Here is a 143739-nt window from a genome sequence, read left to right on the forward strand (position 1 = left end):
GTATGTCAGTTGCTTGCGTGCAAGTTTTGCGGAAAGGGCGGTCTGTCTCTTCACGAAATTTCGAGTCGCGCAGAGGCCTTTGTTCCAGATTTCGCCTGCATTGCACAACATGCAGAAAGGACACCCTCATATTCGATTCGTCGAGGAACGTTAGGGGCAGCGACCGCGGAAAAAGCTGCGACGTAAATCGTCGAGCGACTAATGCCGTACTATTAGGAACAGGTCGCCAAGCCATCGTTCGCTTTTGCGCCGCCTTTGACAGGCCTCCGCATTCATTGCGTGACAGCTGGGACGCAAACGTCGGGCACATCAGTGAAGCTTTGAATAGAGTAAACATTAATATTATGTCTACATATAGGCACACTTATGTAGTCTGAAAATTTGGGTCTTCAATGAGTCTGCTATGCCCGCTGTATCATATCATCGAGAAAAAATAGCATCCACCCAAGTGATATTTTCAACTGAAGAGTATCTTTTGACGGAACGTGAATGAAGCGCGGGCATTCGTCCCTTGTCGGTCTGCAAACTGTCGTTCTTGATGATACCGGTTGCGTCACTTACTACAATTTTTTGTACGGATTGCAGGATCTGTAGTCGAATAGAGAAGGAGTCAGATCAGGAAATTGAAGAACTTAGAAGAAAGGAAGAGCACGCTTGCAAATGCAGAAAATTGACCTTTCCTCAAACGCGACGGAAGCCGAGAGCTCGCGTGATATCTGGAAGGTCACTCAAACTCAGGTGAATGTTGGATCTGAGTCGTATACGTGATGTTACCGGATTGCTAACGTATACTCGCTTTCTCGGTAATGGTGATTCAAAATTCTATGAAAAAGTTGCTGATGAAAAGGTAAGTGACTGATACTTGGCTAAGGATAACATAAATGCAAATATTGAAAAATACGTTGGAGCATGTGAAGGAACTCGCAGAACGTTCAGTCTTCTGTTAGATCAAGGAATGCAATGGATTTGATATTAATGTGTGTACATGTGGTTTTGCACGTGCCAGGATGCGCACAGCATGCGTCGGTACGCGAGACATTCACGCGACCTACGCGACTACGTCGTTTCCGCGGGCTTTCCTGGCTAAGTGATGTCCGACGCTTGCGATCGGTGCGATCGCTCGTACAAGAGCACAAAAGCTCTTAATCTCGACCGATGAACGGCCCACGACCTCCAGGCCTTCTCCTCGGGGCGGTTTACCTGTCATCTTGGCTGCAAAAACACGTTCCACCGAGTCGCTGATTTAGTGACCCATTCGGCCAAAGAGCACGATAACGATATAGGCAAAGCAGATTAAAAGTAATACCGGCCTTCATGGGTCCTTTCTGTAGGTGTGGAAAGAAAAATTTTAACAATTCTAATGAATTTCTGTCTTGGAAAGCCTCTGTTGAGAGCTCCAGCCGATGCCACTATAAAAAGGAGACGTCTGATAAAGGCAAACAGTTACCATGCTGGAGATAATTGAATTTTATTAATACATACTGTTTACAGTGCACTATAAAGGACAAAACCGTGAAGTACTTTGTGTGCAGTCGTTACTGTGAAGCTCAGAAAAATGCCTGGAAGAAACGGAAAACCGACCAGAAACGTCCTGGAAAGGCAATGAGGGAGTCGGTGAAAATCAATGGAGTCTGCCTAGCTCGATTGACGGCCACTTTCTCAAAAGAAGGAACTGTTCGAGTTTGGTACCTCCCCCACCACTCTGGCCACGACCCAGAAAAGAATTCTTTGGCACATCTTCGTCTGCCAGAAAACATCAAAGAGGAAATTATAATAAAAGGCTCTCAGGGAGTACCGATTTCTCGCATTATTGAAGGTACACCGTTGATTTTGAAGAGTATCAGTCCTGGGTATACTAATCCATGTACATAATAGATATACAGGAAAGTGTTGGTAATCGAACAAAAAGAGACGGCCAAGAAGAGCTAAAGCAACAGCATTACGTGACAAAGCAAGATTGAAGAAATCTCGTTAAGCCATACGTCGACGTGTCCCTCGGAATCCGGAATCCGGATGACGCTGCATCTTTCCACACTATTGTAAACGAGCTGTCGTCAGAGGAGTACTGTCCAGTGACGATCTACAAACCTTATGGAACTGCTCCCACTGATGAGTAACTGTGGAACATTTGACAGCTTTTCTCAAGAGCATTCTTGCCTTAATTCATGGCATCACATTCAGCTGCATTATGGTCGATGATGGTTTATCTAAAAAACGTCAATTTAACTAACTCACTTGAAGAATGTCTTCTGTTAGGCTTGGCAGTCTCAACAGCTATTGGAAGAATTTTTGGGTCCCAAACAAATCACCTTCTCTGTCGTTGGCACGTTGAACGGTAGAGAGCAGTAGACCATTATACAAATTCTGCAGTATCGCCGCATAGATCCTGGAAAAGATCCCAGTTTTCAAAAGTCAGTCTTCCTGAGAGAGAAAACATAAAAGGCTGTTTGACGGCATTAATTGAAGAGACTGACCAGGGCAAATTCCAGCAGCTCCTGACCAATTTCGAGTTTTACAGCAAGACAACTGAACCTGCATTCTTCAAATACTTCCATGCCACCTACAGTAACCGACCTGAAAAATGGGCATTATGCTACAGGGACTTCGACCACTCAGACACTGACACCAACATGTTTGTGGAGAGGTAGATCAGATATAAATAGTTGCTTGATATCAGTAACACCGTCTCATCAGTTTCCACAACAAACTGAAGCATAACCCATCGTATTTCAACGGACACACAAACCGTCGGTGTGACGTCCTATTAAACACACTGCTAAAATTCGAAAAGGATCAGTACTTTGCCTTTCTTCAAAAACGGGAGAAAATGAAGGTGAATGCCAAAATAGCCAAGGAAAGTCGTCGTCACAAACGGGGCATGGACATTCCTTCAGCAAACATCATGGTTAGACATTACACAATATATACTTAATTTCAATTCCTATAATGATCCTGCAGTGCGTTCAACCTGATGTGTGGACAGTGAAATCCCAGAGTGGAACAGACCAGTACGAAGTAAAGAAAGTCGACGATTGTTCTCAGGAGAACTGCAAGACGTCCCGTCTCAAGTGCTGCATAGAAGAGGCCTGCAGATTTCTAAGAATTGCAGGGACATGTATACGTGCACTTGCCCTGACTACAAATGGGATCATCTCTGCAAGCACGTCCACGCCGTCCATCGGATAAAAAAAAAGGCTGACCAGAATGAGTGGATGGAACTGGAGAGACTTCTGTCTGAAAATAGAGTAGAAGTGACACCCCCACCGTTCCAACTCGAATCTCTCAAGGCACGTAGTGGTAATGAGGCTGCATTCAATCAGAGAAGCAGATTAAGAGGAAATTTTCATGCTAACCGCAGTAATTGTATGTGCTATTTGGGCAAAATTGCAAAAATTCAAGACAGCATGACGGAATTGGAGCGCCTTGTGCAACCGCCAACCGTTGGTCCATCTCTGCCATACGTTGAGGAACTCATGGCCTTCGCCGTATCGGTTGCAAAGGCGACTCAGGCAGCGGAGAGTCAAGCAGATCCTCAACCGTTTCCTGGGAAGGAAGTCGTAGCACCAGGAACAAAATTTCAGCTCCAACATCACTTTCCCGAAAGGCAGAAATCAAAGAGGAAAGGAGGGCAAAAACCTTCGAATCTCACAAAACAGTTGTGCTATGCACAAATTTATTCGTAAACATAATTATAATTAAAGTAATAATAATAAATAGTATATATAAAATATTAATAATGAATATTAATACTAATTAAAGTATTAACAATTATTATTCTTAATATCGTAACAACAGTAATATAATAGTAATGTCATTTTCCTAGGCGACAAAAGACGCAGGCTAAAAGGCCCGCCTTGCAATCATTCTTTCTTGCCAATCCTAAGAAAATTAGCTTGAAAAATGGTTAGACAAATTAAATGCAATTTTGGTTACTATTGAATGCCTTTCAGAAGGTGCAAAGGAGAAAAACCGTCAGGGGAGAACCACCTTCTTCTAACGGTTCTTCATCGCCGGTCCTTCCTGAGAAAAAAGGAAAATGATCGAGGATATGATGAATGGCTACTAGCTACCAGTGCCAGGCTGTCCATCACTGCCTATCCCACAGCTACGCCAAGCGGAAAAGCCGCCTGAGAAACCCACAGGAATCAAAATCCTTCGGAAATTTCTTCATCTGCAGAACCGTACCAGGAAGGTCGTCATCGGGGACGGAAATTGTCTCTTCCGTGCATTGTCCATTCAATTGTTCAACCACGAACTTCTGTACACTCGCCTGAGGGCAATCCTCGCTCTCTGCCACAAAGAAAATCCCCAATGGTATTCGGCAATATGGGGAGGACAAGGCAATTTCCTAACTGAACATGTGGCAAAAATGGAGAGAAACGGTACATGGGGCACACAGGTCAGTCAATTATTACTTTACTTACAGCAAATAAACTTTATAAAAGATACTTTAATTACAAGTTATAATTCGTCTAACGCGGAGTCTCACCAATTTATAAAAGATACTTTAATTACAAGTTATAATTCGTCTAACGCGGAGTCTCACCAATTGTTTCGTAACGGTCACGTACCTGAAATGTCTGAAGTGGAAGGTGGACAGACTTCGCGTTGCGTTGGTGTGGTTCGCAGAAAGAGCTACACGAGGGAAGCGAAGATGAAAGTTGTCCAGTTCTTCGAAGCTAATTGCAGGAACTTGCATGAAACCTGCAAACGCTTTTCCCTGAACAACCGAACGGTGAAACGATAGATCACGATGAAGGAGAGCCTGCTCGAGAGCCGTAAAGGGAGAAAGAGGGCGAAGTTCTCTAGGCGATCCAAATTCCCGGATATGGAAAGCAGAGTGTACCGGAAATATAAAGATTTGCGAAAGAAGGGGATGAAGGTCATCAGCATTCGTTCATTTATCCTTGTTTATATTTTACCAGGTGAAAGGATGGTGATTTAGACACAGATCTAAACAGATCCTAAAGTAATTGCACCCCTGTTCATCATTTGCCTTTTCTGATTGCTGGTTTCAAGCATTCAAAAGAAGATTTCGAATCAGTCTCAGACGAACAACGAACACCTGCCAAAAGGAACCTAGTGACAAGCGATTGTCAATTCAGCTCTTTCATCGAAGAATTCGCAGTGCAGCCTCGAAAGGTGCTCAGGTTGGCCCGCTGGGAAAGTGGTCAGAACATCAGATTGCCAACACGGACCAAACACCATTACCGTTTACATTCGCTGACGGTGAGACCTATTCAGAAAAAGGAGATCGTTCAGTGTGGTCAGGGGAGGGGCGTCCGGTTGGGACAAACGTCAAGCCACCGTTCAGTTGACAGTATTTGCTGACGGTGTGGCAAGAGTCAGGCCTCTCCTAATTTTTCGTGGTCTTGGCATGAATGATTTGATTCGAGCTTGATAATTAATTGATTGTCTTGCAGGGAAACGGATTTCGTTGGAAGAAAGAGTTAGGTATGACAACCGTGTGTACGTTGAATTTCAAAAGAATGCATGGTGCGACGAGGAGGTAATAGAAATTTGGACCAGACAGTGCTGGAAGAAAGCGTGTGAGGGCCCCATGCATTTGGTGATTGACGTCCATCGTGCGCAGAAAACCGACAAAATTCAGAGTCTTTTAAGAGATGAATGTGAGACTGAAATTACCTACGTCCCAGGTGAGAAATTCGTAGAGATTTTTCGTCAAATGAAACCAAATTTGCAGGAGGATGCACGAGTTTCGTCCATCCAATAGATGTCAGCGTCAATAAGCCATTCAAAAGCAAGATTGATAATCTGCCAACAAAGCACATGCAAGATCATCTGGATGCCTACGTAACTGGCAAAATTACTGCCAGTGAACGACGGATCTTGCTCACAAAGTGGGAGGGAGGCGTGGGCTGAGATTAGCAGCCAGAAAGAAATGACCGTTCGAAGTTTTCAGAAGGCAGGCATTTCTTTGCCGATAGATGGATCAGGCGATCATCTTATCCACATCGAAGGAATTGAGGACTACGAAGTAGAGTCCACCACGGATGAATACCGAATACACCGATGACGATGAAGGCGACCCTTTTGGTGACGTGGACGAAGACGAGGGCGAAGATGTTTTTGACGTGGAGAAACAAGACCCTTGAAAGTAACTAGTTGCTCTATATTTGTTGAACAGAACAGGTAGACTATTTAACACGCCAGATTATCAGTAGGAGTAAGTTATAATTTTTCTAAACTGTTGAAATTTCTTCACCAATTTCTTCTTTCCATAGAAGGTGTAGGTGCAGGGCACTTCAAGACCGATTCCATGCTGTCTCTGTCCGGTAATTTCGCAGATAACACTTCCGCCGTGTTCAATGAAAAACCACACTTCCCGGGAGATCTCTCTTGGAACGTGTCCGACGATAACGCCGTCTCTCACGATTGTCACGGCGTGCCTATCATGTCGATTCCCTTATTCATAGCTCACAGACAATCGCTCTCCCACAAACAGAAGCCAAATTTCTTTGTAGATGTGATGGCCTCTCACAACGCTTCTCTAAAAACGTATTCAGCGAGGGTTCCCATTCTCATGTAGCGTTAAAAGCGCGTTAGAGGACTAGCGCGCTGCATCACCTTGCTGTTAAGGGGGGTACTAGAGTGTCGGAATATGAAAAACATAAAATTCGCTAAAAAACGTTGGGTATGTTCTCTGTATTTCACAATAAGTACAGCCTCTTGTCTGGAAGGAACGCGTGGAACGTCCGTTCTTCCTAGAGCAGGTCTTATCTAACGCGCGTTACTGAATAGAAAATAGGCTTTTTTCGGCGTTTTCTTACACGAGATGATATATTTTGAGGTAAGTAAGAATAAAGATATTACATTAATCTAAGTATTTTGTTGAATAATTATATTTCTGTATGAGCTCGTTTGGCAGAAGAATGGAAATTGTGAAAAGGCATATGGTTGAACGACACCTCTTCATCATTCTCGTCTTCCATCACTTTATTGCTTACACGTACACTCTCACAGTCACACACACACTAACTCTAAAACACTCTCCTATATAGTCCCAGGTGGACAGACCGGTAGGCGTCTGTCCACCTACCTGTACGCCTACACTAGCCCTTACAACTCCACTTATCTACTTACTGCCTGCTCGAGCTATTCTTAGCTACGCTATTGTGTGATGGCATGCGCTACGACGCATGCCCATACTCAGTTGTGCTTTACGCGAGGAGCCGAACGGGTCTCCTCGTTACACACTCATGGTATGTATGTCTCACAAGGAGACATTACGCGTCGTCGACTCACTGGTCAAGGATTTCGATAGCGACGTCAGATCTTGGTGTAGTCGGCTACTCTCTCGACGACTTCCGGAGTATTTCGCAGGCACATCTTCCACAACTGTCTGGCATATCCCTAGCTCACGAACACTGGAGATGGCCTCACCATCTGTCATTGTGAGCTGTGTCGTGGACCTGCCTATAAACTGTCTAATATCAAAACTGGCAGGTACCTCTGGGCGTCCAACTACTGAAATAAAACAAATTGCCCGAGATGTGCGAGATTATGGAAAATCTTCACCGATATGTTCCAGTGGTTTCGTCAGACAAAACCGTCGAAGTTGATGGAACTGCTGTGACCTATCCCCATACCGAACTGTGTCCAGTCCTTTTCGGTTGTGACCAGCTGACTGCGGCTCGAGCTAGAGGAAGTAAGTCTTTGCGTGCAAGCCACGACACTTCGCTTGACCGTCTAGAAGGACTAATACCTGTAGTGGAAGACTAGCTCTTTAATACCCGGCTACGCCGGGTACCCGTATTGAATAATTTGTAGTGTTATGTTAAAGTGATCTAATTAAAGATTTCATGGTAGACAATATTTTTAGTTTTGTTATTTTCGGTGAGAATGAATAGATTATCGGGAGCACGAACGCGTGAGCATGCAACGTAAAATTGGCCGTGGGAGAAGCAATGAGATCTAAGCAACAATCCTGCGGTTTCGAGTGTTTGACCCTGAGCCTTGTTGATGGTCATGGCAAAACAGAGGCGGATAGGGAATTGCAAGCGTTTGAACGGAATTAGGGCGTCGGATGGGATAAGGGGTATTCTAGGGATACAGACAGATTCGTTTTTGTATTGGCCCATGGCAATGGTGGCCTCGATGACATTGCGTCTAAGTCGCGTAATAATGAGTTTCGTTCAATTGCAAAGTCTAGGAGGGTCTAGGTTGCGCAAAAGGATTATTGGGGCTCCTTCTTTGAGATGGAGACGATGTGGTGGTAAGCCAGATGGCAGGAGGGAGTTGAGGAGTTCTACGGGATAGAGTATTGCGGCGTCTATGTCGGCAGGTGTGTCGATGGATAAGTATTCTTTTGCATTGGTCGGTAACTGTTGAATAAGAGAATCGTTGATGTCTGCCACGACTTCGTTAGTCGGTGCGATTATGGCTCTGTTGGAGAGCCACGTTGTGTCGGTGTAGTTGCTTTCGAGGTCGGGGAATACGGCGTCCTGGAGCTGTTGTGAAGAAATTCGCCGATTGAAGATTGAGTTTCCGGATATCGGCTATCGCATGATGTCCGGTCTTCTTAGAGGAAGTGGTATAATTGTACAGCAGAGACGTGTTCGGGAATCCCTTCTGAGATGTGACCCTAACGGCGTCTGTGTTCGCTGGCTGACGTCAGTCCATCGACGGCGTGCTTATACGGTTCAGGGCCCCCAAGCTCTATGGCATATTGATGGGAATCACAAACTGATAAGGTATTGCACATAACTCTATTTCTATTATCAAACCTGAGGGAAATTTTTACGCAGATGGAGATTCGTTGTACATGGGGTATTGACGGTTACTCTCGGCTTCCTGTTTACTTACATTGTTCAAGCAACAACAAATCGAGCACTGTTCTAAGTCTATTCCAAGAAGCTGTTAGAGAGTACGGCCTCCCGTCTCGTGTCCGATGTGACCAAGGTGGAGAAAATGTGGATGTTGCCCGGTACATGTTGACTCACCCTAACAGAGGTGTAGACAGGGGAGGCATGATTGTGGGACGGAGCGTACATAACCAAAGAATCGAACGACTGTGGCGGGACGTTTACTACGGTGTACTTCATTTCTACCACGGTCTCTTTTGCCACATGGAGGACTGCGTAGTTCTTAATCCTTGCAATGATGTTGACCTTTTTGCTTTACATTTTGTCTACTCTCCTCGAATTAACCGCCATCTCCAGTGCTGGCTGAGAGGATGAATACACCATAAAATTTCCGGCATTGGTAAGACACCTATGCAGCTATGGGTGCAGGGACTGCAGGCGCAGGCGAACAGCAGTTGCAATTCCATCAGAGAAATCTTTTCGGTACGTGACTCCAAACAAGAAATATGTTCCAAAGAATAGTTGACAATCATTTTAGGGATCGTGGGATGACTTTGGAGTAGACTATGAAGGCCCTGCTGCAATTCACGACGACATCGGAATTGTCGAAGTTCCTGCCAATAGTGTTGTGCTGTCTCAAGAACAGGAAGAGCAGTTCAGAAGGCAAGATAACAGAAACGCAGAAAATTCAAATTTTGGGATGGATCATTACTTGCGTGCTAGAGGCGTCTTATTGGAGTTGTAGTTTTTGGGACGATGTTCTTAGGACGTACTACTACTATACATGTGTAGCAGTAGGGGGTGGGGCAGTAACTAATTGGTCTAATCATAGATAATATAGGGAGAGGGATTGGAAACTCCCCGTAAAATCACGTGACTTTCTCATACAGACAAGTGAAGCGAGGGTTGTTACGACATGTCCCGTATATCATCAGAGAAATTTGCAGCGTTTTGTCTTTAGAATATACCAAATAAGGTACGCTTTTGCTGTCACAAACCAAGGAAAATGTTTGCGGTGTTTCTGCCTCCTCTGCCGTGTTGGGAGAGGCGATTTCGGGGGGTTCCGCCTGTATAACTTAGAGATCGAGGTAACTTCTATTCCCCACGCCTTCTGTGAGCAACGGCATACGTTTCGAGTTACAAAAACATTGTGTTGATACGTGACGAGCTTGTTTTCTTCAAAAAGTGTATTCTTTTGCGACTTTCGAGCCATTTCCGGACCGGCACGTGCTCACGCGGGGGCAAAGGTATCTCCTCCTACGACAGCAAAGTTCTTTTGTACTGCTATTCGCGTGGTACACTGATGTTCCCTCCGTGGCGTCATGCAGCGTTTTAGGAGTAAGCTGCTTTCTCTTGGCGAGAAAAGGCGATTTTCTCCAGCACATCAAACCTGAGTACTCGGGCACTTAATCTCTCAAATTTTGTCTCTTAGCTTGGACAATGCCTTTCCATAAAAAGAAGATGTCGAATTTAGCCCGAAAGCGAAAATTTCGTCGAGGCTCTCACCGAAAAGTCTCGAATGTTGAAGAAGATTTTCCTAGGTAGTCAGTGCATAAGCGGCAATTGCCATAACGGTATCTATTTTACTTCATAGGACAAAGTGGAAAATTGATAACTGTGGCTCTGTGAATTATCTCACAAAAATGTTATACCGATCAATTGGTTCAAAGGACGGACCGCCAACGTCAGCACTTATCAGCGTTGCACTCTCGTTGACAGAGGCTCCTGAAATTTATGTTTGTGGCGTTCGCTTAACGACGGAGCAATGTTCACTTTTGCAAGAAGGCTTAGATTGGAATGAAAAGAGGACGGTCGACGTAGAAATTGTTACAGCTTTTCTTGACAAATTGTCATTATGCTCCGGAAATGATGACGGGCACTTTCATCAGCTAATGCTCAGTAGTCGCCGTCTTTTCGTGAGCAAATCTGGAGAAAAAAGTGCAATTTTGGATTCGGTTAATAAGACCGTCCGCTCGACTAGATGTAGCTATCTCATTGAGCAGTCATCCCAACAACGCTGTGCAGCATGCAATCGCCTGCGTGCGTGCTTGAGAGTAGCTTATCAGCGCTCGCTGAAACCGCAAAGTGCTGCAGCAAGAAAGTATACCGCCAATGCTTTCTTAAAAACACCTGAAAGAAAACGCAAATTCGCTAGCCTTGCCCGCGAAAAACAGATTTAAAATCAAAAGCTTCGTCGACTTCAAGTCAAAGTGCAAAAGTTGATTGCGGAGGCAGGGGTTCCAGTGACCGAAAGTCTTCATGAAGATCTTAAAACGTCCATTGAGGAAAAGCCTCCTGATAAGTTTGAGGACATTCTGCCCAGTGGGAGCTTTCGACGTTTATTCTGGGAGCAACAGAAGAAAGCGTTTACTTCCAAAAAAGCAAAAGGAATGCGGTGGCACCCATTAATCATCCGATTGGCGCTGAACATAAAGATGATATCCTCTGCTGCCTATCACGCCATTCGGTCGTCAGGGTTCCTTGTTCTTCCATCTGAGAGATCTCTAAGAGACTACAGCAATTTTTTCAAGAACAAAACAGGCTTTCAAAAGGAGGTAAATGACCTTCTTCTTCGAGAATGCCCAAGTTCCGAAGAGTCACCATCAGACAAACACGTCGTCGTTGTACTAGACGAAATGAAAATAAGAGAAGACTTAGTGTTTCACAAAAATACCGAAGAAGTTTGTGGCTTCGTCGACTTAGGCAAAACAGCAAATCAACTGCAAGTCGTTGAAAGTTCTTTGTCCAAGGACAAAGCACCTATCCCACCAATTGCCACGCAAATGCTCGTGGTAATGATTCGTGGACTGACCTCATCCCTTCGATTTCCATACGTACATTTTCCAACGAAAGGTGCTACAGCTTTGAATTTGCTCGATATCTTCTGGGATACTGTGGAACAGCTGGAAATGATAGGCCTCAAAGTCATTGCCGTTTCTTGTGACGGAGCTGGGCCAAATCGGAAGTTTTTCCGCCTGCATTCTTCCTGTGTCCCAGAATCGGTATCTCTTTGCCACCAAACGGTGAACCCCTACTCTAAAGAAAAAAGAAACATCTATTTTATTGCGGACGTTCCACACCTACTTAAAACAACCAGGAATTGCCTATCACACTCATTTCCGTCTAGCAAATCGCGTAATATGCAGGTAAGTTTCTTAAAACTCTTAGAAAACGTATACTTGACTTAGTCATCTTTACTAGATGAACAATGAAGCAATTACTTGGAGACATATTGAGTCACTGTACAATTCTTGCCAGAAGACATCCGATCCAGCTGGGCTTTATGTTGTTAAAAAAAATTAAAACTAGAACACGTGAGATTGACTTCGTATTCAAGAATGCGAGTAGATCTAGCCGCACAGGTAGGAGTCAATCCAGAAAAAATTTAGAGTTCACAAAGTGGTTGTTTTCGCCAGATTTTAAGTCGAACTGTCGCTAATGGCCTCGAATTTTTCAAAATAAATGAGTCTAGCGAGACCGTCCGTTTTTGCCGATTTTTTAACAAAGCGTTTGACTGCCTCAATGCCAGAAGTCGCCGATGCATCAATGCAGACTGCAGGGGATATGAAAACGCTGAAGACCCTAGACTTCAAGTTAGAAATCTTAGTTTAATTAAATTATAAATTCAATAATACATTTCTTTAGTGGTTGGAAACAAGCTTTCTTGGATATCTTGATGAATGGGACGCTTGGATAGAAAGTATACCAAATCTTACGAAATCTGATAGAAATAGACTTCGATTGAGCCAAGAAACATTGGATGGCTGGAGAATTACTGGTTAGTTGGAACAAAAACTATAATAAAGTTTGCAATAATTTCTTACATTTGTAGTGAAGTCTTTTGTCGCATTAGCGCGGTATTATTTCGCTTTGCCGGAATCCGCAGGAAAATTCATTCTTAGTGAGCATCTCAACCAAGATCCATTAGAAGGGTATTTTGGAAAGCAACGGATGAAAGGCGGCCGCAGCGATAATCCGTCTGCCGAGCAGTTTCTTCAAAACGCAACTTCCATCCGCTTGCAAGGATCTGTTGCGCAGGATCCTGTACGCGGAAACAGTAGCAGAAAGCGACTCCAGTATCAGAGCGAAGTCATCGACGATGCTCGCTTGCCCAAACGACGAAAGTCACGAAAAGGAACCAGTGCAGAATAGTTTACGTCTATAATGAAATGGCAGGGAGCATGTGTGTGTGTGTGTGTATGGGTGGTGTATTTATTTTTGCGTGGTCCAATGCTATAACAACTAGACTAATGTCCAGTTTTCGAAAGGGACTTACGAAAACCTTTACTTTTTCTGACAGTCAAATCCTTTGCTCTTTTGTGTCGTTCCAGCCAGTTTGATGTCAAGCCATGGCCACGAGAATGTATCCAAAGCGAAATAATTTCCGTTAAAAGATTCTTTCCGTCTTCTGTCTGGGCAACTTCACCGAGAAGGATAAACCAACACCTAATCACCTCTCCGTCTTGAAGAACGCTGTCTAAAATTTTGTTCTTATAACTAGTAGTGCCTTCATAGAATTTGCCAAGCAACTTCGCAGGAAGCTCCACCCGTACGACATTCTCAATACTGAGAAACAACCGAAATGCTTCGTCATTCACTTTCACTAGCCCTCCTTTGTCTTGAAGATGCAGCCAGTGCGAAACAAATTCATCTAAAGACGCATACGTGTGATCATCTGAATTTTGTATAGAAACATCTGACGCAAAACTTCTAAGATATTTGGCGTAGCGGTTTGCCGATTGATTTGCCAATCGCTCGTATTTTCTAATTAAAGCGTGAACGACATATCCTCCGACGTAGTAGACTACATTTTCTTCGTCAGCGGTTATCTCAGGCGTCTGGGATGGGACTGTTGTGGCAGAGGCATCTTCTGTCTGGCTCTTTCGGAATTTTCTTTTCAAATGGAGATGGAACAATTCGTTGAACGCTTTACGGCTTATAATCTGACTAAGCAGAGGATCGTCAAAGGGAAGTTTCACTGCGCTGTAAAATTCAGCCCAAATGCGCGGAATAACAGTGGTTCGAGCGGAGAAGAAGGCAGAGTAGTAGGCATTTTCAACCTTTAAACTTGCTAACGGATTGATCTTCGAGCTGCTAATGCACTTGGACAATTGCTCGACGAGTGCGGAAGAAAATCGCTTCCAATTCGGGGATCCTTCAATCGACAGGAGCTTTTCGGCATGTTTCTTAAGTCGCTCGATACGCGAAGATGCTTCGGAAACAACGTCGTCGGCTAGAACCTCTCGAAAAGCGGAGGCAACGGTATCCATCTCACGCGTAACAACCCTTGCTTCAAGAAAGTCACGTGATTACGGGTAGTTTCCAATCCCTCTCCCTATATTATCTATGGTCTAATTAAGTAGAGGTAGCGGTATATGATTGGTAGTTGGATTTGATAGGGACAGTCGTGTGATAGCCGTCGAGCGGAACGTGAGTCCGCCGTATGCAAGCCTTAATAAAGGGAGAAATCCGAAGCCGTCCCCCGAGCAGCGTTACACATGTATACGCGTACCCTCATCAGCTCACATGATCGCATTAATTGTTTGGTTGTCGCGCGCGCTAAATGAATACCGACCACGCTACATTTGCGCACGCGCACATCGTTCGTTTTCAAAGATCTTCTCTACGCGTACAGTAAACCATGGACAAAATCAGAGAAGCAGCAGCGTTGCTCTCCGAGGCAGCGAATTCACTGCGTCTGGCGGAAACCAGTCGTTCCACGTCTGATGAAGTTTCGACGCCGTCGTCTGTCGTTCCGACGCACACTGGACCTGCCCCAAGTTAGCTTCGAAAGGGCCCATCGCTACCACGCGTTGATTTATTTGCTCTGAGCCTCGAGATAGTTCTCCGTCTTGCCATGGTTTCCGTGTAAACGGCAGAGTAACTGGTTTTTGCAGGTAGAGTCCACGCAAATGCAACAACTGCTTCCCAGGAACACGCCCGTCTCTTCGGCTACCAGCCATCTGCAGAGGGGTCAGCGTCACGCTCGACTAAAGGCAGCAAAAGACGGTCGAGCTCGAAACCAACAACATGGACGAAAGTTTTTGTGTGCATGGCTGACAGCCAAGCAACTGTCGTTCCAAGCCCATCAGTACTTCAGGAATGTGAATTGGGCCACAAAGAGGTTACTCTACCGTTAAACGGCAGTATGACTGACGTTCACGAAATTGTGCTCAATGAATTTCCTGCCCTAAACGGCGTCGGCTACGAGCTGTGTCGAAGTTCCGGCAGTGGTCGTAAAAGATTTGATCCGTTAGGTTATATGTCTGGAGTGGACTCGCTGAAAATAGCTCTCGGTCAAGCAAAATGCTACATTCGCCCGATACAGCAGGACCTGCCTTTGGTGAACGTCGCTGCCCAGGCAGTGGAGGTTCGTTTAAGCAAAGCATATCCTATTAATAAACCACGACCAAAATTACACTCTTTAGATACATATTGAATGTTCGATCTGCAAAGAGAGTGTCGCAATGACCAGTCTGCGGAAACACACTAATGAATGCGAAGGAAACCAGTACAGTTGTGGCGCTTTTTAGAGGCTAAATTTCATTGACACTTATCGTACAGAAAATCGCCTGCTGAGGTCGTCGATGAGAGAGAAATCCCCTCACCTTCACTTTCTCCTATTGCATTTTATGGTGACCAATCCGGGATCACACCGCCATTGCCAAATGCTGATCGCGCTGATGACTCCTCCACAACAATTGTGCTGTCTGACAATGACAACGACGAAGTCGAGGACAGGTAAAGGGTGTGAATGGCAGAATGTGAAGAAAAGCTAACCGTTACTTCATTTCTTCAAGCAACCGTTTTGTTACGGATGAGTGGAGCCATAGATAGAAGAGAAAGGGGATAGGCAACTCCCGTAATCACGTGATACCTTCATGTACAGTTCGTATGACCATGTATGGCTGTAAGCGTGTCCCAGTCCCTCCCACTCACGTCCCGTATGCGACCACCCTTCGTTCGAATTGCTACGAGAAGACGCACCTTCATTTGCATCAGATCGCGTGAGTCCGTTTTATTATCGGCGTTAGTGATTGTGGGAGTTTCAAATCGGTGCTTTGTATTATGTTCATGGCCATGCTTAGGCTAGTATTGTTTCGTACCCTCTGCACTCTCGCGGAGTTATCTTTCCTGCTGCTTTTTCGCTTATACGACGCACAGAGCCAACTTGTACAGCTCAATGCTGCCAAAAGAAGCCAAGACCACAAGAGACGGCTCGCAGCAGTAAAATTCCTATGTTGCGCAGCGCGTCTGATCGTACCGACTGCTCGCAGTAGTCTTCGGAAAGGACAACGATTTGCAGCATAGCATGTACCTTAGTCTTTAGCCTAACGCTTGCGCTACCGGGCGAATCCAAAGACGGTGTAGCAGCTGCTGTACTGCGAAGCGAGCGCTTGCTGTTTACCGGAAACGTCTCCCGGAAACGCTGCGTCAAGGAAAAGAAGACTGTGTGAGCGCTTTCTCTAAAGCCCGACACCGACTTCTTCCACTTTGTGAAGCACTCGGCCATTGAACGCAGCAGTTCGGAGGCAAAAACGGCGAGAACGTTGCTATCGGACGTTTCTAAAATTCTGCGCGCGTGGTAGTTTGCTTCTTTTTGACGACTTCAAGGTTCTTCACGAAATGTTGCGGCGAGAACATCGTTAAGACCCCTGCGGACCGCCTCCATTTTCTTGTCCCACGCCTAGCGCATAAAGGTATCACGTGACTACGGGAGTTGCCTAATCCCCTTTCTCTTCTATCTGTGGAGCAGACACGAACTTATCAGAGTATGGCCAATGTATTGATGATCCGGAGTAACGCCATTTTGCGCTGCTTTCTAGTGGAGAGAAGAGCGCAGGGTGCAGGACGAGAGCTATGCTCGATGTCTTGCTGCAGACGAGGATAAGGATAGACGGGCTTCTCAAAAACATGCCATGATTGAGGTTATGCGGTATAATTACGACAACATATCCGTTACGCCCTCTTCAGTACTGTAGCTCTGTTCGACAAGCGCTAGCCACGACTATTTCTCAACGTTTGGCAGAGGACGATGATCTTGTGATGGAAGTGAAATGCCGTTTTCCAGACTCTTAAACGTTGACGAAGACATTTCTTTTTGCGGCACGAATCCACGTATGTTCATGCATAGTTCAGCACTGTTCATGTGCAAAAATTGTATTTCCTTCTGCGTAGGACGTTGTAGCATGGGTCGTGCAGCATCCCAGCATAACCGATCCCATCAAAATTAGCCTCATTGATGGACGTCGTAGTCCCCCACAGCACATAAATATACAAAAGAATTACAACAAAGGATTAGGAGATTATTTTAAAAGAGAAAGGAAAATAACGGTATTTTGTGAAAAGGCGAAGATGACGTCATGGTGAGAATGAAACCATAACCTTATACGGAGATAGTAACTACGTCTTTTGAGGCTATCCTGGAGATGGCACAACAACTAGGTTGTTCAAAGCCGGAAGAAGACCGCGTCGACAAGTACGCAGTAATGTACACATGCACCGTTTTTCACTGCGTTGTTAATAAATTAACAGAAAAAGCCTGAAAGAAATTGTTATAGAAATTAAAGGCAGATGTTGTCGAACACAGCTGTTGTCAGTGCTCGTCGCGAGAATATTCTCGCCGACGCTTTGAGATATCTGAAGAGGAAAAAATTTGATCCCAGGAAAAAAATGAAGGTACGTATTGGGACAGAAGAAATATGTTTATATGAGAAGAATCCTCAAAGATTGACTTCTTGGAAGAATCAGCTATCGACACAGGGGGGCCATCAAGGGAATTCTGGCGACTGTTAGCAAAGGCCGTCGCAAGTGAATTATTCATTGGGTGCGACGAGCGCTACAAGACACTTATTTTCAATTCGGAATTGGTTTTGGTACACTAATTAGCTGAAAATTGTATTTAATTTCCGTAACCAAATGTAGAATCATCGGTACGGCGACGTCGGGACACTCATCGCAATGAGTTTGGTGCAGGGAGGATAAGGGTTCCCGTTCTTCGCGCCGTACGTCTATCAATACATATGCAATCCAGACGTGCTCGCCATTGAGCTGTCCAAGAGTGATGTACCAGATTTAGAGGACGTCCAACTTATTGATGACGTGAGAATGCGGAGCACAGTGAAAGCTATAAAAAACAATTATTTAGATCGAATCTGCTGAGTCGGATGAGCAGCTGACGGCAACGTTGACGACGGACACTGCTCTAGATTTCTTTGGCCAGGTTGGAAATTCACGCCCTTTATCGGGCGCCACCATGCAGTCTAGAAGCGACCTTGTCCGGATGTTGATTTTTCATTTCTCCTTGGGTCGCCTTCAAGGCGCCCTTGATCAACTTCGACAGGGACTGTCAGTTTTGAAAGTCTTGGATTACATACAAAGATATCCAGATGCAATGAAAGAGTTTTTCATTTGGCGGGAGATCAGTCTAACTGCAGGTAAATTTGCCAATATGTATTTCTGCGACTTCGAATACTAAAACAGTGTTTGCTAAGACACATTTTTGTCCCAATTTCGAGAAAGTGGAATAGTCTTCACGGATATAAATATTGAAGAAAGAACCTAGAGAAACGAGAGGAACACATTTATGCTGTTTGAGGAATTTTTAGAAGAAGTAGAAGGTAACGGTATTACACGACAGTCCCACTGCGGAACTTCATACACTGTTGTTTCTGTCATAGGCGGAGAAATGAGCGTTACCTTGGAAGATATATTCATTTTCATAACCGGTGCAGAACGCGAGCCTCCTTTGGGACTGGACCACAGAATGAAACTGTCCTTCTCAAGACGAGGCGTACTGCCAACAGCATCAACTTGCACGCTCAGCCTCACATTACCGTCAAGTTTGTGCCGAGAAAAATTCTTTACCAACATGGCAGAGGGCTTCAAGAGCCACGGCATTTTCGGCCATGTCTGAATGACTTGAAGAAGAATTGTGGCCGAACTGCTCTATTTCACGAATCACTTCCGATGAGTACATTATCGTCTGTATCGTCTCATGAGTAAATTATCGTCTGTGTCGGCCTACGAGTAAATCGTCGTCTGTATACGATTGCATATACGATTAGACTACCGAGTTAGGCGGCTATGTTGCCCTTGATTATACTTTTCTTTGATGATTATTGTCTATTGAAAAGCAAGGGCTAAAGCCATATGAAAAACGTAATATTACATCTGATATAACCGGAAACGTAGCAGAGAGCTAATACACTTGCTACACTTCTTTCCCTGTGTCGCGTTTGCTCAAAGCTGATTTCGTCGCGTGCGAGAAGAACGAAGGATTGCACTGAATGCGCGACAGCCATCAAAGAGGCCTTTTTGATCGACAACGCTAACAACTCTTCCGAGTTGCATCCGTCCAAGCTGTGCGAGAGTTGCATTGACGTGACTGCTCGTCACAAAGTGGCAAAAGAAGCGGGTCGAATGTACCGATCGACGCAGAACGTCGTCAGCTCTTGGCCTCAGCATGTCGACGGCTCGTGCTATATTTGCGATCTCCACTGCAACTCTCGAAGCCCGGACGACATCCGGCGAAGAGAAAGAAGCTTCTCGGTCCTCCGAAGCGAAGCAGCGTCAGGGCGCTTGAGGACTTCCTTCATTCTATAGCCCTACCCCCATTCAAATCGTCATCATTCTCCCAATAACTGTATCCATATTTTGAGACAGAAAGCAACTTGTTGCATGTTATAGAGCAGCTTCTCTGCTTTATATGCGGCGATATCACAGAAAGGCCGATTGATGCGAGCTGCCACCACACAGCTTGTATGAAATGCCTCGTCAAACAATACGGCGATCTCCACTCGGGAGGACTAGACCTGCTCAGCAAGAGACTGCTTTACTGTTTTTAGAAGCAGCAATTGTCATTTCTCATTCAGCGAACTGGGAACGTTTGCTGCCGTTCACAAGCTCGTTGATTTTTCTTTGCGCTCGCTCGAAGTACGCTGACCTCCAGGCAAGATTCAAAAAAGTAATTGTGTCTTTAGGTACGCTGTTCAAAACGCTGCGGAGCTGTGTTTTCGTACGGCTCGCTGAAAGACCATGTTTGTCAGCAAGTTCATCTTTTGCCTGTCACACCCCTGAGGCGGGTTCGGTCGCTTGAAAACATCTCAAGCATAGCAACACCAGACACAGTTCAAAAAAAGCAAGCTGGCGCCGTTATTCAACGATTGCTTAGCAACAAGAGGGGAACTACAGATGACATTGTTCTTAGTCTTCCAACAGGAAATCGAGGGCAGGTATAGAGAAACTAAAAAACAGCTTTGCCGTTTGTAATACATTTTGGTGTAGACATTAAATCTCGCGAACCTGGGTTGTCCAAGAATTCCTTCTGATCGTGCCTCTTCCCGAACGCTAAGTGATCGCACAGCCCGATTAGAGAGACTTCGCGCTTGCGTGAGTGGGGTGCGGTCAACGACGCGAGCTCTCGTGCTCAACTGCGGCACGAAGTAAATCGAACGACGAAGGAAGAACGCCGAGATCTACTCAGAGACGCCGGATTCGTAGCTTCTTCGGGTCAGCAAATGGATTACAGAACTACTCTTGCTCTGAAAGCCGATCTTGGCCTGCCTTGGGCGAGACTTCGAATACTTCGTCGGTAAAACGATTCTCTGCGAGTATTTTAAACTATCTAAACGCACTTCTGTCAGATGGCTTGCGAATTGGGGAGTGAGAATCCCGGGAGAACAGAAGGACCGAGAGCTAATGAGACAGTTGGTCCCGGAGGATATTAGAGCGGAAATGACTGGTTTCAGCTTCAAGTCCGCAAGTAATGTCATCCTCAAGCCTGCTCCACTTGTATACATTGATGACTTGTCAAAGGCCATCACATCGGCGTTGGAAGAATTGAATAGGTACTATATCTTGAGGAATAAAACGGTAGTAACCTCTGCAGTAATCCTTTTAAGTTCTGGCGAGCTGACTTGGCATGATTGTATCCCAGACAATAAAATCTGGGTGAAGATCGGAGGTGACCACGGCGGTGGAAGTTTCAAGTTTTCGTTTCATTTGGGAAACGCCCTTCGCGTGCATTCCGTTCACAACGTGCATCCCATCTGTTGCTTTGCAGCGGGTGATTCGAAAACTAACTTGGAAGTCGCATTAGGGCTATACCGAAGTCAGGTACAGGAAATTTCGTCTCTTAGAGGTATATTGTACCGGATGCTCCCTGGATCTTTTGGTAACTTTTCATTAGAGATAAAAGCATCGATGTTTTCGTTTTTGGCGACTACGAGTTTCTGTTTCGATTGTATGGAATTTCCGGCGCCTGCGATAAAGTAGCCATATACTATAAATTGAAACACTTTCTGACGTACTCTACTTGTTACAGGCTGTCGACCGTGTCTTTGGTGCTTGTGCACAAAGCGGGAGACCCAGGCGTCGCTGGAAAGTATTGCTGCTGGGCTTGAAAAGATGTCTCAGAGCGAATGTTAAAGATGTGGCCAGCAGAAGAGAAACTCACTGACAAGTCCAATTTCATTGAGGAAACGAACTTGAGATTCGATTAGTTGAGTTAAAGGAGATTATTAGTGCCGCAGCTTGAATGCCGGACTGCTAAGGGTACAGTTCGTCGTTAAGAAGGGGGAGGAGATAGTCAATTAGCGACTTTCCATATCCTGTTGGTAGAACAGCAAACGTATCGCGTCCTTTTAGGACAAAAGAAAGACCTTCGATTTGCCTGTCCTTAAGACGTTGTGGAAGAGTTGGGAAACGCATTTTGCAAAACACATGCTAACGCTTTCAAAATTGAGGTCGTGTTAACGGTCTTTGTTACTTCCGCCCGAGCGGCTATTGCGAGCTCGAAGAGTGATCGTATTTCGGTTCTACGCAAGAGCGAACGAATACAGGCCTCCATCAAGCGTTATCGCGGACTTTTCGAGCCGCTAAAACAGGGTCTCACACGTTTAGTGGATATTTCTCTCAGGAAGCCTCGACCAAGCGACGCCGTTTCGCTTCTGTATGAAGTCGGGCGTCTAAGAAAGCACAAAAACCGCATAGAATCGTGTTTGCTCGCTGGTCAAACTTATCTGAATGAAGTCGTTCGGCCATAAGAACGGGACATCTATTTTCTTATCGACGTCACAGGCGGAATGCTGGGACGTAAAAAAGGGCGTGGGGGATTGGCAACGTAGCGATAATCGTGTGATCAACGCTGACAAATCAGAGGCGAGAAGTAGGATTGTGCAATGCTCAACAGTGATTGGCCAACGGTATCACGTGCGGCATGTGCTGTCAGTTGGGTCCAGCCGGCAGGACTAACTTTCACTGCGCATGTTTAACCACGTGATGAGCGGGACCCAATCGGAATTCGAAATGGGCTACAAATGTATGGTAGTTGATAGAATTTGCTTCTGATAAGGAAGCGACTAAACTGATAAGGACCCAACCCACGCTAAAGGACGAACAAATGAATTATCTTTCAAACAAGAAGGGGGCTATTTTTATATAGGGGGTGCTATTTTCACAAATCGCGTAGAATCGCCGAGGAAAAATCGAAACTGACGCTGATCGCGACGGCTGCTGGGCAGCCGTCTTCGTCTCGACACAAAACGCATAAACATAGTAGCGGACGAGCTTTTCGCGGGAAGAAAGAGCGGCGAAAAGCAGTAGAAATCCGCGCGAAATAGTTCTACGCTCCTTGCTCCTCGACGAGGCGATTTTTCTCGATGTTTTCGCTGTCTCTCTGCCACTACGATCGCGGCGTCATGACACGACACCTTCTCGCACAGAGCACGCCCTGTTTTGGAAGTATTCGGAGCTATTCTGGAAGGGAAGCACGCCAGCGCGGCTCTCTGCGCGAGTTTCTCTGTGTTTGCGCCACTCGGAAGCTAAAGCGGACGAACAACGTCGCTGCGCTATGGCAATGGATCGCGAACGCTGCGCCGGTCGCCTTCGGCCGTGCCCTGAACGTCTCCTGCCCGTACTGCGTAGAATCGCTCGAACGAGCAGAACCAGCAGATCGGGACTCGCTGCGTGCTCTTCACGAAGCACGGACGAAAATCGGTCATGTCGAAGACGAAAATCGGCTATTGAGAACGGAAATTGAGCGTCTGAGAGCCGATCGAAGCGGTATTCTTCGATTCTAAAGATATACCTCACGTGACTTTCAACAATGTATATATAGAATCATTTCCTGAACTAGTGGGGCAATTCCAGCGTGCGCTCTATCAGCACAGCCTGCAAGAGAACTGCTCCAAGCTGTACGGAGCAGAGGAGATGAAGGAGTTCGCCGAGAGCAATGCCCCAGGTCTATTTAGGATGATCGAAAGAGCCCTGACGGGAGACTACCCAGAAGCAGAAAGAAGAAGCGCTTTGCGAAATCAAAGGGTCGTAGGGGAACTACATCGGTACGCCTATTTTTGCAATCAGGTAAGAATAATTTTTATTACATTACACTTTATATATCATGCGGGTCTACTTACATATACATATATACCTCTTTGTAATACCTGCAAACTTAGACGCATTTCATCCCTGTAGAGAAACAATATGCTCGTGAACGATACTGGACTGCACCTGTCTTTGTCCGGATGCTCTGAAGCGGCATTGGAATGCGGTCGAGCCTTGGGCCTAGGCCCTCATCCCATGACCATACGACGATTCAGAAAGAAAATAAGTGGCAACAATGCGGTCATAGCCGCTGGTCTTATTGCGAATGCTGAATCTGAAAAACACATGGTGCTTCTAATGATTGACGATTACCATACGATACATACCGTTCCGAGGCCAACTTCCGGAGACACTTCAACAGCCATTCACATGGCGACGTGTCTGGCAGATTTCTATCCGTCTGTTCCAAGCATTCCTCTGCCCTTGGAGCCCATACACTACCGTCCAAACAGTTCTTCTGCCAGAGGGTTAATAAATATTGGCAGAATTCTCGATCATTTTGAAACAACCTGGAGTCATTTTTTACTCAAACGTGGATGGAGTGCCTTCCAGAAGATTTTCTCAGAATTGACATTTCCGACGTTGCCTCTTCTTTAGAAAATTTGAGGTATCTGCTGACTAGAGCAAAAACTCCTTGTTACCTCTTAAATATTTATTGAAGGTGCTACACCAGCCCAGATCGGAGAGACCTGGATTCGATGAAGAGTGTATGCCTCCTAGAAGAAATAAATCATGAATTGCATTCGGCGAAGGATTACAGGGAAGTGCTTAGCATTGTCATTGCAAAGCACCCTGCGTTAGAAAAGTACCTGAAAGGCAACGTTATGCCATTACTCGGAGACTGGCCCACGTTTTATTCTATCAAAAAACTAATAGCAAAGGTATAACCCATTGAATGATTCTATTACTATTATTGATCATTTATAGAGCGGATCTGAGTCTTCATTTTATCATTCCATTGTTCCCGTCCTTGGGCCCTTTCATATCTACTTGAACGCTGCCGAAAATCTTCTTTCACTTTATCACCCTTTCTTTGAAAGTAATAATTAATCTCACTAACATACAAATAATATTATTTTTACAAAAATATACAAATACTTGTTTGGCGAAAGGAAGATCCTTCTCAAGAAGCCCAGTTTTCAAAGAACATTCACACTCATCTCTTCGACGCTGGGAGGCTGGCTTCTGGTGAGAAAAGGCGTGATGAAAACGTTCAAATTATGTAAAGATGCCGACTTTGCCTTGCTCAAGCATCTTCTCGACGACTTGCTGCCTCTGATTTTCTTTTTCTATTCGACGGTGATAAGAGGAGGCAACTACCACCTGTGGAAAAATTCTATGATACGATTAGCGTTTATTTTCTTACTCAGAAGCGGCATCATTATGACAAATCGACCATCTCGGTGATCAGCGATCTAATCCATTGTGAAACGATGATTCCAGATTGGAAAGCGATTCAAGAGTCACCTAAATATTTTCACTGAAAAAAAGTAGAAGTATTTCATTCTATGCTCAGAATGCACTGCTCATCGTGGTCAACGGCTGACCAAATAGAAGAAACAGCAAAAGTTTTGAGTGCACGAAAATTTGACTCGGACTTTATGGAAAACTTTTTGAAGCCGTTTTTGAAGAAGCCCCACAGATTTAACAGGATAGCCTAGAACAAATAAGGTCGGGCGGTGTCCGTTGGCCAGCCGCACGCTATGGCTGACAGAACTTGGAGGACCTAAAGCCAAACTTGTTAATAAGACTACCTTGTTTCTGCAAAAAGTTTAAGTTTTACGTAGAAAATTTGCTTAGAGCGCGTTAGCAAACAACCCGAGTCCCTTCTGCGCTAATCCCGGATGTAGCAAAGAGGAGGAGGGCGTGGGCGCAGATTCCTAGATAAATCAAGGCTGCAACGCGCTATCTAATTACGTGACTTTATAGAAACCATTCTGTATCAATTTTCTAACGTACGCAAAAGTTAATTAAACATTGCAACGCGATTTTTGCAGCTATTACATCCGCTCTCGTCCCTACTTTCCCGTGCACCTCTAGCACAAGCTGGATACAGAATGGCTTTTCAAAAAACCAAAAGAAAGCATAACGTGCACGAGCGTGTCGCTACCTGCTCCTCGGCGCAATTAACTACGTCATTGACCAGGTATTGCACGTGACCGTAGCTACGGTCATCATGTAATAAGAGAAATACAAGCCAGCCACAATAATTAACATGTCTTCTGTAGCAAGCCAAATCGAACAAAGCTCAAGAAAAGCGAATGCTTTTGGATGAATTCGACTTCTCAGAGTTTCGGCCTGACCAGCGGGAAGCGAATTTGTCTCTTATGCGAGGAGGAGACGCCTAAGTACCTGTGCTGGGAGGTCGATTTGCTTCATTTTGCCATTAATATTATCTTGCTACAATACTGCTTTGTTTTATCTCTCCTGAGTGCACTTATAGCCATCTACTGTTCGTAATAGCTAATAGTTTTAAGGCTGATCTAAAAAACTTTCACAAAATCTCGACGTGCTCAGGATTGACTTAGAGGAAAACCAAACGTGCAAACAGATAGTCAAAGCCAATCGCCTCTTGTCAGGTCAATCCAGCCGCCAAACCCGCTACAATCACCGTCGTCGCTGCCTTCGCCGGAGCCTGTACGATTGGCGGAACCGCTACCACCGGATATAAATACGCGAAATACGAATTGCAAATTTTTTAACGGTTGATGTCGGTGTTCGATATCCAACGCACAATTTGAACTCAACCATCAAATTCAGGTTTCGTCGTTGTTGTCACCGCCGTAGTCCCGGTGCCATCTCCTGGTCGCGAACGACACTTTGAGAAGAATAAATGTCTCGAACGTTGTTATCTTGGCGTCCTGACGATCTGGAGTCGCCGCGGGCGCTACCGCAGTTCTCCATGTCGGCTTTCGATCGCTATGCAACCGCCGATAACGCTATATAGCAGGTATAACGAGGTGCTTCACGCAACTCTTGAATCGCAGTAAATCTTAATTAATTAAATAAATTGCCTGTATAAAAAATGTAAAAAACATGTTTAAAATCTGTTATATTGTTTTTCACTATAAATCTCTTTATGCCTTTTGAAACAGATATTGTTTATGATAGTACTGAAAACATGAGATCAGTTAAAGCTTTCAAAAATTATGATCAAGTTTTTCCTAAAAGCAATATTTGCATCGAATATTCTATAAGTCATTAATAACAGAGCCGTGACTCTCCGGCCATTTTACTTTGATCATAGGAGATGCATCTGGCTTCATTAGAGAGCTGGGCTTTTTACTTTGATTCTAAGAGATGAATCAGAGAGCTAGGCTCATTTATGAATAATGCATCTCTCTTTATTAGAGAGTTGGGCCCTTTACTCTGATTGTAAGATACGCATACGGCTGTATTAGAGAGCTGAGCCCATTTACTTTGATTCTAAGAGATGCATCTGGCTTAATTAAAGAGCTGCGCCATTTACTTTGAATTTAAGGGATGCATCAAACTTTATTAGAGAGCTGGGCTTTTTAGTTTTATTCTGAGTAATGCATCTAGTTATATTAGATAGCTCGGCCTTTTATTTTCATTCTGAGAGATGCATCTGGCTTTATTGGATAGCTGGTCTATTTATTTTGATTCTAAGAGATGTTTAGGGCTTTATGAAAGAGAAAAGAAAGCGTTGGATTGAGCAGTAGTTGTACTTTCTCCAAAGTATTCAACCGCCGCTTTGAAAACAGTGTAAACGTCAATTGTTATGTAGACAGTAGTAATCTTTGATTCTCTCGTTTCGGAAAGAGGGGTCGCCTGAATAGAATAGGGGTACCGCTATAGCAACGAACAAAGGCTCGTGGTCCTATTATAACATAACATTGAAAGATTTCATCCTCCGTCTTGCAGAAATACAGTGCACCCACGCATAAACGTCTCACGTGCCCTCCCGCGCGTTCCGCCGCGAAATTTGAATTTGGTTGACGTGCGGGCTGTCGACGACATTGCAGCGATAGCGATAGTCGTCGCGCATATTACTCTACAGGATCTAGTTAAAAAACGCTTACCTTAGTCGCGGCGACCATTTCTGTAGGCTGGGCCCCATGGGGTGATATCCCTGTCGGCGTGTGAAGGACCATGTCTTTTCTGGGAGCGATTGGCTTCGTTTCCGACTTTCGCGACGTTTGCTAGAGGCTTTTGACACATATGCTTGGCTTCAAATCTCATGCACCACAAATTGATCAAAGGACCCATCCTACATGAAATAGAAGGACATTGTAATTAATGACGCCATGCACGTGCATATATACTCAGCTTACCAAATCATAAATTCAGGAGTGTGAATATTGTAGTGCATTTCGGTGTGACTGAAGACTCAGGGTATATTCTAGTAAATTCAACGTGGTGTTCTTGAATTAAATGCTTCAGAAACGCTGCTTTTTCCTTTGATGCTGTAGGCGAGAAGACAATGTCAACAATGTCAAGGTGAAGCAAAAAATTATTATAGTGAACGTTGTCGTCAGGAACTACCATTCCGATCATCAATAGAAGATGCCGAGAAAAGCACCACACTTTTGCAGCTATTATAAACATTTATTAACGTGTTTACCAAATTTTGTTTATATCTGAATACCAGATTGGGACAAAGTGTTTCCTTTAGACAGAACTTTGTTTTTCTTTAATACACTGGGTTTGTTTTTTGCTTCGCCACACCCATAGCTGAATGCTTGCAATTTGTTGTTTATATCGCTCACTGAAATTATTCCACTTTTATGCAGATGCTCCAGGAGAAGTTTCAGTTGATATTGTAAGAATCCTTCAAGAAAGTCGTGCATAATGTCAGGACAGAGACCCTCTGTCACGTGAAAGAATTTCGATTGATTCAATATTGAATCTCCCAAAACACCATTTGCAATTTCCAATTCTCCTCTTGTTTCCGGATTTTCTTCTAGTTGGGTGCAGTGTTGTTGATGTAGAATTTGTGTTCTTGGTTCAAAGTCCTCAGAGACAAACTGAAAAAGGTGCTATAAACGTTTGGACACAATTTCGACTCCTACTCATGGTTAACCTTAATTCTGGAGTCCTCCGCCGTAGCCATACAGTAGCGGCAGCGTCTGTTTGAAGAATGAAGGGCTCTCAATCCTCCAATAGAGTGAGCTGCGAGATTATCTGCCGAAATTGCGACCAACGTGCCACGAATTATCTCTCTCTGGCCTTTCCTTGTGATAGCAACACCATCAACCTATAAATAGGATATAGTCAATTCTGTAATGTGTGCCTAACTTTTGCCATACGCTTTCGAGCGATCGTATTGACACCATAAAAGGTTGTAAAATTTCATTGAATCCATACTCTTCGAGAACTGTATATTTTGTAACAGCCACAAGCTGTATCATTTTTGTCGTTGATCTGAACTTCGGACTGATGTTTCCAAGGGTATAATAGAACATTGCTAAAGCAGAAGTTGTTTTCATTATTAGCAATGCCATGAGGTTGACTGTACCGAGTTTACGCTTTTTTGTGTTTGATCCAAGTGGGTTGCAAATTTCAATGTCGTCATAGAAAAGTATTATCTGCAATGCTTTTGGATACCTTTGAAAAAATTCGCTATCTTTCAATTTTTTGCCATCACATATCTTTCATTAAAGTTTCGGTTGATTGATGTCCTTGAACTACCTATTTGTTGGTAAAAAATGTCAACAGTCAATAATTTGATGAAGTTTTGTACCTGTTCCCAAATGGAGTCGACTTGCAAAAGCTTTTCAATTGACGATAAAAGATCAACATCATAAAATATTTATTCTTCTTTTTTCTGACACGATTAGCTCCAAAAGAGGTGAATAGAAACGTTGATCCAAGAGCTTTCTGTTGGTTGCTGAAAAGAAGCTCAAAAAATTGTTTTATTGCATTGTACAGTATATCTTACCAGAAAATCGAAATTTTCTTCAACAAATTTATTTAACTGATATCTCGTGTGTAATCCGTCAGAAAGAGGTGTTTCCTTTCTGCAACAGCAGAAGTAATGGTAGAAATTTTTTCGATCTTTGCTGCTCTAATAGCCCCTTGTATTATTTCCATTTTTTCAGCAAACAAAGCATCAACTGATTGCAAAATCTGATCACAGGCTGTTTGTGTCAGTTCCATATCTTCTTTCAATTTAAGTAAAAATTTGGCCGCACATGTTCGTATCAAGATTTCTTTCTCAGGACCGTCATGCTCGATGACTGCATCAACTTCGCTGGAAATATTTTCAGCGTGGCTTGGCATTATTGAATCATCCTGATCCTGGTCTTCATCACTTCTAATTGATTCATCATGCACTTCCGACTCGTTCTTGTCAATGTCTCTTCTATGTTTGCGAAACACGTGAGAGTGATAACTGCTGTACTTTGTAAAAGGTCGGGAAATGAACAATATTCAACCACGCCTGTGCCATACACGATCCTGTGAAGGCCAAATGACAGTGGTGCTGCGCCATTCACTACAAATTCTTTGAAAATCTTCCGCATTGAATCAATGGCACTTTTATTCCTATGTCGTTTATCCTCTGTATGCCACGCAAACCAATCTTGATATGTAGGCGTGGCCGCAAACCACTTTTGATATGTGGGCGTGGCTTGTAACAATTTTTACTCTCCAATATATGACTTCAGCAACATACATTCTTTTCTTACATTACAACTTCTCTCTTGAGAATTTTCATTCGAGTTGCATCTTAAGGCTCGTTCACAGTAACGACGCTCGGCGAGCGGAGCGTCGAGCGTTCAGCGTCCGACCATTCATAGTAAACGCTGAAGCTGACGCTCGACGCTTCGCTCGCCGAGCGTCGCGACGCTCGCGTTTGCCTCGGGAGCGATCTCAGCGTCAGTTGTGAGCGTTTCATTGTGACGTAGTTTGCGGTAAGACAAATCAGCGCATCCAGTTTGTATCACATGTGCCACCTGATTAAATTAACATGCGTATTCACTGACGACATGTCCGAAGAAAGTCTTATCGAAGCTGTTCGAGGCTATCCCTGCCTCTGGAAGGTTAAAAGCAAGGTCTATCGAGACGTCAGGGCGAAAGAAAATGCATGGCGTGTCGTTTCCACGCTCCTGGAGGGGGTGTCAGTGAAAGAGTGTTCGCGGCGCTGGAAATCGCTCCGAGACAAGTACGTTCGCGAGCTCAGAAGGACGCGCGATCGTAGAAAAGGGGACGAAGGGCCTCCCTACGTGTCGACGTGGCCACTATATCAGCTGTTGTCTTTTCTTGAAGAGACTGTTCGTCACCGGAAGTACTTGCGTCTTTTCTAATTTTTTGCATGCTTACGTCAATTTTTTAGATCTGTTGATAACTTCGGAGGTTCGGCGGCGGAGGAGAGGGCTGGAGAATCGGGGGGAGAGGGGTTGGTAGAAGGGTTTGAGCGAAAGGTATTATAGTTGCTTGCAATTAGATAACTAATTAAATGGCACCGTAGTGGACTGGAGCTAGAAGGACAGGAGAATAGAGCGGAAACAAAACGGAACGGAAGAGAAGCAGTGGGGAAGATGCTGTGCAGAAAACATTTGTCGAAACGTTGATTTTTTAAGGTATGCCTGTATTAGTAATGATTAATTAACACAAACGCATTGGCCTTTTAGAGAAAATGCCAAAAGTAGAGAAAAAACTACTGAAGACGAGTCGAGTCATTTTGCCAAGCACGTGGCTGCCGTCATCGATCGTCTGTCTCCAGCTAAGCGTGCCTTAGCAAGGGTAAAAGTAGAGGAGATCCTAATGGCAGTTGAATTTGACAATATGTAGGGTAGAGATATTTACATACTACAATATAGTATTATTGATACTAATAATATTCCTTTAAGCCTTCCCATAAAGCCGAGCACGTCTCCTTAAAAATAGGGCTATGGCTAGTGTTGGGAATATGGTTAGGAGTTTAGAAAGAGGGATAGTGTTAGAGGTTTGGGGTCAGTATTAGTGTTGGGGTGATGAGTTAGGGGATTTCATTGGCTTTTGGCAGCTTGGAAAGATCCGGAATATTCCGAAACCTATCCCAACGTGCCACATTCGACGTAGATCCCGTTTGTCGTGCCGTTTGTTGACATGTTTCGTCGCCATTGTCGTTGCTTTGCTTTTCGTCGCATCCGCCATCGTCACGGAGGGCGAGTCGCTCCTCCTGAGTGCTCTTGCGTAGACGTTCCAATGCCAGGCCAGGATTTTCTCTTACGAAGAGGGCGAAGATTCGGAGAAGGATTGGGGATTACAATGTTTTTAGCAATGGAATAGTCTAAAGAAAAATATTTTTCAAAAGTAAATCGGCGCAAAAACACATTGTGCAGAAGATGAAGCTTAGCTGTTCACCCAGGGGGGTTGATCGTAAGCGCACTAGGCTGCCAAGACCATCTAGCGAAACGAACTTTTTTCCGCAGTCGCTCATCATTTTTAATTCATGAATGTGGTCCTTCTCGAAAATGAAGTCGCTCATGCCAACTACAGACTTGGCGAACCTGTAGCTATCGAGCACGAACACTCGTATAAAACACCTCCGTTCTCGCGGTTGCCATTCTGGCTTTTAGATCTTTGCAAGACATTCGGCTGCATTAGGTGATGGAGCTTCAGGCCGTGACTCGTGGCGCTGTTCGTTTTTCGTTTTTCATACGAAAAAAGCGATGAAATCTTTCAACACGCAAGTTTGCCGCTCGGATGAAGTGTACTTGAGTGGAGCTGGCCTGAGTCCCTCTTCCAAACACTGTCGTCGAAATGCGAGAACCGCTGGGCCTCGAGATACTCAGCCTCCCGTGTAAGAAGAGTTTGTTGCCATGGAAGCCATGGACGTCGGAAGACGATCTCAACTCGTTTCGCCTCGTGCCTAACCACCTGACAGTTATCAAATACAGTTATCAGACAGCAGCAGATGAGTTCACGGATGGAGACGCTGAATCGATGTTATGATGCGGTAAGTGTAAAGTTCGTCTACTTTTAATTCTCAATTTTCTGAGTCAAAACGTCGGCTCGTAAGACAGACATGCTCATTATCTCCTCCGCCGTCGTTTATGTTCTTTAGGCGTCAAGCTAAATTTTAGATACCATTACACGCATAATGGGTCTTGCATAATGGTGAATGACAACTAGTGCTGGCTAGAAAACAATAATTGCCAAAAAAATGCATCCAGGGATAGCTAAGTATTTTATCAAGGAACTCTAGATAAACGGCTGAGCAAATATGGCTTGGAGTGTTGGTGTGGCGTTCGATCGCCTAAACAGGCCGTATGTTCGTAAAGGATATAGAAAATTAGGCGCCACGAGTCATGGAAGGCATTACGAGAGCCTAAGGCAAAGATTTCAATAGATGGAATACGTTTAGCAAAAAGCAGCGAAAGCCACGGAGCCGTTTTAGGTACAGACAGCTAAGTCCGTAAAAAGAGCACGAAAGCACTCGGAAAAGCCACGGGCTCAACGATGCTACCTCCAGTGACGGTGGAGCTGACGCGCCAAAGCGCGACGGGCCTCGCTCGTCAATTGCAACGTCCAAAACTTATTCGCGTACGACAGGAGAAAGCGCTAGCGACAGAATGACGGATAAGAGCTTTGTGCAATTAGCTGGAAACATCTGCGATGAGAGAAAATTTTCTGGTCAAGTGCGCACCAATTCTGCGAAGCGTTTGCTGTTCCGAATGTCAGTTATATATTTTCAACAGTGTTAATTTAAAGCTAATCTAATATTTGTCACATGTCCTATAACAGATATTGACGTATTGGCTTCTAAAATGGTGGTTTTTTACGCCATACACGGTTCAAAATAATTTATTATAAGAAGCATCGAAGTATTAAAGAGCCAAACTAAAAAGTTTCGCAAAAAGATAATATAGATATCGCTCCTAATTTGAAACCATGCAAAATAAAAACGGTTTCATATTCTAACTAAGCTAGAAAGTTTTACAAAGGCATAAAAAAGACTAAAAAAGGCTTGCAAAATTTGTAAAAAAAACAGTCAACTGCATGAAAAAATTACCTGCCATATTACTTAATTAAACCTGCAAAAGAGAAAAAAATTAATGCAAGGGCTATGATAAAAGAAATTAGCATGCAAATTGAAAGCAAAATTCTTAGCATGCAAAAAATTCTACAAACGTAAAAAGTTATGAAAAATGTCAACTACAATAAAAAATTAACTACAATATTACTTAGGCCTGCAAAAGAGAAAAATTAATGTGCGGGCTATCATAAAAGAAATTGGCATGCAATTTGAAAGCAAATCTTCTTAGCATGCAAAAATTCTAAAAACGTAAAAAGTCATACAAAAGTTTATAAAGAACAACAGTCAACTGAAATAAAAAAATTAAATACAATACTACTCAAGCCTGAAAAAAAAATAGAAAAATAAAAATTTATTAATTTACTTTACAATAAATTACCAATATTAGACGAATTCTTACCCGTTACGTACGTGAATTAGCTTAATTATGCAACGCCCTAGCATAAAAACACTGCGAAAAAGGTAAACAACGGGTACACAAAATGACGGATACAGCGGAGAGTCGTTAGGCCTACCTCTAACGCTTTTGAGCCCGCTAGTAGTAAAGAGGGCTTTTCGCGCGACGATATAATTCTAGTAAAGAAAGAATTACGCAGCGGAAAGGTTAGATCTCTCGGCGAAGCTGCCTTAGCTTGCGGTCGTGGATGAGTGCTTCGTTCGCCGCCTTGTCTGCCATCTATGCCGAACAAGTAAGTGCTGCAGAGACACAGGATAAGTCGTTGGAGTGCAGAACAGGTCGATTTTTTATCCCGTTCAGTTCGGACTATAAACGGATTCAGAAGCGTCGTTATGCGCCTCACGTGATCCAAGCATGATTCTTCGTCGTTTCGACAAATGCTGGTACGGTAACGTACGTGCAGAACCGCTTTATTTGTGAATAATTGAGTAAACTACTTGGGTAGGATAGAGAAGCCAACAACACAATAGGAGTCCGAGCCTCACTGGAAGACGGCGATAGGAGTCACTGTACCTCAGAATCATCGACATCTCCTGCATAGAGGTCAGTGTCCGTTCTGAAGTACGTCTCCACCACTTGGTAGACGTCTTCGTCGCTGGTTTTTTCTTCTTCGGCGAGTTTTAGGGCTCTCTTCTCGATTGTGCGAAGAAAACGGCATGTCCACACTCGAAACCGGTCCAAAATTTCGCTGAAGATGGATTTCCGGACAAGGTGAGGAGCTTCTGGGGCAATCATTCTTAGGCATTTTTTGTCACTTTTTTAAACATGAAAAGCTTTCTGATATTTTCCTGTGTAATTTTCTGTCAAAAACTTTACATTAATTTTATGCTTGATTAATTGACCGTTTTATCTTACCAGTGTCCTAACAATCGAATCTTTTTCTTCTGTGCCCTGGTGCTTTCTGGGGCTTTGACGCACCCTCGAAACATGGGCCTCATCCAGCCTGGCCTCGAGGGTGGGTTTTGGCGAGCGTTGGCTCTGCGACTGGATTAGATCCCAGAAAGCTCCATGGCAGTAAGCGTCAATTGACGATAGCACGCTGTGCCCTCAGCTTGGGCTAGTTCTGCTGGCCATAAGCCAGCGGGATCCGTGCCCATCGATTGCTGCTGCTCGCCTAATGAATGTTCTTCTGTTTGTCCTAGGAAAGCAGCAAAGGCTTCAGTTTATAGTGAAATTTGTGAGTTGAAGGTATGCCTTGGGATAGCCCAATTGCAAGTAAGTCTTCTCTGTTTATTGTTGTGTCTGATTATTATACTATAATGGCAAATGAATGCACCGATAAGGCAAACAAAAAACCGTTTTTAATTGGCATCAGATGGTTAGATTCTCAGCTAGACGATCATGAGGATGTTATTGGACTGTATGCGTTTCACAAAATTGATTCGGAAAGCTCATATAAGGCAATCAAAGACGTTCAACTGAGAATGAATTTGTCAATTTCTAAATGCCGCGGGCAATGTTATGATGGTGCCGCCAACATGATTGGTAGCAAGACAGTCGTTGCAACAAGGATTCAAGCAGAAGGGAGAGCTATTTTGACTCATTGTTATGGCCATGCCTTGAATCTTGCTGTAGGAAATACTATAAGCAGTCTAAGCACTGCCGGGATGCCCTCGATGCAGCTTTTGAAATTGCAAAGTTGATCCGCTTTTGATAAGATTAGGGCAGAGAACGCTTGAGACGATGACTGTCCGAATGTCGGTATTCGTTTTGTGATTTGAAAGACGCCTTAAAGCCAATGGAGGTAAAATTAATTATAGGTAGTGTACACATCACTTGTTTCTCAAAACTTGAAGCTTATTTCAGTGCCTTTTCTTGTTTGGATGAACGTGACGCCTCAGGTGCACAAAAAGATCCAAATGAAAAAAACTTCAAATACCTGCTATAGATAAGGAAATACGCGTACCTTCTGCGGTTCTGCGAAGCTCGGGTCTTTCGAAAAACAATCAGAGCATTTTAAAAACATATACAGCATTTGAAATAATTGTGTACTTTTCAATCATACTTACGTCTCCTAAATTAAATTGTGTTACTATTCACACAATTACCCAAGTTAATTTAATTTGAATATACTTTCTTCGCACGAAAGAATCTCCTTCTGAGGAACTAACAGGGAGAAAATATAGAGCATTAGAATTGAAAATTCATCAGATGTTATACAAAATTTACATTTGCCTTTACACTTAACAGCACTTTGTTCCAGCTCTTGTATTCTTCTCTAAAAAATTCTATCCGTTTAATCAACTACACGCATTATGCCTCTTTTCTTTAAAACAGAAAAAGGAAAAAATCAGTAGCGTTAACTAAATTACTTGAATCAGTTATTTTTCGGCATCTGTCTTCTTCTCTCACCAACAGGTGCTACAGAAAATCGAAGTGCTAGAGCAAACATGCAGTTAGTTAACATTATTCAGGATCCTACCGTAAGCAACCTCACCCAATTCCGCTGCTGGTGGTAGTGACTGAGATAATGAAGATAATGAAAATGACAAAAGTGGTGAAAGTGCAGTTGTTGGTGAGAATTCAACCATTCACACAAACCTCACATTGAGCTTGTGAAAAAGGTTTTCCTGTTTTCAGCACAAGCAAAAAACAGGAAATTTAAAATTAGTCAAAAATGCAACGCACTTGCTCATACTGTACAACCACATAAATTACCTTAAGCAGTTTCTGGTAATTTCTAAAAAGAACAGCATTTACATAAAACAAATCTCCATTATTGTCACCTCTATTTGCTTTAAGGCTTCTTTCAGTTCAAAATTTTCTTTTACTAACTCATTAATTTCGATCTAAAAGCAATAATTGCAATTCATAAAAGACTCATAACTGCTACCTTTATTTCGTCATAAACTTCTCGTTTTTTAATTAAGAGAAATTATTTACTGTAGTCATGAACAGCGGCTGACACATGAGCCATTTGAACGAATCCACTTTTGTATACGTTCTCTTTCAATTTTACTTTCATAATCCTCTAAACTTTGACAGCGCCATTGTCATCTATTATAGTGTACTATTATTAGTCATACATTCATCGACGGCGTATGCACAATCAATTAACCTATAGCCTTCTCCCTTCTTTTTGCCGGGTGACCGTAGCCAATCAATGTCCTAGCAGCATATAGCTTGTAAGCAATTTTCCTAATTTTTGCCGAAATATTAACAGTCTGGAAGCCTGGCTTTGTTCCTTCATCAAATCAAGATATATTGTCTTATCATCAGAGATCTTAACCATCTCTCTAAAGTAAACTACTTAAGTTCATTACAACGTAATACTGTAAAGTTACGCACTCCACGTAATTATGAAACGTTTCGCGAAACGTTTGCGAAACGACTTTGCAATGTCGTAAGCAACGCCATAAGCAACGGTCTAGCTGAAACGTTGCTCGAAACGTTTCATACGGGGGTGACTTTTAGCCATGGTTCTTTTGCAAGGGATTGGTTTCGAAGAAGTTTGCGTCTTTTAGATGTCGTTTAGAGCTTCTTTGACAATTTTCATGGGCCATAACAACCCTCGCGCAAAGTTTCCTATCTCTCTTTTCTTCTATCTATGTTCAAGCGGTGAATGCCAGTGAAAGATTTTTTTAAGAACTGAGAGAACATGTACGGAGAGGATCTAATGACTTTAATCTGATGACGTCGACAGTAGTCATCAACTGCTCCATGAAATTCCCCGCCGTTGTCGCATTGTATGATTTTTGGCCGTCCTATCATAGCATATATCTGTTTCAGTTGGTCAGCTACAAAAACAGCCGTTTTGGCTTGTAACGGTCGAATGAAAAGCATTCGACTGAAGACGTCAAGGACAGAAAGGACATACTTATATGTATGACCGTCTCTGCCGATGCAAGGTTTCTTGGAATAGTCGACTAAGTCGATTTGATTTCTTCCCGTGACAGTCGAACTTTCGATTGGTCTGAGAGTGCCTTTGTTAGAAAATTTCAGCGCCGTCTTGTAGTGATCTGGGTTGTTATTCAACCATCGCTGGATCGAGGGAATTGATAATTGATATTCCAGCATAATGTTGTGAAATTCTTTTGAAGAGTTTCCGAGCACCTTCTCCATGGGTTTTATTATAAAACCACGATATTACTCGATCGATGTCTGATGACTTGAGAGCAATATGAATGTTGCCGATTTCCTGTACAAAAAACAAACATTCCACATCTTAATCATCCACTGGGGAAAACGTCTTCCGGAATTCTAAACATTGCCGTCTAAGATAGTTGTAAAATGTTTTGTTCATCGCCAGCGTTCGACTGTTTCTTTACAAGACCGGGAACGTGTTCGTGACAACAAAGTGAAGAAGTCTGTCGTATATTTCGTCAGGAATACAAGAAAACCCTCTGGTACGGGACGCTGTCTCGCTCAATTGCGACCGAGAACTTGCTGAGTTATCTGCAGGTTGACGTGGGTCTCGCTAGAAATGGAAACAAATGGTAACGGAAAAGCATGATTTTATGGGTTACCTGCTCTCTTCTAGGCTGGGCGTCGGCAAAGAGAAGTAAGGACAAAGCAAAGATAAGCGCAACACGCATTGGAGCATCCATGTCAAACAATGGGAAGGCGGAGAGTGTTCGAAAAGTGTTGCATGTCAGGGAAGGAATGTACACGTTTGCGTATCACTTACGTAATGTATTTTTCCGACATGCAAAGTCTAATTTGTTTGCTGATCTACTATGTTAGCCACTACACAGGCTAACATAGTAGATCAGCCAATATAGTAGATCTACTATGTGAGCAGCATCAGAACGAGAAATGGCACTTACAGAAGTGTCATGGGAGTGTCAGCCATATATACGATGCAACTGCTATATATAGAAACAATGACATCATCGATCTACTTTGTGAGCGATCTACTATGTTGGCCTAACAACGTAGGCAAAGGAATCATTGAATATTTACTAACGACCATTCGGCCACGCAGTGGGCGTCGTCAGAAATTTCACAATTCCACGAAGACCACTGTCTTTCACAAACCGCAGCATTTGTGAACTCACAGCGAATTCAAGTGACACAAACACTACAAATAGGGGTACTATAGTCCACCGTCACTGCAATTTTGGCCTTACAATAGCCGCAGATATCAGCTTCACTCGTTATCGTGGTCTCTTTCATGTCAGCAACAGTCACAAAGTGGCGAGCAAAAAATGCTGTGGCGGAGACTAGTCAATTTCTCAACCTATGAGACGTTGCACGCGCGCCTAGCCATTTGACGTGGCAATGCCTACCTGCTCGCGCATGAGTGCACTTATGGGGCTAACTACGAGGCTGACGGCAGGACGGCGCATTAGGGGAGGCAGCCAGTAGCATAAAGATTTGCCACTGCCGGTCGGAAGTCTTACGAAGACGTCGCGAGACTGTAGAGTCACTTCTACGGCTTCGGACTGGCCAGGGCGAAATTCGTGGTACCCAAAAACCTCCTGAAGCACGCCTAATGCCTGCGAACGCGTCGGGTCGCTATCGCACGCTTCGCCCGCCAAACGTTCGAACGAAGCACGTCACTGGTAGGCGAAATCGAATCATGTCGACACGAATTAGGAGTAATGCGATTACATGATTACGTGCCACAAGCAGGGCATGACGCAGACCGTTCAGACCTATGCTCGAGGGTCCAGCCTGTGTTTGGTCCCGCGCGCGCTACGCACGGTCCCAAACAACAGGCTGGAACCTCGTGACAGAGGGTGGGGTCAGTTTATAGCAGCATCCAATCACCGGCGAGTATACAAGAATCCGTAGACTCGCCGGTGATTGGCTGGATGGCCGTAATTGCGTTATTGCGTTATGATCGCGAGCGTCGCGCCGTAATTGCGTTAAGATCGCGGGGGAAGCGTTTCCATCACGACGATCAGCAGGAAATCGATGTCGAACGGCCCGAACAGTCTTCGGCCTTACCAAACGCCCGACAACGGACTTCGCCAAGTCCCGTTCTCAGCGAGAAACGCCCGCTGGGCGACGGGAGTCGGCGAAGCGCCGTTCGTCGACCGAAAAGTGCACACGCATCCCGATTTCGCACGCTTAGGACGCTTCTCACGTCTGACAGACGGATTTTATCGTCTTCGATGGCAAGCAGGGGGCGTCTAGCGTGCATTCTAGCGTGCTTTTGCTTCTCTCTTTGGACCTTCGCGAAGGTAATGGCTCTGTCTTCACCCCAAAAATCGCCGGCGCGCTCATGCAGGACGTGTCGTCAGCCCATCCATTCGAGAGACGTCTACTACAACCTCGCCCGGAAAGGGAACCGCGACTTAGCGAACAGTTTACGGCGCCTGTGTCCGAGCTTGCCCCCCGGCTTCCCGGATTTAATTTGCTACGGTTGCAACAAGGTCGTGGGCAAAGTGCAAACTGGATACCGAAAGATCGAGTCGCTCAGGGCAAAGTATGAAATGCAAAATTCCGAACTTTGCATTTGCAGGAAGACAAGTCTTGCTGCATATGCAGCTCTACTTCAAAGCAGGAATATTGTTTGCGCAGAAATATGTCGCTGTGTAGAAGCCTGCAGAAAGTATTTCCAGGAGCCGTATTTTTAGGAAAAATCTGCAGGGCTTGGAAATCCCTCGTTGATGCCTCGGAGGCCACATCCGAGCTCGTCTCCTCATTCCGGCGGCAGTTTGATGCAGTTAGCAAAAGGATGACAATCATGACATCTCCGCCTAGTTTAGGGAGTCCTCTGAAGAGCCCCCTTATCATTTCCAAACGTGCCAAAAGAGCAGTTGTGCCATCACCGAGTCAACCGTCAGCTCCACTTCCTCATCAGCCTCTAAACGTTGGACCTACATTTCACAGGATTGCTCCTAAAAAGATAGGTACGCCCTCCACTTGCAGTAATAATTTATGCACGTACTGTTCCTACTGTTGAAGATGAGCAGCCTATACCAATGGAGGCACTCTTTAGCGACGCTCCTTCTCAAGAATCAATCACTGGTAAGAATATCTGTATCTGCGCAGTAATCCTCAAAGCATTACACACAGAGAGAGAAAGTCAACCAATACCTGTCCCCAGCAAGTCGTCTCGTTTAAATTACGACAGATACGAAGTAAAGAGAGCTGCTTTCTACTCTTCTAATTAATTGATCTCCTTTTAATCCGCATAAAGGAAACTTCTGGATTAATTTCACCTGAGCTAAATACCTTGAAAATGTCACTGGAGGAATTTCTTACCAAAGACGATTCGCGCACTCACTGCAGACGGTTTGTCCAATCAATAATGTCTATTGGGAAAATTAAAGAAGCTGTCCTTGATGAAGTCTCCAGTATTATTTTTGAAGAGTGCAAATCGCTGAGCAAGATGAAATCCGACGATGGCGAAAGTATTCTGCGCAAAACTTCTGCAGCCGATTTGAAAGATTTTGATCTTAAGATATTTTCGGAAGAACTGGTAGAAAAAGCACAAACATTTCTCCGGATTCTTACCTGCTCAGCAACTTCTGAGAGACGCTTTGTTAGAGAAGGCCCAGATAAAAAAGATTCTCGACTCTTTGTTCCGTCCGCTGGAGCTGTGCTTTTAAAAGCAAGGGATGACCACATGTCAGCCTTCCAGTCAACCATTTCGTTGTGTCTTTACAGGGGAGGAGCATCCAAGCAAACAATCAAACGACTCTCTTCTCTTGGTTTCTGCAGTTCTCACACAACGCTGATAAGGAAGCTTGAGGACATTGCCAGCTACTACGACAGTGAAATCAAGTTATGGAAGAAAGGCGTAGAAGATTACCTTCAACAAAACGCTTCGAGCACCGTTAATACCCAAAGACCAACAACTGAGTACCAGATCGTAGGGGATAATTTAGACTTGGAAATCAAACCCCAGATAACAACGAAGTCTCACCATAGGCGTTTAGTTCACTGGTTCAACTCCATGGCCATTCAACACCGTGTCCTAGGCCATCACTTGGACGATGACAGCGCTTAAATGCCTATTGAAAATTTAACAACTGACTTTTATCTACCAAATTTGAGTGAACATATGTCTTTCCGGACGGAGCTTGTGATACTGGTTGCCAGAATTCTTGTCGAAAGAGTTCCAGTATTTGCACGATGTAAGGCAGCTGCAATAAAGCACATTCCTCACCAGTACAGCAACGAAATGGCTAGAAAATCAGAACAGGTAGTAATAACTGACTTATTAGAATAATGGTGAGTATTTAAAATTTTCACATAGGTGCCTTTGGGACTTATCCTAAAAAACGAAAACGTGGCAAACGACATGATTGAGATTATGCGAGAGTTGCACCAGTACGTTCCAGCACAGCACCAGATCTTCTTTGGCGGTGACCAGCTCACCTGTGAACGTAGTCGAAATTCCCAGCTGGCCGTTCAAGATGGCTCCTCTAAAGAGAAGCGTTTGGAAGGATTCATATGCAAGCCAGAAGACTGGCATGCTTGCGTGAATTTCCTTCAAATTGTCTTTTGTATTCTTTTCAAATCTACCAGTGAAAAAGACACCGCAACGTTTGCACAGCTGCAGAGAATAATAAACAGGCGAGACGTGACGGGAGATGTAAAAAAGAATGTTGCTGCGCATGAAGAATTTCTATGCATAGTGACAGATGCTTACGTGGCATCTTCATGCATGGATTACTTAAAAATGAACAATCTTACTGACATTCCCGAATTTTCAAAGTCGCTTAATATCGTTGAGACAAGTGACTTGTCTGATGTTCGAAGGATTTTGAGTTCTTGTGCCTTGGAAATAGTTGACAATTACATCTTAAGGAACTGGAAAGAAGAGCTGGTCGTGAGAGACAAATTAGTGAGTGACGATTCAGGAAAATTTCAGTGCCGTATTCCAGGATGTGAAAAATCTTTCTCAAAAGAAAAGAGTAGACATAATCATGAGATAAAAAATCAGGGATACTCGGGACAGCTTGAAGCAGCAGCAAACCCAACAGGCACTACAGAAACAGAAGGCGAAGACTTCATTAATAGCTACAGCACCGTCGTTATGAAACTCGGCTTTCTCTACCGGAATTTCTGCGATGCTGTCCGGGAAGGCGATGAAGAGCGCGTCTGCAGGTTATGGAAATTCTTAACACTTCACTATTTCACGTTTGGACACAAAAAATATGCTCTAGAGGGTTTCATGCTCACCTCTAGGCTTTGTGCCACATTGAGCAAAAGAAAAGCAGAACAGCTAACCTGGAATCGATTTGCCAACACCAGAGGTGGCCCGGGAAAAAACGTATCTTTAGACTTGTACATAGAACACCTAAACAATGAAACAAAACATTATCTCAAAAAACTAGGCGCGAACCTAACGGATGCAAGTGCAATTAGGTGCAGCAGAGCAGCGGGTATTACCAGAGAGTTGATGATAAGCTTTGATAAAAACGCATCCTTGAAAGCTCCGTACGGACGTCATGCCAGACGAAATGATACAGACGATTTCAAAGACTTAATTACAGAGATCTTTACCAAAACCAAAGCAACTGCAAAGATACCTGGAAGATGTCACACAGCATTCCCAAATTTTTCTAGTGACGTTCTTCACCGCTTTGATGTTTCCAAGTTCTGTTCGTGGATACGAACTCGCAGTGCTAGATATGGCTACTCTACAGTAGTAAAGTTTACACTATACTTTTGTAGGCGAATAAGGACATAAGATCGAAGCCAGGATAAAACAGATTATGGCGGGCAGACAAGTTTGTTAATAAAGCCTTGTTCACAGTAACGACGCTCGGCAAGCGGAGCGTCGAGCGTCAGCGTAGCGTCAACGAGCGTAGCGTTCAGCGTAGCGTAAGCTCGTTCACAGTACACTATTGGTCCACCGTTACTTATATAACGCGCTCTAAACAAAGAAATATTTTCTACTATTTCGATCCTGAAGATGCCGTCAATTGATGAATCTCTCGTTGTTTTGATGCTTCTATGGACGATTTACCGTAGGCTCCGTCCAAAGCCCAGGCAATGTTGGGTTCGGCCTCGAAATGCCTGCCGGAAGAAGCAGGGTGCCTATCACTGCTTGGTGAAGGAGCTGCGTATATGTGATAGGCAAGGCTTTTTTGCCTATTTGAGAATGTCGTCGACCACGTTTGAAAAATTGCTGCAAATTGTAGGCCCTCGTTTAGTTCATGCAAGGGCTCATCGTAGTGCAACATATGAGCGTCCAGAAATATCTCCCCAGGAGAGACTAGCGTTAACAATCAGATATTTAGCCACAGGCAATTCGCAATCATCAATGAGCTGTGAGTTTCACATGGGCAAATCAACCGTATCATGCATCGTTAAAGAAACTAATAGAAAACTTGCGACAACAACCGTATTCTAGTGATGCCTTCAGGATTCTATCTAAAATTAATATTAATTTACTGCCTGTAGTTTTTTTAGTTCACATCTACAAAACGTTCAGGGTAAGATCCAATTTCATGTTACTGTAAAGCCGCCATTAAAAGCCGCGGCTGTAGTCAATAGTAGCCGCAGAAAAAGTGTGGTTTCTGTTCGAGAGTGTGGGTCATATTTCTTTTAAAAACGTTTGCAGTGGTATCGGAGAGGCATTGCCTTATGCAAAAAGCAGTTTAGCGCCTTTTTCAAGTTAGTGCGCCGCTTTTCTTTTACGATAAAGAAAAATTTTCTGCGGCTTCTATTCGAGAGCGGCTTTTATTTAAGGGCGGCTTTTAATGGCGACTTTACGGTAATTAAAAGTGTGTGAATTGTTTTAATTCTCACCAGAAATTCCCGATTCGCAGCATGCGGAGCTGCAAAAAGAGAGTAAGTTTAAGCACCTTTATTTAGGCTGGATTAATCCTTTTCGTTCAAGTTACGTATTGAAAGTTTTAAAGGACTTAAGAAGAAAATCTAAATACCTATTTAAACGTTGACTTTTATTTCTCTAAAGAAGAATACCTGGAAGCCGCCTTAGAACGTATGTCGTTGTAATTCACGTCTTTGGTATATTTATTATCTCCTTTCAAATTATATTTAAATCTACATTAGCTAGTTTGCTTTTCTACTTTTAAATTGTCTTGGACTATTTTTAAAATAATCTTGGGCATATTTAAAATTGTCTTAGACCATGTAAAATCGTCTTATACGATTTTTAAAATTGACTTGGACGATTGTGTTTGGCAGTGATATTATCGCAATTGGAGAGTTGCGACGTCATGCCAAAAATCTTGCCTAAATTTGACGAAATTGGTTGAATACCCGTACAACTCCGTCGAGAATGATGTTAAATTGTGTACGCAATTTTTTACATTTAGATTGAAGCATCCAGGACCGACCACGTTAAACAAAATCTTCGGAGATTGCTCTAGGTACTATAGTGGCCACAATCTAAAAGTAAATCCGTACTCGACGTCTCCGCGAGACCGAAGCCAAGCCGCCACCGGACGGAGCAATTTCGTGAACACTCGCGGAGCGGAGCTGAGCCCGAAGTGCATACAGCGAAAGCGATACAGCTGGCCTTGAAAGGTGAATGCCAGGAAATTCCGGTGGTGCGGTGCCACTGCCACTGTAAAGTGTGCGTCCTTCAGGTCGATCGGCCAAGCAGTCGCCTTTCTGAAGAAGGTCCCGCACCAGATAGATTCCCTCCATCTTGAAGTGTTCGTACTGGATGAATCTGTTGAGAGGGCAGAGATTCGAATACTACCGGACGCCACTGCCCCCTTTCTTCGGGACCAGAAACAGGGCGCTCACAAAGCACACCGCCTGCGCAGTGATCGATTGCGCCTTTCTGGAGCATCGACTGCACTTCCGCTTGCGCCAGAGGTCGCTGTTCCGCGGACCACGCATGCTCCTGCGGCAATTCTGCTGGTGCGGCGGGGACAGAAAGTCGAGAGATAGCCCCTCGACTGCCTCCAGAATCCAGCGATCTGTCGTGATCGACAGCCACGTATTGAGGTAAAGAGGAAGACTTGCCGCAAACGGCGGCTTGACGGGGATTACAACCGGAACAACAACAACTGACGACATGTTGATGGCATCTATTAGTTCTACTGGACCAGGAGACCGGGCTAGTCCTTCTGAGGAGCTGTTCCCCTCGTCGTTGCGACGTCGCGTTCGGGGCTCCGAACCTGGTTCGCCGCCGGGAGTAATGGCCCCGGCCGCTCTGCTGCGGAAAACGAAACCACCGTGCTCCGGCGAACGGCCTCTCCTGAGTCGGGGCACCACGAAAACCAGTCGATAATAAGGATGTGGAATGTTTTCAGTTTTGATTAGGAATTCGGCAAAGTTCAGATTGCTCTCAAGTCATCAGACATTTCCCTTGATCCAGCGCTTGTTGAATAACAACCCAGAGCACTACAAAACGGCGCTGAAATTTTCAAACAAAGGAATTCTTAGCCCAATCGAAAGTTCGACTGTAATGGGAAAAAATCAAATCGACTTAGTCGACTATTCCAAGAAAGCTTGGATCGGCAGAGACGGTCATACGTAAAAGGTATGTCCTTTCTGTTATGACGTCTTCAGTCGAATGCTTTTTATTCGACTTTTGAAAGCTAAAACGGCTGTTTTTGTGGCTGACAACCTGAAAGAAATGTATTCATTCATAGGACGACCAAAAATCATACAAATGTGACAACGGCGGGAAATTTCACGGAGGAGTTGAGAACTACTGTCGACGTTGTCGCATTAATTAAAAGACACTATGTGAAGGATTGGGAGAAGCTCGATCAGGAAGTAAAAGATTTGGTGACATATTTTGTGAAAGACTTAAATGGTTTTCCAAGTGGGCTTGGTTTCAATTTTTTTGTAGCGATTATGGCAATGTACAGGTAGTCGTGAAATTTACTGTGAAAGATCGACGTCGTTTGAAACTAGGGTGCAAGAGAAAGTAAAATGTTCAGATTTTTTGCGCAAGTACTATTTTCTACATAAGATAAATTGAAAATGTTTGACCTTTATAACAGCATTAATTACAATATTTGACTTCCCGGTTTTTTAAAACAGAATTATTTGTAAAGAATTATTCAGAGCGAAATTTCTTTGCCTGAGCGATTGATAGATTGCGAGAGATGACATACACGCAGACGTCGCCTCCAACAAAACGGGACAACGACCAGAAAAACGTTAAAGACAAAAGCAAGCTGGCGAATACCTGAAAATAAGATACACATATGCAAAGAAACTCTAAACGTGAAATAAAAGCCTACCTTTACGAGGAATAGATTCGAATTTTACCATCCTAGTCTTCATTACAGCAAAGAGTAGCCTCGACGACAAAAATCGCCAAGCGAAGAGACGGCGACATTCGCGAAGAAATTTCTTTTCTTTCCCCAAACATTTCTTAGGGGGTTAGGGTTAGAGGATAGAGATAGGGTCAGGTGTTAGGGTATTTCTGTCTCTAAGTCTGATTCCAATTGCCACGAATAAACATATTTATTTGCACGGCCAATTTCAATCTCAGCGGGAAGAGGACTGCCAATCGCGTTTATCCGTCGACAAGCACGGGAATTGTGTTTTAGTCACTTCTCTTTTGAGATGTTATTAATTAAAATAGTTTTTGTGAAAGCCGCTGCAACAAGTGTGTTGTTGTACTTCACGTCTTTATTATGATGTAATTGTAACATTTTCCAAAGAATTGACTGAGATTAAACGAAACAAAAATGGTGTTGACGAGCTTTTTTGGGAGGTTCTGGAACAGGAAAAGGTGGCAGAGGAAAGAAGAGGAAAAGCTAAGCTGTCAATCCGGCAGTTTACAGAGCAGAGCCAATAAATGTCCTGATCTATACTCAAAAGAATTTAGGGCCATAAGCGCGCGCTAAGAATCCAGCCTGGACGACGCCATCTTGCCGATCTTTGTTCCCCTTACGTTGCGCCGCATCGCTTCCGATCGTCGCGCCGCTTTGCGAGCCTCTTCGTCGAACGTCCGACCGTGTTGTAGGCCGGTTCGCTTCTCCGAGGGGCCCTCGCGGGGATCGCCTACGAGCGTGTGGTTCGCTTCGCTGTCCCGTATGTTCTTTTCTTACTCGCACATACTGGCCTTCGCCCAAAGTACATAAATGCATAGTCAGTCAGTCAGTCGTACCGGCCTTCACAAAACACGCGCAGAACTTTAATTAGTAGTTAAACACATTTATATGCCCATCTTCGACGGGTACGTACTCGACAGGTATTCGACGGGTACACGTGTTCGACAGGTACACGTGTTGGACGGGTACACGTATTCGACGGGTACACGTATTCGACGGGTACACGTATTCGACGGGTACACGTATTCGACGGGTACACGTATTCGACGGGTACACGTGTTCGACGGGTACACGTGTTCGACGGGTACACGTGTTCGACGGGTACACGTGTTCGACGGCTACACGTATTCGACGGGTACACGTATTCGACGGGTACACGTATTCGACGGGTACGCGTAGCGGTGGTATCTGGACGTCTCGGGTACGGGGACCCAGGCCACGCCAGCAAACAGGTTCTCACTGCTGATGAGGTCAGGGGATAATACAAACAGGCGCAGGACTCTAATTAGTACAAGGACACATTTATATACCCGTCGAAGACGGTACACGGCTACTCAGGAAGGCGATCAATATCAAACCAAACTGAATGTTGTTTGTTCCACAGTTCTGCTATAAACCTTACACCTCCAGCAATTAGACAGAAGCATTTTTGGACTACCCTCTGAGTGACTGTGGCGAGCCGGGTGCGATCTGGGCCTCTTGGGGACGGGTCACGGATACCCAGGTCACACCAGCAGAAAGGTTCTCTCTGCTGATGTGGTGCAGGAATATTACGAAACACGCGCAGAGCTTTAATTAACACATTTATACACCCGTCTAAGACACCTCCCCGTTGGTGTGGCCTGGGTAACGCCGAAACAAACGCATATCATCCCCCGACTTATTTACGTAAGACAACGCACTTATATACCCGTCGAAGACGGGTACACAGCTAGTTTTCAAAACGAAGACAGCAATAAAGTGAAGATGAGTCCGCCGCCACCACCTCCGCAGCACACGTAGCATTGAATCAAGAACCTGATGAAGGTAGCAGCGGCCAGCCTTCGAGCAGATCTTCTGGACAAATAAGGAGTCTCTCGCGCCGAGCTCTCGAGCAATATCAGGTCACGAATAGAGTATTCTCCGAACCAGACACGGATGACGAAGAATGGGGGCTTTGAAAACTTCATATATTTCGGAACTTCAGAAAAAAAGATTAGTGTTATACGTTTCGTCTATAAAGGGATGACGTGATCTAAACGCAATAGAAAGTAGCCCAAAGTAAGTGACAAATTACATTTCAGGTGTTAGACGCGAGTTTAGAAAATTCAATTTTGTCACGGCTGCACTAAAATAACCGTCCCTTTTTGAACTTCCTGCCTTGCGCAAAGTATGCACACTTTCCTGCTCATGCGCACCGACCTTTTACATAGAAACAGGTATGCTTTCAGATTGTACGAGAGCTTCCTTGAATGTGACTTTTTTTCGATGCGTTCGAGTAAAAATCTGGTCAGAGATCATGCCAAGAATCACATTTTCGCCAATAAGTCGGCTAAAAAATAGTATCTGCGAGAAAGGAAGACAAAAGTCAAAAAAGCATTGTAAAAGAACGTAGAAGCCGCTTCGAATGCTTCGATTAGGGAATGGGAGGGCACTCGAAATGCTTTCTAAACTGTGTCGGGCACCCTACCTTCAAGATCGCGACCAAATTCAGCGGTTCTTTCCACGGTCGTAAAAATACGAGACATTTCTGGGACACTAGCATCATTATACGTCGTTTTGAAGAGAAGTAAAGCAGAAAACGGGCAAACAATTTTGAATTCCAACGGTCTGTAACTAAAGCAATCATGCAGTTAATATATCTTTTCTCAATCTAAAAAGATGTATTCATCCATCAATAAAAATCTTCATTATTGTCACCAGTATTTGCTATGTTTTGAAAAGGTGGCCTATGCAATTGACCCCCATATGTTAGGGTAACGCTGACATCGGTTGCTCGAGTTCTCCAGAAACGCTTTCATGTCTTGACTTGCACTTTTGCACCAAAGCCTATTCCAGAGCAAAACGAATGAGCTAGCACTTACGTCTCGTCCAGCACGACCCATTTCCTGTAAATATTGTTCAATAGATCTAGATCCTAGGTGAATAACAGTCCTTAATCCTCTAATATGTATTCCTAATCCTAGCGCTGTTGTAGCCAGTACGACTCTAATTGTTCCCTCTTTTGCTTGCGACGACTGCAGCACTTCGGCTTTTGTAGCGGCGGCTGTTGTCGGGTGAAACATGGCAAATAGTCGTGTAATAACGAGTTTTTCACAGTTTGGTGGCCAATAACCTTTCTCCTGCAAGCGCGATTGGACGAAGCTAAATAGGTTTGAACATACATCAATTGACTGACACTAAACAACAACCCTCGGGCACAGGTTTTGCTTCTCTTTCAGGAGAAGTAAGAGTGGAAGAAGGATTTTTAACGTCGTCATGCACTCTTCTCACGAAGAGACAAAGATTTTCTCTATCTGGGCTTTTGACAATGACAAGGGGATCTTTCATTCTTAATGTATGAATTAATCGTGCTCGAGACTTACGACTGACTGTAGCTGACAAAGCCAATACATGTAGTGGGACGTTTCCCACGGATGCTTTTATTTTGCCGACCTGACCACGGTTGAAACGCATCGTCATGTCCATGGGACTCTCCAATACGAGATAATTGTCTTTTATATGTGATTTGCTATTATGCTCACCAGTCAAGAACGGTATGGACTTCGTCAGGACGTGTGGCAGCTGAAAGTATGATGTCCACTTGTCATTACGTAGGGACTTCTCGGAGCTTCTGTAAACTATTTTTACCTCACCCTTGAGGATGAGACTATCTTCTTTATCTGTGTAACCCACTCCCGCCGCCGAGGTCTAGGCCGTTTATTTGGTTGCGTATCAACATTTTTAGCGGACTCGCGACAATGACTAGAGGAAAATGATCCAGCTTGCTCCCGTGAAGAACCTCGAACACACACCGACGGATGAGATTGGAATATTAGCGACTTAACGAATCCCGTCGGAAAGCAGCCAAACGTGTCACGGCCGCGATAAATCGACTCCACAGATTCCCACCGCCAAAGCGATCTCTGGTCCAGGCCGGTAAACTGTGCGAGTTCTACAGAGTTGTGACGCTTCTATTTGTAGTGGTGAGGAAGCTAGCTAACAGAAGCGCCGCCGCATGCCGCCATTAGTTATTGCCTACTGTTTCGCGTCCAAATGCTAATGCACAAATTTACCTTAGTCATTGCAAAGAGAAGCGCCGAGCTATTACAAACACAAACTGACACGAGGGCGACGCACGTTACGTAATTAAGTCACATATATAGTCTCATCTAAATTTTTAAAAAAATGTTTGAAAACATTATAAAATGTATTGATTTTAGACGTACGGAGATGATGCTACAGTCAAAAAAGAGCATTGCATTGGACATGTCCAAAAGAGGATGGGGAAAATCTCCGGACTGGTAGAAAAATGCAGAAAAGGCGAAGGCACCACTGGTAGATGGCGGACGACCGGGACGAGCAGGAAGACTGACAGATGCTGTCATTGACTGACAGAGGCTGACATTGACAAGTAGTCAAAAAACCTTTATAATTTTGACCCTAAATTGATTTGACGAAGCATAGGCGGCAGAGAATGCGAGAAGACATCGTAGCAATTCTCTACCACATGTGCGCCGAAGCAGGGCCGGCGCGACGGTAGCCTCGGAGCCCCAGACCTTCTCTCGCGTGCTTTAGGGTGGGCGTGCCGGGCGCGAGAGAAGGTCTGGGCACGCTTCTCATGTAGGCCTGTCCCTTTGATCTCAAATTTGATTACGTTGCGCCCGCCTCTCACCACCGAAGCTCGACTTCTACGGGGATTCGTATCGATCTTCGATTGATCGGTAGTCCGATCGATCTCCATCGATCGGTGTCCCTCGATCTTCGATCGATCTTCAATCGATCGGTAGTTCGATCAATCTCTATCGATCGGTGTCCCGATCGATATCGATCGATCGCGGTAGTGACTAAAAGTCCGATACATTTCCATCGATCGCTAGACTACGGGACGGTATGAAACCCGGATAGCCGTAATTCGTTTTTGGACTCGCCGCTGATAGGGCACCCGAATCGGGTGCTCGTTCTCTGATTGGTCAATTAAGATCAAAGGAACAGGCCTACATGAGAAGAGTGCCCAGACCTTCTTTCGCGCCCGGCACGCCCACCCTAAAGCACGCGAGAGAAGGTCTGGGACTCCGAGGCTAGCGCGACGGGTCCGGCAGGTCCGGCAGCTGCCGGACCAACATTTTGTAAAGCCAAAAAAAATGATATTGACGTTAGGCAGTCTGGCCGTAGCTATATCACGTTTAGCGGATTAGTGTACATATCCTAGGCGCCTTAGCGCACAACGTCGTCTAACATGGCTGCCACTGAGTCCTCTACGGATTCTAGCCGGATTCCGCCGATCTTTCACCCTGGAACTTCGTTTGTTTTTCCGAAGCGTTCGTTTGGATTCGGAGCAAACATCGTGAAGAGAAGCTTTCGTTCCAACTGGTGCGAAGACTTTTCCTGACCTGGCTTCATTATAACATCCGCCTTGACGCGGCACTCTGTCACGTCTGCATGACCGCTTCTCACGGTAAGAAACTGATGGCGAGTACAAGAAGAGATCCAGCCTTTATAAAAAATGGGTAAATTATGAGTGAATTAATTAATTAAAAACAATGCCTGGAGTGGGCGCGGTCAAAAAATTTTGCGCGCGCTTTGCGCGCGAAAACTGCCGAACCAACTTCGAAAACGCTCCGCCGGCCCTGCGAAGGTGAAGACGATTGCTCCGTGGCATACAGCTGTCGTCATGACAAAGAACAGATGCTGCGGTTTTGTCATGCGCCAAAACACTGGTCATGCCCGCAGCCCAGAAGGCCCAGAATTGTGGTGCAAATAGAAGAAAGCACAGAGCGGCATGATCTGACGGCGCTTCCTGTGAATTTCCGGTGAGCGCTATTCTTTATTTTTTCTGTAGGAAGCACCTCCAGACAACATTAAAATTGCCCCACGCGTTCTTTCACGAACTAAACTACATTTTTCAAAAGTTATCTGCAGAATCTCTCCTTCGAATGTGTGAAGAGGGAAACACAGAGAACGCATTAAGGCTATTCGTCTTCATTACTTTATGACATAAATCTTTTTGAGAACGAGTCTTTTTACAATGATCTGGAACCTAGCCCCGAAAGAAAAACATAAAGGCAACCTATACCTGCAAATAGCAGCAAAGCTGGCTGGTGCCCTTTCAACCACAGACCAATGGCTAATTGCCGTCTACTGACCTTGTTTGGAGTGACTCAGGAAGGCGCACCCTCGCGATTTGCAGGGACCTTGAAGAAAAGAAAATTTACCACGCTACATTTTGGAGAACGAAATTTTGGAACAAGCATCGTAATATGAGGAAGAAGTATAAAAAAGCAACACGAAAGAAGCAGCAAGGACCGACATATGTAGCAGGAGGATTTGGAGATGAAGATCGAAAGGAGGTATGAATGTTCGTGAATGTCCAAAGATTACAGGAACTTTTGCAGGAGACAAGAGAAGTACCAAGCGGAGAAACGGCAAAAGGAAAGGTGAAGCCAAGAAATTGTTGAAGAAGAGGGTAAAATACATTATATTAGACTCTAAGGTCACCTCTTTAGAGGAAGAAGAAGGAATTCAGGCAGAAGAGATGCCAGCTTAATCTTAGAATTTTCTTCTTTTACATGTTTTTATATTAATGTTAAGCCCTACTAAACATTCTAAAAACAAGTGGTGATTTTTTTGAAGACCGATTAAAACGCCTTTTTTGGCGGTCGTGTTACAGAACGGGTTAATAATATAATTTCAATCACTTTTTCTTTTAATTGAGGAGCTTGCGAATTTTTCTAGAGGTAAAAAGGAGACAAAATGATTTCATTAGTTTTACCTATTTTTTTACAAGACAAACCTCTAACTTTACTGGAGCAAATGCACATTGCAGCGGAAGGTACGCTGTTATTCTTGCCATGTTCGCTGTCAAGTTCTACTTGGCGTTTCTATTTGGCCGTTGTTAAAAAAGAAGTTCGTCTAAAACTCATAAATAGGGTCCACGACGAGCAGGCTCTTCGACTAATTGATGTAATTGATACAAAGTAATACATTTTAATGTCAGTGTGAGCAAATTGAGACAAAATTAATTTTTAGACCTCTATATCCTGATGTCACATGTATAAAATCTCTACAAACGCTATGCGAAGGAGGAAGTGTGTCCGAAATAGCCAGCAGTTGGCGACTCATAAATAACAAAAAAATTAGATGTAGTATTGCAAAACTAGCTAAAATTTTCTAAAATTTCCTTTTCCATAACGCAATAGATTATTCTGCATTAGTTCAGCATTTGTCATGACAATTTTGCCTTGACAATTTTGCCTTGACAAGAAGAAGAAGAAGAAGAAGAAGAAGAAGAAGAGCGGAAGAAAGGTGACTAAAACTTCGGTTTATTTGTGAAATTCTGTCATTTCTCTTTAGCTGAAAAAAACTACAAAAAGGTAGAACTCAAACTAAGGGTAAAAGGGTATAATTTGTGATATTTTTAATAGTGCTTGATGAAGAGGGCCAACAGAAACTCGTTCTTATCTAATATCGAATTCGATCTTATTCGACGTTTTTTTGTACTGTAGTTCCGCAAAAGCTCCTTTTTGTTTGGGAAGAAAGTAAGAACGAAAGTTATTAGTTCTGAAATTGTAACGTTTTTTAAGGGCGTGCGAGTAAGTATAGAGATGCAAGCTTGGCTTGTTTCTTTCTTGACTTGTTTCTTTGCTTCACTTGTTTCTTTGCTCTTAATAGATATGACGTGTTCTAATGTACGTCTCAATGCTTTCGATCACTCGTCTTGACGGTGGAGCGACACTATTCCATCCTTTTTTGGACTGCACGGACGGACCCTCGGTGACGTCGTGTTGATCGTCTTCCGTATCATCGTCATTGTCTTTTCCGCAGTCTTAGCCGCTTCTCAATCTCTCGCCGTTTTCTGACAGTCTTTTAAAAGTTTTCGTGACAGCGACGCTTTGTCAGACTCGTTTCCTCTGAACTCTTCAGCCCTGTATTGTTTTCTTTCTTTCGCTGTTTTATTTTTCAGCTTTTTTCGTTTTGATCTTTCCGCGTTCACCGCACAATCGTTCTTCCTCGTTGGAAAATATTCGCGTTCGTCGTCGAGCGAATGGCATATCGCAACCGTTTCAACTCTCCATTCGACGCGGGTAATATGAGCTGGCGCCGTGTTTGAATCAAGGAGGCGGCGAGTTTTGCGGCGGCGGACGCGAGTTGAGGTCCTCGATATTTGCTCTCCGGCGCGTGCGTCTACAGGAGATTGTCAAAAGCATTGTTCTAAGTAATAAGTATTTAGTTAAATTTATCTAAACCCTTACCAATTTTTATTGTGAAGGACAGATAGATCTTAAAGCTTTTGTGTAAATATTTAAGATCACTGCATTATATTGGAAAAAATAATTCAGTTTGATTTTAAAGAAAAGTCGCCTAAGCCAAAAGGAATAACACCTATAATTAGAACCGCTACGTCCGAAGACAGATGTTTACTGAGAAAGGCTTTGAAAGAAATAAGAATAAAATTCTGCAGCGGTCTGCCTACTTATACGACGGCGGAAGTTACTTCTGGTCTTACAGACCAAGCAATCGAATATATTTTGAGGAATTGCGAGACGATTAGAAGGGCCACTGACTTGCCAGACGTAGTTGCTTTGTCAAGTTCAAGTATGGCGGATGAAGTTCTGAAATTGATTAGGGAAATTCTCCATAACCCTCCGGAGCTAAAAGAGAAACAGACCTTTGAAGAGGAAGCGCCCGTCACCGCCCTTCCGTCCGATCTAATGCCGTTAGCCAGTGGGAAAGCTGAAGTACTCAGCAAATTGAGTGAGATGAGAATTGTGAAATTTTGTCTACTTCTACTCAAAGCGAGGATCAGGATAGTTTTAATATCGAAAGCAGTGATCCAGATGAAATCTCACCGTGATAGACGTATGTATATGTATATATGTATATATACTTTAATTAAATAATTTTCATCTGAAGGTCAGTGTTAGAATAAGTAGTCACCGCGCTTAGATTTAATTCTTCTCTGGTGACTTCGTATCCACGAACAGAACTCGGAAACATCAAAGCGGTGAAGAACGTCACTAGAAAAATTTGGCAATTCTGTGTGACATCTCCCAGGTATCTTTGCAGTTGCTTTGGTTTTGGTAAAGATCTCTGTAATTAAGTCTTTGAAATCGTCTGTATCATTTCGTCTGGCATGACGTCCGTACGGAGCTTTCAACGATGCGTTTTTATCAAAGCTTATCATCAGCTCTCTGGTAATACCCGCTGCTCTGCTGCACCTAATTGCACTTGCATCCGTTAGGTTCGCGCCTCATTTTTTGAGATAATGTTTTGTTTCATTGTTTAGGTGTTCCATGTACAAGTCTAAAGATACGTTTTTCCCGGGCCACCTCTGGTGTTGGCAAATCGATTCCAGGCTAGCTGTTCTGCTTTTCTTTTGCTCAATGTGGCGCAAAGCCTAGAGGTGAGCATGAAACCCTCCAGAGCATATTTTTTGTGACCAAACGTGAAATAGTGGAGTGTTAAGAATTTCCATAACCAGCAGACGCGCTCTCCATCGCCTTCCCGGACAGCATCGCAGAAATTCCGGTAGAGCAAGCCGAGTTTCATAACGACGGTGCTGTAGTTATAAATGAAGTCTTCGCCTTCTGTTTTGGTAGCACCTTGTTAGGTTTGCTGCTGCTTCAAGCAGTGTTCTCCGCAGAGTTAAAAGAGCGGTTAGCGGCGCCGAAGGCGCCGTGAAAATTTTTTTGGGGGCGTGGTTATTTGGGATAGAGCGTGGTTTTTGGTAGAAGTATATATTATCATTAGATTTGCAAAGAATTTTTTATAAAAAACTATGCTAATACGTTAATTCTACGATTCTTTGCACGTCCCCAAACATCAACGGCCAATGAAAAATCAAATTCTTTGCCCTCGGGACCTTCTATTGCTAACATTAGTAAATTGTTTGTTACTACTGAACTTAGCCAATTCCGCAGTGGGGTTTTGATTCTTTTGAGCGCCGAAAACCCACGCTCACAGTCAGCAGTAGATGCCGGAATCAAAAGTCCAATCAACGAAATTTTGAAAAGGTTCGGGAAGATTGATTCGAAGTCCTTATTTTTTACAACAGAGTTCATTACCTCCGACGCATCATAGTTCCTAACCGGTAAGTGGTTTTCCTCGCTAACCATTGAATTCTTAAATGTTTGCCATTCCGTCTTTAGCGTGGTGTTGTCTTGCTCATCAAACAAATCTTGAAAATGGGTTTTCAAAGTTATTGCATCGTCGCAACCGTATTCTATGAAATCTTCCTCATTTTCGTCTCGCCAACTTTTGCCATCAAACATATTGAACGCTTTAAGCAAATGAACGTCAGGGAATCTTTCTTTAAGATGGCGAACTACAGTGTCAATGTACTTATCATAAACAACCTCTTTGAAGGTGTCTACTTGCTGCTGGTTTGGTGGGCGAATATCGGTTGTCGCCAGCTGGTCTTCAAAATAGGTTTCAATGGAACTGAAATATTCACCAGGAACGGTCTTCATATTGACAAGTGTTGCAATTGTTCCAGTTACAAGAGGCTGCACCAAGCCGTAATTGAGGTTTCCTCTTTGCATTGAGCGAGAAAGCAACGCCAATGGCGGCAATACGTCGCTTAAAGTAAGGAGAATAGGAATAAAATCACTTTTTTTCATGAAAGTGACCAAGCCAAGGGCCTGACTATCGTGTCGTTCGGCTGCCTCTCGCTCTAGGCTGCAAAGAACTGCTGGAAGACAGCGCCGAAGATTAGACACGGCTTTCTCATGCGATAGCCAGCGAACATCCTTTGCCTGAGTGAGTTTTAATCTTGGATTGTTTAAAAAGTCTTGTATATCTTTTAATCCAGCCATGCGTACTCCGGAGTACGAGTAGAAACGATACATTTGCCCAAGAATTGCTTGGAATTTTTTGACTGACGGTATTTCGTCAGCTGCTTGTGCTGCTGCTAAAGCAAGCCTGTGACCAACGCAGTGGTTTGCTACCAGCCACGGAACCTCAGCTTTCAATAGAGCAGTAACGCCGCGATGACGACCTATCATAACTGAGGCACCATCGCTGCCAAAAGCAACTAGCTTCTTGAGATTGACACCACAGTTATTGCAAACCTTTTCTAGAGCCGCCATAATCGCCGAAGCAATTCCTTCCTTTACCTCCACCATACCAATAAAAGCGGTTTGTATTTCTCTGTTACGGTTCAAATATCTTGCATATACTATTACTTCTTTTATAACTGCCACGTCTGTGGTTTCGTCAGCCATAAGCGAGAAGAATGGTGAGCGTCTCAGGTCCTCGAATATTTTATTTCTGACGGTTTCGGCTAAAGCTGACACAGCTTCTTCCATGAATCTTTCCGATGTGTAGTGGGCATTTCTTCCGAGATCCAGATCTTTCAGATACGTCGCTCCCAAGCTAATAGCCAAATCTCGCAGTGACGAAAATTTTGTTGTGTGGGCGACCTCTTCCTTGCAAAGCCAATACATGCAACGCATCGCTCCTATCATTTTTTTCCGTTCAGCACTTACGACGTGAGAAAACGCCTGTCTTATGCCACCGGTTGCTTTGCTTGATGCTAAGTTGGCTTCCAACTCTACCGCCGACTGATGAGAAGCGGACGAAGCGTGTGCCCGCAGAGCTTGCCTTGTCAAGTTTAAGCAAGGAACGTCTACCCAGGTAGCGCGACCTGCTGGCATTCCCCGAGGTCTCCGACTATGTTTTCTGCATAGTTTGCAAAAGCATCCGTCTTTCTCTACAGCTAAGTCGCACCAGGGAAAATCTTTTGACCACTGCTTGTCGAAGCCGGTCTTTCGGTGCTTTGACGGTGTTCCAGCACCTTCCATTGTGTTAGAATGGCGCTTTGTTGCGTGCGAAGACATCGGGTAGGAGACAGGAGATACGGGAATTAATGTAGGCTTGTTAATATTAATATTCGAACTACTACAGTAGTCCTACTGTACCATAGATCCTACACTGGAAGCTCCAGGCACTGGCAGGCAGCATTTCAGTTCTGATACCCGCTCTTCCTATTCGCTCTCTTAGGGGCGGTTAACCATAGCGGCTTAAAGCTTAAGCTTAGCGGCCTTAGGCTTTAGCTTAGCGGCCTCAGATCGAAGCTTAGCGGGCCGCTAAGCTTCAGCCGCTAAGCTTCAATGTATCTGGGGAGAACACTGGCTTCAAGCTGTCGCGAGTGTCCGTGATTTTTTATTTCGTGATTATGTCTACTCTTTTCTTTTGAGAAAGATTTTCACACCGTGGAATCCGGCACTGAAATTTTCCTGAATCGTCACTCATGTAATGGGCCTCGTGTAGCTATGATGGTTGAACGAGACCTCTTCATCGCTTTCTTCCATGTCCTTTATTGATTACACGTACACTCCCAGTCAGACGCACCAACTAACTCTAAAACACTCTCCTATATAGTCCCAGGTGGACACTTACGCGAGGAGCCGAACGGGTCTCCTCGTTACACTCACTAATTTGTCTCTCACGACGAGCTCCTCTTTCCAGTTCCTTAAGACGTAATTGTCAACTATTTACAAGGCACAAGAATTCGAAATCCTTCGAACATCAGACAAGTCACTAGTCTCAACGATATCAAGCGATTCTGACAAATCGGGAATGTCCGTAAGATTGTTCATTTTTAAGTAATCCATGCATAAAGATGCCACGTAAGCATCTGTCACTATGCATCTTCCCATAATTTACGGAGCTTCGTACGGGGTCTGCGTTTCCAATGCGGGACCTCGCGTTTTCGCCTTCAAATTTCGCCGCCCGACGCCGCCGTGACCGCGCTTCGATCGCGCCGCTGCGCTTCGAACGCCCTTCCACGCGATCGATTGAACGCGCGATCGTCGGGACCCCCGCCGCGGATCCTCCTCCGCCGCCGCTTTCCCGGGCCGCCGATCGCGCCCGAATTCCGAACGCGACGTCTCGCGAAGGTTCTCCATCGGGCCGCGTCGACCGATCGCCGCCGCGAAGTCGCGTTTCGTCTCAATGCGTGTCGCCTTAGAGTGCGCTATGCATATTTTTTCCGCCGCCATCTTCCTTTGTCTTTCCGTTCTTCCATGGCTTCTTCCGCGCGAAAGCGGCCTCGCAGCAAGCTTCCAGCGACTCCTGGTAGAGTGCACTGCCCTTGCAATAGGTGCGCTGGCTAATTAACGGGCATCCTTAGAACGCCACTCTCCCTCTATACGGGCGAAATCGAGTGACGATCACAATTACGCAGCGACAGGATTTTTTCTTGGGCCATTGCGTTTGGGCGATCATAACTACGTTCGTAACTACGTTCGGAGGACTGCCAGATCTCTCAATTTTGGCCGGCGCGCGCGTGCTCCGTCTCCTCAATTTCCGCTCTGCTTTCTTCTGCTTCACCTGCTTTGTGAGCGTGCATTATCTAATCACACCACGCAATATTAACAGGTTTTTTTCTCCCCAATGAAGGATTGGCATTAGGCCACCCCTTGGGTCTACGTCGTCCGGTCTGTCTCCATCAATGCTTTCCTGCGCTTCTTCGTAGGGAATTCATAAAAGTTTAGTCGAAATGTCCACCAGATCTGTTTTTGCCCAGTGTCGACATCGCGCAATCCTTTCCGCCGACGTCCAGTCTGCAGCCACCTATCGCTAATCCTTTCCCCAGGCAAACCCGGCACTTTTGCCAAGTCCAAAGCTCATCTTATTTTGTAGTTTTTTTGCACGAAGGTTTTCGATTTTCTCGCCCGCGCGCTTGCAAATTTTCCAATCCCTACCTCGCCTGCCTACTCGCGTTCATTCCGAGCCAGTGAGAATGTCGCCCGTCGTTCGTTCGTCGTCCGCCATTCCGGCCCAGTCGCAGACACTGAACTCTACCTCCTCTGCACGTGACACGTACGCGGCAATTGTCCTCGCGATTTTAATTGAAAGTTATCATATAGTATACATTCTGCGTCTGCAACCGTCGTCGCACGCCCGGTCCCGCGCGCGGTTGTCCGTCCCGAAATGCCGAATAGACCTGCAGCAAGCTACTCTCCCCAAAATTCTCCTTCTCCTAATTTTGTCGGTACTTTGAATGTTTCCTGCTCATTCTGCGGAGCAATGAGATGGCCTGCTGAAAGAGCAACGTTCTGTTGCAAAAATGGGAAGGTTAAGTTGCCTCTTCTCGCTGATCCTCCAGAGGACTACGAAGGTCTCTTTTCTTCCGAGACGGAAGAAAGTCGTCATTTTTTAAATAACATCCGGCAGTACAACTGCGCATTTCAGATGACGTCCATGGGAGGATACGCCCCGTTTCGCCAAACAGGCTGGAATCCCTCTTTTGTCGTCAAAGGACAGATCTATCATCGAATAGGCAGCCTTTTGCCGGCTCCAGGCCAGACTCGGCAATTTGCCCAAATTTATTTTGTCCAAAATGATCGAGAACAAACGACGTTGCGGCAGCAGATAGTTCCTACTCTTCGCGAAGATATACTTGACTTTCTTCAAAATAAGCTTCACCATTTGAACACTTACGTTAGGACTTTCAGACAAATGGATCTCTCTGCCGTAGAAAACTACGTCATTGTCATAGACGCCGACAAAAGGCCGTCAGCCGAACATCGTAGAAGATTCAATTTGCCTCAATGCAGCGAAATCGCCGTTGTGCTTACGGAATCCGAACGCGGCTACCGAGATATCGTTCTGACGCGCCACGATGGAACTTTACACCGAATAAACGAATGCCACCGAAGTTACGACGCCTTGCAGTATCCCCTTCTCCATCTCTTTGGAGAGGACGGCTATCATCAAGAGGAGTGCGAGCAGCACCAAACGCCAATGACGTTCTACTGTCATCGAATTATGTACAGGCCGCACCACTCTTCCAATATACTTTTAAAAGGCAAGATTCTATTTCAGCAATACGTCGTCGACATGTACTGTAAGGTCGAAACGCAACGATTGAGGTTCATACGGCGCGAACAAACGCTCCTGCGCGCAGAATCGTACACGACACTACGAGACAGCCTCGCTTCCGGTAAGATGCCCGTGCACGTTCATTAGACGTCCCACAAGAAAACACCTTTTTAGAAGTGGACGCGGCACAGCTCGGTCGAAGAGTCGTTCTGCCTTCCTCATTTACGGGCAGTCCGCGCTATCTGCACGAAAGGGTTCAAGACGCCATGACATACGTTCGGAAGTACCACAAGCCGGACATCTTTACAACTTTTACCTGCAATCCCAAGTGGCGAGAGATTTCAGAAACTTTACTTCCTAATCAATCCAGTCACGACCGCCCAGACTTAGTATCGCGCGTCTTTCACATGAAACTGAAAGATTTCATCAAAGACTTGACAAAGAATGCGGTTTTCGGCAAACCGAAAGCGCACCTCTATTCCGTTGAATACCAAAAGCGAGGCCTTCCCCACGCCCACGTCCTCCTCTGGCTCGAGGAAAGGATTCACTTACAGGAAATCGATTCGATTATTTCTGCAGAAATTCCCAGTAAAGACGACGACCCTGAATTGCACAGAATCATTCTCAGTCATATGGTCCACGGTCCCTGCGGCCCGCAGAATCCTCGCTCCCCCTGCATGCAGAACGGACTTTGCTCCAAGCACTACCCGAGAGAATTTCTTTCTGAAACTCTTTGCGGCAACGACGGCTACCCTGAATATCGCAGACGATCGAAAGAAGAAGGAGGCTTCGAAGAAGAAAAGCGAACCCGAAACGGCTCTTTCGTTATCGACAATCGGTGGGTTGTTCCCCATAATCGCTATCTCTGCAAGAAATACGACGCTCACATCAACGTCGAATACTGTTCGAGCATCAGAAGTATTCAATACGTTCTGAAGTACGTGCACAAGGGCTGCGACATGGCTTCATTCGCACTCCAAAGACCTAACCCGCGAGATGAAATTGACGTTTTTCGCGCAGCGCGCTACATTGGCCCGTCCGAAGCCTGCTGGCGATTGTTCGACTTTCCAATCCACGAGAGATATCCTCCCGTTCAAACTCTCCATGTTCACACCAGCGACGACCGACAAATAGTCTTCACACCTGAAAACGCTCGCCAGCGAGCTGAAGACCCTCCCGACACAACACTTACCGCATTTTTTAAACTGTGCGCCACCTACTACAGTAACGACAACGCTCAGTTCACCGACATCGATCGACAGTTCGTTGCTAACCTGTTATATTCCGAAGTTCCACAGTATTTTACTTGGAATTCCGGCAAGCGTCAATGGATGAAACGGAAAAAAGGTGCCGAAATCCGTCACAACGGTGCAACGACTTCTTTTCTCCAAACGCAAATGATCGGTCGCATCTACACCGACCACCCCAAGCAAGAAGAAAGATTCTTCGTGAGGCTGCTCCTGAACACCGTCAAGGGTCCTAAAAGCTTTACAGACCTCAGAACTGTTCGCGGAAACGTTGCCTCTTCCTTCAAGCAAGCATGCAAAGATCTCCACCTCTTAGAAGACGGCAATCACTGGATTATGTGCATGAGTGAAGCGAGCGAGAGCCGTCATTCATCGGCGCTTCGTGTTCTTTTTGCCGTTCTACTCGCCTCCTGCCAATTAACAGACGCTCTTCAAATGTGGATGCGCTTTCGAAATGACATGGCAGACGACATACGCTATCAGTTCGAAACCGGATCTGCCAACGGCCCCATACAGCCACCTCCGGCGGCGACTCGGCGCCCCGCCGCGCCGCGTACCCCGATGCCGTTTACCGACCAAATCTACAATCACGCACTCCTCCTCCTTCAAAAGACGCTCAATTCAATGGGAGGAAATCTTCTTTCAGCCTACGGTCTACCTACTCCCGACAACACACACTCCCAAGGTTTTTACATTCTCTTATTAGCGTAGGGGTTAAGTAATGATGAACTTCTTTCTCATCCAGACCATTCCTCTTCCCGCTACCTTGAGGAAATCTCCTACGACCTACCCCAACTCGACGAGCACATACTCCTACACGAACCTATCCTCAACACCGAACAACGACAGCTCTACACTACCATCTTGGCTAAACTTCGAAGCAACGAAAGCGGAATACTATTCATCGACGCGCCCGGTGGAACGGGAAAAACATTTCTCATAAACCTCATCCTCGCCAAAGTTCGCTCTTTCCGGCAAATCGCCTTAGCTACCGCCAGCAGCGGCATAGCAGCGCAATTGCTTGCGGGAGGCCGAACTGCCCATTCCACGTTTCACATTCCTTTAAATTTAAACTCGACTGACCTCCCCATCTGCAACGTCTCGCGATCTTCTGGCCTGGCACGGCTATTTCAAGAAGCGAAAATTGCTTTTTGGGACGAAGCGTCGATGATACACAAAAAAGCGCTTGAAGCCGTAGACCGAACACTACGCGACGTTCGCCAAAATGATGACATAATGGGTGGGCTCCTATTCGTCCTATCCGGCGACTTCCGCCAAATATTGCCTGTCATTCCAAGAGGAACGAGAGCCAATGAAGTGCACAGCTGCCTCAAATCGTCCGTTCTATGGTGTTCCGTCGAAACCCACTATCTCACTACCAACATGAGAGCGAGAACCAGTTCACTCGACACCGAAACGACACAGCATTTTTCCGAACAGCTACTCCGAATTGGCAACGGCGACACCCAGACAGCGGATAACAAAGACATACAGATAACACCCGAACTCGCCGTCCTCGCCGAAACACCACAGCAGCTCAGAGACGAAATCTATCCGGAGTTGTCGGCTCACGCAACAGACTCTGACTGGTTGTGCCAACGAGCAATTCTCGCTCCGCACAACGAAACCGTCAATGCCATCAACAATCGGCTTCTCGACGAATTTCCCGGCGAGCATTCGCAATTCCTCTCAATCGACACGGCCCTATCCGATGAAGAATCTACCATGTATCCCACAGAATTTCTCAACACCATCGAAGTATCAGGATTTCCTCCCTACGTTCTTAACCTCAAAATAGGAGCGCCCGTCATCCTAATACGAAACATCAGTCCTCCTCAATTGTGCAACGGAACTCGATGCGTCGTCCGCCGCCTCACCACAAACTGCGTTGAACTGAACGTCGTCACAGGACCCGCTAAAGGCACTACTGCCTTTCTTCCCCGCATTCCTCTTACGACATCGAACGTCGACGACCCTACTATGGCATTTCAATTTCGCCGACTGCAATTTCCGTTGAAATTGTCATTCGCTATGACGGTAAACAAAAGTCAAGGAAAAACCTTACAGAAAGCCGGTTTACACTTGGAACATCCGTGCTTTTCGCACGGGCAGTTTTACGTCGCCGTATCCAGAGTAGGATCAAAAGAAAACCTCTCTATTTTTTGCTGCGGTGGCGTCATTCACAATGTTGTATATAAAGAAGTGTTATGAACGTCATTGACTTTTCCTGGCTTTCCGTAGCATACCATCGTAACGCGCGCTTCCCCTTTGTTCTACAACGTCTACATTCTTCGCCGAACATTCTTTTTCTGCTTCTTTCGCCCAAACGTCCTCCATGTCCCGAAAGCGTCTACACCCAACCACGATCACACCAAAAGAAGTGCAAGCTCTCTCGCAAGGGACAGTCGCCGACGTGGAAGGACAAGTCGTCGCCCTGTCACCGAAGAAGCAAGGGCCCGCCAAGACGTACTACCGAGCCTCCGTCGCCGACAACCACTCGCGCGTCTCACTCACCTTATTTTCCGACAAGACTGCGGACGTTCTCAGCAAAATGAAAGAACAAAAAGCTTCCGTCCTCCTCAAAAACGTAACCGTATCGCAATCAACATCTTCCGATACAAAACACCTCTTCGATCGCAAAAGCGAAGTCCAACCGTCGACTAAAACCTTTTCTCCTCAACCGTTCGACGACGCGTCCTTCGGATCGACTCCCATCCCGAAACAAATCACTCTTGACCAGCTACCCGCACAAGCCACCTGGCAACGAATCACGACGAAAATCAAAGTGTTGGACGTCTCGCCCAAAACGAACGTCGGCCAATCGAAAGTCCTTCAAAACGTCGCCGTTAGCGATAGCACCGGCACTGCCTCACTCACCCTATGGTCGGCCTTTCTCGAAACGTTGGTTGTCGGAAAATCGTACGAGCTTAAGAATTTTATTGTGTCCACGTTCGACGACGAGAAAACAATTTCATCTCCATTCAAGCACGGCGTTGTCAACGAAATCAACGAAGTGGAAGACGCCCTGCCCCTCGAAGAACCAATGACTAAAACCACCGAAATAACAAACGTCACCATCACCAACATCTCCCACTACTCCTACAATCTCAAGTGCCCAAAATGCAAGAAAGGGAACGTCGACGTTCTTGAGCAAAACCCGGTGTTAGGCAAATGCACCACTTTCGCTTGCAAAACTCTTTCAAAAATCGAAAAATGTGCCATCCAAATTTCAGCTACCATCGACGTCGACGTTGACGACAAGCCCTTTTTCAACTCTCTCAACGTCTATGACGACGTTGTCAGAGTCATCGCCGACGTTCCTTCGGGACACTTCGACGACGAACGCCTCATCACCGCGTCTGCCTTCAACGCTAAGTACAACGACAGATTCATCATCACCGAGGCCTCTCGCGACTAACTCAATCAACATTCTTGCTTTGCCCGTTGGCCTTTTCGGAGTTCATTCTAATTCAAGTTCGCTGCCCGTTCGCAGCCGATTTCAAATATCTTTCACTGCCCCTTTCCGGCAGCCATTCTCAAGTTCAAAAATAGTATCAGCCAACCGTTCAGCTGACACTATTATATATTAATAATTAACAAACAAAAAAGTTTCTTTTGCTTTCTTTTCTTCTTCTGTTTCAAATAAAGAACGCACGACAAACACTACACACACATATCACAAAAACCCGTTCATAGAACGGGTAAATCAGCTAGTAGAAATTATTCATGCGCAGCAACATTCTTTTTACGTCTCCCGTCACGTCTCGCCTGTTTATTATTCTCTGCAGCTGTGCAAACGTTGCGGTGTCTTTTTCACTAGTAGATTTGAAAAGAAAACGAAGGACAATTTGAAGGAAATTCACGCGAGGATGCCAGTCTTCTGGCTTGCATATGAATCCTTCCAAACGCTTCTCTTTAGAGGAGCCATCTTGAACGGCCAGCTGGGAATTTCGACTACGTTCACAGGTGAGCTGGTCACCGCCAAAGAAGATCTGGTGCTGTGCTGGAACGTACTTGTGCAACTCTCGCATAATCTCAATCATGTCGTTTGCCACGTTTTCGTTTTTTTAGGATAAGTCCCAAAGGCACCTATGTGAAAATTTAATACTCACCATTATATCTAATAAGTCAGTTATTACTACCTGTTCTGATTTTCTAGCCATTTCGTTGCTGTACTGGTGAGGAATGTGCTTTATTGCAGCTGCCTTGCATCGTGCAAACACTGGAACTCTTTCGACAAGAATTCTGGCAGCCAGTATCACAAGCTCCGTTCGGAAAGTCATGTGTTCACTCAAATTTGGTAGATAAGAGTCAGTTGTTAAATTTTCAATAGGCATTTAAGCGCTGTCATCGTCCAAGTGATGGCCTAGGACACGGTGTTGAATGGCCATGGTGTTGAACCAGTGAACTAAACGCCTATGGTGAGACTTCGTTGTTATCTGGGGTTTGATTTCTAAGTCTAAATTATCCCCTATGATCTGGTACTCAGTTGTTGGTCTTTGGGTATTAACGGTGCTCGAAGCGTTTTGTTGAAGGTAATCCTCTACGCCTTTCTTCCGTAACTTGATTTCGCTGTCTTAGTAGCTGGCAATGTCCTCAAGCTTCCTTATCAGCGTTGTGTGAGAACTGCAGAAACCAAGAGAAGAGAGTCGTTTGATTGTTTGCTTGGATGCTCCTCCCCTGTAAAGGCACAACGAAATTGTTGACTGGAAGGCTGACATGTGGTCATCCCTTGCTTTTAAAAGCACCGCTCCAGCGGACGGAACAAAGAGTTGAGGGTCTTTTTTATCTGAGCCTTCTCTAACAAAGCGTCTCTCAGAAGTTGCTGAGCAGGTAAGAATCCGGAGAAATGTTTGTGCTTTTTCTACCAGTTCTTTCCAAATTATCTTAAGATCAAAGTCTTTCAAATCGGCTGCAGAAGTTTTTCGCAGAGTGCTTTCGCCATCGTCGGATATCATCTTGCTCAGCGATTTGCACTCTTGAAAATAATACTTTCAAGACTTCATCAAGGACAGCTTCTTTGACTTCCCCAATAGACATTATTGATTGGACAAACCGTCTGCAGTGAGTGCGCGAATCGTCTTTGGTAAGAAATTATCTCCAGTGACATTTCCAAGCTATTTAGCTCAGATGAAATTACGCCAGAAGTTTTCTTTATGTGGATTAAAAGGAGATCAATTAAAAAAGTGGAAAATTGCACTTTGAACTGATTCATTAAAATCATAGAGAATTCAGTTATGGTGGTTGGCATCTTCGCAAAAATGGCGCAGGTTTCTGGATGGATTTTTTAAGGTGCTGTCAATGGTATCGTGCACTTTGAGTCAAACATCACTTCTTTTTAAGATCTGCAGGACACAGGAAAGTTGGACTTAAGGCGTCTTTCTTATCACAAAACGATCTAATACCGACATTCGGACAGTCATCGTCTGAAGCATTCTCTGCCCTAATCTTATCAATTAAAAGCGGATCAACTTTGCAATTTCAAAAGCTGTATCGAGGGCATCCCGGCAGTGCTTAGTCTGCTTTATAGACCGGTTGCAGTAGGCGTGTCTTACTAATTAGTTCACGTGCTGGAGTACAACGGGGCGTTTACTTTCGATATGAGGAACTTCTGTGCTGTTGTCGGTTGCGGAAACCGTGCGAATCGCGAGAAAACGAAGAGCTTCTATCGTCTTTCGGCCATTGTCACGGGAAAAGGCGAGGCTTTGCGCGAGTTGACCGAAAGGCGGCGTAGGGCGTGGCTCATCGCGATCAACCGAAAGGACATCAGGGAAAGCAATCTGAAGTACACTCGCGTATATTCGGATCATTTCATAAGTGGGAAACCTTCTGACGTCAACGAATCCGGACTGGGTTCCCACCCGAAATATGGGTTACTAGCTAGACTGCCCGTGCGAAGCACGGGCAGTGGGGTATCCGATGTTTGTTTAGGGTTGTGTGCGATCGAAGTTGCGTAGGGTGGCCGCGTCGTGCAGTAGGTGTGATTAATTGGGAGGCTTACTGTCGTAGTTTGTCGTCCAGTTGTAGGCGTACGGTGTAGCTTTGACGGCTGCTTAGTCAATGAAATTTCATGAGCCATTTTTAAGCTTTCGACGTAAGAATTATGAGAGTAGAGCATTTGTTGCAAATATGCAACAGTTCCTGGTGTCAGCCCGGCAAAAGGAGATTGACGCAATGAGATTTCTTCTTCTTCATTTCCCACAAAATATATTTGTGCGAATTTAGCTTTTTGTTATTCTCCTGACAAAGATGGCCAAAACGGTGGTAAATTTGTCCTTGGATTTTGTAGCACGAATTGCAATGACGAAGAAAGAGAATTTCGTCGCATCCCATTGACGTCATTTGGAAAGCCGAATTGCAGCTTCTTATTTTTGAAAGAAATTCGAGATTCTCTGTTTCACCTAGTAAAAGGGAATCCAACGGCGGGGGCGGCTTGGGAAGCACTGATATACTGACTTTCCATTATCACAGCAGAAAGCAGGCGTTTTACCCGACCATATGAGAGCTTTGCAGTAGGGGCATTGGATTTCCAATTTGCCAATGTGGTTAGGCTGTGGAGGGCAGTCGTTGTACAGTACTCGTAGGCTGCTGACCTCCTATCTTTCGTTTGCCTTTGTCTGCGACTGCCTCTTCTCGTTGCAGTTGGTCTGAAGAAACATTACAGTTTCGAAAAATTACGCGGAGTCCATGTCTGCACGTGTCAGGCCTGGGTTGGGGGCCGCCTGATGTAGCTCTCGCTTGCGACGTCGTGAGCATTGTCCTCTGATGTTGTGGCGTCTGCGACGGTGGCTGCGGCGGTGGCTGCGGCGGCGCTGTCAGGGAAGGGGAGGTTCTGAAGAAGATATAAGCATGTTACAAATAGAAGAGTGTTTTTGTTGTCTTTCGCGTAGCGTTCAAGATCAGTGGCGTACATGCTTGTTAGAGCTACAACGTTACCATATAGTAGCAGAAATTTCCATTCAGGTTATAACAGATAAATAACTTATTTTTCATTTATACTTTGAAAAATTTTTGGGTGGGCCTATTCTATCCTGGCCCACCTACTGGCTACGCCACTGTGAATCAAGAGAGAGCGTTTTCTGCGAGCCATCAAAATCGAATGTAGGCGGAAAAGTACCCGGAAGTCGAGCAAGAAACCCGGACAACAATGACACTCGAAAAGGGGTCCGCTTGCGTAAAAATGGCGTACTTAGGGAGCGAAATGCCCGGAAAGGGCGATGGCGTCTTCGAGAAAGCGAGAAAAAGGAGGATTTCGTCGCATACCGGCTTCAACACGTCGCTCGGAAGGCGTGGCCGCGCAAGCCAAGATGGCGCTTACCGGATTATAGGGATAGATTCTTTGCAGCATGGTCCAACGCCAGAACGGTACGAGCGAGCTCAGCGACGCAGAAAACGTCCTCGATCGGACGAGGAAGACGCCGCGGACCCCGACGAAAGCGTCGTCGAAGACAAGGAGGCTACAGAGAAAGAACTTGTTTCAGGTGAAGAAATCCAGACAGCCTTGACGTGTGCAGACATCCAATCGTTGGAGGAACTTGCACAACTTCGTGCCACTGTATCTTCGAAACAGCATTCTTTCACTAAAGAAGATTTTCAAAGCGACGACAAGAAGGTGTCATATTTTACTGGTCTTCCTAATTGGGATATATTCGCCATGCTTCTCGACTACGTCGGCCCAGCTCTCTTTAATTAAGAAGGATGCAATTCAAATTGATCAGTAAACGAATACTTTAGCAACGCTTTTAATATTGCTAGGATCGGCTGCTTTAGAACCGATAGGAGAAAACTCCAAGAAAATTTAGGAAATGTACCACTACGCTGGACGACATCCCCCAATGCCTAATCGCAGGGTTCATCGCAAGAAGCTAACATTATTATAATAGTAATTCCTGAGTACTTCAGTTACATGAGATCAATATTTACACGAAAGTCATCTGCTATTCCGGTTTACTCTTCAAACTTTTCCTCAGAGATTTCCCTTTCGCACAGCCGTAGCTGCTTTGACTATAGAAAATCCTCTATTTGTGATACATTTTAAAACAGCAAGAAATCGAGTTCCTGATTGATCCATTGGACGTCGATGCGAGTCACGCAGCCGCTGCGCCGCTTTCGCGCATGTGTGCTTCTCTTGGTCTCGAAGAGAGACAGGCGATCCTCTTCATCCAATTAAACAAAATACGCAAAAAGGAAAGTTGTCTAAAAGGTACGAATTTTGCTGAGTGAGTGCAGGTAGGACATCATTTTCAACATAAAGTACCCAACTGGTCGTCGTTCTCTCATATCTTTCTTCGAGTACGCTCGTCGGGAGAGCTTACACCAAAATGTCTGTTCTGTGTGAGTGTTGCCATTGTGTTCTTGATGTTGTTTGCTGCTTGGTGCGTTGTGTCTGCTAAATGTTGCATATGCATGAATTTGGAGTTTTTCCATAGCGTGCGCTGGTTAGTATGGACGATGCTTCTGTTTCTCGCCGTCAACACTAACGTAGAGAGCAGAAGCGACAACAGAAAAAACGGAGAACAGAAGGTTTAGCCGATTTAGAGCGTACAACCTCAGAACTGAAGGAGAAAGCAGATCAGTTGAATTATGACAAGGAAAAGCTTACTACGCTAGTCTCCAATTCTTTGCAATGGCGAACAATGTCTTTAAAACCTGTTTGTAGTGAGTTAGCAAATAAAAACCAAAAAATCAGCGTTTATCGTCGCCGTCTTAGAGAAGAAAACATCGGCACGGCTGTCACTAGTATTTAAACTGTGATCTATGTACAGAATAAAGAAGCTATCCTTCCAAAGCAGATTGTATCATTTGCAGAGAAAGTGGCCTCTGCTTTGGCTTACATGCACGGGTTGAAGAAACCGCTGGTCCACAGAGATTTGAAACCGGCAAATATTTTGGTACAAGAGTCAGATATTTCTCTTTTTTTAAATACATAAAACCACCATAGGTTGATGAAGGACGAGAAAACGTCTATCTTTGCGACATGGGCCTAGCGACAGTCAAAACAAGTCTGGCCACACTCACTTCTTGCGGCTCCGATGGAACGGCGAGTTATATTTTTCCGGAGACGGCACTTCAAAGAAAATTTGGTTCTGCGTCTGATGTTTGGGCATTCGGTCTCATTCTGGTTGAGATGGCTACCGAAATGAGAGCGTGGGGTTCCCTTGTTACAGCCGTTGAGTTAGCTACCCTTCTTGTTCAGTCTGCTCAGCCGCCTTCCCTCGCGCACGTTCCAATTCACCTCACGTCCCTTTGTGGAAAGTGCCTTGCCTATTCCCCCAAGGATCGTCCAACAATGGTGAGAATTGCGGCCGATCTAAGAGAAATGACAATTAGATACTGATTTGTTTTATGGTAAACGTTTTTGTTGCTCTAATTTTGTTTGGAGTTGATTTTCTTGAGAGATCTGAGTTGCTCTAAACCTTAAGTTGAGTTGGGTTGAAAAATGACTTATGCGCGTAACACTTCCTTTTGTTTGGTTCAATTGTAAAGAAGTTGTTTGACGCTACGGCAAATATTTAAACATGACAGAAAAACCTTCATTTATCTAATTTTCTTCCATGTCGTCAGCAATCGTGTCCGCGACGAGAGAAAAAGCGTCCAAGGCTTTGTCCACATTTCCGGGTTGCTGCCTTCAATTATCTGCCAGTATTTTGTCTGCCAAATTTTTGAAGTCATCGGAAAAAGGCATGGGCATTGGCCTTCTGTCTTGATCAATGTCCACCTCCTGTAGATCATTGACATCCAAATTAAATCAATGGCTTCGACCTCCTAAATTAGAAGATATTTGTATATATAGAGGTATCTAGTAAAACCTTCAATTTCTGGAGCATGGTACAGAAGCTCTGGAATTCCTGCAGGCGATTCCGCCTGCTTGCTTTTCCTAACGCGATAAAAGTTCCACTCGCGAGCTATTTTGTTTAGCTCATTTTGTATTACATTCATAAAGCAGTATCGAACACAGTCCTGTGTTTAAAAACGTTAGAACGCGCAGGGTAACAGCACTTATGAAAGTTTGAAGTTAAAGCCAATGGAGGTAAAAATAATTATAGGCAGTGTACACATCACTTGTTTCTCAAAACTTGAAGCTTATTTCAGTGCCTTTTCTTGTTTGGTTGCACGTGACGCCACAGGTGCACAAAAAGATCCAAATGAAAAAACTTCAAATACCTGCTATAGATAAGGGAATACGCGTACCTTCTGCGGTTCTGCGAAGGTCGGGTCTTTCGAAAGACAATTAGAGCATTTTAAAAACAAATACAGCATTTGAAATAATTGTGTGCTTTTCAATCTTACTTACGTCTCCTAAATTAAATTGTGTTACTATTCACACAATTACCCAAGTTAATTTAATTTAAATATACTTTCTTCGCACGAAAGAATCTTTTTCTGAGGAACTAACAGGGAAAAAATATAGAGCATTAGAATTGAAAATTCATCAGATGTTATACAAAATTTACATTTGCCTTTACACTTAACAGCACTTTGTTCCAGCTCTTTTATTCTTCTCTAAAAAATTCTATCCGTTTAATCAACTACACGCAATCTGCTTCTTTTCTTTATAACAGGAAAAGGAGAAAATCAGTAGCGTTAACTAAATTACTTGAATCAGTTAGTTTTCTGCTTACCGGCATCTGTCTTCTTCTCTCACCAACAGGTGCTACAGAAAATTGAAGTGCTAGAGCAAACATGCAGTTAATTAACATTATTCAGGATCCTACCCTAAGCAACCTCACCCAATTCCGCGGCTGGTGGTGGGGGCAGGGCAGACTTTCGATACGCATGCGCGCGTTGCTACGAGCGAACTTGTTACTTTCGTTGTCGATTTCTCTGTGTTCGTAAGGAATATACACTTGTACGGAAGGTGAGAAACTTCTTATTGACCGATGGTTTATCCACCAAAGTATCAGAGTCGGGGACCCTCTACTTGTGGTACCTAAATTTCAGCCTGTTTTCTTGCCTTAGTAGAGTTTGTCAATGCGTCCAATTTACTGTGCGCAAATTATTTAACATATCGCTATTGCTCGGGTGTAGGAACGAGAATCAACTGACGAAAGAGGTATCTAATATCGCTTTTTTGGAAAACACGCTTTTCGATGTGAAACTCTGTTAGCGATACGTCCGTTTTTTGTTAGGTATGAGGCTAAATATTTTGCACTTTGGGTTTATTATATATAGTTGTGGTCCAGGTATCGATCTCTTTGAGTGGCCGACGCAAATTTCTTTCGTGCTGCTGCGGCAGGTACGGACTCAATTTCCGTCCTTAAATGACTCAGAAACTCGCCTGTCGTGTAGTAGTCATCCGCTTCTTCTCTGTCCTCTTCTCCATCGTCATCGACTTCATGCTGTGCTTGATCATCTGGTTGTTCGATAGCTGAAGTTGCAGGTTGGGCGCTTAGAGACTTGGAAAAGGATTGTCCAAGTTCTTTTACTTTTTCCTGCAGAAATCGCTCACAGAAGACACAGGACGTCGTTGCTGCTAAGCACTCCTGGTGGAACGAGTGGCCACAGCTGAGCAGTATGGCCGTGTCACTCTGGCTGGAGCACGTTTCCAAGTCGCACAGCAAATCGTCAGAGGGTATTTTTGAAGTGGAGAATCCCAGTGGAAACAAGCGTTGATCCAATGTGCAGCCTAGGACGCCTAGTTTAAAGAATTTTCTTTTCTTTGATTCCGTCATCTCTCCACTTGTGCTGTTTTGAAAGATGTCGACGAATTTCGCTACCAGATACTCCGCAGACTTTCCCGCCAGGTGTGACACGTTTTGTTTTGCAGGCATTTTTGCTGGAGGCGCCAAAAAGTTTGCCGCGAAAGCTGTGTCGAACTTTTTGGCGCTAAGGACGTGCGCAAACTCTGCAATCTGTTGAGCACTTGCCCAAGACGGACACTGCATTCTCAAGAGACTGTGGAAAATTTCCACTTTTTTTTCACTAAGGACGTTCAAGTATCTGGAGAAGGTCGGCGTCCATTCAGGTAAGACGGTTTCATAGTGCAGCCAGTCACTTATAGTGGAGAGCATGGCCTTGTTATAATGGTGACGCTGCTGTATGATAAATACTATTGATAGCCGGATCATCGAGTTTTGCCATAGATGGTACAGGCTGCCACGATGGATGGTTGAGTAGAAGAAGAAAACTAGTGGGACAAGCTCATCTAAGAGGTGACGCAGAAGTAGAAATTCTCGATCCTTTCCGATTTCAAATAGAGCCAAGATGTTTTCTCGAATCATCATCCACCCACCGATCACCGCTGCGATCAAAGTCGTCATCCGTTCGTAACGAGGCTTCTTTGGCAGTACTTTGCGGGTGCCAAAGAGATGCTTAAATAGCCCTATAACATACATATAAGTATATATATATTATATTATATATTAATATGTATCAATAAAATATATAGAATATTTATTAATTTAGTATATGTTTATATAATGTACAGGTATTACCTTCAAAGATCGGATGGTAAAGGGTAAACAGATTTTCTAACGAGTTCAAGTAGATATGAAACGGGCCTAAGACAGGCAGCAGAGAGTTGAAAACTGCATGCTCAGGGTTCTAATAATTAAGTAATGATAAATGAGGGTTAACACGTATTCTATAATAAGTAATGGACTAGTTTACCTGAGCAATAATATTTTTTTGAAAATAGAACGTTGGATAATCGCCTATTGACGGCAAAGCATTTTGCTTCAGGTACCTGAAAAATAATTTAGTAATATTTATTCAAAATCTAATTAGTTTACTGTTTCAGAGACGGGTGAATATCTAAGGCATTTGTCAGCACGCACTTGTAATCTTCCATTGATTTCAGATTTTGATGAAGCTCGTCGATCAGTCGAACACTTCGGAGGAGATCAAGTTCTCTTTGATTGGGTGCCTCGTAGCACCTAGGATAGAGTCTTTACCAGTCGATATTGTTTGGTTTCCGGCACTTACCGTAAATCAACTAAAGTTTTATGAATATCTTTCAAATTGAGATTTCGGAAATTCTCCGGAAGAGAAGACAGCCAGTTTTTTGTGAAGTATTCGGGTAAATACGTGGAAACGTGATCCCAGGTGCGTCCGACGTTAACAGCTCCTTTATTGGTATCAGATGTTGGCTTGTAGTGAATGGACGTCGTTTGAGGAAGAGGGAGAGGAATTCCCCCAATTGTATCTTGTACGTCAACTATGCACGTAGCCATGTGTATGGCAGTTGATGTTACAGATGATGTCGGGCGTTGAATGGTGTGAATGGCGTGGAAGTCGTCGATAATGAGCAAGGTAAGCTGATTATTATCAACCGCACTTCTAATAAATGTTTCTACCTATTATTTATACATGAATTATAATAAATATATATCTGGGGCATATTCACCTGTTTTTTATTGTCTTTCGCGAGATCCTTTCTGAATCTCAGTATCGTTCGAGGATGGCCACATATTCCGATCGATCTTCCACACTCAAGAGCTGCTTCGGAGCAGCCTGCGAGAGACAAATGCAACCCAACGTCGTTGACAAATGTGGTTAGTTGCCGAAAATCATGATTTCAAAATTTTTAGTTTGAATAATTTACAATTTTTTACCTGGTTGCCAAGGTATGCAAGACGATACAGTTCAGCTACCACTCTCTGGCGCTTTAGGTCGCCTCTTCTGTCCACGTCTAAACTGCTCGAGTATTCGCTGGTGATAACCTTCTTCAGGATGTCGAACAGCCCAGGAGCGTGCACGCTGCAGAATTCTTCCATTTCATCTGCTCTGTATAATTTGTTTCCTTCCCTGCCGATATGATGGTCGAAGAGAGCCTTCTGGAAGGATTTCATCAGCCCAGAGAAGTCTATTAGTAGGACATTAATTAAATGCTAAAATGCAGATGGAGACCTGTCTGCTCAATTACCGGGATTCGACCGAGACTCCTCAAGTCTCCTGTTCTCGTCTTCTAAGTCTGATATCCGACGGCGACACCTCGACAACTCACTCTGCATGCGTCCCAGTTCGGCTTTTGTTCTGGCAAGCTCGGTAGTACCCCGAGTTCTTTCCAAATCGGACACTTCCGTGCAGGTAGGCTGCGAAATCAAATTAGCATAATGCTAATACAGGTTACGTAGTACAAACCTGTACGGCAGCAACTCTCTTGGCCGGTGGTTCGTAGCGAGGATGTTCGATGAGCTGCTCGCACGAATCCATCTCCTTGAAGTGGTACCAGCACACGTACGCAGCAGGCTCTCCGGTTATTTCGTCGAGAGGAGCGCAAAGACGAGACGGACACGCGCGCAGGGAGCCTGAACAGCGATCCGCATCGAAGCGAAAAGCACAACGACGAAATTCGTCGTAGCGAATACGCGAATGGTCAAGGCAAAGGCAAACGTCGTCGTAGAATCCGCGTTCTCTTGCTTCTCTACCGTTGTAGGTTTCGAGGGTGCCGAAGCAAGGCGTTTCAGACGCGCGTCGCGCTCGCGTGACGTGGCCGAGAGTGTAAAAACACTGCGCGAGGCTGTTCATAACTGAAGCAATCCACGAAATCGTCGAAACCGAAGGCGCGCGAACGATCTGTCGATCTGGCAGGATCGGGCTGTAAGTTCGCGCGATTTTTGCACGATTTAGCTACAGAATGGAACATTTCTTCGCTACGTAAGTTTGCTAGTAGCTGTTCTAGAGCGAAACGTCACGACGTTGCGAAGATAAGATCAGCTGAGGATTGGCCCGCCGACTTCAGCGCCGTTTTTCTCGAAACACGTACCCTATTTTTTTATTTACGTATGAGTCAGATGAAAGTGTGATAAATGCTCTTTCGATCGGTGCGTCGTTCGAGCTTATCGTGGGTGACCCCGCCTTATCGTGGCTGATCGAATTCGATTAAGTAATTATCCTATACGTAATTCGCCTAGCAACGCGCGCATGCGTATCGAAAGTCTGCCCTGCCGGTGGTGGGTGGTAGTGACTGAGATAATGAAGATAATGAAAATGACAAAAGTGGTGAAAGTTCAGTTGTTGGTGAGAATTTAACCATTCACACAAACCTCACCTTGAGCTTGTGAAAGAGGTTTTCTGTTTTCAGAGCAAGCAAAAGCAGGAAATTTAAAATTAGTCAAAAATGCAACGCACTTGCACATACTTTACAACCACATAAATTACCTTGAGCAGTTTCTGGTAATTTCTAAAAAGAACAGCATTTACATAAAAAACAAATCTCCATTATTGTCACCTCTATTTGCTTTGAGGCTTCTTTCAGTTCAAAATTTTCTTTTACTAACTCATTAATTTCGATCTAAAAGCAAGAATTGCAATTCATGAAAGACTCATTACTGCTACCTTTATTTCGTCATCAGCTTCTTGTTTTAATTAAGAGAAATTATTTACTGTAGTCATGAACAGCGGCTGACACAAGAGCCATTTGAAGGAATCAACTTTTGTATACATTCTCTTTCAATTTTACTTTCATAATCCTGTAAACTTTTACAGCGCCATTGTCATCTATTATAGTGTACTATTATTATTCATACATTCATCGACGGCGTATGCACAATCAATTAACCCATAGCCTTCTCCCTGCTTTTTGCCGGGTCACCGTAGCCAATCAATGTCCTAGCAGCATATAGCTTGTCAGCAATTTTCCTAATTTTCGCCGAAGTATTAACAGTCTGGAAGCCTGGTTTTGTTCCTTCATCAAATCAAGATATATTGTCTTATCATCAGGGATCTTAATCATCTCTCTAAAGTAAACTAAAGTAAACTATTTAAATTAACACTGTTGAAAATATAACTAACATTCGGAACAGCAAACGCCTCGCAGAATTGGTGCGCAATTGAACCAGAAAATTGTCTCTCATCGCCGATGTTTCCAGCTAATTGCACAAAGCACTTATCCGTCATTCTGTCGCTAGCGCTTTCTCCTGTCCTACGCGAATAAGTTTTGGACGTTGCGCTTGACGAGCGAGGCCCGTCGCGCTTTGGCACGTCAGCTCCACCGTCACTGGATGTAGCATCGTTGCTGTTTCCACGGACGGCTTTGTAATCTTGTATGTCATTAGAAACAGCACAAATCTGACATTGTAAAATATCACTGTTACCTGCTTTGCCTTAAGGTACTGTAACCCACTCTATTTGGGTCGCTAGGAGGTAATATCAAAGTCGTTTCCAATTCTTGGGGCGTTATAGACATCCCAAACCTTTTGATAACGTCAGTTCTGTGATGGTTGGGTTAGGCGCATATAACTACTAGTTCACCCATAAACGTCCAAAGCAAGAAAAGGTGCCCATTACTCCACGTATCATCGATAAGCTCGATGATCTACACAGCGGCACAGGTGACGGTCAGTGAAACTAGATATTAGCTTCCGGGCCCTTAGTAGGTGGTGTAATTACTCGATCAACGAATGCTACCTTTCAACTAGCGTTAAAGAAAGTGTACGTTGAGCCAGTCGTTAGCGCAGTTGCACGTTTTTTACTGTCAGTAAGAAAGCCAAAACGGTGTAACTAAATGTTTACTAAGCATGTCTATCTTTATACTCTCTGTATTATTCCAATAAAGGAAAATACAATGTTCAGTTTTATAAGTGTGAAAGGTGAATTACTATCAGCGGCGTAACCAAGATTTAGGTAACGGGGACAGAGATGCTTCGCGCAAAAAAGCGCAAAAAATTTTTTAATGTGGGCGTCGTTACCACAATTTAAAATGTCTTATAGTACCTGTATGCGTGAACTGTTTCATTTTTTTTCACGCACGATACGCAAAAAAATTGAGGAAGGCAGAAAGCCGAAAACACTGCCTGGGTTTGTCGTTTTTGTTACGCGTATTGAAGATACGGAAGTCGCTCATAAAAAAGAAGACTACAAATACGAAGAAAACTGCGAATCGTCAACGGCAAAGAAAAAGAAGAATGCAACGTACACAAAGAAACCTCGAAAGGTACCACCAACAAAGAACATTCGAAAATAGTTACTATTAATTACTATTAGAGTAACCCAATAATTGTCACCTTTATTTGTTCTAATTGGTCTTTAGTTTTTTTATTTTCTAGTTCTCATTCCTTGATCTAACAAGCAGTATTTTGCAAATCTGCCACGTGACCCGGAGAAACGGTCGGGTCAAACGACCTTGTAGCCTCAGACCCTTTACAGCGTGCTAAACGTGGTCGTGGGTGCCTGCTTGAACCGTGTGGGCAGTATACAGGGACTGAACCAACGATAGACAAATCAACGATCGAGCAACCGCTCCGGTTGCTCGATCGCTGATTCGCTGAAGCCCGAAACGTGTTATGACGCAGTCGAAACTTATTATTTGGAATCCAATTTCCGAGGCGAGCACCCATCCTTTTGTGCACGTGACCAACACAATCGAGTTTCCGGACTGCATGCTCGTTTCCGTAAATATTTTTTATTGCGTCGAATGAACTTGAGTCGCCGTCGCCGATGAACGTCGTGTATCTAAGATTCGCGTAAAACATGAGAAAAAGGAAAAGACCAATTTACCTCAATTTGTATTTCTCGATTGACCTGCTAAAGATAATTTCCGCGCCCTTTGTCTTCATCGCCTTGGCAGACCCGGAATATTATTTTCAGCACCTGGGTTCGTGCTTCACCAGCCATTCTTCATACGCGGGGCTGCTTTTATCGATTCTGAATCACTGATAATGGCATCAACATCAAATAATTTGTGTCATGTATTACTACTGTACAGTAGTACATCCAATTCTTGGAATGATTTACAAAAAGAGGAGAACACGTTGAAGTCAATCACGCTTCTTTCAAGTACTACGACTTGTACACCGTAGAGCGAACTGAATTCACGTCTCGCCGATGTGCCGTCAAAAGAAATTGCGACGTCGATTACATCATTTTCAGTCGCTCCAATTCGTTGCCGATGCTTCTCGATGGCCCGTCGAGCAGATTCCTCAAACACCTGTAAACAAAATTAGGTTATCCAAGAAATTGTGCCTAGTCTAGAACCTAGAACTTACTGTTCCTAAAACCTCACACAGTCCTTCAAAATGATTTTCCCAGCTGTTGTATAGGGAAGGCATAGGCATATTCATGACTCCGGCAAATCTGACAAATCCAGCCCTGTTGGATTCTGTGCCTAATGCCGCAAGAGCTGTTCTCCTATTCACATCATAACTTTGCCCGCGGGTGCCGGGACGAAGACGGGAAGTATAGAATGAATGCGACGAAGGGCAGCTATCGCATGTCATGGTAATCATGGACGCGAATCCTTTGCGCTCGCCCTCGTTTTCCGATAATGTTACTCCACCCTTCTTGCAGCTACGGCAGACGAGAAACCACAAAATTGCTGGACCGAGTTGACGCATATCAATTAGCCGGTATAAAGGGGCGTCAGCGGTCGAGAAAGGTGTGAGAGCATCTTCGCGGCATTCCGCCGATTCACTCGCACGTGCCTGCGAAGACGGAGCACTGGCAAGCTTCTCCGCTGACGGTCCGACCGCCGACCGTTGCAAATCTCCTTCTTAAGAACTTCCGGGCACGCCAACCCTTTCCGGTTCTTCCCTCGACGGTCCCACTGCGGTTTTTTGGCGTAGGATAGCGTCCCTCGAAAGCCTGCTCTTTTTGTCTTCGACTTTTGACCCATTTCAGAGACCAAATGCAGCGAAAAGAAGTAAAAAGAAAAAGCGCGCGCGTTAGACAAAAAACCACAAGAATCTGGCTTTCTACAGAATTTTCGACTTCGATCACGACGGAAACGTTTATCCTGACTCTCGAAAGAACAAGCGAAAACACTAAAACGGGAGTAGAAGGCTGTCTAGAGGAAGAAGAAAACGTCCCTCCTATTCACACGATTTTTTGCAGGTTCCTCAAGTCGCGCGACCTTCGCATTCGGCGGAAATGAAAGACAAAGGATAGAAAGATCGTGTAAGTTTATTTTTTACAAAAAAATAAGAAAAAGGTTGGCTTTGTCCACAATACCACCTTAATTCGCGCTTTGCAATACGTGCAAAGCGAGGTCATTGGCCGTGTGGATACGCTGGCAACCGACAGACATCTCCAGATATCAATTTTCATAAATAAAACAGACACATTGATCATCAGTGTGATATTTGGCACTTTGCAAAGTGTCGTGAAGAAGCTGGCATTTTGCTAAAACGACCAAGGGATCGCCTATAGCTGAAGCCGTCGATTGCAGCAATCAGCAGCCATCTTTGGTGGAATGCTGCAACCTGCCATGCAAATTTTGCGTAAAATATTTATGTCAATACTCCACCACATAAGGAATGTTCATCACTGTGCAGGGAGAAAGCATTTTCTTCAGTGAGAGCACCCGCCGTACTCTCCAGCAGAGCAGCGAACGTGGCTGAGTCTTTGACTCCAGCGTACGAAAAGCTGAAGTCGGTGTAATGACGAAGTAATTGCCCTAATTAATGTAGCCACTTGCCCTGCGAAAAAGGTCTGCTAGTTCTTCAACGACAGCGTCAGTACACTTTGGGAGCTCTGTTTGAACGTTGCAACACTGAATCATAACAAAAACGTTGCAAGACAATTCGCCAGAACCAAAGAAGGGGAAAGGCGCTTCAAATTAGACTGAAGCAAGCGGCGGCACGCAAAGAAGATCCGCCAGAAAAAGAAATACCAATATCTGAAAGATCTTATTGTACGAAAAAAGGAAGCTCTTTTATCTGGCGGTTATGGGCAAATTGCATGCGAAAGCGCGGCAGAAGAATAGCCTGCCAGTAAATATCCCCAGGTCAAACAAGCAAGAGGCCGTAGAGAAGCATAGAACGAGGTTCCGTCTTCGTAGCGAAAAAAATAATTGGCCTTAATTATTTTCGATAACTCCTAATTTCTCGAAGATACTTATTTCTCAACTCAATGATATCTCGTCGTTCGTAAAAGAAGGCCTTGTCGCCACGCGTGGCATACCTAAATTTCAGCTTCCGTAGGACTTTGTGAAGAGTCGATCGTCCTTACGGAAAATTTCCGTCTGTTTTTAATTTAGTGACAATTTTGTCTAAAGTGGGGGTATTCCTGACTCTCGTAAAATTGAGGCACTGTCTGTTTTATTAATTAAGACCCTCATGACTGTAAACTGACGCGGAACACTAAGTGAATTATCTTTCCATTTTACGAGATGGAATTTATACTCCACTAGGCGGAGTATAAATTCCCGCAGGCGAAATTTATATTCCGCTTAGTAGAATAGAAATTCCAGAAGACGGAATCTATACTTCACTAGGCAGAGCGAGTTGCATACACTTGTACCTCGGGGATTCCTTTTATTTCCTCTTCAGAAAGAACGTAAAGAAAAAGAAAATTTTCGAAACCTCCTTCTGAATGACCCGAAAAAAAGCTAGAGCGAGTATTTATCAGAATTACGCGGCCTCTATAAACTGTCGCAGTCCTCAAATAATTCAGACTCCACGTTTCCTGGATGGTTGCGTCTAAATATAAAAACTGCTTACACAATTGAACATCAATCTCGACGGAGTTGTACCTGTATTCAACCAATTTTGTTAATGCATTGTGGCATGTTGTGCAATTCTCCGCTTCCAGTTTCTCCAATTCTGATAATATTACTGCCAAATGCAATTTTAGAAATTGTCCAAGACAATTTCAAAAATTGTCTAAGATGATTTTAAAAATAGTCTAAAACAATTTTAAATACATCCAAGACTATTTTAAAAATAAACAATTTAAAAATTAGAAATGCGAACTAGCTAATGTAGAAATATAATATGAAAAATATAAAGACGTAAAATACAAGGACATACGTGTTGCGGCGGCTTTCATAAATTCTCCTTTAGAGAAATAAAAGTCAATGTTATACAAGTATTTAGTTTTTCTTGACCTCCTTGGGTTACTTTTGATACGTGAAACTTGAAAAAAGGATTAATCCAGCCTAAATCTTGCTCTCTCATTTCAGCGCACTCCCGACTGAGGTTGCTGATGTGGATCTGGTACAGGATCAAGTGCAATTGCTGGTGAGAATTAAAACAATTCACGCAGTTTTAATTAACATTAAATTGGATTTTACCCTGAGCAACTCCGTCGTGCAGTGCTGGTACTGTAGTGGCGGCGAAGGCAGTGGTGATGGTGGCGGTGGAGATGGAGGCGGTGGTAGCGTTGCTAGTGAGAATTAGAACAAATCACGCAGTTAAGTTTGGAGCGAATTGAAAGTGCCTTCGCTCGTTTACTTAAGTTTGTAGCCAATTTCAAGTGCCGTTACTCGTTTACTTAAGTTTTGAGCCACTTTCAATTGCCTTCGCTCGTTTACTAAGTTTTGAGGTAATTACAAGTGCCGTCGCTCGTTTACTTAAGGTGGTTCAGTGCACCCACGCATAAGCTACCCACGTGACCCTTCCCCGGACTTGGCCGCGACATTCAAATAGAAAAACGTACCACGAAACGCGCAACGATAGTAGCATGATTTCTCTAAGATTTGGTCGAAGGATTAGTCGATAGCATGTATGCCGTTCGAGTAATCCTTCACGATAGTGCAAAAGTACTTTTACACGTTTTTTGGCGTAGATTCCTTAGCAACTAGCCTAGTTCTTTTTCCGAAACGCATCGAAATACTCTTTTCTAAAGATCGGTCGAGGCGATTTCCATTCGGCTCTTTCGTTTGTCTACAATTACGCTTAAAGTATTGTTTCTATGGCCATATAAGACCGTTTTCCAGAGTCTACGCTGCGATTCGCGATCTCGCGCCCACGCGAAACAACATTAAAAGGGATACTAAAAACTTTGGTCGAGGCGATTTTAGATCTTTTGCTTAGTTTCGAAGTTACAGTTTGCGACCTTGTTGTCATGGGCGTGGCTAACGCGCGCACTGCTTTCTACACCAAAAATGCAGTAAAGCGCCCTTAACTAATTACTGTGGTACTTCTCGAGTATTCTCTAATCTATTGCTAGCAAACTGTGCCACATAATAGGCGAAAAACGAAGAAACGGTATCGCAGTAGTGGTAGCGCGCTAGGGCTTCACCAGGGGAACCTAACGGTCGCGTACGTTACGAGCCAATCTCATTGCAGCACGTGACCCTTAATTAAGTGCGTACTTCGTCGAACGCCTACGTGCCTTACATCATTGGAATCTTACGGGACAGAGGATTCCAATGATGTGATTCCCGATGGTGCACGACGAACGACGAACGACGCGGACACTAGCGCGCTTTAAAGTTGGGAAGTTTATGCGTGGGCGCACTGTATTGTGAATATTACGCTCACTTTGTTTTATTCCTAAAATAAAGTTTTTATCTGTAATGTCTATCTATGCTCACCTTCTATTCCAAGGTCTTCCAATCACTCTCCAGGCGACAACTGGTCCCTCCGATCCGTAGTTTTTGAGCATTGAAATTTCAAAAAAACAACTGTTAGAAGTCAATCGGGCTGAATTCTAGCGTACCTTTTAGTCCTATCGATGCGATCGCGTAGAAAACAGTGCTAAGGTTTCCGTTCCATAAAAATCAATTGCAAGATTGGCTTCTACAACAAGATTTTGACCCTTTTGCGTCCTTCAGACTTTTCAAGCGCTTCGAATACTTTGTTGAGTACCTTTCTATCGACGTCCAATTCGTTGATATCAACACAGCATCTCCTTTCATTCTAGCTTGAATGAGAAACGATAGAGCTAAATCCTACGCAAAAATTGAAGTTGGATCACGCGAGGGCGGCCATTTTGAATGCTCGGGATAATGACCGCCGAAGCCACGAGTAACGTCTTCTCGTCGTCGCCGATACTAAAATTGCGAGCTCTGGCCAAATCGTTTGCCAAAAGCCTATACAATCTTTAGCACTTTTTCTTTTAGGTAAAATACTGAAGGAAAAAGACTATCGCAATAAAGCTATTTTGGGAAAACTGTTGGAACGTTCAATTCTTCTTTTGACGACTCAAAGAGGGATCTTCTGTGTTCAAATGTGTTTTTTACGGAACAAAAGCAGTGGAATTTTGATTGCGAATCGCTGGAATCGATCACATCGCTCAGAGGGCAAGTAGAAGGCAAGGTGCGATGTCGTCTCTGCACGTGACAATTTCATTTTGCAGGTCCGCCTTTATCTAGGTACTTTCTCATAAACAAGGCAAACGAATCGTCGCGGTCAGGCTCCTCAAGACGAAAACCTTCAAAATCGCTGTCGTCGTCACTTTCAGTAGGATCGAGTTGAACGACTGCTGGTGGTCCAGAATTCATTGCTTCTACTGCGGCCTTGCTGAGCTCGCGAAATATCGATCGAACGTGGGTTACGTTCTGACGAGCCGTTCTTTTGGTGACCACTGGTGCCTTTAGAGAAAAAATGACTGAAGATTCTTTTCTAGAAATTACTTACGTTTGAGGAGTGAAAATCTTCGTCTTCACTTGAAGAATCTTCCTCTAGTGATGAATCAGACGAAGATGCCGTTTCTTCGTCTTCTTATTTCTTCCGTTCTTGGTCCTATTTCTAAAATTTACCTAATCTCTTCATATTGTTTGTTTTCTACTTTTCTCGTTGATCTTCCTTGACCGGTTCTCTTCCTCTACCTCTTCCTCTAGCTCGTCCCCTAGCTCTACCTCTAGCTCTTCCTCTTGCTCTGCCTCTTGCTGTCGCTCCACCCTGTGCGTTTCCCTGAACGCCAATCGCTCCAGCGCCATAGGTAGGGCCTTCTGCTTGCTCTTGTCGATCTCTCCCTTCTTTCTTTCTTTTCCTTCTTTTCCCTCTCGATTTTTTGAATTTTACGGTTGCCTTGTACAGTTCGCTTGATTTTATGCGAGCGTCGTCCAGGCTCTTGAAAGCTGACAACGAATGCCTTCCACCTGGCGTCCTATTGACCTCCAGCGCGCGAATGAAAGCTTTTGACCCGTGATTGAACTGGCTGGCAGAGAGCCTCGCTGCCGCCGTTATAATCACGGGCCCTCTGTATTTCGCCTTTGGCGCGTACGTCCACAAGGTGTTGTGGAAGGATTCGTTCTACAGAAAATGTTTCGGGTATTTATACATTAGTGTAACTAAGAACCTACGCCGTTTTGAGTTTTTCCCTCTTTGCAGCTTTGCAAGAGCGCTGGAGACGAAAGATCATGAAATATTCTTTTCAATTCGTGGAAAAACGCGTGAGGAAGAGGACGCCTTTTTTCTGTCGCATTTTGCCTTGCATGGGCACGTCGCCACCAGCACCAGGACGCTTCTCCTTCCGGACAAAAATGGTGACGATCTTCGTCCGTTTGAGGGCAGCAGGTTGGGCCATGAGCAAATGAATGCCCTGCGGATGGATCCTTTTGACTCACCTGCAGATGAAAATATTTGTGTCATTTTTTAGGGTATTGATGCTTACCTTTTTGTTTTTGTCAAAGGCTTCAACGCTGTGATACAGAGATGCCATCACGCTCTTTTTCATTGCGTCGACGTCTCCGCTGTTCGATTTGATGGCATAGCCATAATTTGAGCTCAAGCTAAAAATCATGAATATAGAAATCAGTTACGATCATTGAACAATCTATTGATACTGTTCAATTGCAAGGTGAGACAGTCGATTTCTTCCTGTTACGCTGCCCCCGTCTTCCATTATGATCTTCTTGGTGTTGGCGATCCAGTTCCGGAGACGAGCACCCATTCTTTTATGCACGTGTCCCACGCAATCAAGCTTTTTGACTGGATGCTCGTCTCCGTAAACGTTTTTGACGGCTTCAAAAGAACTGGAGTCGCCATCGCCGATGAACGTCGTATATCTACAGTGGGGTCCAAAAGTTAGAGGCACCCGCACTAAATTAGCGTTACCTTAGTTTTCGCGTCTCCTTCCCGACTTTTGCTCCCAGGAAACAATCTTTTTGGCACTAAAAGAGCGAGAAATTTAGAAGAGTGACTGTTTGCTCCACTTAGTGGTCGCCTCGCGCGGTTAGGTAGAGCATCGCTTTTATTCCTGATCCAAAACATACAAAGAACGGGCATTATTTCGTTCGCTCTGTGGAAACGCGATCGTAGATAGATCCTTCGAGGCATGCTCTTAAACGACACAATGTTAATAAGTCAGGTGACACTTATTTTGCTAAACGGAAGTTGTCGTGAAGCGCACTCTAGAGAAAAGGCGTGGATCAATTTCAAAACGAGAAGGCGTGTCATGTTTCAAATCCCCAGCCGTTTGTTTACCTCCTATTAACCAGTTATGGGTCAGAGGAAACTTTTGAAGCTAGAAGAGCGAGCTAGAATAGTTGCTCTGGCACTGGAAGGATATAATCAGAGCCAAATCAGCCGAAAACTGAATATCTCAAGGTGCGCAGCGCAAAAGAATTTGGCCAAAATGAAGGAAACAGGCTCCGTTGCTGATCGCAAGAGATGCGGCAGACCTAAAAAGACGACAAAAAACGATGACAACTACATAGTTCTAACATCAAGGCGAAACAAGAGAGCAACAGCTAATGATCTCCGAGCTCATCTGGAGTGTGCAACGGGCGTGACCGTTTCGAAGTCGACCATAAAGAGGCGGCTCCACGCAGCTGGCCTAAGAGGATGCGTCGCTGTTAAGAAACCTCTGTTGAGCAAAAGGCACAAATCTGCACGGAAAAAGTGGGCAAAAGAACGAAAAACCTGGACTGAAGACGATTGGTCTCGTGTGGTGTTTTCTGACGAGTCGACGTTCGAAGTTTTCAGCCACAGTCGCCAGCTTTACGTTCGCCGAAAGCCAAACGAACGATATTTGCCGGAGTGCCTTGCACCTACCGTGAAATTTGGAGGCGGCAAAGTGATGGTGTGGGGGTGTATGGCGGCGTCTGGCGTGGGAACCCTGGTGGTGGTCGACGGAACGGTGACGTCAGCAAAGTATACAAGGCTCCTGTCTCCGTGTTTGAAGCGCGATGGGGAAAAGCTAGTTGGCCAAAATTTCGTGTTTCAGCAGGACAATGCTCCTGCACACACTGCGAAAGCCACTAAGAGGTGGTTCGCGTCGAGAAACATCGACGTGATGCCGTGGCCAGCCCAGAGCCCCGACCTAAGCCCCATCGAAAACCTTTGGATGACAATGAAAAGGAGAGTAGCTGAGAAATGTCCTCAAAGCATCGCCGATCTAATAAAAATCATCAAAGCGACTTCGGATGCTATTGACCCCCAGACAACGCGTCACTTAGTTAATAGCATGCCCAGACGTTTGAAGGCGGTGCTAGACAGCAAAGGCGGAGCTACCCGCTACTAAGCAAACAGTCACTCTTTCCGGTTTTTTTTAGTACGTAGTAGTTTAAGAACCCATGTGTAGCAACTAGGAAGATGCAGTATCGCTTTAGGACCTTCTACTAAAATATCGACCAGGGTGCCTCTAACTTTTGGACCCCACTGTATAACGATGTGTTACGTGGGATATAATCAGAATATTTATTTTACCACAATTTGTGCTTTTCAATTGATCTTTTGAAAAGCACTTCTGCTCCTTTTGTCTCCATTGCTTTTGCAGAGCCAGAGTAGTTTTTACCACACTTGGGCTGATGTTACTTTTTCCACACATTGTACTCCGGACTATTCTTGTCAATTCTAAAAATAACGCCAGCAGTCTTTACAAAAAATTTACCTTGATTCATCAACTCGTTGGCACGACTTGCAGTATGACGAAAAAAGGTTGAAGTCGATTACGTTTCCTTCAAGAACGATTGCCTGCACTCCGTATAGAGAGCTGAAGCCTCGACGAGCCCAGGCTCCGTCAAACGATATGGCTGCGTCGATTACTTAGTCGTCTCTAGCGCCTTTCCGAATTCTATATTCCTGGACCGCCTTTCGAGCCGACTCTTCAAATACCTGTATCAAAATCGGTTACCTAATAGTAACTATATAACTAATTTTATAAACGTACCGTTCCAAAGCTGTCACACAGTTCTTTCAAATGGATGTCCCAACTGTCGTAAAGAGGTGGAGGAGGCATGTTCATGACGCCTGCCAAGCGTACAAAGACGGCTCTGTTTGCCCCTGTCCCAAGCCCCAAGCACGGTAAGTGCCGCTCGCCGATTTACGTCAAACGATTGTCCTGGAACGCCAGGACGAAGACTAGAAGTGTAGAAAGGGTGCGACAACGAACAATTGTCGCATTTGATAAGCAATTTGAAGAAAAGCCTCTTCGCTCTTTCAGCTTCAAAAATTGATATGAGGCCGCTCCTGCAGTTTCGACAAACGGAAAAAGTCGAAATCGCCTGGCTAAGTTGCACTAAGACGACCAGCCTGTAGGTGGGAGAATCGGCGTTAGAAACAGGCGTGAAGTCGCCATCGTTTGGCGTTTCAAGGGCGTCGATCACTGCCCACGTAGACGGAGCGTCGCCGAGTTTTTTCGTGGACTGTCCGACAGAAGACTGCTCTGAAACTTCCCCTGCGCTGTTTCCGGAGGCAGTAGGAACTTCCGGCTCGTCCCTCAAAGCGGCACGCGCAGCGACGATAGCTTGAAACTGTGTTCCGCGAAAGCCAGCACGCTTCGCTTTCGATTTTCGTCCCATTTAGTTCTCGAATTGACGTAAAACACGATGAACAACGGCAGTAACAAAAGAAAACGATCGGTAATTAAACGCGCGTTAGCGACCAAGAAACGCCTCCGATTGTGATCTTTCTATGCTATTCTCAGCATAGATTGCGTCTCGAACGTGTATCGTGATGTCAGTACTCACCAACCGAATAAGGATTTGTGCCATAAAGATAAGATTTGACGAGATAGAAATACCACTGTTGGTTCTTTGTTTTTTTCAGGACTTTACTGACGTCGCAGAGACAAGAGAATAGGCGCAAACGAAAGACCATGAACCAAGGTTTCATACAAAATATATTATTTTTACATGAAATTCGATCTAATAAGATGGGCGGTACCCACAATACCACCTTAAGTTTTGTAGGCACTTGCAGTTGCCGTCGCCAGTTTACTTTAGTTTTGAGCCAACTGCAAGTGCCGTCGCTCGTTTACTTAAGTTTTTAGCCTATTGCAAGTGCGGTCGCTCGTTTACCTAAGTTTTAGCCAAGTGCAAGTGCCGTCGCTTAAAAGCTCGCTGCTGGCGTGCGGCTTTCACACCCGAACTATGAATTATGACAGAAGAAGAACAAACCAAGAGATAGCGCAACGGCGCCCAGAATCATGCGCAATGGCGCCCATGCAGAAAAAAGGGCGCATACAACGGCGCCGAGAAAAAATAGCGCAACGGCGCCAGTGACAGTTATTTCACTCTCTTGGCGCGCTTGGCAGGCTTGGCGCGCTTGGTGACGCGCTTGGCGTCCGGTTCGACGCTCTGGGGCTTCGTTGAACGTAGCATCCGGACGGGAGGGGGTGATTCTTTTTTGGGAGCCCTCCCGGTGGCAGCCCTCCCGGCGGCAGCCGGAGCTGCGGCGGGGGTCTCTTGTTTGCTTCGGCGTTAACTGCGGGGGTCCTTGGTCGGCGGCATCGTTCAATTTGTCGGAGGGGGTCCTTCGTCAACTTCGACTGCGGCGGATGGGATTCCGTAGGCGGCAGCGTCAAATTCGTCGGAGAGGGGTTCTTCGTCCACTATCCCCTCGGCGGCAGCGCTAACTGCGGCGGAGGGGGTCCTTCGTCTTCGTCGGTTTCGTCATTGTTGCTATCGGTTTGGTGTGTTATGACCACCTTCGGCCTGCGGGAAAGGCTCAAGAATGGTACATCTTTCGGCGACATTTCATTTCGTGTCACTCTGACGCACATCATTATGGCCTAAAAATGACAAATTAATTCATCTGTAGTTTTCTCAGGTCTTTCGCTTACGATAACCCATGTAGGTACGTTTAGGGACTTCATGAAGGCTTTTTCGGCCGCTTTTATCGTGGTACTCCTGTACCCTTTCTTAGTCACTTCCTTGCCGTTCATCGCGCAGAGAATAGCACACGAAAGTAGGGATTTCTTTCTTTGGTAGATCGAAGACGTTTAGGTCTTGAGCCACTTTCAAGTGCCGTCGCTCGTTTACTTAAGTTTGGAGCCAATTTCAAGTGCCGTCGCTCGTTTACTTAAGTTTTTAGCCTATGAATCATTATTGCTGTTAACTTTATTTTCTTTTAAATTATTTATTACTTGCTCATTTATTTATTTCTCTTATTAACATTTTATCGCGATTTTATTTTTACTAATGTGGCAGTTCTAGTAGCTTTTGGAAGTCCTAACTTTCTGTGCCATGATGTCAACATTTTTATTAATTTTATGACTTAGCACTTCGCAAAGGCATATGTAGAATTTTACTGCGTTCTTGAACATTGAAGCGTCACCATTAAGGTGGCAAGGGGGGTGTGGCTAATATTATCCGGGTTGAATCTTTCGAATCCCACGCTACTTTCTAATTTATGCACGCGTCGTCTTCGATGACGCTGAAGTGCGTATCATGATATCAATGATGTAACTAATGGGTGCCTCGCGAGCGAAGTGCTGCGATTCTCTCAGGAACAACGCGCATCTTTCGGCGACCGTACCGATCTTCGATCGATCTCTTGAGACGGCGGCTTCTCGCTCGAGGAAGAAAGGAACCCCGAATGTAATCATCGAAGACTTTTCTGTGATCTAGTGATGTAAGTACCCTTCTTCGCGGTCTTACTTTCGATAGAACCGACGACATTGTGTTTATCGAGCTACTTTCTAACGGAAACAACGAATTTCGAAGGAGCCAGCGGCAAACATCTAGAGAAATCGATTCACTAGATCACGGGTGAGTGCGTAAAGACCTCAAATCCGCTCCTTCTCGTTTTCTCTTGAAGTAGAGAACATCGGGAATTTCGCCGTTGAAGTCACGGGATCATACGAAATCGCTATCGTGAAAAAACCGTTCGCGAAGGTACGTCTCGAGGTTATCGCTCATTTCTCCCGAAATGCTACCCCAGCGACGATTGTAGTGCCTTCTTGCGGCCCTTTTGCAGCTGTTTCTCTTGTTAGGAGCCTCGAAGGAACGAAGCTAACGGTTCCATGACGAATTTCAATTAGTGGGCGTGGCAGTGCTAGAGCGTGTCAGCAGCATATATGTACTTTTTTTCGAGGAATGAACTTCTAAACATAATATTCTTCAGGGTCATACACAAGTTCTCTGACGTCGTAATCGCAAGCCATGCTTTCGCATGCCATGCTTTCCACTAACCTAACGGAAGGCGTACGTGATCGTGACGGAAGAACCCTTCGCTCTGCTGGACTGTCGTCAGGTTCGTCCAATGTATTTCCTTGCTTTCGTTTGGTGGCTTTCTTTTTTTCTCTGCTAGCGCTTGGCCTCTCAGGCTCCTCGTCGACGCCGCCGAACGCTCCAGCTTCATACGTCACTCCCTCTGCCGTCTCCTGGGTGTCCTTGACTCTTCTTTTATCGCCTCTCTTCATTTGTCTGTTCCTCTTCCACCACTCCTTTCCTCTCATTGTCTGATGGTACTCTCTTTCCTAAATATCAGTGTAATTTAGTTAATAAATACATTCTGTGTCACCTCATCTATTGACTGGCAAATTCTAAACGAATGCTTTCCGATGTCCAAATCCAACACGGAAATAAGCCTGCGAAAGGCTATAGTTCCGTGATTATAATACGAAGCTGCCAGTTTTGCGGCAACGCTGAGAGGAAGTTTTCCTCTAAATTTCTCCTTTGGAGCAAATGTCCACAGGACACTGTGGAAGGACTCGTTCTATATAAGACAATGAGAAACAGCGGTTTTTGAATGGTATTTTACCGCATTTTGGGTGTTTCCTTCTTCACATCTCTGTAGTAGATCCCTGTCGGAAAGCTGATCGAAGATGTCTTTCAAGGCGTGAAGGAAGACGTGTGGGAGTTTGGCGCTCGCCTCCGGATTGTATTTTGTGACGTAGCCGGGCTCGTCGGCATTGGCTCTGTCTGCTTGCCACTTACACCACGACTCGGCCCCAACAGGACAGAACCGGTGACGGTCCTCTTCCGTTTTGGGGCACAAGTCGTGGTTGTAGTGCAAGACTTTACGCCCTTCACCCGCTAATGCCGCCGCCTTTCCTCCCCATTCCTTAATTTTCTCCTCATTTCCGCATAGTTGGGTCATGTGATGCAGAATGGCCTTCGTTTCGAGCACCATGCTTGCGGCGTCCCCGACGTTACGACGTATGGCGTACCCATAGTATTTCTGAATCCTTTACCGAAAGAAAATTTTCAAATAGAACAAACGCACTACTGTTACAGACCTGTCAATAACTTCGTCTGTCAAGCGATGTGCTCCGCCCACTCCTTTCCCGTCTTCACATATATAGCCTTTGTGTTCTTTTTTCCACTTGCGCAGCCGTCCTCCCATTCGCTTTTGTACATGGCCAATGCAGTCTTCTTTCTGCACGGGATGATCGACGCCGTAGACCTATAAAGCAATTAATAATGTTCCTGTGTATCAGAAGGGAAAATGAACCTGTGGCTTTGAGACGACATTGAAAGACTTAGAGTCCCCATCTCCTACAAATTTAGTGTACCTAAAGTAGGTTTAGGTTCTAAGATTAATCCATATCAGAATTACATTACCTCAATCGGTGTTTGTCTATGGATCGTTTCCACAAAAGAAGAGCGCCGTCTGCCTCCATAGCATTTGCCGATCGATTGAAGTTCTTTGTGCAGGAGGGAGCGTGGTTCTCAGCCCAGAGAGCATACTCAGGGCTGTCCTTATCCGGATTTTTTGCCGCCATCAAAGAGCAGCGTCGACAGAGGGTTGAATAGACGTTAAAGTCTATTATGGCCCCTACGTCATGAAGAATGACCGCTTGCAGGCCATAGTGGGACGAGTGCCCCCTTTTCGACCATGTACCGTCGAAAGACACCCGTACGTCGTCGATTCCTTCTCCGTCGCCTAATTCCTTCTTACGTCGGTAGTGTGAAACGGCAGCTATTGCGGACTCACTGAAAACCTGAAGGAGAAGTATAGCTAGATTCTCACAGAACTATTTAACATACCCCTGTGAGAGCTGAATTTATTTTATTGACGTGACACTCCCAGCTGTCAGGGAGCGATGGAGGCGGCATGTTGAAAACGGCAGAAAATTTAACAAGCTCTTGACGGCTAAAAAAGACTGAACAAAGACTGAACAATGTTTTGTCTCTTCCCGGAAATAACCTGGATCCCATAACGGCACTAGCAACTGCGGCTCGCCTGTTCACCTCGAAGCTGTTTCCCGCCGATTCGCATTTTTTCGAAGACTGAAAGTTAGTAGTCGCCCGGCACGACCGGCAATAGAAGCGAAGCGCTGACGACCATCCTTTTCTCTGACTTTCGTCCTCAGCGAATGTGAGTCGATCGCTCTTGCACGCCTTGCAGACGAAAGCAGATTTTATGACGGCGAAGAGGTGCTCCAAATCGATTAGACGATATCCTTCCGGCGTTTCCTGAAACGACGGAGGTGCCAGTGTAAGAGCGTGCCATTCGTCAGGAGGCGAAGCGAATTTTCTTCCATCCTCTTCGGCCTCTTGCTGTCTCTGCGCTTCCTTCTGCCTTTTCACATGCGCCGGAGTTCCTGCAAATCGCCGCTTTTTTGACACAGTCGCCATATTCTGAAAAAGAATATTCTAGAAATATCGACCCAGCATCCCTATGTCACCCAGAAAGACGAACGCACCTCCTTTTCCCAAGAAACCGCGTGAATCTCTGAGTGCACCTGACCGATTGCGCGCTGCTCAAGCAACCCGGACTATCTATTTCGCGCCGAGACAAGACAAGTATGCAGCAATAAATGATACATTACTAATTAGAAAGAACAAAAAACCGCAGACCAGAATCTGTTCATCCGTTCGATCGCAATCATGGCTGCAGCTGAAAACGAAACGCTCGCTGCTTTTGAAGCGGCATGCCACGAAGCGGGGTAAGATAGCGAGTACCAACACCATTGAGGTGCAAACAAGCCATGCTTCACAGCTATGAGCTGCCCGCTAAGCTGAAGACGCTGCTGACAGCGACGCTGTCAGCAGCGTCGATGAAGAAAAGGGCCGGCCGGCCCGAATCCCACCGAGAGAGACGCGCGCGCGCTTATTTGGCGCTGAAAAATGCTCTGTGGGTGAGTCGATTACCATCAATCAATCGATCGATTGATTCATCGATCGATTGATTCATCGATCGAACGCGATAGACATGCCCTTATTTTAGTATGGCGCCGGGCTAGGGCGCGACAAAGTCGCCGGGGGGCCGTTCTCCAAGAGCGGGCCAACGTATTGTTGGCCCGAAGCTCTGAAGACGGTCCTTCGGGGGCTATACCCCGAAGACGTGCAGAATCGCTCCGATCCTGGCGCACGAGGACCAGCGACGAGCGACGTAGGCACTCTAGCCATTTTAAAAAACGTTTTACTTACCTTTTCTCAGAGGCCGATCGTCAACGTCGAACTCGGCGAGATCCTACGATCGTTCGACGCGAAGGAGGTCGTCGCGGCCAAAAGAAGCCGCAAAATATAAACAAAGATACTCTATTCTTCTATTTACTCTTCATATTTACTCTCCATTACCTCAAATAAAGACGATCCATACAAAAAAACGCCGAAAACGACCACTTTCTTCTTGGTAACGCGCGCTACTTTGTGACCGCTACTCGAAATACCGGACGTTCCACGCATTCCACCAGGGCAATGGACTAAACTTATTCACAAATAAGCTCGTCACACATGAACACTTTTTTCAGCGTAATTAATATTTTAGACATTTTTGAGCCCTCTTTACCCCTCTTGCCACCTTAACAGCTTTTGTAGGGGAAGCATTTATCTAACTTTTGATCGTGGCGTTTTGTTCAACTCTTTCGGGATCGTCTGGTAGAGTTCGAAATGTCACTTCGAAGTCTCTCCTCACTGATGTTTTGTGGGCAAGTGCTCGAACGCGCGGTCTCGCGAATAGGTGCTAACGCATTGTAAGGAAACTTTCTAACTTTTCATGATAGGACTCTTCTTCGTTTTGGAGATATTGCGTTCCAAAATTAGACGTCGTTTCGCCTAGCGCACTTCATTTCCGGGTATGGAAACATCGCGATTTTGCCGCAGGCGTGCGATTCTACAACTGCTACGATGACATTCGCGTAGGACTGAGCGCAGTTTTCGAGCGGGAACGGGGCAATCGACACGACCCAAATGCCGTGGGCGTGTATTCGGAAATCCATGGCCGTCGAAGGATGATGGGACACTTGGCGTGCCACTATTCGGCAATCGTCGGCCCATATCTTAAGCACGGACGCGTAACGGCCACGGGGTCAGCTCACAATAGGCTCAAAAATCTATTCTAATGACTGTGCACACCTGCAGGGAATTTATTACAGGGCCGCATGCCAAAGGGTCCGGAAGCTACAGGAATCGCGTAGCGGACGTCCGCGTGACGGTGAAGGGGGATAAGACGGCCGTAGTTTTTTATTGAAGATAAAGTTAGAGATTTTAAAAAAATTATTTAATAAATACGCGTTCTAATTATGTGAAATTGGTGTTCGACTTTCTTTTCATTTTCTTTGGCTTTTAGAAAAGCCTGGGTATGTATGGCCGTGTACGGCCAATATTTGTTTTGGTGCTTATTTTAGGCTCAGTCACGGAAATCAACAAGCCATGCAATTGAACATTTCCATCCTCCCCCCCTCCCTCCCTCCTTCCCTCCCTCCCCTCAAAATCACTGTCACACAGTCACAAAGTAAATGACTCCACATTTACTCTCCTGTGTAACTTATATTTCTTTACCGCTGTCTCTATTGCTTCACCGCCTACATATAGGGTCAGTTCAGTATACTAATCATTTCGTTTTTTGACCTTCAACGCCACTTCTATATGCATGTTGATATTCACGTGCTTTCCGGAAAATTTTTCTTATTAAATCTAGAGAAACAAGATCAAATCCTTCTGGGACAGTTTTTTTCTCAAAGTGACGACATTATAATTGCACTTAGCTCTTGTGTGGCGTTTGGCTTGTCCCCATGCTCTTTCAATAGGACTAAGACGTCAAATTCTTTTGAGAGTGGTTTTTTATGTTAGAAATTGTTACTTGAGCTCGCAGTGAAATTTTGGAAGAAAACGTAGATGATATCCTCTTGATTCGATGTAACTTTGAACCAGGCATTTTTCACTGTCAAAATCCTCGTGCTGCCGGAATTCCAAAATTATCTCCGGTCTCTTCATTCCTGTGACGTCAACTCCTCGCTCAATAAGAAACTAGTGTGTCCATAATTATTGCAGATATTTGTCTTTGAAAATGTCACCTGCTTTAGGCGTTTTTGATTCCCCTGCTTCGTTGACCATTCAAAACGGTTGTCCCCTGAAGGTGTCGTGCATTATGGGCTGCTTGTTTCCTGGATTGACGTTCATTCGACCAGCCACTAAAGCATCGTCTGAAAAAGCAACATGGTTCGAACTGTAATAAACGCATTATTAATTTGAAAATAAATCTTCTTACCTTTAGTCAAATATCCAAAGAAGAGTATATTGATCCCTAAAATACTTCCTCTCCGCGATGTCCTCTGCCTTCTTCACACGATCCAAAAATTTGCTCCTTGTCCAATAGCCGTCCCGATTTGCCCCATATTCAATTACTTTTCTTGCTTCTTCTCTTAGTGCACCTGCTATTAATAGTAAGGTCATCTTAAGATAGCCACGGTATTCTTCAATAAAATCTGCAATCATGAGTCCTGATCCTCGGCCCTAAAATGCCCGTTAATTAGGTACACATTTATGAATGAATATCACCTTTGGTTTGATGGCAGTCTGATCCGGTTGGGCCCACATCATTCCTTAATTGTCATTGGACTGGAATGAGGATTCGTCATGGTACAGAGTCACTAGCTTTTTTTCAGCCGTCTGGTCACCAAAAACACAGCAAGTAGAAATAATGAAAAATTGTTTTATTGCTTCTTACTTATAGAATAATCGATATTTGGGAGTGCGTCGTCTGGAAGAGGTGGAGGTTGATGAGTCGTTTGCAAGAGAAGAAGAGTCCAAAAATTGTTGTCGTTCTTGCAAAACGTCGGGGCCTCTCATAGCCATCAAAATACACCGACTTCCGGTTGGTATAGACTCGAAGAAAACCTAAATTGTGAAGAAAACGGGAAGCAGTGAAAATGAAAATGGCACGGGGAAAGCCATAAGGGAGATTTAATTTAGGAATGATATTAGTGTTAAGATTATGTGCAAATGATGCCAGGGTCATATTAGGGCGGCCACGGACACAAGCATTGCTTCACGCCCACTTAAAAGCCTTAGTCCTGGCATCCTCTTGACTGATTAATCAATAAAGGGCGAGCATACTTGCCGCGCAAGTACGGAGAGAACTTGCCTCGGTTATCGATGAAATCCGTCCTCCAGCCCCGAATGGTTTTTGCAGTTCGTCCGACGATCTCTGCTGTGCTACCCAACGCATCCATGATTCCAAAATTCATTTCCCGTCTAAACAATTCATAAAGAACCAAGAAAATTATTTTCAAATCGTCTAAGGGTTGCGACTTGACCCGATACACTGAAGCGTCCCAAACGTCGTTTTCTGTAAACGGCAGCTCATAATCCGAGTCGTGACCGGAAGGTGACTCTGGACGAGGAGGAGGTGGAGGCGGAGGAGGAAGAGGAGGGTCTCCTGCAGATATGGGAGTTTCCTCGCCTTCGTGGTCCGGCCTGTCCCGACAAAGGGGATAGTCGTTCATTAAGATCGGGTCCGCGTTTAGCGTAGAGAGATTTCCGCTGTCACTTCGATCGTTTCTCGGCCATCGTTTCGAAAGAACCAGAAATAGGTAAAGCGCGCAGGCCATCGCTTGGCAACGGGACGCCGCACCTAACGGTCGGTTGAGCTAATCCAATTATACGTCACGTCACATGATGCCGCGAATCCCTCCCATTGGCTACAAAGAGGACTACTTTCTACGACTACTAGAAGGACGACACTAACTAGATTAGGGCCTCCCCACCCAAGCGATCGTTTCGGGACCCCGTACGACCTTCGGTTGCCGAGCTAGCGCACTTTAAAGGATTGGAAGTTTATGGTGAGAAGCACTGTACAAGACACCAAATATATACAGCGAAGACCAACGGCCACTCTTCTTTATTTGCGACGTGCCACATCTTCTGACCACCAGGAACTGTCGGAGCCACTCATTTCCGGAAAGCAAACGACGAGATATGTCGGTAGGTCTACCTCAATTTCACTCCTAAAAGCATTTTACTTTTTTCTTTATTCAAAATAGATTAATGATAAATTTATTACCTGGAAACACCTCAAAGAGGCATTTGAAATGCACAAAAAGTACGTACACCTGCTGGGCTTTACCTACAGTAACTACGAAATTAAAAAAGCACATTGATCTTGATTCGTACTCACGTATGAGAGTAGACCTCGCGGCACAGGTATACTCATTACATAAAAATCGTTTTTCTTCAGCAGATATTTCACGTAGGTGCTGAGCACAACGGTGGCCAACGCTATTGAAGAATTTCACATTGCGGGTGCCGAAGATACAGTGCGATTCATACAAATGTTTGACCGTGCATTTGACTGCCTTAACGTAAGATCCCTTTGTGCAGTCAAGCCTGACCTTAGAGTGTACAGTGCACCCACGCATAAGTGTCCCACGTGACACTCCCCCGGACTTAGCCGCGAAATTCAAAATGAGTAGCAATTACTATTTTTTCGCTAACGCGAAACAATAGTAGATTCATTTATCTAAGATTTGGTCGAAGGATTAGTCGATCGCTTGCATAGTGGTCGCGTAATCCTTCAGGTTAAGGCAAAAGTACGGTTTGTCGTTTCCTGGCGAAGTTCCCTCAGGAACTAAGCTACTTCTCTCCTCGGAACAAACCAGCCTAATATTTTATTAGCATTGGTCGAAGCGATTTTAAGTTGCTTTTTTCGTTTGTCTGCGATTACGGTCTGAAGTATCGTTGCTAAGAGCGTTTTTAGAGCCTACGCTACAAATCGCGATTCGCCGCCCTCGCGAAACGATATTTAATAGACCGTTTTAGGGAGGCGGGGTTTTTGAAAGCATCCGCAGTACCCGACGGTTAATGGGAGAAGGGGCGTGGCACCTCTATCTTGCTAAGGAAATGTTCGATCGCGGCGCGCTTAGGCAAAAGGCTTAGAGACATACATGATAAGTCCGTTCGACAAAAACGCACCGCCGATTGCTAGAAACGAAGTCGAAATTCGCGGGGGAAAGTACTATCACGTGACCTCTTTTACCTATTTCTCAAAAACTAACCTTTTGAAAAAATCTGAGTTTTATCGCTGGCTTTACTATGCTGAAAAAGATCGGTTTGTAGAATAATTGCAATTTTTAACTTGATATTTTTTATTTTACGATAACGCTCTACTCGCTCTCTTTGTTTTTAAGATACAGCCAGTGGTTGTAGTTATTTATTTTTGTTAGCTTCCGTTTTCGACATATCACAGCTCTAGGTCACGTGACGGTCATTTTCTTGGCTAATAGCGACGCCGTTTCAACTCTTCGGCGACGCTTGTTTTGTGTAAGGGCTTATAATGAACTACTCTACATCTCTGACCTAGCTCTGCTGCTTTCTTTGCAATATAGAGGTGCCACGCCTCTTCTCCCATTAACCGTCGAGTACTGCGCATGCTTTCAAAAACACCGCCTTCCTCAAACGCTCTATTGATATTAGTCGAAGCGATTTCGAATCTTTCGCTTCGTTTAGAAGTTATTCGTTGTCAAGGGCGTGGCTAGTGCGCGCGCAAAGGTCTCCACACCAGAAAAGGCAGTAAAACGCACTTAACACTTTACATTGGTCATGGCCGTTTCTTTTCTACTAAAGAAATCCGCCCCGTAATAGAAGGAAAACGAAGAATCGGTCTCGAACTAGTGGTAACGCGCTAGGGCGTGACCAAGGAAACCTAACAGTCGCGTACGCTACTAGCCAATCAGAGTACTGCACGTGACCACTATTTACACCCTTCGTCGAAAGCCTACGTGTCCTACATCATTGGAATGCTACGGGATAGAGGATTCCAATGATCTCATTGGCGATGACGCGAGACTATCGACGCGGACGCTAGCGCGCTCTAAATACGGTCGCTTTATGCGTGGGTGCACTGTACAGAGATGCAGGTGATCAACGTTTACAGGTACCGGTATATGCATGACATGTCTTTGCTATAGGCATTGTTGTAATTGTATCCTTAATTCAGTGGCTTAAAACCGGCTTCCTGGAATACCTCAGTGAATGGGACAAGTAGGTAGACTCAAAACATGGGCTCACCACTGCTGAGAGAACCAGACTTTGCCTCAGCCCGGAAACGCTACTCGCCTGGAATATAACTGGTGAGATCATATTCTGATTAAATTTATTTTACGCAATGTAATTTGTATTTGATAGTGCTTTCGTTTGTGGAAGTCGTCGGATTCTAAATTTACATTCTTATTGAACGGTTCAGCCAAGATACTTTTCAAAATTACTTTAGCACGATTAGGATGAAAGGGGGTCGCAATTCCAATCCTTCAGCACAAGAGGTACTATACACCTCTGCGTCCGTCAGAGTGCAAGGTTCGCAAGCTCCAGTCCCTGTTCGCGGGAACTGCACTCGCCAACACAAAAGGAAGCAGCCTAAAGAAGTTTCAAACTCGCCAGTTCCGAAGCGTGCACGTCTCTCAAGTGAAAAGTCGGTTTAAGCTCGTGATATTACGTACTGTATATGTACTTTAGTCAAACTAACTCTCGCTCCAAGACGATGACTACCTTGCGAATCAGCATAAACTTCCTCGCCTTTAAAGTACGCTAGCTTAGCAACGGAAAGTCGTACGGGGTCCCCGAAAAGACCGGGAGATTCGTGGAAGGGTATTCTTGTCAGCGATGGTGGTCCCGTCTGTGTGCGACGTAAGGCAACGAAGTTAGTGGGAGGACCAATGAGAGTCCTTCGCGCAGCCACGTGAGTATTACGTCACTAAGAAAACCGTTACTGAATTTCCCGTACAATGCGTCCGTAACCTTGGAAAATGGGTAACGCACGCTGCTTCTCGAAGTTCTGTTCCTTGCGAATGCATCGAAAACCTATCAGACCGACTCTAAAGCGAACTTTCCGTCTGCGGGCGCAAGCGTTAAACCAGAAACGCTCCGGAACATCTGGTAAGAGCAATTAGGGTGGGTTATTGACACTGCATTGCTCGTGTGATTCCCTCACGTTTCAGTTCCGCCCTCAACTCCACCTACGCACGAGCGAGAGGTAATTGAGGAAGATCCTGGCCCAACACCCAACGCCGCCTCCTCGCCTCCAATGACCGATGACGACGTCTGGAGCGCTGTCACCATCTGGGTGCAGTCGCGTCCAATGCACGATCTGCAAATGCTCTCTCTGCTCTGTTTAGAGATTGGGATGCGCGACGTCGGCCTCAACATCGGCGACTCATCGAAATTGGCGGCGGCAATTGTCGGGAGGTTAGCAAGAACCGTCAGCGAATGGAGGCGCGACTTCATAAAAAATGAAGGCGAGTTCCCTCCGGACATGCGAGGAAAATACGCACGCGTGTCCATCCTGACCCATGAGGATTGTCGGGTTCGTGCGGCTAACTGGGCACGTGCACACGCGTGCGTCAGGGGCGAACCTAACATGACAGTGACTGACTTTGCATACTACATAAACAACACACTCTTACCTTCCATGCACCTTCCCCCGGGGTTCCCCACAACCCTATCCGCTCCCACTGCGTGCCGCTTTCTCCATTCCTTAGGTTTTGAACGAAAGTCAGCGAACCGGAAGTCCGTGTATATGGACGGTCACGAGAGGTTGTTTCTGCCACAAGGAATTTTAAAGTATTATTTGACGTACCTTTTTAGGCCCGACGTTGTTGCTTACCGGAAAAAATTCATCTCTACCCTCATTCTCCTTCAGTCGACACACAAGCCTCTCCCTCTGCCATCAGATCAACTGCCGGATCCCGCTTACGCACTAGCAGACCCATCTGCAGCAAAGCATCTCGTCACCATATATCACGACGAATCGACGTTCCAATCCAACGACGACCAAACAATGTTGTGGGCCCAGCCAGACCAGATGTTTGAAGCCGAAGGTGCTGTATAGACATGTCAATTGTATTAATTTATGTAGATAAATAAAAATTACATATTAGGGTCGAGGACCTGGTATCATGGTTTCGGACTTCATCGACGAATTCGGGGGCTTCCTTAAAGCCAGCAACGGGGATGGTTTGTACCAACTGGCTACCAATATTTTATTGCTACATTGCATTTATTAGACAACCCGGCATCAGCTGCACGTGTCACCCTTGAGATCGGCGCAAACCGAGACGGCTACTGGAAAAAGGAGAATATCGTCAGTCAGCTTCACAACGCCGTGTCAATCGCAGAGAGGGCCTATCCCAAGGAGCAGCACACGCTTTTGTGGATCTTCGATCAAAGGTGAGATAGAAAATGGGTTAGGGTTATTAATTTATTTTTTATTTAATTAAGCTCCAACCACACGACTATGGCTGATGATGCGTTGGTTGCGTCGAGAATGAACGTGACGGACGAAGGAAAACAACCCAGGATGCGGGACACCACTTTCAACGGACGGCATTTCTCTATGGTCGACCCCTCTACCGGGAAAGCCAAAGGACTACTACGGGTAGAAAAGCACTCGAATACGGATAATATATCTGACACAGTCTGTCTCAAAGTTCTTACTGAGCGGGGTGTCGACTGCACCGGGATGCTTCAGAAGCAGATGCAAGAGGAGCTGTCAACTCATGAAGACTTTGCAGACGAAAAATCACTTCTAGAGCACGTCATCGAATCACGGGGCCATCATGTGCTGTTCCTCCCCAAGTACCACTGCGAGATGAAGTGAGGCTCAATTAAATACTTCATTGGATTACTTACCTGTGTTTATAATATTTCAGTCCAATCGAACGGGTGTGGGGAGATGCCAAGCGAGTCACACGAGCTAAGTGCAACTATACAATAGGAGCCTTGAGGAAAGTCATCCAAGAAGCACTTGATCAAGTTTCTTTAGATTCAATTAGGAAGTTCTTCAGGAAGGTGCGCGACTACCAGCATGCGTACAATGAGGGAAAGTCAGGCAAGATTATAGTGTACAAACGAGAATGAATACTCACCGCCAGCTCTATAGGTCTGGAAGCCGAGGATGCTGTGAAGAAATACAAGTCACACAGGAGAGTGAATAGGGAATCCTTCACTCAGTGATTGCTGTGACTGCTTGGGAGATTAATAATTATTTGGGCTATCCGCATGAGGGCTGACTCCAACCTGCATGTCGACTTCTAGTGCGGCTATGCATTGGATGGCACCTCTACAAAAATGCCCGCGGAAGCGGGCAACATGCACATACACCGGCTTTTCTAAAAGCCATTAACTATTCAAAGAGTCGACCTCTCGACATCTAAGTGTAGCTGTATTTTTTAAATATATTTTCAATTAAAGCCTAGCTACGTCGTACTCAATAGCAGCACACGCATGCTTGTCCCCCTCCGCTGTGACTCGCACGGTTGCCGACCTGTTGCTGTAACAGCGGGACCCGTCAGCGAATGCACCACGTGTGAAAACTCTGGATAAAGAAACACAATATAGATATACGGTACACTGAACTAGTATGGACTCACTAACCCTGCGCATGTCTTCACCCTTCCATATCGAAGGAATGGGCCTACGATCGCCGCTACGGCCTTTTCTAGGTGGCCAGCCATCACTCGTCCGTCCCCGTCGATGGCGAAGACAGCAACGGCGTTTGCGTCACGCGGATTGCCGCGCTCCCACTCGCAAACGACGCGCCGGCCTTCCTCGACCAGCGCGTAGCCGTCGCAAAACTTGATTCCTCTCTGGAAAAAGTCGCAGATTCCATTCCGGAAGTACGCCGCGCGCTAGCAGTCTACGCTCCAACACTCACCTGAAAGTCAAGAGGGTGTATCTCAGCAACCGAACGATAAGCACTAAATCCCCACAATGATTTTCTTTAGCTATCATATCTCTTCAGAATTTCGCAAACGAGGACCGATTTCGTCGGCCGCCGAGGCCGCAAAACGTGTTTGTATACGACGTCTCTTAATCGGATCATCGTGGCGTAGCTCGAGAACGGTAGCGAAAGCGAAAAATCCCCACAATGATTTTTTAGAGGATGGACAGTGGAAGCTACTGCGAAAGGAAAGGGGACTATCCCGTCTTTTCTCGGACGAAAAAACGTGTTTACGTCAGGATCGTCCTGTCACGTGAGTTTAGCGGATTATTTCGGCCCTGAAATGACTCTCAGCATAATCGCTTAAAGAGAAGAACTGCGAATGGATGCAAAGGCTACTGGCGAAATGTGGGCTACGTGAACAAAGCCACATTTGAATTTCGCGCCGGTAAAGCGCGCGTTACAAAAAGGAAGTTTATGCTGATTCGCACTGTAGACACGATGAATGAAGTTATTGAAATAAAAAAACAAAAACTCTTACACTGCCTTCCCTAACTTCAAGCAACGGGCGTCCGTCGTTGAACGTGAAGAGCGGACCCGGGCGCAGCGTTCGAACGACCAGGTACGCCAGTATCGCGGCGACGTGGGCACAGGTCCTCGCACATCCGTCCCAGGCAGATCGTTGCGCCCAGCCGGAACGGATCGGTCTTCGACTGCTTGATTCGCACCTTGATCTACTCCGGTGCGCGCCAATAGTCTACCAGGACGTCCGCCAAACTGAAGTGCAGCGCCGGGTCGAAAGGGGCGCCATTGGGCACTGTGAACTCTCCGGCGTGCAGGAAACCAAACCACCCGACGCAACAAGCCGCCCACAGCATGCGGCCGTCACTTTGCGGCCCTTCGCCCTGCTAAGCTTGTCGGAGGACTCGCATCGTGTCCGCCGTTACCGGGCGTCCTGCTTCCTTGCGCTCCATCGGCCGGTCGAATGGGTTCGCGTGTCCCAGGGAGATGTGCAGATGTCGGACTCTCGCGAGGTACACCTTGATCGAAGCGTGGCGAAGCCCCCTCTGCGAGGTAGGCGGCAAATAGGCATAGCAAGTTTTCGTCGGTTTAGCACGGGCGGACGCCGATTGAGTCGCAGAACTGTTGATAGTGGCGCCGTCCCGTCTCGTAGACGCGTTGGGACTCGCCCGCTAGCCCCGCCTGCGCAAAAGCCGCCGCAGACTGCTCCAAGTCTCGCACGTCCATTCCAGGTCGCGGTCGCCCAGGGTTCTGGCCAGCTCGCTGGGGATCGTGTCCGTCTCCGTCTGGAGCTGCCAGGAGGGGAGGCTGTCAGGGCTGGGATAGCCTTGCGAGAGGGCGTCCGCGACTACGTTGGCGGGGATGTGTGTGGCTCGAGTCGTCAGGCCGTGGTGCGCTAGGCCACTCGCGCGAGCTGCGCTATCCCCGACTCTCGCGGGGACCCTCCATTCAACGCAGCCACGACCGATGAATTGTCGCAATCCACCTCAATGGTAGAGCCGCGCCACGCTGCTCCCCACGTCGCCAGCGCCAGTTCAATAGGGAAGGCCTCTTTCGGCGGGTTCGGAACGAGGGACCACCTGGTCGGCCAGCGCCATTGCAATCAGCGGCGTTGACACACCGCGGAGCAGCCCCCGAGCCGGAGGCATCGGTTGTGATGCGGTGCGCTGGCGGATCGAGACGCAGCCTGGTGAAGGCTACGCCGTTCCATTCCCACGCGAACTAGCTCCACCAGCGGAGATCCGCCCGCGACTCGCGGTTGAGCCGCACGTAGTGGTTCATGTGGCGAGGGACCATCGACAGGTTGATCAGGCGCCGCAGAAAAGCCCGCCCGGGGCGATTGACGGTGGCCGCGTGCTGCAGCAGGCCAATAACAGAGAGGAGATCGCTCTTGGAGACGGCCCGGGAACGCAGGAGACGCGACAGCTCGTCCTTGAGGCGTTCCAGCTCTCGCACGAGTAGGCGGAGGCACCCGGTCACCGAGTCGAACTGTTCGATACCCAGGAAGGTGAGAACAGAGACCTGGCCCTCCACCTTGTCCGTTGCGACGGGGACCCCGAGCCGTGCGCAGGTGAGAAGAGCCAGCGACAGGTCGGCGTGGCAGGACCGCTCGTGCGCTCGGCCCCCGAAGAAAAATTCGTCCAAGTAGTGGAGACCGAACGTCAGCACGTCGTCGTACATTGCCCATAGTAGCGCGTCGGCTACCGCGGAGAAGATCTTGGGCGCGGAACGCAATCCAAACGGGAGCGCCACACACCGTCGCGCCAGGACAGGCCGAGACAGTGGTGGGCGTCATTCCTTCTATCGACTCTCTCGCGGTCGGTGTCAGACCACCGAAGAAAGCGTTAGAGAACGTATCTTGCAGTGACGTCATTTATCAGAGCGATATATATATACATATATATTTATATAACGTCGTGCAACCTGCCCCTTTGTTCCACTTGGAACCGTTTCGGCCTCGAAACAGTTCTAAGAGTCGATAACATGGGACCACAACAGTGCGGTACTATTTCCCCGTGCGAAGCACGGGGACCTGAACTAGTTTCTTACCAAATTGTGCATGCCCGCGCCTACTTCTCATCCGTTCCAGACGAGAGAGACGCACAGCGGCGGGCAAACGAATTTCCTGTCGTCGTCGTACGATTTTCGGCAGAATTTCGGGTGAAAAATTACGATCGTTTTGTGATCGCGCTCCTTCAGGTAGCGACGCATCGCCTCGGGCGTCAATTTCTTCGAATCGAAAATGTCCCTAAAGAGTTGAGAATCGGTGTCAATTGGAGAGTGACGAAAGGGTATTTCTCACTGAGAAGTCGTGGCGTGCGCGGCAGCAGTGGTCGGAGTGTCGCTCATTGTGGGCCGATCTGCGCGAAGCTCTTACGTTAGAAGCACGGGCATCTTATTGAGCGAATCACCATCGAGCTAGTCTGGAGGCCACACCCTTCCCTCGGGAGGAAGGGTCTGGCGAAACGCGCATGGTCCAAGTGTTGCATGCGGTACGCACTAAACGAATTAAGATATTAGAGAAGCCCTACGTCATAGCTTCGAGATCCCAAAAGCGAGACAACTAGCCCTGCATGTCACCTTTGCTCCCAACTCATATGTTCCTTGAAGTCACTGCAGTGACTTTTTGCGCATGCGTACTTTGTAGCCGTTAGGTTCAATATAAATAAATAAAACTAGTTGCTAGGTGACTCTTAGGGACTACAGTCGACTCTCCGAATAGTGGACACTTTGAGGAAGATAAAGTTGTCCACTCTAGAGAAGCTGTCCACTCAAAGGAAACCATCTATTTTTTACGTCAATTTGAAACGGCTTTTCGCTAACAGAATTATAAGTTAAACGCGTCCAGGGTTGCCTACTTTGTACAACGCCTGCTGCAGGCAGCAACACGGTCAATATTTTGCCCACTCTTTTTTGCTTTTTCTGCGCAGTTCTTGCTTTCCAGAAACAGTTTCACGTCTTCCAATTGCGTCAATGCTTCAGAAAACGTTGATATTTTCAAAGGGGGATCAACTTCGGCAATGCACACAATTTCGTCATCATCGTCAGATTCCTGTTCGGTCGAACTCGGGTCTGACTTAGCAGCCAAAGTTTCCATAAATTCTTCCCAATCGTCGTCACTGCCAATAAAACAAACAGGTAAATAATTTTCTCCTTCTACGTATTCTTCAGCATGGCACGAATTCTCTGCTCCGCCTGAGTGTGCATCAATTAACTCTTGCAGCGCCGCCGCATTCTCGTCAACATCCTCAAATGGATCAGCGTCTGGAATATGCGCCACAGCCATGTCGTCGGCAAGAATACCAGCTTTACGGAAGCACTTTTTAGTCGTATCTGGTTTTACTTCTTTCCACTCTTCAGAAACCCAACGAATGGCCATTAGAATGTTCACCGACTTTACAACATCTGTAACAGTTTCGCAGTCCTCAATTCTTTCCAGGACATAACGGAGAAACAGCGATTTGTAAAATACTTTAAAGTTTTGGATTATTCCAAGATCAAGTGGCTGCAACTCGGACGTTGTATTAGGAGGAAGAAATAGAAGCTTGATGTTAGAATACTTTCCTTGCAGGTCGTGGGGGTGACATCCAGCATTGTCAAGAAGCAGCAAGATTGATCGCCTTTGAGAACTTAGTTTTCTATTCAATGAAGATAAGACTGAGTCCAAAATACTTCCCGTCATCCACGATTTGCTTTGGCTGTAGTAGCGAACGGGGAGGTTCTTTTTCACGTTTCTCTTAAAGCATCTCGGAATTTCCGATTTCCAAATTACGGCAGGCATTGCTTTCTCTCCTTCGGCATTCACGAAAAAGGCTAATGTCATTCGTTGTTTACTCTTTTTTCCTCCTTTGCACTTGACTCCTTTCCTTGCAAATCCTTTGTCTGGGAGTGTTTTCCAAAAGCAGCCTGTCTCGTCCATATTCCAGATGTCTCTTCTATCGTACCCGTCTAGAATCTGCGGTAAGCGCTCCTTCCAACTTTCAACAGTTTCACCTCTCGCGTCGCCGTATTCACCGCAAATTGTGACCCTCTTGACGTTAAACCTCTGTTTCCACTTTGTCAGCCATCCACTAGATCCTCTAAAGTCATGTTGGCCTAGATGTAATGCGATTCTACTAGCCTTTTCCGTGAGTAAAGGCCCCGTCGGAAAAGTATTCTTTGAAGTTGCCATCAGGTACCATTCGTAAAGACAGTCGTTAATGTCGCCATACTTGGATCGTCGACTAGTCTTCTTTAGCTGAACTGACGAATTAGCCATGTTGGCTTCGTACTGAGATACGATTTCATTTCTCTTCTTCAAGATGACCCCTATTTGGCTCTTGCTGCATCCAAAGACTTCGGCAAGTTTTCTAATGGGAACAGCACCGCAGCCTGCCGCTTTTACAACTTCGTATTTACTTTTCAGAGACAGGTACACCCTGTCTTTGCCTTTTGGCGTCGATAAAGCCATCGCAACCTGGGCCACGATTACGCCACGTGCAGCATAGCGCGCGCATTGACGAAATTTTGCGAATCACGATGGCGAGTTCACCAGTTTCTGAGCAAAACGCGGACTACCTAGAAGTTTCTTGATACGTTCGTGGATATCACGTATACAAAGATATCTGGGAACCAAGAATAGGGGAGACGTTGCTTCTTCGACGAGAGCCAGATAACGATAAAGTTGTTGGACACGTACCATACAATCTTGCTCCATTTCTGAGCAGCTTCTTGCAGCGAGAAGTGAACAAAGGAACGGTAAGGATTACTGGGAAACGCGTCAACCGAGGAGGCGGCTACGGTCTAGAAATACCTTGCCTTTATTGTCTCTATGGCCCAAAGCCATTCATTGACAAAATGAAAAAAATCGTCAGAAACCTGAAAGACCAAGGCTTTCTGTGACACTCGGTTTGTTTGTCCTCTTCTACGGAAACAAAATATACACTAAGAATCTATTTTGGGACATGTATTTTGTCCACAGTTCAGAATTAGGAGATGTCCACTAGATAGAGAGACGCAATGTTATAAAATATGCTGAATAAGGATCCGTGAATGGGACTCTGTCGACTGGAGAGAGCTGTCCACAAAGTAGAGCGTCCACTGTCGAAGAGTCGACTGTAGATCGCAAGAGCGCACGTTATTCTCGTCAAAACTACGCGTTTTCCTGCATTTTCGAACGTTCCTACGCTTCGGCGAAGTTTTTTGTCACTTCTTCACCGCCGTTTCGCTGGAAATCACGGAGAGGCCCTGCAAGGAACCTGGTCAGAAGCTTTTTATAGTTCCAGAGAAGGAATGACGTATTTAGCCGGAAGTAAACACGTCATTTGTTGCTCTTCGTTTAGTTACCAGTTGTAGCTGCTATTTTCGCTTCAAGATGAACGTTTTACGATCAACAACACTCATTTTATTGCAACCGACGTCTAAAGCCATTACATAAAGTATCGTTTCGTCGTTTTTCAGTAAAAACCTTCTCATTAGCGCACGTTACGCAGTCGCTCGCGGTTTATTTGTAGCTAAATGGACGCGTTTTTCATACTTTTTCTGCAGCGATTACGTTGTTATTGTTTATCGTTTGCTTCTTTGCAACTGTGGTACTAATAAGTGTGAGAGAAGAATAAAAAACATGATATTTAGGTTATGACGTCAAATTTCACAACAAAATTCAAAACAAATGTTTTATAACATGTACAAAAGGGAAGTATGTAGAACCGCGTTGTTAGCTTTCGAAAAAAAATCGTCGCTGTCGCGAAAGTCCGAAAAGGGCACTACAGTGCGCACGGGCCCCATAAAGGGCTAGGGGAGAATTGGAAAGTCTAGGTGATCGTAGACGCAGAAGCGAGGAGCTAGAACCCGTATCGGCCACCGTAGAATTCTCCTCGAAACTCATTATTTCGTCTTCATCTTTCCTTTGCACGTCTTCAGCGTCTCCTAAAACGTCCAAAATAGCTGCGGCGGCTTCTTTTGCGGCCATTAAAATGCACAATTATGCAAAAAACGCTAGCGTATCGGTCCTTTACCGTGCGCATCTTTCTTCAAAAGGCCGTCAAAACGCGAATGGTACATGTAACGCAAAGAAACTGGGCTATATCAGGTGGTCAAACATCTAAAACAAGGCAAAAAACGACATCGAGAAAATAGCGTGCGCTAGAAAAGGATGTTTAAAATAATTCAGTTTGTTTCACTTTTCAAAAATAAAAAATTAACAAGTGCTAAAAACTACATTTTCCACCAAACACAAACATGTGTATTCATTTTTTATTTTTGCGATTTCTGATGACGTAATTGATTCTTTAAGTCATGTTCGGAAACAAAGAAGCCTCGTCGCATAATTTTAACGTCAAACGGCGCTCGAAATTACAAAACGTCTGATCGCTACGATCTCGTTTTGAAATTCTGCCGATTTCTGCCGTTTTCGCTGATGTTTTGGTTATGTGACTTAGGAAGCGACGGCGACAGAGGCCCGGTATACCTTTATTCGTCTAATACTGCTACATGGAACGTTTGTTACAAAATAGAAAACGCTCAAGCGCGAAACGCCCTGGGGTGTTTTCGTATGATACATTTATTGCTAAATTGAAATTTTACCACAAAGTTTTCTTCGGCGTTTGGTCGTCTCCGTGGCGGAGAGACGTTGCAAAAGCCAATGAAAATGGGCCACAGTCATTTGGTCCTCTTTGCCTCGGCACATTTATTATCTCCACCTGCAACTTATTTCTATACGTAGTACAGTAGTGAAATTTAGCATGCCGACGATGTAATTAAGATTAGTGCTACTAGGATTTCCATGAAAGCTGTCGTACCGGCGGACGATTCTTTGTTAAGAATGGACATTTGACACTCACCCAATAGCATTCACCAACATGCAAGACTTGGAGAAATGCAAACGATACGCAGTGAAATCCGTTTCTTGCTCTCTGCCGAAAGACGTCTTGTAGATCTTCCATATGAGAAAACGGGTTACGAAGCAAATTTTGAAATGCCGTAATCGTCCTGTCGTTTAGCCAAGACTTGCCTAAAGGTCTCTCCTCTTCGTCATTTAACTTCAGCCTGCCTGGGCGAGCTCGACTCATCTAGAAAATATAAAGGTATTCTTAATAAACTGCTGCTACCCCCAGATTCGTCGTCACTTTCTGATAACGATAAAATAATGTGCGACTTTCCAAACTTAACCTTCTAAAAAAGAGCTTAAGTTAGGAACGAGCCAGTCTAAGAATCTATAAATACAGTAGTGCCTATTAAAAATACAAATTTTTATCAAACGGGGAATTGACAAACATAGATGGTGTGAGTGAAGTACACATGCTCTGTCTGACTACCCAAACAAATCGATATACTTTTCTTTTAGGACCCTTTCGGCAATATCGACCTCAAGAAACCATTTTAGGAGCCTACCTACAGTCGGTGGTGAACGACTGGCGTTTTTCCATGCCTTTAGCACTTTCAGCAGACCAGTCTTCATGTCGCGAGTAGATTCGCGAATTTCTTCAAGTACATCAAGATCGATGAGGAGACCACCGATGGACTCCTATTTCGATCCCGCAGCAGCGGCACACGCCCTCAGCAAATCGTCCGACACCACCTCATTATTAGCAGAAAACGCGTCTGATTATTTAATTAAAACAGGTATAAAACAACAAGCAGTCATGACCAGAAAGTTTCAGTATACATTTGACTTTTCCTGGTCAGAGGATTGAAGCCGTTAAAGGTGGGCACGAAACCAGGCTCGACTAAAGTATGGGCTTGAAATGATTACAAAGCAGGAGTTGTATTTGCGTAGTTTTCCTCTGAATTCTTTGGCCGCTGGTGTGTCATGTGACATAAGAGTGCGTAAAGGTTCAGGAGGAGGACCGAGCAAGGGAACGTCAACTTTTCCATTGGCGCAACACATTCCTGGAGGTTCGGATGGCCACTTTTTGGCATGACAGTGTGGGCAGGTCTCGGACATTGAACCTATGTGTGCTCCGTCGTGCAAATTTCTGGAGTTGTAGCGAAATGCGGAGTAATTTGGTAGCACGACTGGTGCTTCGTGTACTGCTGCGGATTCGTTAAGGGTGTTTTCTCCCCCGTCGGCTTCTAGTTCTTCGACAGGCGATATGTCTTCGTTACGGTAAGCAGTTAAAGTGGGTCTGGTTGAAGTCATTGTGCGATCAGAAGACGCAGAAAGCTCAGTCGAAAGGTGTTCTTGAGAGGAGGAGTTGGTAGGAGTTTGAAGAGATCGAGGCAACGGAGTCGTAACAGTGGAAGAACGAATCTGGGCAGATGATTCTATAGGAAGCGGGGAAAGAGAAAGCTGTGGTCTGTTAGTTATAGTTACAATATTGGAGGGTAAAAGCCGCGGTAAATGCGAAAAAGAAAAACGAATAATAGGAGCATTTCGAAAATTCGCAGTAATGCCGGTTGACAATAGCGGAACTGACGAAGAAATGGTTCTAATGGTAGATAAGCGAACATTGGGCGTAGTGGTGGCACGAGTGAACATAGTTCCTTGAGAAGTGCCGGGTAGTAATGAGGTACAGAAATACGGTGGTTGTCATGAGGAGTGGAATATGTGTGATCCGTAACTCCTCCATTTCTAGGCAACGTTTCTTTCTCATTTTCGTCAGTGGTCGACGGGCAATAAGAATGGTCAAATAAAGTCTTTTTGGACGGTGAAGCAAATCGATCGTTCGGAAGATTTCGTTTCATAGTTCGGGAAAGTGTATGAGCTCAAATAAGCGCTCTCGAGCGTCAGCAAACTAAGAATTAAGCAATAAGCGTGAGTGCCGAAGGAAGGGAGCTTCGAAAAAAATCTACTAATTGATATTTTATATTGTAACCCGCGACAATGTTCCGATTGATAGATAAACGTACCTGTTTCGAGTTAGAGTGAGCGTCGTTCAGCGAAAACTGGGTTAGTTCAGCAGACCTACCAAGTCTCACGCCCTGGGCGTGAGTCTCACGCCTCAGACCTGCTTCTCACGTACTCACGCCCGCTTAGCCTCTTCTCACGCCTGGTGTTTAGTTCTGAAATCTTCTTTAGCGTACGTTCCCTTGATATGAACATTGGAGGCATGCCCTGCATTGGGGGATGGGCCGGCAGTCTTGTCTTTCTGTCCGACAGCGAAGAAGTCTTCGCGCCAGGGAAGACGCCACTTGTTGTTGCTTGTAGCTAAAGCAACTGCCAAACATGACGTAGTCGTTTTAGCGAGCAGGCGCACACCACTCGCTCGACGACTTGACTGTAGTTCAATGGATCAGACTCCGCAAGCTCTAGTTCCTGCTTCGGTCGATGATGCGGACGATGGATTAGGCGACGACGTCGAGCTGGTCGAGGGTCCGCTTCCTAAGAGAGCAAAACTTTCAAAAAAAGGGAGCTGCAGTGTACAAATCAAAGTTCCACGACGCCTGGACAAAGGAATTTCCTTTCATAAGGAAGGTCCAAAGCAACCGTCATTCCTTTTTCTGCACGGTGTGCAACCGGAAAGTCAGTTGCTCCCACATGGATAAATCTGACGTGGAGCGGCACGTGCAGAAACAATTTCATAAGGATAATGAAAAACTCTAAGAACGCAGCAAAAAATACCGTTAACTCCGGAATTCTCACCTCTGAATGAGAAAGCGAGGCTCACTTTTTACCGAAATTAGATTAAATTCTCAAACAGAACCATTATAGGTTATACGGGCAGAAGTGATGATCGCAAACATGCTTGTGAAGCATAATATACCTCTAGCCCTTGCTGAAGAGCTGACTCCTCTATTCCAAAGTATTTTCTCTGACAGTGATATAGCCAAGAAATTCTCCTCCAGACGTACGAAAACCGCTTGCATAATCAACGAAGCAGTCGCTCCCTTTCATCACCAACATCTGATTCAACTGATGCATAGTAATCCATTTGCTATACTCATTGATGGATCGTCAGACACGGGCATTGAGGAGATGAATCCCATGACTGTCCGCATTTTTGACAAATCCGTGCAAGTCAATTTTCTGGTTATGTGCATGGTGTCGTCATGCACGGCAGAAGGACTATTTTCTGCCATGGAGGTGTTCGCAACAAATAGCTTGTCTTGGGGAAACTGCGTGGGATTAGGAGTTGATAACACATCTGTTAATGTAGGAATTCCAAATTCAATTAAATCCAGGGTACTACAGAAAAACCCAGCAACGTACGTGATGGGGTGCCCCTGCCATATCGTTCACAATACCGCTGGAAAAGCTGCAAATGCCTTCGAGAAGGTTGGTTCAGCGTTCATTGCTTTCTTGACATGATCAACGTAAATTTCAGGTGTCCGGTTTCAGCGTTGAAGATCTTGTCATTGATGTATTCTTCTGGTTCGACAAAAGCACCAAAAGAAAAGCGGCTCTGGCTGAGTATTGCAGTTTCTGCGATGCAGATTACCGACAAATTGTCAAGCACGTCAGCACCAGGTGGTTGAGCTTGGAGAAGGCGGTCTCTCGTCTTTTGCAGCAGCATGCGGCTTTGAAGAGCTACTTTGCTTCAGAGGGTGAATAATTCGCTTATTCTGATAAAGTCCTTTACAATTCACCTCTCAGGTGCCAACCACGCTCGCTTTTCGCGTCTGAAAACCGCCTACAGAAAACCGATGACGGAGATATATTTGATGTTTTATCAGGCAGCCCTTCAAAGCTTCATGTCATTCACCCTTCTGCTCCAAAGGGAAGATCCCTTGCTGCCTTTCATCTTCAGGCAAATTATCAACTTCCTTACAAGACTGGCTAGAAAATTTCTCACCGTTGCTTCAATTAGAGCAGCAAAAGACAACATTTCATCCCTTCAATTTGCAGACGTTGGCAGCCAAAAACCAGGTTGGTATATTAGACATAAATTTTAGGCTATCAACCTATACTTTATTCAGACAATGTCTTTGTCGGCTTCGCAACGAAAGGTCGAATTGCCGCTCTGCTACAAGATGGCGATATAACAGAGAACAACGTCAAAAAGTTCTACTCTAGCGCTCGGTCTTTTTACACAACGGCGATGGAATACGCCCTGAAGCATCTCCCAATTTCAGATCCTTTACTAAAAAACGCTACCTTTCTCGATTTCGGCTCCCGCGAAGGAGCAGAATTTACTCAATTCGAGTACTTCGTTAACAGGTATACTGTTATACAATGCCTTTTTTGACTCTACTACATTGTTCCATTAGATTTGGAAATTTGCTGCCTTTCTCTGAAGCACGAGAACTGGACATGCTGCAGGACGAGTTTGTAAGCTACCAGCTCCTTTCACAGGACGATATTCCTGCCCACGTATGGAAAGAAGCTTCCGTGTCAGCAACGGAAGAGGGAAGTAGTCCAACACGGATAGACGTCATCTGGCAGCACCTGTCTGAGAGAAAGGGGTGTGACGGCACTCACACGTTCCTGCGTCTTTCCCGCGTGGCAAAACTTGCACTGATAATTCCGCACTCTAATGCTGGAGAAGAGCGGGTGTTTTCAATAATACGGAAAAACAAAACAGCCTACCGTCCAAGCCTGGATCCAAAAGGAACACTGTCAAGTATCATGAAAATAAAACTTGCCGACCTGCAGCCTGCTCACTCAATTCGTCCTCCACCTGAACTTCTGCGTAAAGCCAAATCAGCTACATGGGAGTATAACAAGGCACATTCAAAGAAGAATTAATCGAGTTATAGTGACCCCACTGACAATATAACAAACTTTATTCCGAGAAAATAAAAAATTCTTCTAAAATACAAAAATTATGTTGTGCTCATCGCGGTTTGACTACAGTGCACCCACGCATAAACTTCCTCACTTTAAAGCGCGCTAGCGCCTTCGTCGAACGTCGTGCGTCATCGGGAAAGACATCATTAGAATCCTCTGTCTCCAATGATGTTTAGGCGCGTAGGCGTTCGATGAAGTACGTATATAAAGGTCACGTGCTGCTACGTGATTGGCTCGTAGTGTATGCGACGGTTAAGTTTCCTTGGTGACGCCCTAGCGCGCTACCACTATTCTGATACCGTTTCTTCGTTTTTTACGTATTACAGGGCAGAATAATTTCGTACTTGCTTAGAAAAGAAACGGGCAGTGCCACAGTAATTCGTTTAGCACGTTTTACTGTCTTTTTTTGGTGTGGGACAATGCGCGCGCTAGCCACGCCCATGACAACGAATAACTTCTAAACTACGCGAAAGATTGAAAATCGCTTCGACCAAATTTTTTAGCTTTCCTTTTTATGTCGTTTCACGAGGGTGCCGAATCGCGAATTGCCTCGTAGGCTCTAGAAAACGCCCTTAGCAACGATACTTCACAGCGAAATTGTGGGCAAACGAAAAACCGAACTCAAAATCGCTTCGACCAATATTTAGAAAAGTGTAGGCTGTTGCGTTCCGAAGAAAGAAGTAGAGTAGTTACGTAGGGATTGACGCCAGGAAACGGCGAAAGGTACTTTTGCGATATCGTGAAGGATTACTCGATCAGTGTGCATGCGATCGACTAATCCTTCGACCAAATCTTAGAGAAAGGATGTCAATATCGTTTCGCGTAAGCGAAAAGATAGTAAATCTTTCTCATTTTGAATTACGCGGCTAAATCCGGGGAAGACGACGAATAGAGTAGATCGTGATGAGAAAAGGGCAAAAACGCGCATGGAATGCGAACTGTTAGCGCACGCTCGAGTCACAGGTCATGTAGCCCGAATAAGGAAGATCTACTGTACGCAGAAACAAATGATGTAAAGAATGATAAATGTGCGGAAACGATTTAATGCTGGATGGTTTATTTGAGACCAAAGGGTCTACTAACCAAATCGGATAATTTTGACCAACGGGTCAGATGCTGAAAGTAAGAATGTCGACCAACGGGTCTACTGAGGAAAAAATGTTTGACCAACGGGTCAGGTAGCTTAGAGGAGAGTGAGACGAATTATTTTTTGTGCGAGCGTTTTGCGTATTTACAAACGCGCTTTGCATGAGGAGGCGATTGACCTCGATTCTGCGATTGCTCTTCAGCGCCGCTGTCGTCGCAGTCGGTGCGGGCATGGCGAAGGACGTCTTCATCTAATTTCGCTTCGTCTTTCGGATCAGTAGGGGTTTCTGGAACGTCGGATTGAGTGTCGGAATATTGTTCCGCTTCGTTGTCCAGCGGTTCCTATAGAAACTCGTCAAAATTTTCATCGCGGCTTCGACGAAACAATGAATTCGGACTGGAAAACGCAGGCGTCGCGCCCGATTCCGTATGCGGGATTTTTGATAGAGCAGAGAAAGTCGCATTATTGCCCTCGTTGGAAAGACGGCGTTTCGGATTTTTCGCAGAACCGTCGGAGGTGTCGAGCGTACCGCTTCAGCGGTAATTCAAAAGGCTTTCATTCGAAATATCATAGTGATCGTCAAGGTGATCGTGAGATTGCAAATCGGAAAAGCTTTTGCTGAGACTTCGGCGGGCACTCGCCGTAGCTGTGGCAGTGGCTGTAGCGGTAGTAGCGGCAGTAGTAGCCGAAGCAGCAGCGACAGCAGCAGCTGTAGTAGTAGTAATTGTAGCATTGGCGGAAGAAGAATTTTCCGTAGTAGCGGCAGTAAAAGCAGTTTCTTGCTCTGGACGAAGAACGGCAGTAATGCGCCGATCTGCCGTGTACTTAATTGTAAATTCAGGAGCGCGAAGGAGAATTTTATCGATTGTATCGAACGGCCGATTGCAAATGACCTCCATTTGCTTCGAATCGGCTGTAAGATGAAGCTTGATAGTTTGGCTTTTGATAGTCAACACGGCTTTCGTCTGTTCCTCGCACGATTTGCGAAGAGATAAGTTTCCGCAAGACGAACAGCGACAAAATTCATAAAGATGCTCGAGAGAAGAAGCATCTCCTTTGTTGCAGGAGTGGCATTTATTCACGGTAATAAAGTTTCCAACGGAGACGATCTTAGCCTTTTTCAAAGTCAAAGACTTTTCGCCAAGAGAAAATGGCACCGTTTTGACCGACAGCAAATCATCGATTGGTGAAATGACAGAGCCAACGCGCGGAGTGAAGAGCAGGTGACCTTCGGAGGCAGAAGTGGTTTTGAAGCCGACTCGGAATTGATAACATTTGAAAAGTTTCACTTTCTCCACGAGATCGGCGCCCCAAATCGTCAAAGTGGCGAACCCTGTGGCGTCCGCAATGGCTGCTTTCTCCACTTCCATTTGCGTCCGAGTGATGTTGACGTCGGTCAATTCCATAACTTCGGCTTTGACATCGAGAATTTGGCCGGGAAGAAAGCGGCCGACTTCGTCCAGTGTGGCCGGCACTGGAGTTTCAGGAACTTGTTCCAAATGCGTTGAAACCGAATTTTTTTGCGGCGACTTGGCAAGTCCCGAGCTTTCCTGAATTTCCGCCTCCATTTCGTTGCCAAATTTGTTTCGCTTGATGAGAACGTTTCGAAAGCAGACAGCTTCTCCGGTTTTTGTGTATTCAACAGACCTCTCGCGTTTCGCGGGATAGAACGACACAAAACGGATTCGCCCCGTTTCGTCTGCCAAAAAACCGTGGAAGTATTTTGTCGAACCCTTCGCTTTTAACTCCGAAAAGAGGTCGATTTTTGCGTGGAATTCTGCTCGATACGCTGCAGAACGACAATAGCAGAAATTTACCATCAAAGCCATTTGCGAAAAAAGAGCAAACTTACGCGTAGGCGAGTCGTGGATGTCGGCAATTCCCTGAAACGCTTTGGACGCAGCGCCTCCGAAACTGGAGCGCACAACAGCCATTGCGGAAGGACAAAAATTGGATAGAAAGGCGAGACAGAGGTCGGACGATGATTGCCGTAGAATGGAAAGAAAACGAAAAGACGTGCTCCTATGCACGAAAAAAAATCGTGACATGGATTTACGTCAGTCTGTCGAAGTTGAAGGACGCACCGAGATTTCGCGGACGACGACAAGAGTTCGAAGCGACGCAAGAAGAAGCCGGAGAACGCGCGACTGCGCAGCGAACGACTGCGAGAAAAGACGCTTCTAGAAACACGTCGTTCGAAGCAGCTGGACGGAAATTGCCGACCTACCGGATTTTCGCGAGCGAAGAAGAGCGACAGCACTCGAGGAGGAAGCCGAAAGACGTTCGATCGAAGCAAAAACAAAAGGATACGCCCCTAAAAAAAGTCGCTCGAAGCGAAATTCGCGAAAACGTCGCCAGAACAAACTGGCCAAAATCGATCCGACTTACCGAGGCTTCGCGAACAAATGCGAGCGACGGAACTCGAAGGGGAAGTCAAACAAAGCGCGACGAAGGAGCGGGCACACACGAAAGGAGACGCCCCTAGGAAAAACTCGTTGGAATCGGCGCGGCGCGGCGAGACACGCCCACTACCGCTCGCGCGAACGGCCGAGAAGCGAAAAGACGAAAAGAGAGCGAAAACAAAGACGAAGAGAAAGCGGCGAGAAGCGATCGAGAGAACCATAGGCGAAGCTCTGCGTGGAACGCGTTAGCGCGGCGCCCTATTGGTCGGCGAGCGAGCGCGGGGCGTGTCCGCTGAAACCACCCACGCGAAGGTCACGCACCCGGAAGCTTAGTTACGTCGTGCGCGGGACCCGGGGTCCCCGGTCGACGGCGATCGAAAATAAATGTCACGATTTCGGCGACGGGCGCGTTGAAGCAAAACGCGCACGCCGGCGGAGAAATTTGAAGCAAAACGTTCGCGCGTCCCGGACGACCGCGTGACCGCCACGTAGGGAGCGTGACGACAACTCTCTCTTAGTAGTATAGATAGAGAGGGATTGGAAACTTGCCTAGTTACACTTAGTTAAAGTGTGTTCTTGATGGTCCTATGTGTCTCGCAAATGGCTTCCAAATTCCCCGATAACGCTCTCTTCTCCTAACAATTTCTCCCAGATACAGTTCCAACTTCTAGTCCATATAGCTTTCAACGCTTTTTCTAAAGGTAGGTGTATCGGCAGTTACGTGCAGTTTGTCGAACCAAGGCCGAAATCACATTTTATTTGTGGTCACTCCTTCATGGGAAACGGGGGGCCGTCCCACATCTACATAATAGAAGACAGACGTATCGGTTGTTGCTTACAGCGTCGATGCAAGATAGATGTAGTCAATGCGTTGTCTCTGGGTTAGCCGATCAGAGTTGTTTGGCCAAAAAAGCTCCAATTAGGCCCGGAATGGGCGTTCCCGACATGTCGAACGGGAAAACGGCTTGAGGTCAACTTAGGTGTTCTTCTGCAAGGCTACCGCTACAAACGACATTGTTAACTCTCTTTGCACTTAAGGAAGAAATGAATATGGCAGAGAAGAGGCCTGCGAGAAGTGACAAAATAGCGAGAATTGACTAGTGTAGAGAAGTGGCTAGCGAGAAGTGACTAGTGTAGAGAAGTGGCTAGCGAGAAGTGACTAGTGTAGAGAAGTGATCTGCGAAAAGTGACTAGGGTAGATAAGTGGCTAGCAAGATGTGACCTGGGTGGAGCGGTGAAGAGAGGAAGAGGCCCCGTATTGGTACAGAGAACCCGTATCGGCCACAGCAGGAATGAGATCGAAGTCACTGACTGTCGTGACTGTCGTGTCCAATGGATCGTCCTCGTCGGATTCACAGCTGCAGTCTGCCTTACAATCGATGATGTACTGTGACCCAAGCAGACTACACTGAATCCCAATCTCGGCTGTTGACACACTTTCTGTCTGGCAACCTGAATTAACGTTGCTGAATTACAAATCAGATGGATGCATAATATATTACATGATTCGCGTACTTCCCCAACTGCACTATCGTGACAATCTTCTCCAGCTCCCAGGTCTTCAAAAACCTCCTTTTGCGACACCGCAGAATCTTCACGTAAGACTTCGGCCACAACCTATACACCTGGTATGCTCTTCTTGTTTTGGAGATCGGATTTCAATAGGCGGAGTCGACGGTCTCTTGCATTCTTTGTCATCGCGCCAAGCCCAGCGTACCTTTTTCGTTGTCGTGAAAGATTTGTCATCCGACGTTGCGCTTCTGAACGGCTGGATGATTGTGAAACACGCGCATGCTCCGCGCGGGGGCGGGATCAAATAATATCAGTACAACTGAAGTAGAATCGGCGGCGTAGATAAGACTAAAGAGGAGCGAATCGCCGACTGCTGTAACGTGAATATATTTAATAACACATAGGACAAAAATACGCGCGCTACAAGCATAGGAAGTCTGTAGATCTCTGTGAGTGTCTACTGCGTCTTCTTCAATTTCCGCCTCTGTTGCCGCGTCCTCTTCCGCTGTCGCTTCTTTCGGCTAGGCGTGTCTTTGCCAATGAAAGGTATCCTTTTGAGCTAGCACTCCCTCTTCTTCGGCTTGGCCTTGCGCTCGTCGCGATGCTCGTCGGCTTCGGACTCGTCGGCGTCGTCGTCGCGATGCTCGTCGCTTTCGGCTTCGTCCTCGTCTTCGCGATGCTTGTCGGCTTCGGACTCGTCGGCCTTGCCGTAGGCCGCGTCGGTCTCGTTGTCGCGATTCTTGTTGCTTCCGGCTTGGGCCTCGTCGTCGCGATGCTCTTCGGCCTCGTGGTAGCGACGCTCTTCGGCCTCGTCGTCGCGATGCTCTTCGGCCTCGTCGTCACGATGCTCTTCGGCCTCGTGGTAGCGACGCTCTTCGGCCTCGTCGTCGCGATGCTCTTCGGCCTCGTCGTCGCGATGCTCTTCGGCCTCGTCGTCGCGATGCTCTTCGGCCTCGTCGTCGCGATGCTCGTCGGCCTCGTCGTCGGCCTCGTCGTCGCGATGCTCGCTGTCGGCCTCGTCGTCGGACGAGTTTCGAATCTCGTCGCTGTCGGCTTCGCACTCGTCGTCGGACGAGTCTGTCTTGTCGTCGGCTAATTCTAGAAGCTTCTCGACGAGGGTTCTGGCGTTCCTCGACCGGAGGAGGCGAGCGAGTTCCTTTTCGACTTCATTGCGAACTCGCTTCCTCTCGCCGTAAAGTAGGCGAGAGATCTATGTTTCTCTTTATTAACCCGGGGGAAGAAATCGCGCAGAGTACTCACCATATCCTTTTCTGAAGCCTTTTTATCTGACAGGCAACACTTTTTAGGTAGGACCTCAGTTCCTTTTGGCTGTACTTCGAGAGCTCTCGCCTTAGCATGACTTGAAAAAGTTGACGTCGATATGATTCTGTGACACAGTTCAATGGCCTTTTCAAGGACTCCGGTTCGCGTGCACGTCTCGTGTTTGTCAACGCCCACCGCCCAAAGGCATACACACGCGCACACTTCTTTGGGATCATACCAATCATTCAGCTCTGCTTCCGCTCAAACGTCGTCTCATAAAAGGGCAATTCCGGCCACTCCCACAGAAGCCGATAGCAACGAACGCCATCATAGATCTACAAGAAAAGAAACAAAATGCATTTCTCAAAACAGTATTACGCGATCACGACGCTGAAATAGCCGCGCAGAGTAGCGGATCAGCGTATTTCGCCGACCTCATGACACGTGTACGCCCTCCCAGGATATAAATCTGCCAAAGGCGATAACGAGCGCAAAGTGTACCTCCCAACGCCCACCCGATCTGCCCCAGGTGCATGCCTTTTTTGGAGGTCATACAGTGCGCCCACGCATAAGCATCCACGTGACTCTTTGTGAGAATCGCCGCGTCATTCAAATGTCATAGAATTTGTATTCTTTGAGGCGGTTTCAGACGCATAAGGAATACTTACTCTAACCTTTCGTCGAGGGATTAAGCGATCGACGTCGTACCTTTCGCGTGATTCCGTTCGATTCCGGAAATGTACGTTTACAAGTTTTCTTCCTTCGTTCTTTTTGACACTACTCGATGTCGTCTGCGAAATAGCATCTATTTCTTCCTTCCTAAAGATTGGTCCAGCCGATTTTCGTTCCGTTCTTTCTTTCGTCTTCCATTTCGCTTCGAAAATCCGTTGCTATGAGCGTTTCGATACCATTTTCTAGAGTCTACGCTCCATTTCGCGACTATCCGCTTGCACGAAAAGACGCGCAAAGGAAAGACGAAGAGATCTGTCGAGCGGATTTTGCTTCCCTGTCTTTGTTCGTCAGATACGGCTCGGAGACGTCTGGCCGAATGGTCGTCATGGGCGTCGCCAAAAAATCTTAGCGCGCTATCTTTGTACATCGAAAACATGCCCGAATTCACCTTTTCTTCCGTAGTGAAGGCCGTGAAATTGTACGTCGGGGCCGAAAACGTCGCAAAGAAGGTCCCAGTTGTCCTGGAGTGGGACCAACGCAATCGGTACAACCGATACGCCGTTTCGGTCATCGCCAAGTGTCGCGGCGTTTTAAAAATGGCTGGGCACCTCACCAAAGAAGACGCGGCGAAACTTGGGCCCTTCTTGCGCAGCGGGACGCTTACAGCCGTGGGCTAAGCGCACATTTTTCATTCAACATACACTGTGTACTGTAATATTTATGTGGCAGTTAATTTCAAGTGACCTCTACGCCACTGAAAGTCGGTCCTACCAGCATCGCGTGGCCGACGTCATAGTAACCGTCAGCGGCACCGAAGACGTCGTGGAAAATTTTAAAAATATGTTTTAAAATTATATGTACCGTATTTGACCGATTTAAAGCCGGGCTCGAACAAACGCCGGGTCTTGTTTAGACGCCGGGCATTTTAGCTACCCTTCAGTAATAGAAGCCGGGTTTCTAATAATCGCCGGGTCCCGGACGACTGCCAGCTTGAATCCCGACACCGCGAAGACAAATGTCCAAGCGCAGCAGCTACGATGTCGCTACGAAGCTTCGCGCCGTGGAATTCGCAAAGAATCATTCAGGTGAAGCTGCTGCAAGGCATTTTCGTGTTGATCAAAAACGGATCAGAGACTGGATAAAAAACAAAGAAAAACTCGTCAAAGAAAAACGCAGAGGAGGCAGCAAAAGTAAGAGATTGCTGGGTGCTGACAAAAACCACACGACGAAGGCATGGAGGCTGCTCTATTCGGCTGGATAATGGAAATGCGCAGTGACAATCTCCGGGTGTCTCGGCGAATGATTACAGAAAAGGCAAAGCAGCTTTCGACTTCATCTTCTTTCAAAGCCAGTATCGGTTGGCTCAGAAGATTTATGAAGCGTCATGCACTTTCCCTTAGACGAAGAACGATGATCAGTCAAAAGGCGCCGGCAGATGTTATTCCGAAGCTTGTACGATTTGTTCTGTATCTTTGTTCACTGAGGATCACTCATAAATTTAACAATGACGCTATTTTTGCCATGGACGAAACTGCGTGTTGGTTCGACATGCGGTCAGACACCACTGTTCATCAAACTGGCGCTCGTTCAGTTGTCCTTAAAAGCACAGGTCACCAGAAAGACCACTTCACGGTTATTCTTTCTGCTAAAGCTAACGGAGCCAAACTCAAACCTTTTGTTGTTTTTAAAGGAAAGGGCACCCGACTTCTAAAAACTTTGAAGTCAATAACTGGAATAGTTGTGAAGTTTAGCCCAAATTGTTGGATGAATGACTCCCTGACGAGTGAATACCTTCACGCTATCATTGGCTCCGTGGCGTTTACAAAGCGCCTTTTAGTCTGGGATGCCTACAAATGCCATACAAGCAAAGCTGTAAGCGCCGAAATTTCTAGGATGAAAATACTTCCAGCTGTAATACCAGGAGGGTGTACTAAGTATATTCAAGCACCAGACGTTGTCTGGAATGCCATTTTCAAAAGTCATCTTCGCCGTTGTTATGATGATTGGTTGTCAGCACCATCATGCCATGAGTACACAAAAAGTGGAAATATGAAGCCGCCGTCTCGTTCGTTGCTTTGCGAATGGGTGAAGTCTTCCTGGGCAGAGATCCCAGAAGAAGTCATACGGAATTCGTTTTTGTCTTGCGCCATAATAGCATCAACCGATGGCACAGATGACGACAAAATTCATTGCTTTAAATCAGGCGAAGAGTGCGCTGAAGGGAGAAAAATCCTTGCAGAAGAAATGAGCAATTTTGAAGTCTTCAAATTCAATGATGTTCAGCAGTTACCATCTGATGACGAGAATGACGGTGAAAAAGAGGAAAATGAAGCACTTATCGAGGACACAGATGAAGACGAAAGTTCCAACAGCGATGCTAGCACGTTAAGTGAAACAGAAAGTGACGAATTATCGGACAATACCATAATTCTTTAGAATTATGCTTCTTGTGATGTTTGTATTGTCGCTTGCTCAAAAAAATGAAAGAGGTCTTGCCGATGACATTTATAAAAGCCGGGTTCCATTTGTCGCCGGGTTCAAATTAACGCCGCATTGTTAGCCTTTTCAAGGAAATAGACGCCCGGGCGTTTATTCGGTCAAATACGGTATGCGTTTATCAAAAATATATGTATCAAATAGTACAATTGGCTTTTTTTTGCGAGATTGAGGGTTGGGGCCACAATATGCTCAGGAGTCGAACCTGACCATTCCCCTCCACTGACACGAGAGTCAGTGGAACTGCGTAAAGCAGTATCTCTAACTAAACGAACAAATGAAAATTAATAATTTGAATCTAACCTCAAAACTCGACGATGTGACTTATACTTCTTCAGTGCTTCTTTGACTTCATTTACGGCCGATATTCCATTCCTATAAATTTCAAGATACTCGCGCGCTTTTCTCAAAAATTTGCGAATTCTATCTAAGGGGACGGCATCCAGAGCTGGTTCACGTTTTCTTGAAGTCCAGTGATGGAGTAACTAGTTGCATAGTCGTGGCGTTTCTCGTTTGGCCTCCGCCCATAGATGCTCGATGGGATTGCACTCGCAGTGGAACTTCGGTATGATGTCCGGCGTCTCTGGCAATCTTTTCCTCAAGTGATAGTTCTGATGCAAAATCCGGGTGAAAATTCTTTCACCATGGCCTTCCTCAACATTTCTTCTGTGTATCGTTGTCGTCGCACCAAGCATTCCTTTAGACCAATGTTCTCTCCGCTAGAATTTGTCATTGAAAAAAATTGACCCTCCCACTCAGTATCCCTCATAATTGGTGTGTTTTTGCTCCCGGCTTATCTATCATGCGGTTTGCGTTTAGTGCGTCACTAGCTCGTTTGCCCGCGCTACGCGCGGGCGTTACTTCCTGTTGCTTTTTCGTTTGGGTAGTTTTATGAGTTCGATTAGCGTTATATAGGCTGCACCACGTGGAAGTTCGAACGCTTGCAGCCCATAAAAATTGTGTACGTAACTATATGATATAAAATAGAGAGGATGGGCGGAGAATATAATTGTGGTAAGCAAGATATTTTATGTTATAGAATTATAAATATAAGACTTACGTTGAAAGGATTTCGGTATAAACGACATTTTTTGTTGTATTGCACAGGGACAGGACAGGAAATACGGGAAATGCGGGCGTGGATTAAATTTGAAAATATCTTGAAGGAGACGGTGAAGAGGACGGTGGTAGAGAGTATGCGTGTTCGAGAATGTTTTTGCGGTGTCGTGCAGTGATGTCAGACGGAGGGAGTGTCAAGGAGTAGGAGTGCTCGGGACTTTGTGGGGGGGGGGAAGGGGGGGTGTCGCGACAGGAAGCTTGGTTGACGGGCGACGTCATCGTGACGGAATCGGCTGCGGAGAGTTGTTCTACTGCAAAGAAGAAATGCCGGCTATGTTCTGCGACGAAAGAAGCGGCGATTTATAAAACCTGCGCGATCGAGGTCATGGACAGATTTTCGGCGCTTTAGCGCTCGATTTTCAAGGCGACAATGACGAACGCTTTTTATGCCCCATTTTCGATGCGATGCAGAAGAATTCAAAGAGTTCAATTGTCTCTTTCTTCTAAAGGGAAGGAATACTACGCAGTCGCGGAGCGAATGATCGACTAACGGCGAGATATAAAGTCGATTTTTGACAAAAAGGATAGGATAGTGAGAGAGAAAACAGCGAGGAAAACGACGCGAATAACAGGGAAAGCTTGGGGATGCAATGGCGTCGTAAGAGAAGCCGGCATGTAAAAAACGTGTCCAGACAACATTGTTTTGAGAAGTGTATTTTGGAACGATCAAACTCAAAAGCGCAGAGTAAAGTAAGGAACGCAGGTGCCAAGTGGCAGCTCAGTTATCTCCCAAGTGGAAGATATTTATCTGCCAAGTGGCAGATGTCGAATGATGATTAATCTGCCAAGTGGCACATATTGAAAGATTAATTTGCCAAGTGACAGATATTGAAAGATGATTTTCCTTGGAACTCAACACGGTCCGCCGCAAACTCAGTCGCTGGAGGAGGGAACAGAGGCTGGCTTCGGTCTTTCAACTCTTGTAATGCTGCCGTGATTCAAGAAGGCATTGAATGGCTCTGCCAACAATAACTTGACTTCGTCGACGTCCTTCAACGGAAGCTGAGCGATTTGGGATAGCACATCTTCGTAAGCGGTGCAGAAGAGCGGGGCGCAGTTGGCGGTTTGAAGAGTAAGCTCACAGGTTGTAACGGCGGTGCAAGATAGCAGACGGCTGATAGTACGGGAAGAAGAGCATCGCGCTGCAGCGGGTTGTTCTGGAAGTAACTTAACGTTGCCTTTCTTGCACATCGGACACTTTTTTTCGGCAGAAAAGTTGCTCCCGCTGATAACCCTGACATCGAGGACTTTTTCGTGGGTCGTTTTGTCGTCGTGGTCGTGCATCGGAGCGGCGATTCCGATTTCGGTAATGGGCACAATCACGGCGTTTTTCTTCGGCGTAAATAAAGAGTGTTTGTCGGAGTAAGTCTTCTTTCGCACCCCAGAGAGCTCATAACACTGATCCTTTTACAATTGGCCAACGAATTGCGACCACAGATCGACATTGCCGACGCCAGTCGAGTCTGCGATCTTAACTTTTTGAACGACGCTGTCGTTCTGCGTCGAACGCGAAGGTTCGACACGAATAGCCTTGACTCTCACAATGACTGGTTCGGCGTACTCTTCTATCAGTTGAGAGAGAGTGATGTGCTTCATGGAAAGCTGCTCGCTCTCCTCGCTTTCCTCGAGCACGACAGTTTCGTCGAACGACTTGAGCGATTGCTCAAAGACCGTCGTCGAGTGAACCTGCAATTCTGCCTTCGGAATTCCCGTAAAATTGCTAGTTTTCACTTCGCAATTGCCGATTATCACAGGATCGCCTTTTTCGCGAAAGGCTTGCAACAGATCGTGACCGGGAGGCTCGGCGTTACGGGGGCTGAAAGCGACGAATGGGATGCTTTTGTCGTTGTCGGCTAATACGCCGCGATAGTATTTCTTTGCAAGACCGCTCTTAACGGGGGAAAGAGATGCGACGATTCCGTGCACTGTTGCGCGACATCCGACGTCGGCGGTTTCGATCTTGGCGATGGAATCGTACTCTAGCTGTTTTCTCTTTTCTTCCGTGGGCTCTGAGACATGACGCAATCTGCCAAAGTAAAGATGGCTGTCAAAAAAGGTCGCGCAAAAGTGCTGCGAAAACAAATCAAGGGCCAGGCCAGTTCCTCGAGCAAGGACGTTGCTTGGAAGCACCGAAAGGCCAGCATCTTTTAGCAAAAGGCGGCGGTCTTCTTTCGGCAGGCGAGCCAATTCATGCCTCATCTGCGCGCGACAGCTCAAGTCTCCCGCGTCTCTTCCGCTAACGACAGCACGAATACTTTCTAAAACAGCTGTTCTCTGGCGAACAGTTCTGTCGGACGCGAGATGGGACGGATCGCGTGGCATTGCGGTTCGCACAAACTGCATTTTCTAACAACATGACATAGTGCAGACAAAAAACGAACACTATATTACTTTTCCGCGTTTTCCAGCCAGGATTACTTTCACGTCGTTTGCTTCAGCGGACGACGACGTGATCATTCTTTACACTATATTGGCCGCTGTTTCTTTCTCGACCTTCGTAGGCGTTTCTACGGTCTTTCGCAATACGTCTGCAAGCGTATCTGCACGCGGAGTGCATTGCGGAAGAGTGGGAGGGGCAAGTGAACCTGAAGTTAGGTCATAGTCCTCCCCCTCCTCCGGGCACAAATGGCTCTCAAATTGTTCAAGAGTGAAAATATTTTCACAGCCGTGAGGACAACGCATCTATGAAATTGAAGATTGAATATTTAGAGCAGCATATCAAAATCTCTATATACGCACCTTCAATGATCGCACGCTCGTTTCCAGTTCGTGAACTCTTTTAAATAGCACGTCTTCGCTCGGAGATTTTTCCTCCAGCAATAGTTGCTCGCAGTTTCTTGTTGGACACATCCATTCGGCTCCCGGTAATAGATCGCGATATTGCTTTGTCAAGCAATCGAGATGCTGGCACTCTGAAGTGACAGGTCTGTCCACAGCGTCTTTGCACTCAGGGCAAAGAAGGAGCGCCACAAAATCCGGGTGATTGTAATCGAGAACGAGATCCGGATACAGAACTTGCGGTCGTTTGAAGTAGGGCGGAGCCATATAGAGTGGAGAAAGCGTTCTAAAGCTTCCACACTGTTTTTCTTAGGTCGGCCCGAAACCTTTGCCCGCTCAGCCGAAGGTCAACCCTTTGCATTTTTGCAGCGCATTTCGCATGCAAAACACGAACCGCCGCTGTCATGATGATCTTCCCAAGAAACAGCTTTCTGGATCGGGCGATACAGTCGTCCGGTGCTTTTGGCTGTCTTCCAACGCTTCGCGATCACCCAGCATTGTTCGCACACGCTGAGAGGGTGTAGCTCCGCTTGATCTGTCGCGACATCGACGTCGAAAGCGTCTTGAATAGCTTCTGCGTGATCTTGGCACGAATACTGACGTCTGGACCGTCTGGAAAGCAGTTTTGCGCAAATTCGGCCAAGGGAAAGCAGAAATTGGCGATGCTCATTCATTTGAATCGCGTAAAACTAACGCTAGGCTTAGCACCCGTACATAATGACAAAATCCCTGTCTGGCGTCACGAAAAAAGTGCCGGTTTGGTCTTAATTATGTTTATAATGGAATTAAATTTGGCACCAATTTACCTTTTAACCAATCTCTGGAAAACTGGCAAAATGCTTCAGTAGCATGGCGAGTTTAAGCACCCAAAAGGTACTTCAAACAGGCAACCAATACCCATCTTTTTATAACGAAATCTTCGAAATCGGAGAGGTCACCGAAATGACCAAAAACCATGGACTATAGCTCACGGTTGCATAAAAATCTCAACTCACAGATTTCCAAATAAACGCGCTAGATCTAATCCATTTTATCAGTAGAACAACCCTACGAGGTCAAACACTTAGTATCGGTCAAATTTCACACGAAAAAAGACCCCTTTTGGTACACGTTAATATTAGTCCCGCCCCTTCAAAAAAGCAAAAAAATTGGATCGGTAGACTAATTTGAGATGTTAGAACCAACTAGATACTAAATGCCTATCGTTTGACGTGAAAATCTTGAGATTTTGAGAGATGCGGTTTTTGGCCAAAAACCATGAGCTATATAGTTCATGGTTGCCTTAAGACTTCAACTCGCGGATTTCCAAATAAACGCGCTATGTCTACTCTACTCTATCAGTAGAACAGCCCCACAACGTCCAACACTTCGTACCGCTCAAATTTTACACAAAAGACCTCCTTCTGGTACACCTTAATATTAGTCACGCCCCTTCAAAAACAAGGGCCCCTTCCTTTTTTCCAAATCACGAACGTCTGTTTTACTTGCCTTTCACGTTCCTGCTTCTATTATAACGCAGAACTTGAGCGTCGTGGCGATGGACGAAAACGACGATCGGCCGTCCACGTGGTGCAAGCTAGTTCTAAAAAAGGGCCTTCGATATTTATCTCAAAAGATACTCATTTCGTTCTACCTTTTCTCTTGTTCCAGCGCCTTTTCGTTGCTTTTTCGACGATATTTTCGTAATACTGTTTTCTCACAAACCTATGCCGAATCTTTCTAAAAGTGCTTTTAACAAACCAATAAAAGTCCTTTAAAGTTATTTGGAAGACAGGAACTGGAATAAAGAAACGAAATAGTGTCGACGAACGTGTGCTATCAAGCGTTATCCGGGAGTTATCCGGGACCTCACGCAGTAGAATAACTGCCGCAGTGGAACAGACGTGGTGTCTCAAAGATACAACGGAGAAATAAGATATGCTTCGAAACTGTATGGCGTTCATTTTTCAGCTAAAATTTAATTGAATCCTTACATCATACGTCTAGGAGGAGCGAGGACCCGTACAGACACTTCGGTATACCTGTTTCTCTGACGCGCAGAACTGACGCTTGAATGTAGGCTTCGCGATGAATGATTCCGGCGAAAGAGCAGAAGAAGTCTTTGTCTTAGACCGGTCTTTCGACGACAACGAAAGTTTCAAGTAAACCAAGAACGTACACGTCTTAACTCAAGGAATTTATCGCTATTAATTGTTGAATATCCCACTATCGAATCGTACGCCTATCGACTATTTTTTACTATACAGGTAAGATCTTAATTTACAATTACTACTTAATTAAGGTTTACTGCACTGTGATTAAGCGATGATTTTTTAGATTGGCAGGGAATGCGGACTTTCAAAAACAAAGATAATGAATTATTTTGAAACATTGGCAAAACACCTTAAGGCAGTGGAAAGTAAAAGCGTTTCTTTTTTCGTCTCAGGTTTGACAGCGTCACCTAGGCACAGTCCAGAAAGGTTCTTATGGCCAGCCCTAGGTGAATCCTGTCCAGTCCAAGTCTGAACAACCTCACTATTAAAAGAGTCATCGACGCATTGGCTTTTCTTTGCAACTCTTACGAACTTGGCAAAAATTACGTAGGAATTGTCGGGAAAGGAAAACAGAGGCAACTAGAGATTCGCTTGATCATTTAAATTGGCATGTGCGAGCGCTAGCGAAGCATCGCCATTAATTGGTGTGTGTATAAACTCAGCGTTGGTATTGTTGGGTCTGTATTCATGTCTGGTTTATATATAGAATGACAATCTATTTTTTGTCGTGTATAATTTCTTATAATAAGTATTTTCATGCCTCAAACAAATTTAGTAGAGTTACTATGAATAAGAATTTGCTTATAACATTTTTGGCATTCAGTCCCTTTGGGTGTCGTGTTCCCATACATGTGATTAATTGTCGTTCTAAGTAGCTGAGATCGTACGATATATCTGGTACTGAGTCGATCGGTTGGATCCCCATTGAGTAAAAGGAGGTCCATCCGTGTTCGTGGAAATGTTCGTAGAGGAGTAGAGTTTTCTTTTGGTGAAAATGGCTGCGGTGTCGACGTCGTAGTCGTTGTGCTGGCGTTTCCAAGGTTTGGCCGATATATTTTTTCTACATATCGGGCATTCAAGCATGCAGATTAAACGTCTTCGATCTACCCAAGAAAGAAATCCCTAATTTCGTGTCCTATCTCTACGCGATGAACGGCAAGGAAGTGACTAAGAAAGGGCACAGGACTACCATGATAAAAGCGGCCGAAATAGCCTTCATGAAGTCCCTAAACGTACCTACATGGGTTGTCGTAAGCGGAAGACCTTAGAAAACTACAGATGAATTAATTCGTCATTTTTAGGATATAATGATGTGCGTCAAAGTGACACGAAATGAAATGTCCCCGAAAGATGTTCCATTCTTGAGCCTTTCCAGCAGGCCGAAGGTGGTCACAACACACGAAACCGATAGCAACAATGACGAAACCAACGAACACGAAGGACCCCCTGCGCCGCAGTTAGCGCTGCCGCCGAGGGAATAGTGGACGAAGAACCCCTCTTCGACGAATATGACGCTGCCGCCGACGGAATCCCATCCGCCGCAGTCGAAGGACCCCTCTCCGACGAATTTAAGCACCTTTATTTTGGTTGGATTAATCATTTTCGTTTAAGTTTTACGTATTGAAGGTTTAGAACAAGGACGTAAAAAAAAATCTAAATACCTATTTAAACGTTGACTTTTATTTCTCTAAAGAAGAATTTCTGGAAGCCGCCTCAGCACGTATGTCGTTGTAATTCACGTCTTTAGTATATTTATTAACTCTTTTCATATTATATTTCTACATTAGCTAGTTTGCCTTTCTACGTTTTAAATTGTCTTGGACTATTTTTAAAATAATCTTGGGCATATTTAAAATTGTCTCGGACCATTTAAAATCGTCCTATACGATTTTTAAAATTGACTTAGACGATTTTTAAAATTGTGTTTGGCAGTGATATCACAAGACGTCCAATCTCAAACCTTACTTATATTTACCGAAATTGGTGGAATACCGGTAAAACTCCGTCGAGATTGATATTCAATTGTGTACGCAATTTTTTACATTTAGATGTATGAATCCAGGAGCGACCACGTTGTCCGAAATATTCGGGATTGCACTCGGTATTATCGTTGCCGCGACATTAACATAAATCCGGCCTCGAGCTTTTCATCAGCGCCGTTCAGTCGCAAGTTTATGAGCAAGTTTTTTTGCGTTCTTTACGTCATTTTTGACGAAAAATTGCCTTTAATTCCCAAATGTATGTTTGCTGAAAAAAATAGTTCTTTGTTTTTTGTTTTTTCGCTGTTGTTGCTGTTGTTCTGACATCTATCTAAAGCTGATTAAACATGTTTTTGTCCAAATGGTGATTTTCTGAGAACGAATTTAGGGCGCCTTATTGGCGGCCGTTATAGGGAACGGGTTAAATCTGAAGAGCTCTCTTGCTGGACCTTTTGTCCATTTTGCGCATGCTTGTTATTATTCAATAAAACACCCCTCGAGAACATTTAAATGGCCCGGATTTCCACTACACTGTGGTGTAAGACTCTATCCTCTAAGGACAGCACGCTATGCTTGACTTCACCTACTGCACGCATATATGCACGATATATACCGAAATACACTGACTTGGTATCGCAATACAGCACATTCTGACAGACTGGGATTCGTGATACAATCTCTTTACCCTGAACGTTTCGACATGCGGAACATCGCCAAAGAATGGCCCCTAAGGATCGAACATTTTGAACGGTTCAGAATCGCCACGGGCCTGGACAAAAAGGAGGAGAAGATCCAAGTCAACACGCTGGTCTCCCACCTCGGCAGAAAGGCGGAGAAGATATTCAAATCGTTCAACCTGACTCAAGCGGACGCCGACAAGTACGACAGTGTGAAGCAGAAGTTCCAAAATCACTTCGTCCGGCAGCGGAATGTCATTTATGTACGAAGGAGCAGTCTTCAATCAGCGCGTCCAGCGCAAAGGTGAAAAAGCGGAGTCTGTCATCACGGCTCTCTTCCCGCTCGCCGAGCAGTGTGTGTACGACGACTTACGCAAAGACCTCATCTGCGACCGAATCGTCGTGGGAATTCGCGACAACTAGCTCTCGCGCAAACTTCAGCTACAAGCGGACCGCACCCTCGAAAGGGTGATCACGCAAGTGCGCCAAAATGAGGACATCAACGGACATCAGCCCGTCGACCGCGTCCAAGCGTCGATCCCGCACGCTGTAGCTTCTCTCGACTCGGTGGCCACTTCACGCGCCACGCCGCCTTCTCGTGTGGGAGCGTCACGCCCCGTTAGTCGAAGCCGCTGAATTCTAGGACAATAAAAATGTCCCAATATAGATTACTAGCATACATTTCGTTTTTCTGGAAGATTACAAACGAACCGAATGTCAAAAAAGCCGTGGTCTTTCAGGTTTCATAAATATATATAATATTATATAACAATGTCTAATGTCAAATTTTATACTAGAATTCAAAGTGTTTAAATTATTACCAAAATACCGCACTCACGGGTTGTTAAGCGCCGGGGCTTATGACTGCCGATTACAAAGTATTGGGCACCTAACAACCATAGGCTGTTAGGCGTCCGTCATGATACAGAGCGCGCGCTTCATATCTTTAGCAGTACATGTCTTCGCGTCCCTTGCCGGTTGAGCGCTCTTTCTACAGTGTAATTCGTTGCCATCTCGTGTATAAGTTTTTATTGACGCCGGCTACGGGAGAGCTCCTGTCGGTTGAAAAAGAGGAAGGCAATCCTCACGACCGTTTTGCTGTTGCTGTCGCGAAAAGTGAAGAAATTGTGGGCCATACCCCGCGCGAAGTGTCTCGAGCTTTCTACGCCTTTCTGTCACACGGAGGCACACTTACATGCAAAGTCACTGGCCACAGGCAGCATGGAAACGGTTTGGAAGTTCTCTGTATTCACGCTACACGGAAGGCCAAAGCTGATCTCAAGATTAACAAGATTCCTGCAAAAGCGTGGGAGGCCATGTTCGCAGTCAAGTGTACCAGAGCCGTATATAGAGAGAGCTGCAACATCCTAATTAATCACGTGACATTATGCACGCCATCTTGTGTCCAGTCCAACCTATGCACGAGAACGGTCTCGAGTTCGTTAGAGTTTTGCACCAGGGTGCTGTACCTAAGCGCACAAAAGGTTTTAGGTAGCTAAGTTGCCGCGAAACGCCAATCAGAGGTAGGCAAGTAGGATCATGTCGGGTAGAGGTACGGTGGGTGTATTCGCGTACCTCTGCCCGTATACTGGCACATACAGCACTTGCCCACCGTACCTCATCTTTACAGAGGCGGAGTCGAGGCGGAGTCGAGGCGGGGTGGGGTCCGCGTCTATCATAACATTCTCACAATCACCATCGCTTACATCTCTACCGCAAAGAACATCACAGTCAAGCACACAAAAGGAGAACATCAAAATGTCGCAATCTATAGCGTCCTACGGGCTTTGCGAGCTACGTCATTCGACTCCCCGGCCCGCCGTCACCGGATCGTACCATTTGGCGATCGTTGAAAGAATGTTGTCGAACGCCTCCTTTCTATTTTTCCCCCAGCGCTCTCGCCACATGAACTCATCAAGATGTCCGGCCAACTGGTCCCTTCGACATCCCCTCATGCGCTTGATGTTCATTTTGACGCGGTTCCAGTACGATTCGATATGGTTAGTATGGACTCCCGTTGCGGGGTCTTTGAAGTGCTCCGAGTGGTTGACCGTTCTGTGCTCACGAACTTGTGGCAAGTCGCACAGATGTCGGTAAGCAGCCCATTGGTCGGAGCGGACGGCGCTGCCGTCGTGGAGATGGGCTGCGATAATGCCCTCAAGCGTTTGGGCGTCTCGCCTTAGGACAATTTGCATAAATCCTGTTGCTGGGGTCGTCGAAGTGTCCACCATTCCGAAGACCCACACTTGGGATCTCGGAGGATGCCCGCGATGATGCTGCGTGAAGATAAATGCAGCTCTCGTTCTCCATGGTATATGTGCTCGATATCATACCTTAGGTTTGTGCGAAAAGCACGACTCGTCCACTTCAACAGTGCCCGCGTGAATCCCGCAGCCTCCCAATTTGATAGCGTTTTCAGGTAAGTTGAGATACCAAGAGCAAGCGTCTCGCAGGTACTGGTAAACTTGCCCACACGCTTCGCGCCCAATATCTGTTTCAATGGCAGCTTCTCCTATGGGCCGATGTCCAGCCCATTGCTGGAGAAGAAGAAGCCATGTTTTCAGGGATAGTTTACTTTTAGAGAAGAAGGATCCATCTCGTATGGACCTGTATAGAAGACTTTAGAAAACGACCGAACGACGATGGAGGAATTTACAAACTTTATAGCGGTGCATGACCCTTTTGGACAACGCCACACATAACCGTCATTACATTTCAGGCGAGACCCAACGTACATGCCAGTGGTGCACTTAGGGCAAGACATTCTGTTAGGTATCAAACCCCTAGCCTGAAAAAACTCGACTACGCCGAGTGGAGGTCCAAATATCACGGAGCCAAGAGCTGCAAGCGACATCGCGCCGGAGAGAATGAGTATAGTAGCGGTGCGCTCAAACGTACTAGTCCGTATGTTGGGCGCCAGATATTGGCGCCTGTAATATCCCGCTCTGTTTTTGCGCCAATTTTTATTACTATGGCGTGACCAATTCCTGATTTTTCATTGGCTGCTACTAAGATTGGAGCTAGTGCGACTGTGCGAGGACAGTGTTTCACAGAAAAATGTCGCTTCGATACATCTTCAACGAAGGAACTTCAATGGAGGTCGCGCTCTGCCTTCAACACCTACATCTTCTGCCGTCCAAAGCAAAATGCCATCTGTGCTCTGAGCCAATGATAATGCAAGAGAAGAAGAACAGCGATGGGTTAACGTGGAGGTGCGTGAAGATAACATGCAGGACAACCAGGTTGGTTCTATGAGCAGCGACACTGAAGGTGAAACAATGTTTGACAAAACTTTTGTACGGTGCAGAACTATACGAAGCGGTACCATTTTCTCAACAAATGCCGCTTCGTTGAAGGCTTGGCTGCAGGTCATGCATTTGTGGGCAGGCGAACGGTCAGCTGACGAAATGTCTCAGAAAACCAACGTATCCTTAAAGATTGTCAAACAACTTCTTTGGCAAATACGTCGCATATGCTGTCTTGCGTTGTCTCCGGTGCCTAGCATAAAGATTGGCCATCTAACGACGCGCTATGTACAGGCAGAGTGCTTCGCTCTTAGCGACGCAGACTTTGCGCCGTGTCCAGCTTCTAAGAGGAGCAACTTTCCGAAAAAGATATTTGTTATAGTGCTCGTAGATAGCACTAGCCAGATAGGATACATGGAGTCAACCGAGACTTCGGCACCGGATTACTTGGCCCAGGTGGCGGAAAGGCACACGATGGAGAGTCTCTGCTGGGGAACACTCTCGTTTCTCAAGAATAAGCTGGGAAACGATCATCTAAACCACCATGCGACAACGTACTGGAACAGAGTTCGTTCGAACTTAAAGCGCCAAAGAATCGACATGGAAGATCTAGAAGATTACCTGGAAGAGTTCATGTGGCGAGAGCGCTGGGGGAAAAATAGAAAGGAGGCGTTCGACAACATTCTTTCAACGATCGCCAAATGGTACGATCCGGTGACGGCGGGCCGGGGAGTCGAATGACGTAGCTCGCAAAGCCCGTAGGACGCTATAGATTGCGACATTTTGATGTTCTCCTTTTGTGTGCTTGACTGTGATGTTCTTTGCGGTAGAGATGTAAGCGATGGTGATTGTGAGAATGTTATGATAGACGCGGACCCCACCCCGCCTCGACTCCGCCTCGACTCCGCCTCTGTAAAGATGAGGTACGGTGGGCAAGTGCTGTATGTGCCAGTATACGGGCAGAGGTACGCGAATACACCCACCGTACCTCTACCCGACATGATCCGGCAAGTAATCGCGAAACTCCGAAAGCGCCGCCCGCGTAGACCCAAAGCCCGAAAGAGGTCTATTTCTGAGATTTACAAGATCGAAGCATTGTATAAGTCTAAATTAGGCTGAGAAAAGAGAATTTTTACAGAGTCGCTGATTCCTATGGTAGTATGGCGGGGTCTGTCTACACGAGAGAAAGGCCCTGGACTGTACGTCTACGCCTCTATGAAGTGCAACATCTTTTTCTGTTGCACTTTATCTGATTTTGTGTTTGTAATCAGTGACTCGATGGACGCTATATGTAGTGCCCCTTCGCGTAGTGTAAACCTGAACACAAAATGGCGTTTCAAATACCACGTGACACCCTAACGCGCAAGGAGATGTCGCTTCTCTCTCCATATGCAGACACGTTCTGATCAAACACAGGTACAGGGTATAGGCAGACCACTATTACCGTTCGATTAATAAATAGCCTCCAGTGTCTGGAATATATGAGTTCTCACTCGTCGTCGATATCACTACATTCAGGAAGGCGGTCTTCGTCGTCTGAGCTTGCTAGCGGTTTGTTTCGAAGAGCGTCGAAAGTATACGTGCCTGTTACCGAGAGAAGGTTTAAAAATGCATACAAGAATCTAAAGAAATCGGGAAAAAAGACTTTTCTACTACTAAATTCATTCGTATATTTAGTAGTATACAAATATATATACCGTGTAATTGAGTATGAATTCTTTGATCTGTTCGCGCGGCTGCACACGCTGAGAAGGGAATCAGTGAGTAAAAATCTTCTAAAATCGATAGTTTTGCTTTGATGGTGTGCGTACGGTTAATTTTGGGCGATAAACCCTGAACTATAGTAATGCAGTGCCAGTATACGCTCTATCATTGGAATTTATGAATGTAAGAAGACGATGGCCTCAGAGGAGCTAAACGCGCTGCTTCAAGAGCGTCAGCGCAGACAATGTTTGTATTTTGCAAGGAGAGAGAACGACTGGAAAGACGAAATTTGTGGTGAAACGAGTCGACTGCTTTGATAGCGTTCATGTGACTTCTGCTTTAGGGAGTAAACAGTGAATATTCTCCTGAGTCGTACTGTACAGGGACGAAATTCGTACAACAAACGTGAAAGCGACGAAAAGCGAGGCCGTGCAAACAAGAAGAGGGCGCGCAAAGCGCCAGAAATGAAAAATAGATGGCTCAATTGCTTGCGTTCGCGAATCTAAAATAACACACAATCGCCAACTTTTCACAGCGCGTAATAACTACCCTCGTACATTTCCATTCTACACAAAGGCCTTTCTTTCTGTCCTACACCGCTTTGACCCTTTAAAATACATTTCCTTACCTCGGCACTGGCTTTCGTACGAGGATTAGGGTTATTACAAACAAACGAATCGAAAAAAACAAACACACTCCTAAAAGAGACCCCTCACATCAAATTTCCACTAAATATACCCTTAATGCAAAGAAGATCGACAAAAATAAAACTTTCTAAAATAAAAGGGAATGAAAGACGACAAGATCGATAAAATAATCGACGGAATGGTCTTCGACGATGACGAAAACGCCGGAGAGGCACTAAACGTATTGAACATAGACGAATTGGAAGCCGGAATGATGAAAAACGAAGTCCAAAACAACGAAAGTGAAGCATCTTCTCTCAGTGCAAATAAATGAACGGTTCCTTTATTGCTCAACGCGCACAGATAACTTGAAGCCATGCAGACATACAGACATAGACAGAAAAAAGGAATGCAGACACTGATTCAGTCATAATGTTACGCACGCATCGCTTGAAATAAAGTGTTGCACTCACACGTTCTGCAAAGGAGACCTCAACGCAACGCAAAGACCACGCCCCCAGTGAAACACGTAAATTACACTCCCAATATCTCGCAATGGCGACAATAATACACGACAGGGACGTAAGAGTTAATTAAACACGTTTCTCAACGAATTTCTAGCAAAAAATCAAATCACATGTCACCAGTTCCCTACTGATTAAATTTTGTTCCAAATACCCATTTTTCATGTAGAGATGCTGCACGTGCGGATTCGTAAAGAGTGTCGTATTCAAAGCTCGTCAACGGCCTGTCAACTTTGGCCGACTCAAGTACGGCAATGCGAAACCGGCTTCCACTTCATCAAACGTCTCGTCAGGGGGGAATGGAGTTTTTCACCGCACGCAGACTGTAGGGGGTACCATAGCTACTGTAGTTAGTAGCCAACGAAATAAATAATTTTAATTTTTCATGCAACTGTTTTCTCAATAAATGCCATTATGTTCTTTGTACCTTTCTACTTTAGACACATTTACTTTAGAGAATACTATTTTCAGCGAGCTATCCTTTACCTTAAAAAATGCCCTGCTGCCTTAAATAAAGCTGATTGACTTCTAAGCCCGGGTTTAGGATTCTAAAAATTTTTTTAAAATGGCAATGAATCAGAGCAGTAATTTACTTTGCTCTGAGAAATAGAAAGACTTTCCATAATTGATAAGGTTACTTCACTACTTTTCCAACCCGCTGGTCTAAAATACAGCAAAAATTTACTACCTAATGAATAACGTATATGAGAAGAGATTGTACGTAATAGAAAACAAAATTACGTTCACATGCTCGTATCTAATATGCTTACACATGGCGGTCATAGAGTCCTCCTCGTCTTTCCAAAGAAGTCTCTGTGGAGCTACAAAAGAGAAAATAGGTAAAGCCACATCAGATTTTACAGCAAAAGCCTTTGCGTTGTCCTATTTCTTCTTTGCCTTTTGATAAAAATGGTCGTCTATTTGTAAGCATTTCATTCTTGGGGTCTTACTTCTTCTGTTGGTTAAAATCTTGGACGCTTTTGTCTTTTGCAAAAAAATTACCAACATCTTTCTAACTTACACATACGTTCTTGCTAGAAATTAAAACTAAATAGAAACGTCAGATATTCAAACACAGATTATATCAACTGTTACCATCCTCCATTGCGGCGTTTTTTGATCGCGTTCTTCAGAGAAGAAGGAATAGCTACTTAATAAAACATTCAAAGCAGACTTTATTGACTCACGTTTCAGTTCCTAAAAATTGATAGTTAACAAATTAAATAATTTAAAGTTATGGTTTCGGTCACTTACCCGTTGTACATCGTCTAAAGTTGATATAACTTTTAATACCGTTGCTATTTAAATCGTATTCATTATTACTTTAATTATTGGAAACAACTCACTTTGAAGATTGACTGCAATGAGCTTATATATAGCCAATTAAAATTTAATAAATAAATTAAATCGGTGGCATGTCCCCGATTGATTAACTCCGACGCTAGTTTCCTTTCGCCGCGAAAAAGCACACACGGTATCAGGCCACCTATTATTTATATTATTTAAAAAAGGAAAATATTTAAGAATTTACTCACTGGTTTCGTGAAAGCAAATGCTCCGAATAACGTCGTTTATCATTGATTTTAGAGCTTTTGACACCCAAATTAAGACATCAATTAATTTTTTATTGATAAAGTAATCATACATCCGGGAAGTTGTACTCCTCAATGTGAAGGCCAATTAAAAAGAAACCGTTTGCCAAGGGTGGATATTGACTGCAAGATTGCGGAATTGCAACCGATTCCCCGGAGTTGATATATTTATCTTAATTCCAAAGTCAACGAAACATATTTTGTCGGGCAAAAACAAAATTCAAAGCAATCAATTGAAAGTTACGCCATACTATTCCTCTTGTGACTCTTTCAATTCGCATCTGACCCACTCCTCATCAACCCTGACAGCATAAATCTAAAAAAAATAAATTTTATTAATATTTTTTCTCAGTCACTTGTCCCACACGAGAAATTAAGAGAAACGACTTTCGGGGCAACATCTATTG

General features: G+C 45.3%; 5 protein-coding genes and 5 long non-coding RNA genes across 11 annotated transcripts; 6 read left to right on the top strand and 4 right to left on the bottom strand.

The window, feature by feature from the left end:
• The first annotated feature begins 33677 nt into the window (after nucleotides 1–33677).
• LOC136187081 (uncharacterized) lies at nucleotides 33678–34493 on the top strand. Its single transcript, XR_010669835.1, has 2 exons — nucleotides 33678–34035; nucleotides 34098–34493. It is a non-coding gene; the product is annotated as an uncharacterized lncRNA (long non-coding RNA).
• Nucleotides 34494–56504: 22011 nt separating this feature from the next.
• On the bottom strand, nucleotides 56505–58382 carry LOC136187356 (zinc finger protein 862-like). The gene has a single exon (XM_065974937.1). The coding sequence runs from the start codon at nucleotides 58380–58382 to the stop codon at nucleotides 56505–56507; it is 1878 nt and encodes a 625-aa protein (XP_065831009.1).
• Nucleotides 58383–60759: 2377 nt separating this feature from the next.
• On the top strand, nucleotides 60760–66219 carry LOC136187357 (uncharacterized). Its single transcript, XM_065974938.1, has 4 exons — nucleotides 60760–61675; nucleotides 61729–63486; nucleotides 63547–64722; nucleotides 65201–66219. The coding sequence occupies exons 1-4, from the start codon at nucleotides 60760–60762 to the stop codon at nucleotides 66217–66219; spliced, it is 4869 nt and encodes a 1622-aa protein (XP_065831010.1).
• A 5416-nt stretch (nucleotides 66220–71635) lies between these two features.
• LOC136187358 (probable serine/threonine-protein kinase drkB) lies at nucleotides 71636–72138 on the top strand. Its single transcript, XM_065974939.1, has 2 exons — nucleotides 71636–71692; nucleotides 71743–72138. The coding sequence occupies exons 1-2, from the start codon at nucleotides 71636–71638 to the stop codon at nucleotides 72136–72138; spliced, it is 453 nt and encodes a 150-aa protein (XP_065831011.1).
• A 1524-nt stretch (nucleotides 72139–73662) lies between these two features.
• LOC136187271 (uncharacterized) lies at nucleotides 73663–74121 on the top strand. The gene is made up of 4 exons (XR_010669898.1): nucleotides 73663–73854; nucleotides 73909–73930; nucleotides 73985–74037; nucleotides 74091–74121. It is a non-coding gene; the product is annotated as an uncharacterized lncRNA (long non-coding RNA).
• A 1425-nt stretch (nucleotides 74122–75546) lies between these two features.
• On the top strand, nucleotides 75547–76052 carry LOC136187141 (uncharacterized). Its single transcript, XR_010669856.1, has 3 exons — nucleotides 75547–75845; nucleotides 75897–75948; nucleotides 75997–76052. It is a non-coding gene; the product is annotated as an uncharacterized lncRNA (long non-coding RNA).
• Nucleotides 76053–91914: 15862 nt separating this feature from the next.
• LOC136187873 (uncharacterized) lies at nucleotides 91915–93098 on the top strand. Of its 2 annotated transcripts, none has more exons than XR_010670015.1 (4): nucleotides 91915–92169; nucleotides 92239–92466; nucleotides 92565–92650; nucleotides 92696–93098. It is a non-coding gene; the product is annotated as an uncharacterized lncRNA (long non-coding RNA). The 2 variants fall into 2 exon arrangements; XR_010670014.1 differs by having other exon boundaries at nucleotides 92565–92635.
• Nucleotides 93099–95323: 2225 nt separating this feature from the next.
• Nucleotides 95324–96243, bottom strand: LOC136187024 (uncharacterized). The gene is made up of 2 exons (XR_010669822.1): nucleotides 95950–96243; nucleotides 95324–95651 (listed from the first exon to the last, which is right to left on the bottom strand). It is a non-coding gene; the product is annotated as an uncharacterized lncRNA (long non-coding RNA).
• An 11809-nt stretch (nucleotides 96244–108052) lies between these two features.
• LOC136187359 (tigger transposable element-derived protein 6-like) lies at nucleotides 108053–110426 on the bottom strand. Its single transcript, XM_065974940.1, has 3 exons — nucleotides 108914–110426; nucleotides 108279–108336; nucleotides 108053–108224 (listed from the first exon to the last, which is right to left on the bottom strand). Exons 1-3 carry the CDS (start codon nucleotides 110424–110426, stop codon nucleotides 108053–108055), a joined length of 1743 nt encoding a protein of 580 aa, XP_065831012.1.
• Nucleotides 110427–137440: 27014 nt separating this feature from the next.
• LOC136187360 (uncharacterized) lies at nucleotides 137441–138237 on the bottom strand. The gene is made up of 3 exons (XM_065974941.1): nucleotides 138217–138237; nucleotides 137975–138178; nucleotides 137441–137917 (listed from the first exon to the last, which is right to left on the bottom strand). Exons 1-3 carry the CDS (start codon nucleotides 138235–138237, stop codon nucleotides 137441–137443), a joined length of 702 nt encoding a protein of 233 aa, XP_065831013.1.
• Between the last annotated feature and the right edge of the window lie 5502 nt (nucleotides 138238–143739).

This window comes from Oscarella lobularis, chromosome 5, assembly GCF_947507565.1.
Source record: "Oscarella lobularis chromosome 5, ooOscLobu1.1, whole genome shotgun sequence".
NCBI classification, from domain to species: Eukaryota; Metazoa; Porifera; class Homoscleromorpha; order Homosclerophorida; family Oscarellidae; genus Oscarella; species Oscarella lobularis.

Bases quoted from the DNA above. Each gene is read 5' to 3' on its own strand.
- LOC136187356 (XM_065974937.1), bottom strand. From the start codon at position 58,382: ATGCCAGCAGGTCGCGCTACCTGGGTAGACGTTCCTTGCTTAAACTTG.
- LOC136187357 (XM_065974938.1), top strand. From the start codon at position 60,760: ATGAGATGGCCTGCTGAAAGAGCAACGTTCTGTTGCAAAAATGGGAAG. The intron at 63,487-63,546 runs GTTTTTACATTC...TTTCTCATCCAG, and splicing joins CGACAACACACACTCCCAAG to ACCATTCCTCTTCCCGCTAC. The intron at 64,723-65,200 runs GCACTACTGCCT...CTCTCTCGCAAG, and splicing joins CGTCACAGGACCCGCTAAAG to GGACAGTCGCCGACGTGGAA.
- LOC136187358 (XM_065974939.1), top strand. From the start codon at position 71,636: ATGCACGGGTTGAAGAAACCGCTGGTCCACAGAGATTTGAAACCGGCA. The intron at 71,693-71,742 runs GTACAAGAGTCA...AAACCACCATAG, and splicing joins TGAAACCGGCAAATATTTTG to GTTGATGAAGGACGAGAAAA.
- LOC136187359 (XM_065974940.1), bottom strand. From the start codon at position 110,426: ATGGCTTTATCGACGCCAAAAGGCAAAGACAGGGTGTACCTGTCTCTG. The intron at 108,337-108,913 runs GCAAGAACTGCG...AGCTTCGCGCAG, and splicing joins CGTGAAACTGTTTCTGGAAA to ATCGGCCCACAATGAGCGAC. The intron at 108,225-108,278 runs GTGAGAAATACC...TCAACTCTTTAG, and splicing joins GCGCACGCCACGACTTCTCA to GGACATTTTCGATTCGAAGA.
- LOC136187360 (XM_065974941.1), bottom strand. From the start codon at position 138,237: ATGGATCCTTCTTCTCTAAAA. The intron at 138,179-138,216 runs GTAAACTATCCC...CTTCTTCTCCAG, and splicing joins TGGATCCTTCTTCTCTAAAA to CAATGGGCTGGACATCGGCC. The intron at 137,918-137,974 runs GTATGATATCGA...ATCTTCACGCAG, and splicing joins GCTTTTCGCACAAACCTAAG to CATCATCGCGGGCATCCTCC.